Here is a 144,179-nt window from a genome sequence, read left to right as displayed (position 1 = left end):
TTTTTGTCTTTGAGAAATTAAAACATGAAAACGGCTTTTTTCAAAGAGTTTTACCATGGCATGGATCCTTTTTGAATTTCACTCTTCCTCTAAACAGAAATGCTTAGAATTAGGATAACTTCATTAATAGATCTGTATTTAGCAGACTTGTGTTGAAAATATAGTACATAATTTTTCTTTCACCAACGTATGCTTAGCTATGTGACCATGAGTGCAAGTCACATAACTTCTCAATGCCCCAGTTAACTCTCTAAGATTATAAATTGCATTTAAGTTGACATGTTTATAAATGGAGGAAGTTTCTACACTGGAAAATTGCAGGTCAAGACTGAAAACAAGAATGTCAATATTGTCTATATTCTTTGGGACAGGTCATCAAATCATTAGTAATAATACTTTTTATGTCATTCTTTTGCTTTATTTTTGATCTGAAAAAGATAAGTACTTATGGTATTCCTGAAAGATTCAAATAATACATGTCTAATTGTGTCTAATCTAAAATACAGAGCAATTTAAAATAGAGGTAAATTCACATCAAGAAATAGAAAAGTTCTAGTTAGATATGGAGGGAACCATTCTAGATTATCATAGGATTTTGAGTGGGAAAGGATGTTAGTGATCTAGTCCAATTGCCTGCTTTCACCAGTGAAAAAAAGGAGGCCCTGAAGAGGTGAGGTTACCTGTCCAAGGTCACAAGGCAGTGAATAGCAGACCCAATGATTCAAACCTTTGCCCTCTGCATCCAAATGTTGCTGATAATGTCTTCAGACCAAGAAAAATGGGTTTTAAATAGTAATAGAAAGATGTAGGACAGAAAGAACTCTGCCAAAGGTTGTTATAAATTGGAATTGGCTGTTGCAAATCCGTCCTTGGATGTGATGTAACAAATGATAGAAGTGCTCCTTTCTAGAGCAGCCATTGAACTATGTAACCTGGTGAGATCACCTCTAGTTCTTTGAATCTAGAATGCTACAAACTCTAATTCTTCAAAGCCCCTCTACCATTTTTGCTGTATGTATCCTTTTACAAGAACTTTTAATAGAGCTTATCTTAAGTTTGATGTAATGGAAAGATCACTGGATTTGGCAAAAGATGTGGGTTCAAATCCCGGCTCTGCTACTTACCAACTTCACATCTTACCTCAGTTTTCTTATATGCAAAATGAAGGAGCTGATGATTCCTAAAGTGATGCCCAGTTCCAAGTCCTATGTTCCTATGTTTGGGATGAATTTGACCTAATATTATAGGTCTGAGATGTCCCCAAGAAGAATCACAGATCTTAAAGCTGTAAAAGACCTTAAGATTTACTCCAGTTCATTCTCCTACCTTTAGGCAAGTATGCTATTTTATCATTCCAATTTTCCCCATACAAAGGAGGCATTCAACTTCTAAAGCTATTAAATGACCTGCTTAAGGTTACATATGTAGGGAGTAGGGAAAGGAGAATAGATTCAAATATTAGTCTCTCATCTACTAGAGTAGTGTTTTTCTACTACACTACGTCTAGTATTATAAATATGTGACTTTTTAAAAAAATGCTTTTAAAAGAAAAGAAATTGCATTGTCTTCCTCCTCCTCCTCCTCCCTATCATCACTGACATCCTAAGAAGTGGGACATTTATCCTTTGGAGTTGGCCAGAAACAAATTCCCAGTTGGGAAAACCCTGTTCCTTGTGTACTAGTCAGTAAACATGAAAAATCTCCCACTTATTCACATGAGTAGAAATTGACAGTAGCCAAAGGGAGGTGGAAACAGAGAGAGGAATCAATCACTTGTGTCAGACTTCAGGTGAGAGCATTCAGATTTGCTTCATTCAGAGAAAACAATTGCATTTTCACTCTCCCAAAGTGAAATGGGATGCCTCTGAAGATAGTGGGTCTCTCCTCACTGGAGGTCATCAAGTAAAGACCAGATGTCTACTTGCCAGGGCTATAGAGAGGATTCCTGTACAGGTGTTGGTTGAGCTAGATGGCCTCTGAAGTCCCTTCCAACTCTGACATTCTGTGATTCACTTACCATATTCATTTCAGGAAAAGGTCATGAGGTGGGTGCCAACCCCCAGATAAACCACATATCTATGGTTAGCCTGTAGTGCACAAAGAACCCTCCAATTCACCCAGCACACTGAAACTGATACCATGGCACTGGAAGTTCCAAATGACTCATCTTGGCATGGCAAGGAAACCGCTGGAATGGAACAATGCTTTTAGTTTGTCTAATCTTCCCAGAGAAGACTGTACTTACATTGCCATCTAGTGGTGCAGATCGCTGGCTGGCATCAATGCACGGATAAGGGAGACACAAACAGTTGAAATGACCTCCAGTATTCTGAGTTTTCCTTTTGAAAAACATATGACAGCAAAGATTTATTTGAACTGATGTGGAATGAAGTGAGCAGAACTGGGAGAACAATTTATCCTAACACATCAACGTTGTAAAAATGAACAATTTTGAGAGACTTAAGAGCTCTGGTTAAGGAAATAATCAACCACGATTTCAGAGAGCTGATGATAAAGAAAGCTACTCACCTCCTAACAGAGAGGGGATGGACTAATAGGCAGAATGAGACATATTTTTTTTTGTTTTGGAATTTTGTTTTGCTTGATTGTGCTTATTTGTTATAAAGGCTTTGGTTTTTCTTTCTTTTTTAGTGGGGGTAGGGAAGTTGGAGGAAGAAAAACATAAAATTTTAACAATTTAAAAAACTAAAAGTTAATTTTAAAAAGTATGTGAGATTGATATTTGACTTGTCCTTCTGTCTCTAAGATATTTTTTCTTTTCTCTTTTTTTGCCCCACTTAGGATAGTGGCCTTTGAATCTTTTTGTCCTTCAAAAGTATTTTTAAAGTATAAAAGTAAAAAAGTAAAAAGCCCATCTCCATCACCATTTTTCCTCCCTTCCTCTCCCACACCTTCTCCAACCCCACAAAAATTAAACAAGAACCCAAATGCATCTCTCTATTTGCATAGCAGCTTTGATATGCAATGAAAGACCTAAATGGCAGTTGCTATTGCTATCCTTGGTGCTAGGTGGAGAGAATTCCAGACTTCAGATTCAGGATTAAACCTGAGTTCAAATTCTGCCTTTCTAGCTAGTGACCCTGGGTAAGTCACTTAACTTGTATCAGCCTCAGTTTCCTAAGGCTGTGAGTTTCCATTTTGACCTAGAAATGAGGATAATTATAGTATCTACTTTATAGAGGTATGGTGAGGACCAAATGAAATATGTGTAAAATACTCTTCAAGCCTTAAAGCACTGTAAAAATGTTAGCTATTGTTATTATTATCCTAAATCATTGGATTTTAGAGCAGGAAAGCCTTTTTAGAGTTGTTAGGAAAAGCCCCTCATTTTACAGATGAGGAAACTTTTTAGAGGCAAAAAGACTTGCTTATGGTCATATAACTAGTTAAGTGACCAAGTCAGGATTCAAAGGCAAGTATTCTGATGATGAATCCAAGGCTCTTTCCTCCCACTATTCCATACTAGAAAATAAAAAGAAAAGAAGCATTTATTAAGCACCCACTATTGCCAGGCACTTTACAAATATTTCATTTGATCCTTACAACTACTCTAGGAGGTAGCTGCTATTATTTAGGGAAAACCAGGCATATAAAGGTTAAGTGACTTGCCCAGTGTTGCAGCTAGTAAATGTCTGAGGCTAAATTTGAACTAAGGTCTTCTTGAATTTAGGCCCACTGCTCTATATTTCTTAAACCATCTAGCGGTTTCTCTTTATTCCAGTACCTGAAAGAAAAATAACTGGGTTTGTATTTCTTGTATTACAAATCCAGTGCACTCCAAGTAAATCTTTTTTTTTAATTAAAAAAATTTTTTATGCATGTAGAAAACATTTTATTGAAATAAGAAAGGATTTATGTATAACATATGATTTGAATGACAAAGTATATCATATATATTATTAGCATTAAGTATATAATAATTTCTCTTTTTTTCATTTTCAAATAGATTTTATTGAACCCTGTATCCCATCTCCTTCCCCAGACAGAATATAATGTTTCATAAGAATTTTACAAACTATTCTTTCAATATTCCAGAATTCTTCATACTCTAGACCTCTAGAATATTTGTACTCCAAGTAAATCTAAGCTAATTCTGGAAACTCAGGAGCAGAAAAATGAACTTTAATTAAGTAAAAGCCCATTGAAGAGATGTGTATTATCAATGGCTTAATCCTCTCTGAAAACAATGACTCCCGTTCAAACTTTAGATTACTTCCTAAAACCTTGGAAAATCCTTACTTAGCCATTAAGTGTGAGTAGAGAAGCCAGGTGGGATTCTTTGGAGGACCTGGAAATGCTTCCCTATCCAGATATAGTTTCCATAATAGTACAATTGAATGAATACTAGACTTAGAATAAAAATGTTTGGTCTCTAGCTCTCAGTTCTACCACTTACTAGGTCACATGGTGTTGGGGAAGTTACTTAAACTCTCTGAGACTCAGGCCCTTTGTCCATAAAGTGGAGATATTATTGCCAGGCCTGTTTACATCACAGGATGGTTTTGAAGATCAAATGAGATGATGCACATGAAGGGGTTTTATTGTACCTATAAATATTAGATATCTAGCTCTAAAATCCTAAAATTATATTATCTTTAGTAATAACAACTCATTAGGGGAAAATGTGTTTTATCAAGTTAGCAGAAAGTCAAGTAGGGCTCTGGGCAAATGGAATATGGGACAGTTTTGAGGTAGGGGATGGAAAGGAAATTTGGAACATAAGATTGTGAAAGCCAGGCAATAATATTGGATAGGGAGGAGGCTATAGTGAAAGAGCATTGGATTTACAGTTAAAGGACTTGGTTTCAAATCCCAGCTTTGCTACTTTTGTATGAACTTGGTCAAGTTTCTTTACTTCCCTGGGCCTCTACAAAATGAAAGCATTGCACTACTAATCCCTAAGTCTCCTCCTTATTCTAAATTTATCATTTTCTAACACTGGACGCCTGTAGGGGGAAGGGAATTAATGAAAGGAGAGGTGGGTGGTGTCCCAATGACGAGCTTTGTCTAGGGTTGGCCCCAAGCATTCTTTCTGAAAACAACACCTTTATTCACACCTCCTACTCATATATTTGAGGAACATTTATGTGAAAAACAGCCTTCTTTTAGTGACTGAATTTCATGGCAATATATTTTAAGAATAGGAGAAGATCACTGAGTTTCAGGATGTGGGATTTGAGGTCTCCTCCAACAAATGCTGGGAAAATATCAGACAGAGTGGGAGTGACCTTGTCTTCTGTGGATGCTTATTTCCAGTGCCAACTTTCAAAACCCTTTGCTGGCATGCACATGGTACATACAAGTAGGGAATTGTATGTAAAGTCTGGGATCCCTGCTCCCATCCTAATGAGGTTTACTTAGTAGGTAAGTCCTAGGAATCTGACTGAGAATCTGAGATTTCATTAAAGAGCCTATGTAATATAACCTGGTGTGACATAGAGTCATAGACCTAGAGATGGAAGAAACCTTTCTAGTATAATACCCTCATTTTACAGATGAAGAAATTTTCCCACCCAAGGTCACAGAGGTAGCAAGTGGAAGAACTTGGATTTGAACTCAGGACCAATGACTCCAAGTTCATCATTCTTCCCACTTTCAACCTATTTCCTCCCCATCATGCCTGCTGGGATCATGAATGCCTCCATAACAGGTTTCACTCAGAATACTTCAATACCACCAAGTTCATGACTCCACCTATAACTAACAAGTTTAGCATTTCCTAAAACTCAGCCAGGTTAGATGTCTTGTATTTAACACGTAGCAGATCAGTGGCAAGGGTGGACAGGTAAAATTTGAAGTAAGATCTTCCTGCCTCCACACCTAGTACTCTATCTAAAAGCTGTGTTATTTCAAAGATTTATAACTAAGGAACTCTAGTTCCTTTCTGGGGAGATAGGAACTTGTATTTGTGGTTATTTATGCTCTATATTTAGCAGATGTGAATATACTAGTTCACAGGGGAACATTTACAAACAAAAGACTATTTTGGCAATTATATTCCTGCAGCAGTGTTTAACTACCTTAATCAGACAACACAGAGTAGTCCTTTCTTACTTAGAGAGAAGTCATCAGTATCCTAATTTCCCACTTACCCCCCTATCCCCTAGACTCCAAAGGTAGTTGGAGGCAACTATTTTAGAAGCAATGCTGAACTAAGCTAATATTACCTTCCAAGAAATTCTAAAGCTGTCCGAAAGAATGCTACTTCATAACAGTTGAAGGCCATAGAAAGGGCACTGGAAAAAAATAGCCATGGCTCTGATCTCTAATAAGACCAACATGCTTTATATAATTGAGTCCTTTTATACTGGTGGATAAAGTGAATAAAGTGCTGAGCTGGGAGTCAGGAAAAAAACCCCTCCCCTTAAGAATTTCCCTGTTTCTTCCAGTCAATTGGGCTTACAACCTTGGTGTTATTCTTGATTCTTCACCTTCCTTTACTCCACATATCCAATCAGTTGCCAATCTTGCCTTTTTTACCTCCACGATATCTTTCTACTTATATAGCTACCACTTTAGTTTAGGCCCTTATCATTGCTTACCTAGATTATTGCAACAGCCTCCTAATTGGTCTCCTTGCCTCAAGTTTCTTATTTCTCCAGTCTATCCTTGATACAACTGATGAATTTATTTTATTAAAGTGTATGTTTGACCATATCACTCCCCCATTCAACAAACTCCTATAGATCCCCATTGTTTTGAGGATTAATTATAAGCTTCTCTGTATAGTTTTTAGAGCCCTTCACAATCCGTTAACAACTTTATTTTACATTACTCCCCTTCTTGCATTCTACAATCCAGCCAAACTGGCCTCCTTGCTGTTCCTGACACACAGTCTGTCTCCCTTCTCAGCTCTATAGCACTGCTATCTATGCCAGGATGAGTCACATCCCCTAAGGGAAGAATTATCGAAAGAAACTGACCTATTCACAATATCCACAAAATCCCAGGAGGAGAAAATGACTATTTTTTTTTTCTTTTTGCATTTGTTTTCTATTAAACCTCCTAACCTTTCCAGAAAGCACCACCTACTGGTTGCAATATAAAAGAATAATACCAGCAACTTGTCCTAGGACCATTTCTCTGTCAATTTCATCCAAAAAAAGATGAGAAGTCACATGGCTTCCCTGGCTTCCTTCAATACTCTGCTTTAATCCCTCCTTCTGCAAAAGGTTTTCCCAGTCTCTTCCCACCCCCACCCCCCACCCGTGCCTTCCCTCTGAGGTTATCTCCCATTTACATTGTATACATCATGTACTTCATTGCACATTCTTTTCTCCCTTAGAATGTGAGCTCCTATAAGATAGGGATTGTGCTTTTGCCTTTCTTTGTAGTCTCAGAGCTTAGCACAGTACTTGGCCCATAATAGGCACTCAGTGGATGCTTGTTTGCCTGACTGAAGAATGAGACTAATAACAATTATAATAACAACTTATATTTACGTCAGGGTTTAACAAAACATTTTAGCCACAGTATCTCATTTCATCCTCACACCATGAGGTAGGTGCTATTATTATCTTGATTGTATAGAAGAGAAAACCAAGCCTGTGACGTGTTAAATGATTTGCTGAGGGTCACTTATCTAGTAAGTATCTGGGGCAAAATTTGAATATATGTACAACAATAAGAAAATATAACCTCAGTACCCAATAAATACCGTAGGGTTTTTTTGAGGGGACACTAATAACTGAGGAAATCAAAAACCATGAGGCTAAATCTTGGGTGGCAGCTACTACTAGCTCTGGGTTCACCATATGGATGATTTTTCTCTTCCTATTCTGAGACCTAGTGAGTTTAAACAATTGATGGATCTACTTAATATCCTCATTTGAAGATGATGTAGTCACTGCCTCCTTGGCTTTGTGAGCCAGAGAAGAGCAGTTTAATGGTTCAATTAACTCCTTGAGGAGATACATGGTGCTTGAGATATGCCAAATAAGCAGCAGGCAACCTCTGTGGGGGAAGAAAAAGGGGAGTCCTACCTTGTGAAGCCATCGCTTACCGCGGTGCCAGATGTAGCTGGTGTTTTACTATTGCTTTCTTCCAATAGCAGTGCTCAGGGGGGATAAACTTTACTTAACCTAATTAATTTTAATCACAGCTTTCAAATCTCATACTGTGAAAAGAATTACAAATTGGAATACATTAATAGAAGCCATAGTTTATGCTGCAAGCTAATCATGAAATGTGCATTTACATTTTCTGCATGAGTTTGCAATTACTATTGAAATAAAATTCGGTTATGTCCTTTTAAATTACTAAAATGTGAAGAGCAGATTGAGCTGGGCCCATTTGGGTGCTAAATGGGTAGAGGAAAGTCTACATTTCAAAGAATTAGTCTTGGCATACCCTGTCTGGGCTGTCGGGGTGGGAAATGATTTCCAATTGTCTGCTTCTAGGCAATTTCTGTTACTTAAGTAATATTCTTCTCAACTGATTGTGTGCTTAACAATTGAGTCCAAAAGATAAATATGATTGGGAGGAAGAATTACATATAATTTTTTGCTTGTATATAATTATATGTATGTTCGTGTGTGACTTCATTGACCCGCCAATGAAAGAGGTTACAGCACAGTGATGGGCATAACTCTAGGTTGAAAAGCTGTAAGCTTTCTGAACTGCCTTCTCCCAGCCCAGATGCAGTGTCAGTGAGACAGAACACAGATGTTCAAGGCTGTTCCAAACAGTTTTCTCCTGATTTGTCTTGAGTTTATGTTCTATTTGGACATGTAGGTGGATCTCTCTAACTTATTTAGGCCTGGACAGAGTTATGAGGTACAGAATGTATTTAACCTTCTCCCATGTATGCCTAGAATCCCAGATATCTTGGTCAATCCCTTATCAACTAATACACAGTTTACAGGGGTAAGGTAACTCTATATCTTTAAAGCAGTCAGTCAGTCAATAAGCATTTATTAAATGCCTACCATGTGCCAGACACTGTACTAACACTGGGGATACAAAGGAAGTTAAAGATAGGCACTAGTCTCATAGAACTCATAGTCTAATGGAGAAGACGACATGCAAACAACTATGTACAGATAAAATATAAACAGATCAATTGGAAATAATCAATAGAAGGAAAGCACTAAAATTAAAGGGGATATGGAAAGGCTTCCTGTCGAAGGTGGAATTGTAGCTGAGATTTGAAGCCAGAGAAGCCAAGAGGTGGAGATGAGGAGGGAGAGAGTGGTAAACATGAAGGTATGCTTCACCTCAGCTATATATATATGCACATGTATTTATATACACATATATGTATACACACATGTATGAACATATGCATACACATGTGTATACACATTCATGTTTATACAAGTATATGTGTACTCCATATCAAGAATTCCTTTTTAAATTTTAAAATATTTTATTTTTTAATTACATATAAAAATAATTTTTATATTAACATTTTTTTTGAGTTCCAAATTCTCTCCCTCCCTCTCTCCCCTCCCTCCTCGTTGTGAAGGCAAGTAATTTGACATAGGTTATAAATGTGCAGTCTTTCACAACTCTACCAACAACGTGTTATTGTCCCAATTTTCCCACATCCTCTCCAACATTTGTCATTTTCCTTTTCTGTCTTATTGATCAATCTGATATGTGTGAGGTTGTACCTCAGAAGTGTTTTAATTTGTGTTTCTCTAATCAATAGTGATTGAAAGTACTTTTTCATATGATTACAGATAGCTTTCATTTCTTCATCTATAAGCTGCCTGTTCATGTCCTTTGGCCATATATCAATTGGGGAATGACTCGTATTCTTATAAATTTGACTCAGTTCTCTATATTTTTGAGAAATGAGGCCTTTATCAGAAAAAAATGGCTATAAAATTTCCCCCTACCCCACAGTTTTATGCTTTTCTTCTAACCTGGACTGCAATGGGTTTTTTTGTGTGCAAAAACTTTTAAATTTAATATAATTTGGTTGCTATATCATTTGGTGCATATTTGTTTAGTACTGATACTACTTCATTGTCTATGGCATCTTTCAGCAAAATGTAGTTTCCCCGCTTATCTCTTTTAATTAGATCTATTTTTGCTTTTGCTTTGTCTGAGATCATTATTGTTACCCCTACTTTTTTTACTTCAGTCAAAACACGATATATTCTGCTCCAGTCCCTTATCTTTACTCTCTGTGTTTCTTGTAAACAACATATTATTTGGTTCTGGTTTTTAATCCACTCTGCTATTCACTTCTGTTTTATGGGTGAGTTCACCCCATCCACATTAACAATTATGATTACTGTGTATTTCTTTCCATCCTACTTTCCCCTCATTTATCCTTCTCTCTGCTTTCATCCTGTCCCTCCTCGAAAGTGTTTTGCTTCTAACCACCACCTCCCCCACTCTGTCCTTCCTTCTATCAGCTTCCACTTCTCTTATCTCTCATTCCTCCTACTTCCCTACAGGGTAAGATAGATTTCTATACCAAACTGAGTGTGCGTGTTATTCCCTCTTTGAATCAATTCTAGTTGTCTGCCACCACCACTATCGCACCTCTGCCATCTCCCATTCCACTGTAAAAGCTCTTTTGTGTCTTTTTATGTGAGATAATTTACCCCATTCTACCTGTCCTTTCCCCCTTCTCCCAGCGCATTCCTCTTTCTTAATCCTTAATTTTATTTTTTAGATATCTTATCATTGTCAACTCAAATTCAAGCCCTCTGTATACGTATAATGCTTCTAACTGCCCAAATAATAATAAAGTTCTTAAGAGTTACAAATATCCTCTTCCCATATAGTAATATAAACAGTTTAACTTTATTAAATTCCTTATGATTTTTCTTCCTGTTTACCTTTTTATGCTTGAGTCTTGTATCTGAAAGTCAAATTTTCTGGTCTTTTCACCAGGAATGCTTGAAAATCCTCCATTTGACTAAATATCCATTTCCTCCTTGAAGTATTATACTCAGTTTTGCTGGGTAAATGATTCTTGGTTGTAATATTGGCTCTTTTGCCCTCTGTATTATCATATTCCATGTCCTCTGATTCTTTAATGTAGAAGCTGGTAAATCTTGTGTTATCCTGACTGTGGCTCTACCATACTTACATTATTTCTTTCTGTCTGCTTGCAGTATTTTCTCCTTGACCTAGGAGCTCTGGAATTTGGCTATAATATTCCTGGGAGTTTTCATGTTGGGATTTCTTTCAGGAGGTTATTGGTGGATTCTTTCAATTTCTATTTTACTTTCTGGTTCTAGGATAAGTCTAGGCTCTTTTTTTTATTATGGCTTTCAGGTAGCACAAGAGTTCTTAAATTATTTCTCCCTTGATCTATTTTTCAGGTCAGTTATTTTTCAATGAGATATTTCACATTTTCTTCTATTTTTTCACTTTTGTTTTTGTTTTATTGTTTCTTGATGTCTCATGGAGTCATTAGCTTCCAGTTGCCCAATTCTAATTTTTAAGGAATTATCTTCTTTAGTGAATTTTTGTACATCTTTTTTTGTTTACCCAATTTTGCTTTTTAATGAGTTTTCTTCAGTGGATTTTTGTGCTTCTTTTGCCATTTAGCTTATCCTGTTTTTTAAGTGTTATTTTCTTCAGTATTTTTGTGCCTCCTATACCAAGCTGTTGACTCTTTTTTCACGTTTTTTTTTTTGCATCTGTCTCATTTCTTTTCCTGATTTGTCCTTTGCCTCTCTTGTATGAGTTTCAAAATCCTTTTTGATGATCTCTTCCAGGAATTCTTTTTAGAAGATTAATTAAAAATTTTTCTTTGGGCCTTTGGATGTAGCTGCTTTGACACTGTTGTCTTCTGAGTTTGTGCTTTAATATTCCCTGTTGCCATGGTAATTTTCTATGGTCAGTTCTTTGTTGTTGTTGTTTGCTCATTTTTCCATCCTATTTCTTGATTTTTAACTTTACGTTAAAGTTGGGCTTGGCTCCCAGGGCACTGTTCCAAGCTTCAGGTTTTTCACACTGCTGTTTTCAGAGCTAGTTCTGGGAGTCTTTAAGTTTTCAGTTCTTCCAAAGTGGTATGTTCTAAGGAGAAGTGTGGTCACTGCTCTCCTGGCCTGTGAGTGACCATAAGCATGCTTTTCTGCCCTGTAACTGTGACCAGAGTACCTCCTCCTACTTGTCCTGGGACTATAACTTGGAACCGTGTATGAGCGTGTATTGGCAATCAAAATGGGCTCTTAGCACTTAGTTCAACCAAGTGCCCTTGAAGAGTTGGCCTTTATTTCCTTGATTAAATTAGGAGTCCTTGATGACCTCCTTGCCTCAAGGGAAGGCCTAGTTTACATGGGTTTGAGTGACATGTTTGTGACATCAGAGACTTTTAGACCACGTGGGTTTAAGTCGCCTCTTCGTGACGATTTTAGGTCACATGGGTGAGTCAAATGTGTGACTCATCCTTGACCCTGAAAAAGATACAAAACCAGGGGTTGGCTTTCTCTTTTGCAGAGCTCTGACCCACAGCCATGGTGGCGCGTGTGACTCTGGGCCAGCCCTTGTTATGAGCTCCCGGGCTGAACTTAGATGTTGGTAACTATGAATTGTATTTGGCCTGTCTGTCAATGTTTGTAATTTGTTTGTATTTGTTCTGAAGTTCAGGGTGCTGGCTTTTGCCCCGGAACTAAGTGAATGGTATCTGTATGCTGGATTAAAGTGAGATTGTCAACCTCTTAACGTTGCTTTCCTTAGTAAAGCAGATCAAAAGAACCTGGGCTTTTGCAGTGTTCTGTGAGCTACACCCCCCACAGCAGCTGCTAGCTGGATTGTTGAAACACAGCAATACAACAGAGTCCTGCTCCCAGTGCCAGTAAAGGGTCCCCTGTGATCTTCATCTGACTAGCTGTCCAACCCCCTCATTGTCTGTGAGCTGAGAGCTCTATAAACTGCTGCAGCCACTGCTTCAGTCACCCCCAAAGTCTGTTGCTAGCTTGCCAGTGTGCACCTTCTCAAGAGCACTCTGCACTGACCCCAGTGAGACAGATCTTATCTGCCAACCTTCTAAGTTTTCGACGGGCTTCACAAGACTGCCAAAAGAAATCAGTGCCACAAAAAAGGTTAAGAATTCCTCTTCTCTGTAGTATACTAGTCATTTAATCTCTCAGAATATTGATTTTCACATTAGAAAAAACATTTCCTTTTACCTCTTAAATCCTCTAAATCTATGATTCTATGAAACACAAATAAAGTACATATACATGTACATGCAGCTGCAGCTATAGATATATACAATACAACCTGTATGGAACAATTCTGAGAATTATCTAGTCTCATTTTACAGATGAGGAAACTGTGGCCCAGAAAAGTGAAGTGACATGAAGGACTTCACACCTTTTAAGTGGTGGCACAGAAGACAGTGACTTGGGGTCAGGAAGTGTGAGTTCAAATCCTGCCTCAGACACTAGCTGTGTGACCCTGGACAGATAACAGATATTTCTTGGTCTCAGCTTCTTCATCTATAAAATGAGAGAGAAAGGGCCTCTAAGATTCCTTCGAACTCAAATTCAATGATCCTAAGTGTCTGAGGTAGGATTCAAACCCAAATCTTCCTGAGTCTGGTGCTCAATACACACTACACTGCATTGTTTCTGTGCTGGAGAATCCGGGTTTGAATCCTGGCTCTGCTTCTAGCTTTGTGACTTTGGGCAAGTCACTATCCCTCTATAGGCTCTAATGTTCTATAAAATGAGGGGTTTTCCTATTCTACATGATATCTAAGAGTTCTTCTTGTTCTAAATCCTATGACTTCATGACGTTTCTGAAAAGGGGCACATGGAAACATGCTCCTTCCAGTAATAAAGGCATATTATACATACATATAAATTATATGCTCCTTATGCATATGCATGTAAGCACAATTCATATGTAAGGTGTTCACGTGGGCATGCTCCCCTCTAATACACAAATACATATATTTGCATATATATGTATGTATATAATTTGCACATATATACATATATATACATATATATATATATATATATATATATATATATACACACACACACACATGTATGGCTATTTGTTTTATTGGAGATTTTATTTCCTGGTCTTGATATTATCTTAGGGCCCAAGCAAAAGGAAAGGGAAGGGGATATGTAGCACTACCTGCCCCTACCCTATTACATCTTGCATGGTAGTGGCAGCAGTGTAGGCTGACATTTGAGAAGGGGGAGACAACATGCAAACCAATCTATACAAACAAGCTATATAGAGGACAAATAAGAAATGATTAATAGAGGGAAGGAAGACACTAGAATTAAGAGGGGTTAAGAAAGGCTCCCTGTAAATGGGATTTTAGTTGAGACTTAAAGGAAGCCAGGGAAGTCAGTAGGCAGAGTTGAAGGGAGAAGAGCATTCTAGCCATGGGGAAACAGCTAGAGAAAACGTCCAGAAATGAGAGATGGTGTGTTTTGTTTGTGGGAGAGCCAGGAGGCCAGTGTCACTGGATAAAAGAGTATATGGTGTGGAGTAAGGTGTAAGAAGACTGGGAAGTCAGGAAGGAGCGAGGTCCTAAAGACTTTAAATGCCAAACAGAGCATTTTGTAGTTGATCCTGGAAGTGATAGGGAGCCATTGGAGTTTATTGAGTAGGGAGGGTGACATAATCAGATCTGCACTTCAGGGAAAATCACTTTGATAGCTGAATGGAGAATGAATTAGAGAGGGCAGAGATGTGAGGCAGGCAGACCCACTAGCAATAGTTCAGGCATGAGGTGATGAAGGTCTCAACTAGAATGGTGGCAATGTGAGAGGAGAGCAGGGCCATCTTTGAGAGATGTTGCAGAGGCGAAATAAACAAACCTTGGCAATAGATTGGATATGGGGGTGAGGAGGGACAGAGAGTGAGAAGCCGAGGATGACTCCTGGGTTTTGAGCCTGAGGGAGTAGAGGGATGGTGCTGTCCCCTACAATATGGAAGGTAGGAAGGGGAAAGACTTAGGGGGAAAGATAATAAGCAAGTATACCTGAAAGTATTAGAAGACAACAATCATCCCCTCACCCTCTGAAGCCTACTACTTGTGGGATCTTGAAATTAACTTTTCTGAGCCTCAGTTTCCTTAATCTATAAAATGAAGGGGCTGGACCAGATGGCCTTTGGGTTCTTCTCAAGTTCTAGATGTGTCATTCTGATTGTCCACACTAAGTTTTCCAAACTAAGCATTCCCAGATCCCATCACCGTTCTTCAGATGATAGGGTTTTCAGGCTCCTAATCCAAATGACCAACCCTGGTCATGTTCTAGTTTGAGCATTTTGTAACTAGGTGGCACAGTAGATAGATCACTGACCCTTGAGTCAGGAAGACCTGAGTCCAAATCTGGCCCTCAAACATTTATAAGCTAACCTTGTCTGCCTCAGTTTCCTTATCTGTAAAATAAGCTTCTTAAAATTGGACACAATAGGGGCAGCTAGGTAGTGCAGTGAATACAGCACCTCCTGACCTAGAGTCAGGAGGACCTGAGTTCAAATCCAGCCTCAGACACTTGACACTTACTGGCTGTATGACCTGGGGCAAGTCACTTAACCCCCAATTGCCTTGCTGTCCCCAGTCCAAAAAAAATGGACACAATACCATAGATGATTTTTGACCAGAAGAAATGACAGTAGAAGACCCCAAACACAAGGCACAGTGGAAAGATCACTGGATTTGCAGTTAGAATATTTAGATTCAAATCCTAACTCTGCTTCATAATACCAAGGTAACCCTGGGAAGTTACTAGGGAGTCCTCTCTAGACCTCAGTTTCTTCATCTGTAGAATGAGGGGGAAGAACTAGATCACCTCCAGCATTCTTTTAAGCTCTGAATGTATGATCCTTTGCCCTTCCTTGACCTAGAGTATTTTTTTCCATAGACAGCTATGTCATACCATTGGCTTGTATTATTGAGCTCCTGGCCCTCATAACCAGCCTCTCCACTGCCAATCTCTGACCGCTCCACTCTAACCTATATGCTGCTGCCAGATTAATCTTCTTAATGCACAGTTTTAATTATGTCATTTCCTTACTCAAAAGGTTTCAATTATTCTTTCTTACTTAAAATCCAAACTCCTTGGCCTGACCTAGACTATGAAAGCTGAAAGAGGCCTTAAAAGGTCATCTCCCTGCAGATGTAGATGAGGAAACTGAGGTCTATAGAGGCTAAGTAATTAGGCTCAGGCCATATAGCAAGGTAAGGATGGAGTAAGGATCAGATCAAATCCCAGTCAGGGATTCTTGATTCTACATAATTTTTGTTGTGGTGGTTGTTCAGTTTTTTCTGACTCTTTATGACTCCATTTGGGGTTTTCTTGGCTAAGATACTGGAATGGTTTTCCATTTCCTTCTCCAGCTTATTTTACAGATAAGGAAACTGAGGCAGACAGGTTTAGCTAATAAATGTTTGAGGGCCAGATTTGGACTCAGGTCTTCCTGACTCCAGGGTCAGTGCTCTATCTACCATGCCACCTAGTTACAAAATGCTACTTCACAATCAAGACCCTCCACAGCCTAGATACTACTAAACTTTTAGCTAATCCCTTGAACACAAGGGTATGCTGGAGCCAGCTCTGACTTGTAAGAGTCAATTGTTAAATTTTCAAGTGTGAGCAGATGGCAGTAATCATTACAAATCATGGCTTGATTTAATGTTTTCTTGATTGTCTAGACTTAAGAAAATGTTAATAATACAGATTAAACTTAAAGGTATGTGTGCATACATTTTCCCCTCAAGAGCCCAGTTGTCAAACATTTACCAGCACACCCTTACCAGAACACACATCTTACTTTTCTTGTCTTCAGACCCTGTGTTTCTGATGAGTAAGAGCTCATGACATGTAGGTGCCCCCAGATCCAGCTGTACTCTAAGCCATCGTCCTGCCATATCCTTTTCTCACTGCTCCCCTTGCTCTGGGAACAATAACCAAAATGACATGTCAACCAATTGCTTTATGGCTCCAATCACCTAAGCTCCTTGGAGGAGGGATAATTTCATTCTTTGTACCTAGAGTAAGGTCTAGCCACTAAATAAATACTCATTGATTGAATGGTAACAATAGCTAGCATTTATATAGTGCTTTAAGGTTTGCAGAGTGCTTTACAAATATTATCTCATTTTTTTCTTGCAACAACCATAGAAAGTAGGTGCTATTATTATCCTAACACAGATGAGGAAACCAAGGCAGAAAGTGATTAAAATATTTACCCAGGATCACATAACTACTAAGTATCTGAGGCAGAGTTTGAACTCAAGTCTTCCCGACTACATGTGCCTACCTGCTAAATGATTGATTCCTATTACTTTCCAGGTCAATGCTACCACTATCCCATATGTGCAATTTTCTCCAATTACAATGTAAACTCCCTGAGGCCCTGGACTGTTTGTTTCCCTAGGCTTTAGTCCAGTGCCTGGCATATAAAAGAGCCCCAACAAATATTGACTAAATGAACGATAAACCAAAAGATGCAAAGTATTTTTTTCCTTCTTTCTTCACACTGGTTGCTGTCAAGCCATCTCTTCTCAAGGAAGTTGCAAAATTTTATAGAAGTATAACAGGTGGGTGCTTTGGCTCTTGCCAGTGCATTGCCTTTTAGTCATAGCTTCATTTAGGGCAGTTGGATGGTGCAGTGGATAGAATGTCAGACCTAGAGTCAGGAAGACTCGTCTTCCTGCGTTCAAATCTAGCTTTAGACACTTATTAGCTGTGTAAGCCTGAGCAAGTCACTTAACCCTATTTGCCTCAGTTTCCTCATCTGTAAAATGAGCTGGAGAAGGAATGGCAAATCTCTCCAGTACCTCTGCCAAGAAGACCGCAAATGGAGTCACAAAATCGGGAACAATTGAATAACAACAATATACCTTTGTTGTTTTGATCTGATCATAGATCATAAATGTTAGAACTAGAAGTCACCTTAGAAGTATTCTGATAGTCCAACCTCCTTATCTTATAAATGAGTAAATTGAGGTCCATTCTGGGTAAGTGACTTGCCCAGGGGCTCATGCAGCTAGTCAGGGGCAGGATTTGTAGCTAGGTCTTCCTGACTCCAATACCATCACTTGCCAAGTACCAACATTGCATCCTAAAGGGAGGCTGGCTGATTGAAGGAGTGGTGATCTAGGATATAGGATGGCACTGAGTTTGAGAGCAAAGGGAACCTTGCTAGTGGAGCCTATGTGTTCTCTCTTGACCCCTGACTGAGAGGAATGGATACCTAGGCAGCTAATGCTTTGCAGAGGGAATCTCCCTCCTTCTTTCCCCTTCTCCTTACTCTTATTCATTATGAAAAGAACAGGCATAATTAAAGGCACACACCTCAAACCCCAATCAGGAAGCAGAGATTCATTTATCTGAAAATGAAACCATGCCTGGCATCTCAGTACTTAACCTCAGCAGAGACCAGCAGAAAGCTCTAAGTTCCATAGTACATCAATGGAAACCCAGATCAGATTTGTTGTGAGTGAAAAGCCCTGGGTGGACCCCTTATCAATTTCCCACTGGGAGTGACTGAAGTGGAGGAGTAGGGAGGGAACTACATTTCTGGGCTTTTTGCCTGCCAGGCACTGAGAGGTTGATGCAGGGATTAATGAGGTATGTGGAATAGGGAAGTGAGGTCCATTGATGTTAGCTTGCTCATATTAATCTCTAATAATTATATACAAGCATGCCTTAGTAAAACCCTTGATGAAAACACAGAGAAAGGGCTATGAATGAATGATCTGACTAGATAATTCACACCCAACCTTTGACTAATGAGAGAAGAGCAACACCACCCACAAGGGGGGTAGAGCCAAGGGATAAGAGGCAGTCTGAGTGCTATAGAGAGACCCAGGAAGGTTAGTGGTTAATACCACCTATCTTTTTATGTTGGGTGGTAGGAATGCCAGGTAGGGCTGAACATTTAATTGACTTAACATGCTCCAATCTTAGCTGTTGATTGGGGCCAGGTACTGATGTCACACAAGCATGCCCTCAGGTTGGAGGAACACTAGAAACAGGGATAACTAAACTTCCTGAAAAACCTAACAGTCAAATGCATTTGTACAATATTAAAATTGTTTTCATTCCAGGATTTCTTTAATTAAACCCAGTTCCCCTGTGACACAGGACACTAAACATGCCCAAAGCAGAATCTTCAGGTTCTAGTATCAGTCAGTGTACCTGAACCAGGATTATTGTGCTTCCTGCTGCTGACCCCAGATAATCTTCTCTAACTAACAGGAGAATGGTTTGTTGGGATATTTATGTCTGGGGCAGAATTGTGGAGACTACGCATCAAACTTATTTACATCTTCAACAAAGAGGAAGTGTTCTACAGTGGATTGAGTACTGACCCAGAGACCAGAGGCTTGGATCTGAATCCTACCTCAACCCTTCATTAGGTGGCTGATCTTGGCTAACTCACTTAATCTCAGCTTCCTAATTTATAAAGTGAGACTAATAATCATTGTATAATGTTAGAGCTGGGAGGAACCTAGAGATGGTCTAAACCCACAATTTTGCAGATCTAGAGGGTCATAGATCAAAAGAGATCATAGACTTAGAGTTAGAAGTGTTCTTATCCAACTCCTCCATTTTACACTGAGGAAACTGAGACACAGAGAGATGAAGTAATGACCAGGGTCACATAGGTAGTAAGGGAGTCATGCAGGATTTGAACTCATGTCCGATGGATCCAAACCCAGTGTCCTTGCCATTTTGGAAAAGACCTTAGAAGCCATCTAGTTTTGATTTTTACAGATCAGGAAGCTGGGGATCATAGAGGTCAAGTTAACTTGTTCAAGGTCACAGAGGAGCCAAGTGGCAAAACTGGACTCAGTCCCAGTGCTCTTCCCATGACAACAGGCTTGCATTACCTCCTCATGCTTTCTTATAACAAATATGAACCATTCTTCTTCCTGAGGGCCACATAGACCATACATAAGAGTCAACCGTTGGTGTGATTTATGAAATGTAAAAACCCTTGGTTGGTCTAGTGGTGCCTTTTTTTTGTCCTTTGAAGCCTAATCAAAATGGAACCAAATTCCTACATGCTCCAAATGTTTGGGGAAGATTCTTTAAAACCTTGTAATACATGTGGAAAAGACAGATCAAAGGAAAATTAGATGGCAATTTGTTAAAGAAATCTGTGGCGGCATTTTAATTATAAAATATTCCTCTGACTGAAATGAAGAACTCCCCAGGAAATGCTTTATACGTTAGAGACACTCTCTTCATATTTTATCACAAGTTATTAAAGCCCTACGTAGAGCAGCCTTCATGTCAGGAAGCACCCAAGATGCTGCATAATAAATATAGTTGACACATATCCATAGCACTTTCTACTTCCCAGATCTGGAAGGACTAAGGAGTTCATCTTCCTTCTAGGTTACAGGAAGTGGAATGGGGAGAGATGGAGAAAGGGGTTTGGGATGGTGGGAGATGTAGAGGGATGGGGAGGGGTCTCGCTTCTATAGAAGAGGAAAGAGGCCTTAGGGCAAAGGGGTCTTGCTGGGGGCATATAACAGGACAGTATGAAGGCAGTTTTGAAGCATTAGAACCTATCCTCTAGTCCAGGGGGTGGGGAATGTGTGGTCTCAAAGCCATATGTGGCCCTCTAGGTCCTTAAGTGTGGCCCTTTGCCCAGAGGGCAGCACTTGTGGACCTAGAGGGCCACATGTGGCCTTGAGGCTGAAGGTTTCCCACCCCTGCTCTAGTCCAATTTGTTTCACCATTCACCCCTATATCCCTTTAACAAACATTAGACACTCATCTCTGAAATCATTTCATGGGGAAGCAGGCTGAGTTTCCATTAATGAAAAAAATACTGGACTAAGGGCCAGAAACCCTAGGTTTGAAAAATTCCAGGGTTACAATTAACATTATCTGACCTTGGTGAGTTAATCAATCGATTGATAAATGAGCAATTATTAAGTAGCTGCTGGTGCAAGACATTGTGCTAGGTGTTAGAGATACAAGACAAAAAAAGAGTCCCTGCCTTGCATTCTGCCTCATCTAACCTCTAGGCTTCCTTATTTGTTGGATGAGACCGGGAAGGGATGAATTAAATTAACTCTAAAGCTCGAACAATCTGTTAAGCTATGAATCAATCTCCTAAGTGTCAAGCTATTCACATCTGTGTAGTAGTGTCTGACTTGGCTGAATTCTTGCCTGGAAAGAAATGAGGAGTACCGGGCTCATACACTCATTTCAATATGTTTTTCTGTTAGCAAGTTCTCTTCTTTGTAGAGAAGATGTTTGACAAAGAGAAAGAGAGCAGTGTGATGGTGAATTGTAATGGTGAAATTAAAGCTGGGTGGAAGTGGGATAAATTCTGCTTCGGATACTTAGTAGTAGTGTGGTCATAGACAAGTCACTTCACCTTCTGAGACTTATCTACTAAGTTACACATGGGTTATTGACCTAAGGAGTCAGGTAGGGTTAGGATGAAACTAGAGTTTCAAGGTGAGATCTTTTATGCCCCTGGAGTAGAATCATTCAGTGGCAGAGATGGGAGGGACTTAGAAATCATCCAGCCCATTCCCTTCGCTTACAGATGAAGATACCGAGGATCAGAGAATTGAAAGGGTTTGCTCATCTTCGTTTCAAAGTTGGGACTATTACCCAAGTCTCCTTCCTCAGAATTTTTCCCTTTCCATTAGGCAGCACTGCCTACTTTGGAACTCTTAGTTTTGACATACATTCGTATTATTCTTTGGCCCAAGCAGAGAACAGGAGTTTAGGAAATATGTTGGTTTTTGCTGGATTCTTACAAATGATCAAATTCAGAATTCTTAATAGCAGAGCCAAATAAAGCGACTTGGAGCCAGATCTCCAAGAACATTTAATTGGTAAAATTTAAAACATGGAGAGAAAACTTTCCATCATTTTTCTTTTTCCTATTTCCAAATCCACATCAGGGGCTTAGGATGGAAGAGTTGATCTTCCTTTCAGCGGAGCATTGGTTTCCATGGCAACTTGGCTTCTTCCTCTTCAGAGTTACAAGCTGGGAAATTCTCTTAAATGCTTAGGTAGGGTGGCTGCCTTTGAAATGGTGCTGGGGACCAGTAGTGTGGTTTGTGCCGTGTGTCCTAGACAATCACCTCTGGAGATCTGTGACTTGGTTGGTATAAAATGTATACATGTGTATCAAGCCTGGGTCTGCTGGGCCTCAGATCACCTCTGATCAAGTGTATATCCTGAAATGAACAACAGTCCTTGTTAGACAGTTTTATTGTGCCCAAATTCTGATTCTGGAACCATGCTTCTTTATTCCAGTCATCTTCAGCTGCACCCACTCGTTTCTCCTTCATGCTCTGGGGACAAGAATCAAATAAACGCTACCTGGCTTCTGGAAAAGCTAGTCAATCAACTAGCCGTGTTGTTCCATTCGCCATTCTTGTGACATCCCAGAACAAAATACCCATCCTTGGCCACCACTCTCCTAAATGTGATTTCTCCCCCAATTAAATTTAAGCTTCTTGAGTGAAGGGACCATCTCTCTTTTGTATTTGTACCCCCAACACCTTGCACAGTGCCTACCACATAGTAAGCACTTAACAAATGCTTTTTCATTCATTCATTCCTATATAATGTTCTGATAAGATACTTTCAAGAAAGATTCCACATATTTTTATGATCGAACACCCCAGATAATTATCCACTTTGCACATTAGAATTCTGATTATCCAGGCCTTTTTGCTTCTCTTCTTGCAACGAGTGGCTACTTTGGCAATTTAATGTTCGGGTGACCCTTGAACACAGCATCACATGTAAGTTCCTCATCCGTTTGTCTGGAAGATGCAAAGTTTCAATGGACAAAGATTTTAAACTCTCTATATTGACTGCTGGGGTTTTTCTAGATTTCTGCTATACTGACAAATTGAGATTTTTCTAAGATTTGTAGTTGGCTACAACTACCTATTGGCAGAGTTATAATAGCAATGTAAATATGCAAATGCTATATATGTGTCAAACTATTCACGCACGTGCACACACACACACATGCACGCATGCATGCACACACAATCTTAATCATGGCTCACATTTGGACACTGCTTTAAGGTTTCCAGAACACTTTTTTTTCACTAGATTTGGCAACATGGATCTGGCTTGGAATCTTAGGTCTATTATTTGAAATACCTCTCCCAACACATTCTAGTTACGTGGCCATGGGCAAGTCACTTAACCTCTCTACCAAAGTTAGGCTTAGGGTTAGGAAATAATAATACCTTTAGTACCTACCTCACAGAGTTGTTATGAGACTCAAATGAGATAACATGGAAATCACTTTAAAAACCTTAGACTGCTTTGTAAACATCAGCTATATATCCTTTTTTTCTTATTTTAATTGTTATGATCTATGGGATTCAAATAGGAATGGTCCCAAGCAGCAGTGTGATAGTAAATGTTTAACAACTGGCTCTGCAGGGGAAAAAATGTATGCATGACATATTTTAAGTTTAATCTGCATTAATAACATTTCTCCATCACTTATTTTTCAACAACAACAAAAAATTTGATTCTGCTTTGTAGCATTTGCTGAATTCTGAGGTGTAAATATTCACTCTGAAAATTTAACAATTGGCTCTCACAAGCTGGTATGGGCAGGCTGTAGCATAACCCAAATCCAGAGGACGAGCTGCTATCCTACTATTATTCTTTTATGTGAGACATTTATGTGAGATGTTTATGTGAGGTATGGATGAGATGATGGCTTCAAAAATAACTGAATGAGAGTATTGGGATGTAGGGTCACCTTCTGTAGACTCAATGAAAGTATCTTTGGGATAGCTCCAACAACAGAGAGGATGACATAAAGGGGAAGAACTTTTGCCCTTTCATACATGGATATTATTTCTTCTGCTAAGTTTCAATATTTTGAGAGCTTTATTATCATTAGCATGCTGTTCTTATCTTTTTTGATGGAATTCAGACAGTCAGTCAGCGGACAACCCGCTGTCCTGCTGTTAGCTATTTTCTATCAAATGGTCCTCGTTTCACTTTTTTGCCATGGTCGAAGAATTCGCCACTAAGTGGCCAGCCTAGTAGTACTCTCCATACCTAGAATGATCCTCAGAAAACAGAATCAGATTGTACCAGAATCAGACATAAACCCAGATAATGAAAATACATACTATTACGTGATGAGTACTTATCAGTACTTATGAGAGAGTTAAAGAACAAAATGCTTAGCAAACATTATACATAATGAAGAAAATTTAGAGGCCTTTCCAATATGGGGTAAAGCACAGATACCTCTTATCACCACTACTATTTAACACAGTCCCAGAAATGCTAGCTATGTCAATAAGATAAAAAGAGAAACTAAGTAAATAATCATAGGCAAAGAGGAAATAGAATTATAAAAAAAAAAGAACAAAGTGCTTTAAAGTTTCCAAATTCTATCCCTCCCTCCCTTTCTTCCCCCTACCCTCTGATATAGTTTATACATGTGCAATCATGTAAAACATTTCCATGCTAGTCATTTTGTTCAAGAAGACTTGATTAAAAGAGAATAAAAGAAAGTGAAAATAGCATTCTTTAGCCTTGTTTTAACATGCAATTGGGGGGAAAATAAAATATATTAAAATTTTAATAAAAAATGATCAGAACCCCACTTCATACTGTAGATACCTCTGATAAAAAGATAAAAGAACATGATAAGTGAATTACCACAAATTGAAGTGGTAAACATTTTGGTAAGGCCCAAATTCATAGTTTAAAAGTTAGACTGCCACTTATTATCATTCAGAAAAAGAGAAATATAGAAAAGCTATTTGAAACCAAAGTCAGTCTGAGTTGTTAAAAACATAAAATGAACTAAACTTCAATAACAACAAAGTGCTTTGGCGGGGAGGGGCTCAAAGGAGCAGATCCATACATCATCAGGTAAGGCTTTAGGGAGGATGTGGCATTCAGTTTCAATGGATTGTAGAGTTGAAAGGGAACTTCAGGTTCATCTTGCTTAACCCCTCTTCTCCTGTTTCATTTTACAGGTGAGGAAATTGATGGCAAGAGGAGTAGAATGATTTGCCCAAGATTATTCAGGAATAGAAAAAAGTAGAGGTGTGACCCCGGGTTCTGTGACTCCAAATCCAGTAATTTCCCATTGCATTATGCTGGTTCTCCTGAGTTAGTCACTAAAGGGTGGGTGGAAACTCAGCAAGTGGAGAGTGGGATGGAAGGCATCATAGGTATAGGAAACAGTTTTAAGCAAAAGCACTGAAATAGGGAAGCTCAGGGAATGTTGGGGAGATAGAATGGTTCAAGGTGGGGGAAGGGTAGAATCCATGGTAGAGAGTACTGTGAGATAAATAAGAAAAATAAGGTGATGCCAGATTGTGGAGGGCCTTGAATGCCTGATATTCAAGGAAGCAACTGAACGTTTTTTGAAAAGGTGAATGACATGATTTAATTACCATCTCTATGCTGGTGATTCTTAAATCTACCTTTCCTGCTCCAATCTCTCTACTGACCTCCAGTCTTCCATCTCCAAATGCCTTTCAGACATCTAGAATTGGATGTCCAGGAGACATCTTAAACTCAACATGTTCATCCTGTCTTCAGCATCATAGAAGACACAGAAATGTTGGTTCTTCTATTGAAAGCAGAGGAGATAACATTGAATTGTGACATTATGAAGGTATTTCCAAGGGAAGCTAAGAATATGCAATGCAGTAGAGTGCTGGGCCTAGAGTCAGGAAAAACTGAGTTTGAATACAGCCTCCAACATGTACTAACTGTGGGACCTTGGGCAAGTCACTTAAACCTGTTTGCCTCAGTTTCTTCATTGGTAAAATGAGGATAATAATAGCACCTACTTCCAAGGCTTGCTGTAAGGGTCAAATGAGACAATAATTGTAAAGCCCCTAGCACAGTACTTGGCACATGCTAAGTGCTATATTATTGCTAGCTATTGTTGTCATCATCATTATTAAAAACACTTGGCCTTCTGATTGGCTTTCTGGTACATGTGTATATGATCACATAATTCCACAGATCAAAAATCTCCAATGGCCTTTCTCCCTCTCTGGGCCAGTACTAACTTCTGAATAAAGGCCAAACTTCTTAGCCTGGTTTTCAAAGTTCTTCCTACTTTGACTTCATACCTGACTCCAACCTACTTTCATCCAGTATGCCAATTGGGATACCCTGGGACTATGGGTATGGCTCACTTTTGGTCTTTCCGAAAGGCCTTCTGCTTTCTGGAAAGAACTTAGGCTAACAATATATTGAATATGACAGGTTTTAATTGGCCTGTCAAAAACACACACACACACACACACACACACACACACACACACACACACACACAGACACACACACACCACCTGAGCCTATAGACAATCAGAACTCTTCCACGGTATCTACAGGGATTACACAGTCTTTTTTAACATATAGTATTATCTGCGAGGCTCAGGTTTGCTAAAGAGTCAATTGTTCCCTAGATCCACACACAGTCCATGTAACTCACTGTGCCAGAAAAATGCAAGGTCCAAGATTGTTCCTCCACATCGTGTCTCTATGATCCATTGCTCCTCTGTCTACATGGCTCCCTGCCCTGCCCCTCTCTCTTGTATAGTATCTATGTCTAGTGATGTCTCCTAGGAAGAAGTGTTTCCCTGTAGGGTCTGTGGGATGAACAGTCCTCTCCCAAAGTCCCCTGGTAGCTCAGTCTCATATTTATAGTCAGTATGTCTCTTCTTATATCCTTTCTCAATCACATCTTTTTGTGCAGAACATTTGCAGCCTATTCCCTCTACCTGAACCCTCTCATCTTAATTTTTGCCTGTTGACCATCTACCTATCTTTCAAACTCCACCTCAAATACTACTTTCTCCATGAAACATTTCCCGATTTCCTAAGCTAGCAGTGATTTTTTCCCTATCATCTGTCTCATGGTACTCATATATACTAATCATAGCTGAACAAATATATTTATCTATGTATGTATTGTATCTGCTACTACTAGACTGTAAGATTCTTGTGGAAAAAAATCATGTCTTATTTATATTTGTATCTTTTTACCGCTTTTCATAGAACCTTTAACATACTAGACACAATGACTGTGCTGCATGAGTGAATGAATAATAAGCTAACTTAATAAAAGAATAAAGCAGGGTATATATGAACCTTATCTTAGTGTGTTTCCTCTCCTTTTGCTTCTCAATTTGAGTATCAACATTAACACTTCTTGATTGGGGCAAGATACAGCTCTTTTCTCCTCAGAAATAATCTGCTTCTTCTTCTTTTTTTTTGGCATCCTGAGGAGAAACATGCTGTTTTCTGTTATGGCTTTTCCCAGTGTTAGCTGCAGGAAAGCAAGAGTTGATTTTCTCTCTCTGGGTGAAGAACACGGCATTATTGATGCTTTGCACTGTGCCTAGTATATGTGTCTTTTGTTCTTTGATTCCCACTATCTGTGGGCTAGATGTAAGCAGCAACACCAAAGGTTACTTGTTTGTAACAAGTGAGCAAGGATATGTCTGAGCCCTGAAAGGTAGGCAAATTGCCTACATAAGCAATACTTCTTCTGCCTTTCAGTTAAAGACTGCAGAACCTCTAATCACTAGGGGAAGTATGTCAAGCAAACCCTTGAGAATGCTTCTTTCTTTTTGATTTTTAAATAAACAAAAAGAAAATTTAATTTAAAAAAGTGAATTGGCCTTTGGCCCTCAATATACAAAGCAACTTATATCCCTGTATCAATTAAAATATTTATTAAACTCCTACTGTTCATGACCTAAGCATTTATTTTTTAATTTATTTTTTATTTTTAGTTTACAACACTCAGTTCCACAAGGAGGATGCTTCTTTCCCTTCTCTTTCTACCTCCCCTCCCCTTCCACATCCTGGTGGGCAGAAGTGGCTGAAATGGAAACATAGAACATGATCCTAGTGCTCCTTGACTCTTCATGTATAGTGGGAACAGTGGCAATCACTGCATGGATTCTTGGTTTCCAGAAAGGGTAGGGCACTAATGATTATAATCAATCAGGCAACCAATATATCATCGGTCCTGCTTCCATCTCAGCCTCAAAGCCATAATCCTAGGAAGCAACATCAGTGGAGATGCAGCCTGGCAACAACATCTATAAGGGATATATAATATAATGCAATATAATGTAATATAATGTAATGTAATGTAATAGAGTATAATATAATATAATATAATATAATGTAATGTAATATAATGTAATATATATGTGATGTGATGTAATATAATGTAATGTAATATAGTATAATATAATATAATGTAATACAATACAATATAATGTAATGTAATAGAGTATAATATAATATAATGTAATGTAATATAGTATAATATAATATAGTATGATATGTAATATAATGTAATATAGTATAATATAATATAATATAATGTAATATAGTATAATATAATATAGTATGATATGTAATATAATGTAATATAGTATAATATAATATAATGTAATATAGTATAATATAATATAGTATGATATGTAATATAATGTAATATAGTATAATATAATATAATGTAATGTAATATAGTATAATATAACGTAATGTAATATAATGTAATATACATCCTACAAGGGATATATAATATTTTTTTCTTGCCACCAAATTTCTTGGTGGCCAATGGTTCAACATAAGAAACTGACATGGTTTTAGTCAGTGGGACTGGAATCTAACCCTTTAGGACCTCTCATCTAGGGCTAATGACACCTACTCTATTTGGAACAAAGCTCACTGCAAAGCTCAGGTTAACTTTCTGGGCAAGGCAAATTAACCTAGTTAGCTCTTCTTATTCAATAAAGCAGTAGTCTTTCCTCTTTCCGCTTTTCCCTCTCAAACCATAGGAAGGCAACAAAGAGCAACAGACACTTCTGAGACGCTTCCTGTTTTTGGCTCTGGGGTAGCAGGAGAAAAACATCTGAAACTGGAACTCTTGTCCCATGAGTCTGACTCTCTCTTCAACCAATCAGGAATCACACAGCTGAAGCCTTCTGTTAGCCGACTGCTCTTGCTACTGGTCTCTCCAAAGAGCTATGACAAAGCTTATTTTCACCCTGTGTTGACTTGTGTAATGGGATCTTCAATATCTTCAGTCTCAACCTCAGCCACAGCCTCCCATCTTCTCTTATCTCTCCGATCTCTTTTCCAATACCCTAACCTGCAGTATTCTATCTCATATATCCTTTTCCATAGCTTAAATCAGAACTTCTTGGCACTCAGTGATCCTTCCTTCCTTCCTTCCTTCCTGAGGCAAACAGGGTTAAGTGACCTGCCCAGAGTCACACAGCCAGTAAGTGTCTGAGGCCAGATTTGAACTCAGGTCCTCCTGACTCCAGGGCCAGCACTCTGTCCGCTGCATCACTTAGCTGCCTTGCACACATTTGTAGTGGACCCAATAAATAGTTGTTGTTCTTTTAACTTCCTCTAGATATATTCAGCACCATTTGAGTGGAACTGAATAAGGTGCTTGGGGAAGATACATTTCACATGCACATAATGGGAGAGGCATGGTGAAAAAGGAATTTGTCTGACATGATCTACAGGTTTTAGCTAAATGCAAGATCAATGTGAATCAGCAGCATGATATGACAGTCCAAAAAATGTCATCTTGGGCAACCTTAAAACACAGCTTCTAGGACTATTAGAGGTGATGGTCCCTTTATTCTTTCCTCTGGTTAGACTGGACCAGTAGTGGGGAACCCATGGCCTTGAGGCCATATGTGGCCTTCTAGGTCCTTGGGTGTAGCCTTCTAGGTCCTTGGGTGTGGTCTTCTAGGTCCTTGGGTACGGCCTTTTGACTAAATCCAAGTTTTACAGAACAAATCTTTTTATTAAGGGGATTTGTTCTGTGAAGTTTGGATTCAGTCAAGGGGCCGCACTTGAGGACCTAGAGGGCCATCTGTGGCCTTGAGGCCACAGGTTCCCCACCTTTCCTCTAGACCAAATCTGGAATGCTGTATTAAGTTGTAGCTGCCATGGTCTAGAATGGAACATGGTAAGCTGGAAAGCATTTAGAGAAGAGAAACCAGGATATTGCAGTTCTATGATTCTCTGTCAGATAAAATCAGTTGAAGGAAAGAAATTTCTTAACAGTCCCTCTGTTGCTGTTGTTAGTGTTGTTTTTAACCTTCTCTAGTTTTTATTTTTCTTTTTATAGAGATCCTACATTCTGGTCCATTGTCCCAATCCCTCCCATTCTTTAGTTCTCTGGCTGGGCTGAATGACAACCTGTTATTTTTGCAGATCGGGAGAAGGGTGGAGTGGGTATTCCATGAAAAATTTCAACTGCCAACTGTCTTTGAGATTCCCAACCTAGAGGTACAGCTTCCCCACTCCCCAACTCTCTCTTTCTGGGTAGAGTTGATGTTTGCTTCTTATTGTAACAGGATGATAGGGAAAAGGCAGGGAGTGTGGAGTGCTGGAAGAGACAGAAGCAGAGAGAAATCCCTAGATGGGTCCCAAAGCACAACTCAGTGGGTCAGTTTGGGCTTCCTGGTGAGGGAAGGGGTGCTGGGTGAGCACTGTGAAGAGTTAGCATTCTCTAGTGTCAATTCATAAGACTGTCAGTTTGTTGGTTTTCTTGCTTACGTGTCCTGTGGAAACATCTATAGTTTCTTTACTCTGGGGCATAAGTCCTCTTCGGTAGTGGTAGTGGAGGTATTTTGAGAGTTTGTTGTGGCTGAAGAAAATGCCTAGTCCTCTATCATGTTAATCATATGACCAAGAAGTGACAGATTAGTGGAAGAAATTTGGGATGCTTAACCTGGAGAAAAGAAGACATTGGTGCTTAATTATTTAAAGGATTGTCACATGGAAGGGGGATTAGAGTTGTTCTGTTTGACCCCAGGAGGCAGAACCAGAATCAGGGTGCGGCAGTTACAAAAAGCCACATTTAGACTTGATATCAGCAGAAACTGTCCAACAATTAAAGCTGTCTAAATGTGGAAAATGGGCTGCTTTGGGAAATTGTGTTCCTCCTCAATGGAGATCGTTGTTGGAATTGCTTTCCTATGTTTTGTACCAGATGGCGATCGACATCCCTTCGAACTCTAAAATTTTGTGATTCTTTGTAATTCAGAATTTTAGAAGAGGAGTAGAAGAGGAGAGTTGGGGGGGGCGGGGTTTACACTGCATGCATGGCCTTGATGTAGTCAGTAAATTGGGAGTTAAGATTGTTTTCTGAGAAATAAGGGATGGGGTTGAAATTAGGACTTGAGGAGTGAAGAGAATGTTTGAAAATGCCATTGCAGAGATGTGATAGCCAGTAAGAGACGAACAAAAAGACTGCCATATACTAGGGAGGGGATATTTAAGATTAGATAGCATTAATTTTCATCAAACTTAACCCATAAGGTTTTATGATTTCTCCTAGGAGTGGTTGAATGTCTAGGAGTAGGAGTGGAAGAAACAGATAAATTCAAGGCTGAGGGTTTGTACAGTGTAGGAATGACAGAAGCCAGGTTGGTGTGGTATACCTGTCATCCCAGCTCCCAGGGAGACTGAGGTAGGCAGATCTTTTGAAGATGGGAGTTCTGAGGGTTCTTTAGACTACACAAATCCAGAGTCTGAACGAAGTGTAGAATCCACATGGTAAGCCGCTAAGGAGTGAGAGACCACTAGACTGTCTAAGAAAGGGCAAACTGGGCTAGGTTGGAATGAAATTCCTGTATTGATTAGTAGTGGGATTAGACCCAGGAGTAGTCCTTGCACTTCCAGCCTGGGGAAGATGGGGAGTCTCAGTCTTAAAAAAAATAGTCAAGGGAAGATTCAAGGGTAGAGGGGAGGCCATTATTGAAATAACTGACTCAACACTGGGTGGAGAGAAATTTGAGGCACCTGCAATACTGAAAACTAAATGGGTCAGATTGTTGCTGGACTTAACGAGGCTTAGTCCCTCAGATGAAAGGTTGTTTCTCTTCCCCAATAACCTGTAGTTTGGCCACCAAGGGCTCAGCTGTAGAATTACAACACTTAATGAGCTGACCTAGCAGGTGAAATCTGAGGATCCGTGTCAGCATTTCAGGGCTCCTGTGTCCGGTTAAACAGAGCCAAGTACTGAGGAGTTTTAATTAAGCCCCAATTGGGAGTGAAGAGGGAGGAGGGCTTGGGGAAAGAGATGAAAAACTCATTTCTTATTACAGCATGTGTTACTGCTTACATAGCACGGATCAGGCCTCCTCAGCTGCCACCGGGGAAATTACCATATGTAAATACCAGCCACTGGATCACAAAAGGTCCTCCAATGCTCCAAGTGATTAGTGTTCAACTTAATCTTCAGGGATTAGTATTTATGCCAAGTTAATAACTGAAAGGATATTCAGTAAATGACTCATTTAGCCATAGTGTACGTTTATGGTTTTACACAAATAATCACTACGATTTATGGTGATTACAATATTATGTTCCATTTCCACTTGTGTTTGCAGGCAGCTGTTTCTCCCTGCTTTCCCTCACGTTGAATATAATAAGACCCATATTGGGTCATGTGCTGGGTTTGGGAATAGGGATTGCTTTTTGAGAAAGACCTTGTCTATTGTGCTGATTGTACAAACATGGCCCCTATGGAGAGATGCTGTTCCACTGGCCCAATTCCAAGATTATAACTATTCTCCTAGAGGTCATTCACTGGAATTGAAGTGAAGGATAACTTTCTGTAAGCTTGATCACTAGGAATTTACCCATTCCTAAATCAATGTGAAGTTTTCAAAAGGACCATAAAATAACATTCTCTCTCTGCTTCTTTCTGCCTCTGTTTCTTCTTGTGATTTCATCAGTAGAGGGAAATCTACCAGTGAAGACAAAAACCTTCTCTGCAACTTAGCTTCTTACATACTCAGTGCCTGGGACTCCGAGAGGTTTAAATGACTTGGCCAGTGTCATACAGTCAGTATGTGTCAGAGGTGCAACTTGAACCCTGGTCTTCCTAACTCTATCCACCGTGCAACACTGCCTTTCTTATTGTTTTGTTTTGAAAAATTTAAGTTATGAAATTAAGACCCCCTCTACTGAATTCACCAACACTATAAATTAATATTCAATTCCATTTTATCCCCTGTCTTTTAAAATACATCCTTTCCTGGTCTAGAATTCCAGAAGCACTGGGGGCAAATGCAGGCTCAACTCTTCCCCTTCTAATCCTACAACCTCTGCCAAATCTGGCAAGAAGAGAACCTGAATGTGGATGATTGTTTTTGTCACTGTTTTATTCTGGATACCTGTGTAATACATCTGCTCCTCTGCAACATCCTATCCCTCATAAAAATACAATAACAACAGCCAGATCTCTGGGCGAGAGGTTATTTAACCTATAGTTAGACCTACACACTCTTTTTCTTTCAGAGATTTCATTTGGCGACGCAGTCTATAATCCGCAGGGGCTTACATTTGGTCTGATATTTTCCTATAGTTGTCAGAGAGAGGATGAGGGAGATAATGTTTGCATGTTTAGGAATCATAGCATGTTAGAACTGACTAAAAGGGATCTTAGGAATCATTTAGCTTGTTTCTAAGACCTTTACTTTTCGAATAAGAAAATGGACTATGTGACTTTTCCATTCCACCTTGGCTACACACAGGTTTGGTTATACCCTTAATCTTGCACATCACGTACAAGCATTCTACTTTCATGTTAAAGAAATCTGAAATTCTTTTATCTGGCAAAATATTTTATCTTTCTACTCTTTCCTATGCCTTAGGACCCCTGATCCTGTTTTTGTCCTCACTGTGACCTCCAATTCCTTTGCCCTTCAGTACTTTACAAGGTCATTATTCCTGCATTGCCTACTATTCTCATCTTTCTTTCCAATCCTGACCACTTGGTGAACCAGGTCAACTCTAAGCTATCTTTTACTTTTCAATCCCTTGTTTGTTTGTCCTTTAGCCTTATCATACTCCAGTCTTGGGTCACTTCTAACTCCTTCACTCCTACTTATTTATATCTTCTTGAATGGAAATGGAGGAAGTCACAAAATCACACTGACTGGGTCTACTACAAATTTATTTTTCAATCTCAGTTGGATCCTCACTGTAGTAAGGCAATTCTACCCCTCTTTAACCAGTTTTTCTGATTCACCACAGGGGCTATTCTAAACCTCTTATCTCCTCAAGCCTGCCATGATACTTTCTCCCTCTGCCTTATAAGTCACTGAAAAAGTTGAGTTCATTTCCCAAGAAGCCCCTCTTCTTTCCTCCTCATCTCATGTCCTGATATCATCTCCCAATACCTCCTCCTTCACTCTTGTCTCTAATTATGAAGTTACTTTTCTCCTTGCAAAGGCCAACTGCTTTATATGTGCACTCTTGCTCCCTTTTCCTCTGGTCTTTTCTAGCAGTTTGCTCCCATTATCAACCAGCTCTTTAACCTTCAATTTCTCCCTATCTATTGGTTCCTTCCATGCTGCCTACAGACATACCCCTATCTCCCTATCCTTAAAAAACAAAACAAACCTTCACTTGATCCTACCAGCCCTACTAGCTCTTGTCCGATATCTCTATTCCCCTTTTGAACTCCTTGAAGAAGCCACCTATGCTAGATCTACCTACCAGGTGCTTCTTCTCTTCTCTGTCTTCTAAAACCTTTACAACCTGGCTTAAAATCTCAACATGCAACTGAAACTGCTTTCTCCAAAGTTACCAAATGACATCTTTATTGACAAATCTAATGCCCTTTTCTGACTCTTCATCCTTCTTGACTTTTTGCAGCTTTTGACAGTGTTGACCACATCCTCCTGGATGCTATCTTCTTGGGTTTAATGACTCCTTCTTGGTTCTCTTTCTACCTGACTAATCTTTTGCTGGATTTTCATAGATATTATGCCCACTAATTTTGGATAATCCTAGTTAGATCTCTGTCCTGGGCTGCCTTCTTTTTTCTCTCTCTACCCTATAAGATAGCGGTGATTTCATGAGCTCCTATAGGTTTAATTATCATCTTTATGTTGATGATCTAGCCCTAGCCTCTCTCCTGATCTCCAGTCCCATTTTATCTTACTATCTTTAAAATATCATAACCTAGCTATCCCATAAATATCTCAAACTCAAGTTGTCCAAAACAGTACTCACTATGTTTTCCCCAACACTTTCCCCTCTTCTGAATCTCCCTATTACTGACCTGGTGACCCCTATGCTCCTAGTCACCCAGGTTCACAATCTCCATATCATCATTGGCTCTTCACTCTTGCTCATCCCACATATCCAATCCAATCCAAATGAGATCGTATTTGTAGTAAGCACAATGCCTGGCACTTGGTAGGTGCTTAATAAATGCTTCTTTCCTCCCCCTTTCTCTTCGTTGCCATAGCTTGTTGTTTCTACCTCCACAGATCTCTTCAATAGATCTTCTTTTCACTCACCAAGATATAAATGCAAGCTCTCATTTTCCTTTCTCCCAGACTGTGTTTTTAGTAGTCTTCTAATTTGTCTCTCTGCCTCAAGTCTTGCCCCATTCCAACAGATACTCCACAAACTACCAGAGTGATCTTCCAAATGGTGTACATCTGTTAATATCAGCCTTCTTACTTAATAAACTCCAGTGGCTCTCTAGTCTAGAATCCAACAGAAATTTTTTTTAACATATAAAGTTCTTCAAACCCTGGCTCTACCCCTTCTCTTCAATGTTCTTACACTTTACTCCCCTCCATGCATTCTATTATCTCTCATCTCCATGTCTTTGAACTGGCTGTCCCCCGTGCCTATAATGCACTCTCTCCTGATCTTTTCCTTCAAGACTCAGCTCAAATGTTGTGGTTTGTTCTTTAATCGTGAAGAGGACCATGATATCAGGGAGATGTTGATATGACTTGCAATTGAATTTTATTTGAGTAAAGGAGGGCTGTGCAAAGTCACCACCCTCACTTTCTCCTCCAAAACCATCTTGGTCCAGTGGCCAGATATCGATCAGGATGACTGTAGATGGCCCAGGACATAATAGGGGACCTTGGCCTTTCTAAGCTAAGTTCTTTTCAAGTTCTCACTCTGAGTGAGGCAACACCCATTCATTGAATAGTCCTCTTTAAGAAGTGAGTCAAGGGATGACCCCTTTAAATAAAAAAAAAAAATTAAACTGGGAGGGGAAGACCCTCAGGATTGCTGGTTAAAAGAGAGTTACTATTTATATTCACTCTGAGCCATGAGGCCCAAAGAATAACCATTAAGTGGTGCCTGGGCAGAGCAGGGCCCTATTGTTGTCCAATCAATGAAATCCAGAATGAATTGGGTTTAATGCTTGGTCTTTGAGAAAGAAATCTAGCCTGTAAGCCCCAAGTTAACTAGGTAGGTTTTAGCTATCAAAATTTACCTTCGTTTGGGCAGAACATCCTCAGGTAAGGGGAGGAGGGGGGAGGGGCGGGATAAGGAGGAGAGAGGAGTTGCCCAATTGGAATTGGCCAGCTGGGTCCCCAATAGGGAAGCTTGGACCACTTACTGGTTGTGGTTTGTCCTTTGTTCTTGAGGACCATGACATCAGGGAGATGATGACATGACTTGCAATTGAATTTGATATGAGCGAAGGAGGGCTGTGCAAAGTTGCCAGTCTCACTTTCTCCTCCAGAGCCATAAGCTCAAATGACACCTTCTACAGCAGACCTTTCCCCTTGAGGCTAGTGCCTTCCCTTCTGAGGCTACCTCCTATTTCTTCTGTATGTACCTTGTATGTAACTGCTTATATACATGCTTCCACCATTAATGGTAATGTAAGATGTTAGCCCCTTGAGGGCAGGAGCCATTTTATGGGTGCTTTTCTTTGTATCCCCACATGCTCATATATGTTCATTGATCGACTGATAGTTAAAAAGTTGGTAACAACTTGGTGATCTTTCCTTGACAACACTGATCTATAAAAGCAAACTGCATTTAATGATGAGACAGTGTAGTACAATGGAATTAGTATTGGCTGTTTGGTATTCATAATCTGTCCCCCTCTTATCTTTCCTGTCTTCTTAGACCTTATTCATCACCTCCTCTCTCCTATTCCTCCCTACACAGTGATCCAGTGACACTGGCCTCTCGGCTGTTACTTGAACAAGACAATCCATCTCCTATTCTGGGCCTTTCCCTTGGCTGTTCCCCATGCTTGAAATGCTCATCTTCAAATCCTGTCTTCCCTGGTTTCCTTCAGGTATCAGCTAAAGTCCACCTTCTCTAACAAGTTTTTCCTGATTCCTCTCAATGCCAGCTCCTTCCTTCTATAATTACCTCCACTTTATCCTCTATATCTTTCTTTTTGCATGTAGTTGTTTGCATATTGTCTCCCCCCATTAGACTGTGAATTCTTTGAGATCAAGGACTGCGTTTTACTGTTTGTTGCGGCTCCAGCGCTTAGTACAGTGCCTGGCACATAGTAGGCACTTAATAAAACTTGTTGCCTGACTCTGGAGTCACGACTATGTTCAAATACTATCTCTGCTGATTATTACATCTGTACACCTTAGAGTAACTTCTCTGGACCTCAATAGCATGAGGATCAGGAACTTTGCCTGTTTAACTCACCCTCTAAACTTAGCTCGGCTGGCCCTTACACAACCAATGCGCAGTCTATTGCTGGTTCGATACTTGAAATGTTTCTGGTTTGGTAGGGCCTGGCAAAGGTTGGACTCCATCAAATTACCTCTGGAGAGCCTTGGGTGGCTGCCATATGTCAGCAGGAGTCATTGGAGGAATACTTTTTTTTTAAGTCAATTTATTTCACAAACAAAAATAAGGTGGAAAATTTTTCCAAGATGCTGATTATTTTTGCCAAATCACAGCCTACATTTCAGTGTGGGGGCCAGAGCTCATGGAGCTAATTGAGATTTAAATGGACCTTGGTTATTCATGGGACAGTCTATTAAAATAGCACTTGTCCTGATTCTCACCATCGGGGACTAGATCAGCGTTTGTCATTTTGAGGACAGGTCATTATTTATACTATCAGGTTATTTGGATGCTAAATGAAGCTCAAAGGCACAATTATAGCTGTAATACTAGAGCTTTGAAGACTGCAAAACCAGCACAAATACCAGCCTGTTTTTGAGAGCAAAGGAAAAAAAAGTTGATTACCTATACCCTTGATTTATGGCTGTGCCTTAAGTAAATATGAATCTTGGTGTGAGAATCAGAGGCCTTTAATAAGAAGTGACTGGAATTAGTAACAACCAATTTCAGTTCTGGTTATTGGGTGCCCTGATGTCAATTAATGGCACGATGTGGAGAAGACGCTTCTTTTGGATTCATCCCTGGCAAAAACTAATTCACTTTACTTCACAATGAATGTTCCCAAGCTATAGTATTTTCACTAGCCTTCTCATACATCTCAAAATAGGAGTAAGGCAGCATCTGGTGGTGACACATAGTAGTAGCCTGAAGTATATTGCTGTAAAACCATTATCAATGAATTCAGCTCCATCTCCACATAAATGATCTCAAATGATTCAAGGGAATTGGCTGTTATTTTAAAAATATCTCCCCCCGCAAAGGGATTCCAGTTTTTTGTATTGTTTGTCTTAGTGGTTATCACTCTAGTATTCTAATGTGCCTTTGATTTCATCCATGTAGGTATTCCCTCCCTCCAGTTAACAATCCATGCATGCTTGCCCATCCTGTATGACTCTTGTTCATATCCTCCTGTTTATCCATCATGGAAGAGGGGAGGTTTATCCAATATGTTGAGGTGCTTCTCCTGATTCTCTTGACATTTTATGGATACAAATGGCACATGTAGTTTGTCTATAGGTCATTCCTTGCTCTTACCATCTGACCAGTCTCGTTTTTTTCTGGACATACATTTCTCTGATGATATCCTTTATACTGCTCTTGAAAAAATTCCTCATTGTGATATACTGAAACATGGCCATACCCACTGCATGCTTCATCATTCATATAACCCCTAACTTCTTATATTTGACCAAACTGTTCTGCTATATTAAAATATTTTATCATCTGTGAATGTGGAGCTAACATCCTTTGTGAGGTTGGAAAAGACTTTCATATTCCCAGAAACAATTCGTTTTCCCTTTATCCTTATTTTCCTCAGAAAAAAATAATCTCAAGTCCTAGACTATTGCTATCCTTGCTTGCCTAATACATACATGACCTGTTATGATTATAAAAGGCAATGAAATTGGCCTGGGATATTTGCTTTTCACAACAGTCTATTAGTTGTAACCTGGCAATTTTTCCTTTTCTAAATGACTATACATGGACTAGTTGACTTTTCCCCTTTTTTCTTCTATTGTCTTTGTAGGAATTCACTAATTTATTCACTAGCTATTTCCCCTGTTCTCTCTCCCTGTCACCACCCCATTTAAGAAAAGAAAGATATTCCTGATGTTCTTAGTGATGTCTCTAAAAAAAAAGTCAAATGCTCAGGTATCCTAACATTTATAACAATCCCTGCTTATTTGAATACACTAATTTAAAAAAAATATTCTTCATACTTCTTTCCCTGAATGTGATTTTCTATCTTATCATTATTGGTTTTGGTTAAACTATCATAAGTTTTTTTGTTTTTTGTTTAGTGGTATTGCTTTGATAAAGATAAATTATATGAAAATTAAAAACAGAGGTGATTGCTGTCATCAGTTCTTCCTTCAGGCAGGCAGTATTTTCCTTGGTGTTACATTTGGCATTATACAAAGGAAAATGTTAAAATGCTTTTTCTTTTTCTTTCTTTCTTTGGAGGTAATCAGAGTTAAATGACTTGCCCAGGGTCACACAGCTAGTAAGTATCTACAGCTGGATTTGAACTTCAAGGTTGGTGCTCCATTCACTGTGCCACCTCACTGCCTCTCTTTTTTTCTTGAAAGTATACCTGTCATATTTTTTTTCCGTTTTAGTTTTAGATCTGATCCCTTTAGGACTCTATTGTGTCTGTCAATAAGCACTTATTAAATGCCTACTATGTGCCAGACACTGGTTACTACTCTTTAATAATTGATCCTGATCTTAATTGTGTGGCTTTTCTACTTGGCATTCAGGATTTAGCCAATTCGTGGGGACTGTAGATTTAGAGTTGAGAGAGACTGCAGAGGTCTAGTACAACCCTCTCACTCAACAGATGAGGAAAGTAAGGCCTAGAACAGGCTGAGTGATTTGACCAAGATCACAAAGGTAGCAAGTGACAGAAGCTGGAGTTCAAATCCAGATCCTCTGACTCCAAATAAATGGATGAATGAATAAATAAAACATTTATTAAGTACTTACTGTGTGCAAAGCTCTGTGTTAAGCACTGCGAATACAAATCAAAAAGTAATGCAGTTCCTGCCCTCAAGGAGCTCACATTCTAGTAGGGAAGACAATCCATACAAGTTTCAGCCGCAAGTCAGACGAAAAGGTCCCATGGCTGTTAGAGTGGACCAGCAGAGCAGATGATAATGAATTTTCTTTAATATCTTTCCACTAATAAAACCACATCAGTTTCTGATGCTGAACCATTTGACTTCAGTGTAAGAACTTTCCATCACTCTTTGCACGACATCATGGATTCTTCACCTTTTTGTGTGGCATGGGCCCAGTCTCAAAATAATATTTTGTTGACTACATTTCTAATGGAAGGAAATGCTAAATTTAAGTTAGAAGTTACTACAAATAAATACATAAGTTTTCCCCCATCTAAATTCACAGATACCCTGAAATCTACAGATTCTTAAGGATTTTAAATCCCAGTTACAGAATTATATCATATTGCTTCTATCATCAGATCAATAGATGCTTGTTGACTGGTTGATAAACAGAACATTGAAGAGCTGACAATAAAGCCTGCTCTTTCTCTTATACTACATTGCTTATGTGGGTTCTAACACCCACATTTTTTTTATCTCCAAAGCAAATTCCATTCAATGAGACAGGAGGACAGTGGAAAAAATACTGCTTTTGAAATCAGAAGACTATTATAGAATCCCACCTCTGATGCTCATTTTAACTGTGTCTTTGGAGTATCTATAAGCCATCATGTGCAATTTATTTCTTAGTGCTCCCTTTCAATAACATCTCTCACACAAACATCGTGTTTATTAAAATGTCTTCCTGAAGTTCTCATGGAATCCTAATAAAGCTGCCCCCAGCCCCAATATTCTAACTTCTTTATGGGTCCCACTGAACAGCAGGCTCACTGCCCCTACCTAGCCACTCACGCCACCCCCCACTCAATATCCTCACTTCTTCATATATGCCTCACTGCTCACTACAGCAAGAGGTGTTTCCATGAACTCGTATTTTTCACAGAAACAGCAAGTGTGTCCATGTGATGGGATCCCAGCCACTGCTTCTAGCTAGCCACTGCCCCCAGACCCATTTCTAATATTTCCCATAGAAACAGCAGGTGTGTCCATGCACTCAATCACAACCACATCCATCTAGCCTTAGACAGGACCACAATACTCAGCCTATCAGAAAGCAGCACCACCAGGATGCCCGAGCGTGATGTAGACCCCCAAATAATAGAAGGGATTTTCCTTAAGTAGGCACCTGCGCAGTAGTAGCAAAGAACCAGAGTGAACTTATGACATAGAGAAGCTTATTATTATATTATTATCATGCACCTCTCCCCCAATGGGTTTTTCTTTATGCATTGTGGGTAATCACATGCACAGTTCTATTGTAGCTGAGACCCCTCCCCTATTACCTAATCCCTTAACAAACCCCTCCGGCCTTTTTAATATTCATAATTTCTGTTATGTAATTGCATCTTTACCCTATAAAAATCCATCTTGCTTTCTCTGAAGTTGCTGGCCCCTCTTGGAACTCAGCCCACTTCATGAAAAGACGTCAATCTCAATAAATGCCTATACCTAGATTAGAGGTGGTCTGACTGAATTCTTTGAGAAGGTTCCACTACAACACATCATGAAATAGCAATAGTTTCTGGCATCCCTGGGTGGGCAGAGCCTAAACCCCAACTGTTTTTGGCATCCCTAGGTGGGCAGAGTTCAAACTACAACAGTTTCTTTTGCCTTGCTAACCTGTCTTTTAAGAACTATGACACCATCATTTTGTGCTCCTTTTCATAAACTTATTTTCAAAAGGAAAGCTTTGTTATAATCATCACAATTTTACAGAATGAACAAGGACTGTGAACTCGCCAATACATTTTGGCAGTTAAAATGTCACTTTTGGGAAGCAGCAAGAGATACAGCTGAGAGCTGGCTTTTAAATCAAAGACCTGGGTTCAAGCGCTGCCTCTGAAAGTCCTAGCTGTGTGACCATTGTGTTCTTCAACCTCTCAGTACCCCAGGCAACTCTAAGACAAAGAGCAGATATATGAGCTACTGATCTGTATGGGTACAGATCTTGTGAAATCCCAAGTCTGAACCCAATAAAGAATGATTTCGATGTTTCAGATTTTACTTCACTTACTTTCCTTTAGGGTTGGCCTAACTTCCAACTTGTAGCTTCCTGGCTCTTTATAATAAACTCTTAACCTTTCCCAGAGTGCATCAATTGCAGTGACAAACCCAGGAAGGTCTTTTTTCCCCTTCTTTCTGTAATGCACCTATGATTTCACCACTGTAGGGAATTGTGAGTGAGGAAACTTTCTCTGCCACTATAAATGTCTGGTCATTTGCTCTGCAAATTACAGACTAGGCAGGGGTTCTTAATCTGGAGTCCATGAACTTTAAATTTCAGTATACCGTATCTGGTTTCCTCTTTCACTTTATGCATTTAAAACACTATTTTCAAGAGTCCATAGGCCTCACCAACCCCTGTCTTTGAGGTGGAATTTTCTGAGTCCTAAGCCATTGTACCATGGCTGCTGCTTCATGAAGACCTTAATATGACTTATTTATATGATATCTTTGGGCAACTTTAGACATTAAAGAAAAATCCTACCATCTCAACACTTAAAAAAACCACATTGAACTAATTCAGCTGACCAATACGTTCTCATTTTTAGGATGGAGAGTGGGGCAGGATTGGGGCGGTGATGAAGAATCCCCTCCTTCTTAAGGGAGGGGACTCATAGCCAGGCTTGTTGAGGGGGAAAGGGATTTTTTAAATATTGAGGGCAAACTGCAGGAAGTAATGCTTAGATTCTTGTGGTAGGAAGCCTGTCAATTACTGATGAGTCAGGCCAAGTGGAGATGAACTGCAGCCTAATCACAGGTCTCTGGAGACTAGTCAACAAAACACAAATGGACTTCTTAACAACCTACAACTTTGTCACCATGACTATGTCACTCGTAACTTTGTTTGTACTGATGTTAGAAGGCTGTTTTTTAAGAGACTGGTGATAAAGGCTCTGTCTCAGAAAATGAACCTATTGTGTAGGCAGATCAATTCGTCTACTTCATGTGCAGCCAAGGAATGAAAAAAAAGATTGGTTTCCAAGTCAAGTGAATAGCATCTATCTGTGTTAAATGTTTAGTATGATCTATGTAATAAATAAATCAAGCTTGATTTTCCATCTTTCTTAAAACTTAGGATATTTGTTGGAACCTAGAGTTTATAAAACATATTGATATAGAAACAATCAATCAATAAGCATTTAAACACTTTCTCTATGCTTGGTGCTGTACTAGGTGCTCAGAATCCAGAGACAAAAGCTAAACAGCTGCTGTCTTCAAAGAGTTTACATCCTAACAGGAGAGAGACAGACAGAGAGAGAGACAGAGAGAGAATAAGCACATTATAAAAAATAGCAGATGTAAAGGAATGCCTGAGTGGAAAGCACTAGCAGCTAGGGGAACCAGGAAAGGCCTCATGTAGATGACAGCTGCTGTCTTCAAAGAGTTTACATCCTAACAAGAGAGAGACAGAGAGAGAGAGAGAGAGAGAGACAGAGAGACAATAAGCACATTATAAAAAATAGCAGATGTAAAGGAATGCCTGAGTGGAAAGCACTAGCAGCTAGGGGAACCAGGAAAGGCCTCATGTAGATGGTAGCATTTAAATTGGATCTTGAAGGAAATCTGGAAATCCAAAAGGCCAAGGTGAGGAGGGAGAATGGAAGGTATGGGAGACAATTTGTGCAAAGTCATGGAGATAAAAGATGGAGTGATGTGTATATGGAACTTCATGAAGGCAACTGGATTGACAAATGTGTGAAGGAGAATAATGTGTAAGGCTGGGTATGGGTCAAGTTGTGGAGAGCTTTAAATGCCAAAGGATTTTGAAGTCATGGGGAATTTGATTGGTTGTGGAGTGACATGGTCAGCTTTGCACATTAGGAAAATCACCTTTACAGCTGTGTGGACTGGAATGGGGAGAAATTTGAGGAATGGCAAACAAATAGGAGATGATTCAAATAGCCCAGGTGAAAGAAGCTGAAGGCCTGAAGTAGGCTTTTGGTTATATCATTGGAGATAAGGGGATATATGTGACAGATGTGGTGGAGACAGAAATGACATTATTTGGCAACTGACTAGCATACATAGGGTGAATGAGGAATTGAGGATGGCATGGAAGTTTTTAAACCTGGGTGCCTGAGATGACAATGGCATCCTAGATAATAATGTTGACTGACAAGGGGTCAGTTTTGATGAGAAACAATGAGTTGTTTTGGACATAATTGAGTTTGAGATGCTATGGGGTATCCAGTTTAAATGTCTAGTAGGCACTGTGATGTGGGATTGGAGTTTGAAGGAAGCCTAGAGCTAAACAGAGAGATCTGGGAGCGTCGATTACATTGAACAGATTGGTAAAGAACCTCCCCTTCAGATTCACATATTTATAAGATAATATAACCTAAGAACATTTGAGAAGTACAAAATAGTGGGTTTTGCTATTGTCATGAGGATCGAATGAAGAATTTGGGGTGTTTAGTCTGCAAAAGAGAAGACTAGCAGGAGGGTGGGGAGAGAGAGCTATTTTCAAGCATTTAAGGGTTTGTCATGTGAAGGAGGGACTACATTTATTGTTTGGCCCCAGAAGACAGAACCAGGAGCTATAGGTGGAAGTTGCAGAGGCAAATTTAGGCTTGGTGTTAGGAAGAAACCTCCTGACAATTAGAGCTGTCCCAGAGTGGGACAGCTCAAGGGGTGGTAGGTACTTGGAAGTCTCAAAGCAGAGACTGGCTGACCACTTGTATATGTTGTGATCAGGTTTCCTTTCATGTATGGGTTGGACTAGATGGCAGTTGAGGTCTCTTCCAACTCTCAAATTCTATGATTCTTTATTATCAAGAACTGGATTATAAGTTACTGGTTGGAAGGAATCATATCCCATTTAAACTTGACATATTTTCTCTAGTGCTCTAGACATAGCAGATGTTAATTGAATCAACAAGCATATATTGAGAACCTATGACAGGCACTTGTGCTTAGTTATGGAATAAAAAAAGAAAAAAAATGAAAGTCCCTGCCCTCAAGGAACTTAAATTCTACTGGGGGGAAACAACATGTAAACAGAAAATTAAATAGAAAAAATAGTATGCGTGTGGGGACAGGGACACTAACAATTGGAGGAATTAGGAAAGGCTTCTTGTAGGAACTTGAGCTAATAAGCCTTGAAGGGAACTAGGGGTTCCATGAGGGCAGAAGTATGGAGGTAGAACATTCCAGCCATGGAAGTGGGAAATAGAATGTCCTGTTCTAGGAACAAGAAGGCCAGTTTGAATGGAAAATGGGGCAATTGAGCAGGTACTCATTTATTAATCAACAAATATTTAAGTGTGTGGTACTTCTGAGGCCCTGTCCTACACAGTAATAGGATAACAAAGAAAAAACAAAAAAGAAACAATTGTTGCCCTTAAGAAGCTTGAGTTCTTTTCATACAAATGATATGTACACAGATAAGAAAATATAAAACATATACAAAATAAATGCAGGGTAATTTTTGGGGGAGGGTTATGATTGGAAGAAGGCAATAATAATCGAGGGGTCAGGAAAAGCTTCACAGAGAAAATGGGGCTTGAGGTGGGCTTTGGAGAAGGCTAGGGATTTAAAGAGGTTGAGGTGATGAGTGCTTTCGAGGCACAGCCTACGTATGCATAAGGCATGGAGGTGGGAGATGAGATGTAGGGCAGGTGGGGGAATTAGGAGAAACAGGAACAGCAAGTAGGCTGGTTTGGCTGGACAATAGTGTGAAGTAATGAAACACAAATTTGGGAAGGTAGGCAGGCGCCAGATTGTGAAGGGCTCTAAATGTCAAGTGGGGAAATCTGAATTTGGTGCAAAGGACTATAGTGAGCCAAGGACGCGTTATAACGATAACAGCTAAATTACTTATATAGAACTCACTATGTGCCAGGAACTGTGCTGAGCCCTTTTTAATTATCTCATTTGATCCTCACAACCCTGAGAGGAAGGTGTTGTTGCCTTCCCGGATGAAGATGTAGAAGCAAACAGAGGTTAAGTGACTCACTCGGGGTCATGCAGCTAATGAGTGTCTGAAGCCAGATCTGAGCTCAGGTCTTGCTGACTCCAGACCCAGCACTTTATCCACTGTACGTACCACCTTGCCGGGCAGGTTAGTGACATGGGCAGAACTATACTTTAGGAATATTATTTTGGCAGCTGTGTGGAGGCTCAACCGGACGTTGCTTATTGAGGTAGGTGAATCGATTAAAGGCTTTTACATAATTTGGGTGAGAGGTACTGAAGGTCTGGAATGGGTGGTAAGCTGAGTTAGTAAAGTGGTTAATTGCTAGAGATGTTATAGAGATTCAATTGACAAGATACGGGGGATGAGGGAAAAAAGAAGTTCAAGGGATGACTGAGGGCACAAACTAAGTGGGGAGGTTAGGAAGGTCAGGTGAGTTATTTGGGGCATGTTTAATAGGGGGCACCTATGGGAACATCAGTTGGAAATCTTCAAAACACAGTTGCTGATGTGAAAGTGGAGCTCAGGAGAGAACAGGGTTGGATATAGATCTCTATCTATGTTTGGGAGTCACCTACACAGACACAATTGAACCCATGGGCATTGTTGAGATCACCAAGAGAGAGCAGAGTAGAGAGAGATGGGCCCCAGTCAGAACCATGAGATCTACCCTTTTTATTAGGAGAACATCAATTAAAACAGCCACACAGTCCTACTAAAATAGATTATGGCTGTTTCCTTCCTATTTCACTTTCTCCTAATTTTACTTTAGTTTCAGTAAGTCAAGTATTAATTTAGTCACAATTTTAACACTATGCCTCAGGAATCCAAAACTCAGAACATGCAGGGAGGTCTAAAAGGCAGTTAGGGTCTTGTAAACTTCTCTTGCTCTTTAGAAGACGAGTGTACAGTATTTACTTCGTAATTTCACGGTGCTTTCAAGAAACTATTCTGCCATCATATGCATCAATATCGTCACCATAAATTACAGGTAAAGACTATTTCATTACTCGCAAATTTTAAGATACCCTCAGTCAGCTGATGTTTAATGAGTTCTCATTCTGCAATATGCTTAACGGAAGAGTGGCTTACAAAATGTTTGAACGTCATATGTGACTGGCTAAAACTCACTGTCAAATAGGCTTGACCTACTTTTGCAAGTCTACAAGGTTAGGCTGTGTTTCAGTTCACCAAGTCTGTAGAGGTTATTGAGAAGAGGCTGGCCAGGCTAAAGGATAGGATAAAAGGAACCAGAGGCCATCCTCCTGTGGATGAAGAAAATCAAGCTCAATTAGTGCTAGAAAGGCAACAAATTTCAGATGCTGGCTTGCAGCATGGGTTGAGGGAGTTGGGGTGGGGTTAAGAGCCATCTGAACAGATTCAGTCCTGGTGCTAGACAAAAGGGTTGTCCTATGGCTAATGGTAAGCCTTTGAAGCAGTACCTCTCATTAAATATAAAAATTCTGAATGATGTACCTTTCTCATGCCTAGAATTAAGTGACGGGACAGAATTAAAAGACTGAAATGGTCTCCACTAAATATTGCACATAAGGATCCCTGCAGGCACATGACTTAGAAAGCCACACATTAACATTATGTTTTATTGTATTTTTAAAAATATTTCCCAGTTTTCCCCAAATTTTAATCGGTTCAGGCTGTGCTTGGAGTGTGTGAGCTGCATATTTGACACATCCAGTTGTACTGAAGTTCAGTAATCCTTTCTATTACACTAAAAGGAGGCAGCATGGTAGAGTGCTGGATTTGGAGTCAGAAAACATGGATTCAAATAAGCTGATACTACCAATTTTAATCTGGATAAGGTGACCTCTCTGGATCTGTCTCCTCAAAGTATCCCTTCTAGCTCCAAGTTCCTATAAACAATTATTTAATACCCCCTACTCATTCTGATACTGCTTTGCAACTCTCTAATAAACGTTATACATCCTTACACATATATGAATATTATGCATTATGTTTTTATCTACAAAACTGCAGGCTCCATGAGGTCAAGGATTATCTTATTTGAACTTTGTAAACTCCTCCTCAATGGCTAGACCATGCCTAGCACAGAGCTCTAGACAAGAGTAAAAAGGCACTAAGATGCTTGTTGAAGTAACTTATTGCTCTCTACTAGCAAACTTGCACTGTACTACCAACTTTACATTTCTTTGATGTGTGTACTTACCATAGACGATGGGGTTTAACTAGCTTTTATGTAGCACATCAAAAGCAAAGAATTCTGTTCGAAGTATTAACAATTTATTCTGCATTGGGAGTCAGGACACCTGGGTTCTAGTCTCAAGTGTGCCATTAAGTGACCTGCACAAAATCATGTAGCTAATCTCTTTGGAACTCAGTTTCCTCACCTGTAAATGAAGAGATAAACAAATGATTTCCAATAAGGAAATGCTCAAAAAAATCCTGTGATTCTATGCCTTACAGAATCAAGGACTAAATTATTTTAAATATCCTCAATATTGATAAAATGCCTAGTTACCTAGTTTCCATATGAACTACCAGGTCTTGTGAATATGTCGTATCTTTTGGCAAAATGTCTTCTTTAGAGACACTATTTTTTAAATTGCTTTAAAATGATAAGTCTAAAAAACATTTACTTTTAAAATTTCTTTTTTTTTTTTCAACACAGGACAGTATTTGGGTAAAAACTTCAAAGGTGATGTCCCAGTGTCTTCCAATTACAGCATTCACCATCATTTAGTGCACAAGCTTGCCATTCTTAGTCAATATATAAATTTAATGGTGTGTGTGTGTGTGTGTGTCTGTGTGTTGTGTGTGTGTGTGTGTGTGGTGTATGTGCTGCGTGCCATGCTCATTTAAGATACAAGGAGAATTTCACCTAAAAGAGCAAAGTAGAAGGTTAAAGTGATTCTGAAGGGTGCAGTTGTTCACAGACTAAATGCTGATTGAAGCGGACTGAAAACCAACTTGGCATCATCCCAAATAGCCAAGAGGCCACTCCGAATGGATGTGCTAAAGATGGGAGGCCTCATAAGAAGAAACAGATATGAATTTAGTAAGTGTTATGTATATCATGGGGGCAGGGCAGATGGGGAAATGAGGAGAAAATAGGATGGATATTATGATTAAGTTTGTTGAAAAGTCTGATGGAAGCATCTGATGGTAGAGAAAAGCATTAAGAAAATGGTCATCCAGAGACAAAGAAAACAGCAAATCATTCATTCACGATTCACAGGCATAATTAAAAAGATAAAATCCTTTGACTTAAAACAATCTTGAACTAAAATAGGTAATATAAATAATAGCTTCCAATCCCCACCCCTAAACACAGTACTTCCTTAAACAATAAGTTAGTGTACGGGTATTACGAGGATACTGAAAATTTTCAGTTTTTATTAGATTTTGTGTAAGGTAAATACACTATTGCAGCAGAAAGCCACACAGCTCATTCCTATATCATATGAAATAATTTGCCATTTTATATACAAGTTTGAATGACAATCTTCAATTTTTCATCAAAAACAAAAATAAATCAAAAAAAGCATGTTGGGGGGTTAGAATCACATGGAATACAGAAGAATATTGGCATTACACAATATCTTACATAAAAATTGTGAATAAGTATAGAGTTCATCAACTTTTTAAGGCAGAAAACAAGGGGGTGAAAGTCAGAATTTTAAAAAAGGGGTGAGAGGAAGAGAAAAAAAATAGATGCTTCACCTCTATGAATATATGGAGGGATAACTTTAATTAGGAACATAAGAGTAACATGAAAAATAGTCAACAAGCCAAAATATTTTAACAAAAGACAAGTACAACATTTGTAAACAACTGTATAACAAAAGCCTTCAGAACATGCTAATGGTGCTATATGGAAAATACTGGTGATTGATTTTTGTTTGACTTAAAAAAATCATTGCTACTGCATAGATCTCAGAGGAAACAAATATTTTTCTTCACAGGTCTTTTTAAGGTAGGCATATGTTACATAGGTAGAACCAACTTTTAGTAATCAAGGTTGATCATTTAGTTGGTAGATCAGCTAAAATTCTTGTTCTCCTTCCTTCTCAACCTCACTCGTCTTTGATGGTCAAGGCAAGAAGGTTAAAAAGTAGAATGAATCAAATTTGGCTTCTTGATAAAACTGCGTTTAGGAGGGTGAAGAAATTGGTTAACATGAAGTTTGGGGATTATTTAGGGATTCACATGATCTATCCCTGTTCCCCATTACCACGCATAATTAGTCATTGTCTTTACTCCCTTGTTAAAAAAATAAAAACAAAACAAAAAATAAACACACATAACTTTAGACTGGCAATACAAACTACTAAACAAGTTGAGTTTCACTCAATGTATAGGAGAACTACAGTACTTAAAAAATACGAGTTGACTGTAAACAAAGAAGCAACTGCTCTAAAAATGGCCATGTGAACTATGTACCATGTCCTCAAACTAGCATGACCTTCACATAAGCTAAAGAACTTCTATTTCCCCTTTTATATATAGGTAGTGACAGCAATAACCAGTTGATATCCTGAGATATGATCTGGCATCTGCAATTATTAACCATGCAGGTGAAATCATGCCTTCACATCCATGCTGCTATGCATCATGCTTTGAAACATGTTATGAAAATCACTGCTCATGGACTGAGTCCATTTCAGTAGATTGACAGATGTATGAAAGCAGCAATGCTTTGGATAACTGTGCTATTCATAATTCTACAGTTATTTTCTCTGCCAATTATGTTTTGCTATAAATATGTGTGCCCTTAAGTTGATCCCAATATCAGTTTCAGCTAGCTAATCAAATTATTTGGGAATGATAACCCTCCCTTTATTTAAAAAAAATGAAAATTTTTGCTTCCAGAGACTTCCCAAGAATAGATTTAAGCTAAAAATGGCAGTCTTTAGTAACAAATCATCCTTCATCTTTCTAATAACTATTATCTCTCTCAAACACATACAAATAAATGCCTGTGCATATAAACACACATGTACAAAAACACATACCATGAAGCTTAGTGGAAAGAGAAAATGGAAGAAAAAAAGTCCTTTTTATGACTCATATTTTAATCAACAGTTCTAACATTAAGACTAAATGCTCATCTGAAATACAGCACTAAACACCACCCATAAAAGTTTCAATTATCTTTTTGGCATTTTGATGACACAGCAACCTGTTATTTTAAAAATTTTCTCCTCAGAAAATATAAATGCTTTCAAAATTTGAGAATAACATCTTATCCACTGGGACTGACTTTATGCCAGCTGAAAAGATATTACTAGGCTATAGAAATTCTAAGTACTCCATGATCTTTTATTACTACTTTAAAGTTATTTCTATCCACATGATTGTGGGCAATGAAGGATACACACACACACAGAGTCTCTCTCTCTCTCTCTCTCTCTCTTATTCCATTTCTAGATGATGAAGTGTGGCTCCTTTTCTTTTCAGGCAAAGAGGAGGTAGCAGGCATTCACTCTAGGACAGGCTTGCTTGGAGAAGGCATTACTCACATCACTGGAATACAGAGAGGGCTTGATGATTTGATGTTGTTTGCTTTTACTTCTTAACTTGACCCTCTCGATTTTCTAGCTTTTATTTCTTGTTTAGTGGATTCTTTTTCTTTACCAAATCCAAATCTTTCAAGCCAGAACAACTCATCGCGTCTATGAGGAATCCTGCTTCTTTTTCCATAGCTTTTCAAATACGTAGTATAAAACCAGGCATATATTACTGTGGAAGGAATGATCATTTAAGATAGATCATTTTCATTGGCTTTTTAGTTTCATTTAAGAGATATGGGAGGCACAAAAGTTCTAAGTTCAACCCATGCATACATACAATCATACTTAATTAAAAACATTTAAAAAAGAGACATTTTACTTACTGTATTGCCATCAAATTGCAGTTCAGTAAGATAAGGCCAAACTGCTCCTTTTCTAAAATGAAGCAATAGCTGCTTACTTATCTTCAAAAATCTTATGGAAGGAAATCAGTAAGGCAGGGGCGTTGGCATCAGATTGCCTTCCATTTTACATCATCCCTATGGGTCAAATGTCTCTGCAATGTATCACCAATTATTCTAGGACAGCACTTTGTCTTTAAACTTGGGACATGCTTCTTTTCATCTAAAAGTGATATTTTGAATTTGCTTGAGATGAGATACAAGAACAAAACTATTCTCCAAGTTTTTGTTTTGTTCTTACTGAGGTAACATCCTAATGTGAAAACCAAGAAGATCTTGCATATAGCAGCCATTTTAACCCACTTCCTCTTTCTGTCAGGCTAGCCTTGACACAATAAGCATGCATGCACAGTCATGGTTCACTGTATCTGCCTTTATGCTAAATTCTGCTGCTTATTCAAGTCACGGATGTCCCATGTTATTCAACAGGACTGTTGAACTGCATGTCCACCAGAAGAATAGGAAAATAAATGATGTAACAAATGCAGCAAATATAGGGAGTAGGCATTCAGGACACATCAAGAAGCTAACACTCATGAATTATAAGTATTAATGTTTCCCCTCCCCCCTCAAAAAAAAAAGTCTTTCTGTGCATGATTTTCAAATCCAAGGTCTCAGAGAATCATGAAGTGCCTTGTCGTTTTTGTTGTTGACTTCTGATGACCTCTAATGTTTTTTGCATTGCTGGTAGTACGTGGAAAGACTTTTGTTTTCATCTAAAAGCTTTTTATGTTCTTGTACCAGACGAGATGTATTTTGCTGGTCTTTTTCATCCTGGTCCAGTTCTGCTACTAGTTCTTGCCTAAAAATTATACCACATAATAAAATGTTAATTATGATAACAGAATTTATATAGTATTTGTTGCTAACTGGTAGTTCAAGCAATTACAGTTTTAGTTCTGATCCATCATTATGTATGCCAAGCAGACTGTTCCAATAATATAATCATACTGTAGTGGGATGGAAAGTATCTTCTAAAACTATTTTATCATTTCATAATCCTAATATAACTACAGAAATAACATAATCCTTTCTTAAATAACTGCACTCCTAGAACTACAGGATTTAGAGATGATAAAAGTGAGGCACAACAACTTAAAACAGCAACAAAAATCAGAATATCATGTCTGATCCACCTTACTACCTCCTATATCCTTTTTATCCAGTCTGGAAAAGACTGGCAGGGGAGAGGTTATTTCTTGTGGTACTGGGGGTGAGGAGAATAGGGTACTTGGCTTTATCAAACAAATTCTACTTCAATATTCATGCTATGAAGTCACAATCATATTAACTAGTGCAGCTCAGCCAAAGATGTAGATAAGACAGTTCCAGCCATTTAATTGAAATAGATGCTATCTAACAGAAATCCCTTTCCTGTTTTAGAATACACTACTTTGCTGGAAACACTGGGCATTCTTTGGATTGTGACATGTAAGCCCCCCATAATAACACATTTGGATTATATTACTTGATTCTGCATATATTTTCAGAAAAGACCTAATCAAAGACCTTGACAGAGCTTAAGCCAAGAGAGCTTGCTTTTATTGAAATCTTCTAAAATCGACAGACTTTAGTGTTAACTTATAAAATGAGTATGTCAGAAATGGATTTGGGCAGGGAGAACAATTACTATAAAATTCTCAAGTAGAATAAGTTTTTAAAAAGAGAATGTAAAATGAAAACATCAAGTATTTAAAATGGTAAAATTTCTTGCCTTTCTTGTTTAGAATTTTTCTCAGTGTTTCCCCTTGCATGAAAATTTACTTAATTTGGTAACTTAAAAGTATCAACAAAATTATAAACATCAAGTGTCACTGGTTTCATTAACTTGAATTAAAATTTCTAGAATGGTTCATTTTGTATCTAACCCCACCTTCAACTGGCAATAATTTGTTCAAATATTTTTCCTATAACAACTACACTGATTTGGTATGCCAGTGGGTAATAAATAATATTTATATATAATAATTTATCAAAATTCAGAAAGGCCCAACCCTCAAAATAACAAGTAACTTATAACAAGTTACTTCATTGTGATAGCATCCTTCAATTTTCAATTCATTCCTATACCAAAACTGGGACAATTAACACTAATTTTCAGCATATTTCTTCAGATAATATTGCTTCCTCTGGGGATTTTATTTTAGTGACCACCACCAGCACCAATTTGGTCATGATTAAACATGCATTTCCTGAGTGTCAAGTCAAAGACTAAGAGGAATACAACTGCAGATTGTAATGGAATTAAGTACAAAATGGAAAAGAAGTACAAAGAAAGACATATGGGAACTCAACTTGATTTGGGTTGAACAAGTATACTTATGGGCATGTTGCAATTTCAGAATAATATGACTTTCCCAAATATACACTGGAGGGTTGTTTTATTAAACATTTCTGTGAATATCACACTTCTAAAATAATAGAATAAAGGAGAGGCACTGTAGCACAGTATATAGAGATGATGGCTTTAGAGGCAGGAACATCTATGTCAAAAAATCTTGCCTCTGACCCATACCAGCTGTACCTGAGGAAGTTATTTAACTTTTCAGCACTATAGGCCAGAGGGGTCCACCATGTAGCCCACATCACTCCTGAGAGAGGCCCAAACCAGATTAAAATATAACTGGGAAATATGTAACAAAAAAAAAATATGTAACACAGATAATGCTAATACATAGTTTTCTAAGTCAATGTGCACCCTAAAAACACCGATAATGCTAATACATAGTTTTCTAAGTCAATGTGCACCCTCAGAGATCTTTATGTATAGTTCACTGTTTTGACAACACTGCCCTATGCATCTTTCTAAGACTATAAAATCACAGTGCAGGTGCTGATCTGCACTGGAAGAAGCAATTTCCTCCCTAGGAGTTCCCTAATGCAATGAAATCACAAATCTGGTCCTAAAAGTCATTACCATCCTAGTAATAATAATAAAATACTAAGTATGAGTCACTTGAGATAGTTTACTTACATGAGAAAACCTTTTTGTGTGATTAAGCCTTTCAGTAGTATTTTAACTTTAAAAGTTTTAAGTGCAGGAAATAAGAGTTGTAATACTACTGATGCATCCCCCTTAGTACTAAAAATGGCACATATATAAGCAATCCAAAGGGCCCATTTAGAGATACAGTGACCCCTGCAAGTAGTCAGCAGTATATTTAAACTTTGGATTATGGATTATCAATGAGGGATTGAGGTTAGGAACATAGTTATTAATTCTGAAGACATGTTAATCTTCATTTTTGCAAAAAATATTACCCTAAACTTTCCACATACTTCAAAACACATTAAAAATCTCTATGCATGAAAATTGACCAGGATGATGAAGAGTTTACTTACTTTCTCTGCAAAAGTAATGCTATTTCTGTTTGAACTTTCATATATTCTTGGGCCATTTTACAATGCTGTTCAAACACAGCCATGGATTCTTTGGAGTTTGGGCACGGTGCTAGGGGCTGAAAATAAATCAGACATGTTAAAACATAATCAAATGAAATCTCATTATCTAATCTAGCTAGTTGGACTGTGACTGTAATATATTTATCCAGTACCAGGTTGCACAAACCAGTAAGCTTTTAAAAATAAGTGCTAAACCATGTCCTGGAAAATCTCAGTGCACTCCTGCCAGGGTTAACTCAGAACTTAAATTTACACTTGCTGTTTTAACACTTTCTTTGTTACACAGAACCATGACTAAAGCTCTCTTAGCTAAGGGTATTAAATTTCAGGTTGCCAAATTATTTGTATTATACCAAAAGATGTTTATAGCTCACATAATCACATGCAGAGGCACTGAACCTTGTTATTATTTATATATTCAGCCCCCATTAACACCAAAATGGATTGCAGAGTGTGTCGAATAATGAAGTAACTCACATAACTGCTATGTTTTAATGTTCTGATCTTAAAGAACAAAAATGGTACACGAAATAGTTGTGAATAAAGGTATAACAGTCTTTTAAAATGAATAATGAAACATAAGAGCAGATCAATCTGAACGTTTCTCATTTGATTACCCAAATTAAAAAGCAACTTACTGGAACTTCATTCAAAAGCAAAAACAGGCCAGTTGTCATCTCTAAAGAGAAATTCTTTTTAGTAAGAGTATTGAGTTAAAGAGTGTTCAGCAAGGAAACAAACATGTTACCTGAAGTTGGTGATCCAGTGTAAGGTAGGCCATTGGGATGGAGTTATCTGATCCATTAGTATCTAGAATTCAAGCATTCATGTGTTTTTTTTTTTTTTTTACTTCATGACAAAGATAATTACATAAAGAAACTGAGAAGTATGCTTTGGATTTTATAATTTTCCACATGAAATAATGTGTATTAATAATTATCCCAAATGATTATAAATAAAAAAAAACCTCGCCACTATAGAATGGCCAATAAAGTGTTTGTATAAATGCGAAGTAAAATGAGATGTGGATTTATCAGATGTTTTTCTTAAAACCATGCTCTGATACCTTAGCATTAAGCTGGCTGACAACCATCACAACAAAATGAAACAGAACTCAACACAATTCATTTTAATCAAAGATTCTCCCTTTTGGCAGAGACTTGACAACTGGATGCTTCAAACTCTGGTCCAAACAAGTACTAGCCAAATCCTGTCTCCCATCATTTCCCCTTTACATCAGGCTTACTTAAGGCTGTGCCTTACAGAGTGAACTAACTGGTCAATTTGGTTGCATTAATCTTCTAATTGGTTCTGCTAAAACAGTTTAAATGTACTGGGGAAAAGCATGGTGGAATGACATTAGAAATTTTAACAGCACATCTCATTATTTTTCCTTAGTTGCTACCAGAGGACAAAATGGTGAACTGGTAGCATTCTACTGATTAGTACTCCCCAAGGAATGCTAGAAATGAAGACAAGGCCAGCTGAGACACAGTATTCAATCTACACAAACAGGTTCATGGCTCAGTGACCTGATTTGCTGCTCCCTACCGTACTCCATCTTGCCTCTCTGGTATCTTAAGAGTTCTTTAGCTGTGATGAATCATTCTACAGGTTTCATATGTAATCCACTTTTCTGTTTTTCTTTGTATACTGAAGTATTTATGTTTGTTGATGTTTAAGTTATAACAAACAAGAAAATTTCTATCTTTAAAAAAAGTTTTTAGCAAATACGGTAAAAACTACCAAATACAGACTAAGCTGGGGGTAAAGGGGAAAAAGAAGGGTAGAAGAAAGGAAACTGAAGGCAAAGAAAGCCAGTCTGAATTAGCCTAAATTTATCGAGCCCTTTTAAAAAAAGGCATTTTATTCCTTTTATGTACACCCCAGTCTGTAGAAATGGGCTAATAAAGTATTATTGCCTTGTAGGTCTCCAAGGAAGTTGCCTTAATAAAAAGATATGAATAATTAGTATGTGTTTCTAAAATGCTTTAGTACTTGAATCAAACAGTTGTTTTGAATATCTACTTAACATATTTAGCCCAGGCATGGGGAACTTGAGACCTGGAGCTCAGTTTCAACTGGCTGATTTGCCTTCCAGTTGGGCAAGAAGTATTTCAATTACGCCTACGGTTATACAAGCAAAACACGTTTAGTTTTCAGTAATACAACAAACAGTCAGAAAGACACAGTGGTATAGATTGCTAGAGAGCTGGCCTTGACACCAGGAGGCTCTGGGTTCAAGTCTTGCCTCTGATCCAGTCTAGCTGTGTGACCCTGGGCCAGTCACTTGATATCTAGTGCTCTGGGCCAGTGGTATCAAACTCAAAGAGAAAATGGATCTCTGCTGGCCACATACTGATTTAGAAAACCACAAATTAACATTGTTGTATTTTTAAATACTCCCCAATTACATTTTAATTTGGTTCTGGCAGCATTGGAAGTTTATGGACTTCGTAGGCGAATGGGTCTGATACCTGTGCTATACACAACTAAGACTCTGAGATGTTGGCATTGGTAGAGGGATGTTTTCTCGCTTGGGATTCCCAATACTACTAAAATGACTGGTTCAGTTTTTATCCCAATCCCTAACAAATTGTCCCAACGAGAGTTATGTTATGCTATGAACATGATTGTCTTGCTACTGCTTACTACAGCAAGTCTAAATTCCTCTGTCTGCCTTTTGAGGCTGTTTGTGATTTGGTTCTGCCCTACATACATATCTAATTTAATTTACTACTGCCCTCCAACTGGTACCTTCTACTCTAGCCAGGCTTGCTTCCTTAATCTTTCTCCCCAACTTTGATTTTGTTATCTGCCTACCTCCAAGTCACCCTCCCAATTTTCTTACTGACTTTGATAGCTGGAAGACAGTCTTCTCCAACGCATTCACTGCCACCCTCAGGGATTTCAGTATTCATACTTATAATCCCTTTAATGAAAACATTTTTCAATCTTTCCAATATTAACTATCTTGTGCTACCCCATTTTGGTGAAACTGGCTTGGTCAAACATCAGACCTCACTCACTAGGTGAATTATTCCACTTTGCAGGGTCTGAACTTTAAAATTCTACTCTCACCCTATCTTGACGCATTTCCCATTCCCTTAGTCACACTAATTCTACTGCTTACCATGCCTTCTGGGATCCTTTCGTTGCCTCTTTCAGTTGATCATTCCTACTTGTCTTTAATCACCTCTATACCTAGCCTTGATCTCATGATCAGACATTTTAATGCTTTAGTGGCTGCGACCACAAAATCACCTGTCATGTTGATTTGAAAAACTTCCTCTCTGGGGTACCCTCCTCATGCAATTTTTTTTTTCTGCTTTTGCTCAGGGCCTTCTGAACTTCATTGGAGAAATCAAGTCTAAAAATCAGGCTGATTTAAAAATTTATTGGTACATAAACTTCAGTAGGAACCTTTGCTGTGACTCTACAATCCTTCTATCTTTATCTGACTCCCTATCCTTTCTCCTGAACTTTCCTGCCCCCTGTCTCACCGCCATTCCCCACCCCTGCCCTGAGTTCATCTTCCATATCTACAGCAGAAATCAAAGCTGTTCACTGAAAATGCTGGAACAATCTAATATAAACTTCCTCAGCTTTCCTCCATTTATTCCCCAAACCTCAGGCTCCTCACATCCATTCTTTCCTGTGGTAAGATGAGGGGCATCCTTTCTCCCCACTAACACTAATCCCTAAACCCACAACCTGGATCCCATTCCCTCCTGACTTCCAAGTATGAAGGCCTTCCCTGAATCCTGGTCTCTCATTTCACTCAGACCTCAGGGAACACCTTATTTTGCTACTAATGTATTTTTCACATCATATTGTTTACTACAGCTCTCTAAACCTAACATTTCTTTCAGTACATGTACAACACAGGGCTCTGCATATAGTAGGCACTTGAAACCTATTATTTTAATCTCTGTGCTTTTGCTTAAGTTCTTCCCCTTTGGCTTTTACTGATACCTCCTTTCTCTGGATCCTTCTAGCACTTATGGTCTATGTTATAGCATTACCACCTGATTGTATATCAGGTCTTGGTCCCCCCAGATACATTTTAACTTAGAGACTATGTTTTGTACTTCTGCATTAACTGAAATACCTAAGAGAGTAATGAACATATTTTTTTCTTTATGTCTTTTCATCTCAGTATCAGAAGTGTCTTTATTCTTCTCCATGTATTTCTTTCTCACTTTCTTTCTTCTATTCTCTCCAACTTAATTAGGCCCTAATATAGGGTTCTTTAGCTGCTGCATTTATCAAAGAGTTGTATGTTCCTCTTTCCTAAATGAACAAGAAAATGTTTCTAACTTGCAAAAATAACCTAGTAAACTTTCTTTTTATTTCTGTGATCTGCCAATTTCCCTGAAGTCAATGTTGCTCAATTGGAAGGAAAAAAAAAGGGTTCCCTACCCTTATGACTTGCCATCTTGTTTATGCAATTAATTTGCTGTGCAAGTCCTGTCTTTATAGAGGCACTTTAACATTGTGAACAATTTCAAATTCCAAATTAGCATTCTGAATTCATGAGATTTTATAATATTTACTTATTGCCTGACAATATTGACCAAAAAAAGGTTGTAATAGCACAACTATAAAATATCAACAAGATGAGGGTAATCTAGCTGATAGTAATGAAATTTAATTTCTCCTGGTCTAAGTCAGATTTTTGATTACCACTGGTTATCTCTGATGCTATAGGCAAGAGCAGAGGGGCAAAAAAGCCATAAAGTAGAAAAAAAAATTGGGGTGAGGTCACTTTTGTCTAATAGAATTCTTACACTTTAATATAAGTTCACAATATGCCACATGCTTGTCAAGCTGAGTGTTGGTTCAGGCTGGAAAGGGAGACAAGGTTAAGCTGGATGTCAAAACTGGGAGCAAAGGTCAGTGTTGCAGAACAAAGAGTTTGTAAGCTCTGGACAAGGTGGGCAAATTGCATCCCCTAGGTGTTACCTTCCACTGGAGGAACTTCTGAAACTCAACTGTATTAAATATAACTTACATCACAGAACTTTCTGTGTTAATAAGTGATATATTCTGGCATGTAAAACAAGCATTTAAAAAAGTTCTATTAAAACTTATGAGGTATTATGTGCTGAATTCTATGTATGTAGAGATTTAATTTACCAGCTCCTGGGTCTTAGCTCTCATAAGAGAGACATAAACTGATAGGAAGGGAAGAGTCCTTCTTTATCTGAGCAACCAAGGAGGGAGAGCTAGAATTTTCAAATGTACACATCTGTGTTGCCACATGAAAACCATGCTTCCTAGTTTCTCTACCATTGCTGGAGGTTGAGGGAGCATCACTTTGCCACAGGTTGGTGACATATTTGGCACATGTAGTTAGTGGTAAATGTATTGGGCCATCTTGGGCTATGCTCTGCTAGGAGTGAAGAAGCACCACTAAATTTAAACTAACTAAAACCAGTGAGCACACCCATTGCTAAATATAGTGCTATCCTACACGACACACATGGGAAGAGAAGTGGCCCAGTTCAGTTTTAATTAAATTATAAACATGACTAAAGCATGCCAAAAATCTATTACCATATATGGATAGTAGTTTACTTCTGTAAAGATGAATGGGTATGTGCTCGTGACTTGCAAACTCCCATTTATCACTTAGAAAAAATATGCTTGGTCTCGAATAAATTTTCAAATGGTCTAAATTCTCTACGGACACTTCAGCCCACAGGTTTAGGGCTGGAAGTGACCTCAGAGGTCATGTGGTTTAATCCTTTTATTTTAAAAGTGAGGAAACTGAGGCTCAACGAGGGAGAGGGGCCTGACTGAGGTCGCCCAGAGAGAAGAAAGTGGCAGATGGAATTCTACCTCAGGTATTCCGACTCCCACACCAGCACCCTCCCTAGTGCCATATACATGTGCCGCTCAAGCTGCTTGCGTTTCCTTACTAGACATGACACAGCTACAAAGGTGCATCAAAGTGTTTTGAAAACTGTACAACACTCTGTAGTGAGGGATATTAATATTCTTATTATTGTTCTTCACCTAAGACGATGCTGATAATGACACACCAGAATACTCTAAAACACATCTTCTTTGCCTTAGGCCATAGTTGTGACTGTGACATGATTCTACAGTTGTTTTTTAATGAAGCTACTTCATCATTTAAGTCCAATGTGATATGATGATTTTAAAGCCTATATTTGTGAATGTGTGCACTGTGGGCCAGGAATTCTTGCAGCCTATGAGGAGTACATTTTGTAAAATATATCTCACAATGTATTAAATTAGTTACCTCCTTTGGATTGGAAAGGCTTCAGGATTCATGACCATGAAAGGAAGTAAATGATTTTGGGGTTTTGTTTTTTTTGGTTACATGGTAGGATTGAAATCATCATATTCTGAGCTAGAAGGTACTTTAAAAACCAATACCCTCTCTTTACAGATAAGAGAAACAGGCTCAGAGAGGTTAAGGGGCTTGCTCACAGTCACACAGCCCAATAAGTATCAGAGGCAGGATTTGAATGTCGGTCTTCCTGATTCCAACTTCAGCACTCTATCCATGACACCATTTTAGTTTATGGCCTGGCAGGTAAGGGTCAAGATGACATATCCCCCCTGCCCCGCCCCACCCCCCCAGCCCACAATTAGTTTAACATATAAAGTTGTTAGTTAAACTATCCTGGTTCTCTACTGCCATCAAGCAGAAGTGCGATGAGAAAGCAAATACCACACATATATTATCTGAATGATATTTCTTTTACTGGAAACAAAACAAAATAAAACCCAATTACCAAAAAAACACCCAACCACTACCCAAAACCTCTTTCTCAAATTATATGCCTCCTATCAGGAAAAATACCAAAACCTAGGAAAACAAAAATACAGAAGGCAAGCCTGTGTTCATAAATCCAGTTTTCCCTTTGACTACTGCTGAGGTATGTGAACCTACTGGCTACCTGGACAATTTAAATATTATCTTGCCTTTGTAAAAATTATTATCAATTGACATTCATCTTTCCCTCTAAAACTCTCCCTATCTCATACCTTCACTATTATTTTAGAGGGCAACACCATCCTCCTTCAGGTTTACAACCTAGGAATCATCCTCGACCCCTCACTATCTCTCACCCCACCACATCCAATTTGTTGCCAAGGCCTGTTGATTTCACCTTTGAAACATCTCTCAAATATACTTCCTCTTCTCTGTCTGTGCCACCTCAGGATATTGTAACTAGCTACTTTAAATGCAGGCCCTCATCACCTCAAGCTTGGACTACTGCCATAGCCTGCTAGTGAATCTGCCTGTCTCATCTCTTCCCACTCTAATTCACCCTCTGTGCAGCTACCACAGTAATTTTCCTAAAGTACAGGTCAAATCACATCATATCCCCTACTAAATAAAACCCACTGGCTCCCTTTTGCCTCTAGATCAAATACAAAATGCTATGTTTGGTATTAAAAGCCCTTCATAACCTAGACCCCTCCTACCTTTCTAGTCTTCCACGTACTCTTTGATCCAATGATACTAGCCTCCTTGCCATCTGACAAACAAGGCACTCCATCTCTTGGCTCTGGGCACTTTTTCTGGCTGTCCCCCAGTCCTGGAATGCTTTCCTTGCTCATCTGTGCCTACTGACTTCCTTTAAATCCCAATTAAAATCCCAGCTTCTACAGGAAGCCTTTCCCAACCCCTCTTAATTTTAATGCCTTCTCTTTCTCATTTACCTTCTACTGATTTTGTTGTAAATATCTGTTTGCTTGTTAAACTGTAAGCTCTGTGAGGACAGGCACTGTCATTTGAGTCTTTTTGTATCTCCATTTCTTAGCAAAGTACCTGGCATATAATACGTGCTAAGTAAATGACTGAAATGATTAACTGAACATAAATATAAAAGAGCCCCTTACATATAGGCTATTAAAATGAGAAATAATCAATAAGTCACCTGTGGAATCATCAGGGGTCCAGGGATGGCTCCTTGTTGGCTTTTCAGAAGTTGGTCCTGAGGTAGTGATCATTCTGACGCTAGGACTGGATGACCTACTACTCACCTGTATAGGAAAATAAAAACAACCATGACTCTGAAAAAAGGATATTATAACAATTCCAGGTAAAATCACTTACAAAGAAGTATGACTGAATACTGAATTTTACAAATATTAATAAAAAATAAGATGTTTTTCTTTTTTTTTGCTTGACGTGTGCAAGTAAAATAGTTTAAACAGGTAGAAACAAAAAAGAATGCAGATAGGTGAAATGAGAATGTAATAAAATGAGGTTTATAAGGTTTTTGGTCTACCACAAATGTCAAGAAACTGGCAAATCTAAACCAGAAAGGCACACTTCTTCACAGAATTATTAGCATGTCACTGATGTTTTACCTCAGGCTCACAGCACTACAGATTTAGGGCTGGATGGGACCTTAAAGGTCAACTAGTCCAACTCCTTTATTTTACAAATGAGACAACTGAGGCCTCACAGCTTAACTGACTTGACCAAAGTCACAAAGGTAATGCATGCCAGAGCAAGGACCAAAATCCAGGAGCCCCTACTCCAAATCTAGAGCTCTTTCCAGTGTACTATATTACCTTAAATTAATAAAATAGAAACCAACATTTTCAGTTATTTCTGGCAGCATCTCCTACTTTGGTCCCCCCCTCTGAAATAATGTTCCAAATAAATCAAGGCTAGGTATTCTGAAATAGATTCCAAGTCCTACTTAGCTTTAAAAAAAAATTACTGAAGGTCTTAGTGACTAATGGGGAATGTTGTATTGATTTGATTGTAGTTTATCTTTTCCAACAGATGCTTACATCCATCCATTCATCCATGTATCCATCCATCCATCCATCCATCTATCTATTTTTCTTTCTTTCTATCTGGCACTATTTTTAAAAAGGAGAAAAATAAAGGAATAAATATTTGTGGCCCATGACAATGAGTCAAATGTATGAAATAGAAAACTTAATCAAAACAAAGGGGAAAAAATAAACCACAAAGAGGTTCAGAATATATTTCAATGGAAATAAGTGAATGGATAAAGATGTAGAGAACTCTTAAAATATGATTAAACCTAGTAAGGCTAATAATCCTGTGATTCAATACTTAACATAAACCATCGTACTTCTGAAGTTTAAGGCCATTTTGAAAATATATATTCCTACTTAAGAATTTTTTTCAACCTCTCATCTGCCTCAGGACCTGTCTCTTTCAAATTACCCACACAGTTGTTCTCCTTTAGAGTTCCTACATCTATGAAACTAGGGAATGAAGCTGATATTTTTGTCACCAGTTTCCAATTCTGTCTTTACTAATTTAAGACCATGGGAAAGGTTATAACAAGTTAAACCCCAATCCATAAATTGCCAAAGGATTCTTTATCTTGAAAAGATACATTACTCAATGAATAACATGATGCTGTTTCAATGGATTGGATATGAAAGCCCACAGTAAACTTCAATTAAAACAAATCAAAACCCAGAACACTAACTTCTACATTTTAAAAATAAGTGAAAGGTAAGTGCTATAAATGATAAATTTGACATGTTTAATTTTTAATTTGAAAATCCAATTGGTTTGTGCTTAAATTTGGGTCATTTTTAAATGAAGAAAGCAAATAATTAAAAAAACATCAGTAGTTTTTATAACATCAAAGACTTCAAAGCATTAAAAATAGCTCAAAAAGGTTACAAAGTATCTAAAACATTTAAAAAATCAGTACTTGACTCATAAGGTAGATAATTTGATTTACCATAGAGAATGAATATGACAAGTGTTTAATAGGGCACAAATACTACACAGCAGTTTAGGGTGGCAAAAAATATTAAACCAAATTTAAATTGCAGAAGTAATTAGCACAGGCAGCCATTTACCAGGGTTACTTTGCCCAGAATCAAATCTCTAGGTGTATAAAAGAATCAGGAGTTATTTAAAGGATGTGAATGATGACTTTTGATTTCTATGTCTCACTTTTAAAAGTGGGAACATATTTTTCAAAAGTTACTAAATTTTGCCTAGTGCTACAATTTAGGCTGACTTTCTAAGTAGCTCGGCCATTTGACAAATACACAACCTTGGGAAATAATTTAACGTCTCTAAGGCTCAGTTTCTTCATCTGTAAAAGACTGGTTTTACTAGATAAAAACAACTAGCATTCATACCGTGCCTACCACGTGACAGGCACTATGCTAAGTGTTTTATACACACTATCTCATTCCATCCTTGCAATCTAGAGAGGTAGGTGCTAGTACTATCCCTAGGCAAACGATGACTTGCTCAAGTTCACACAGCTAGTAAATTTATGTAAAGCTGGATTTGAATTCAGTTCCTCCTGACTAGGCCCGGTTGTAACAACAATGCTACCTGCCCATACTGTGGCTGTGTAAGGCCAATAACACCAGCAACAGGAGGTTCTTTGATCTGCTTTTCTAAGGAAAGCAATTTAAAGGGGTTTACGATCTCACTTGAGATCACTCAAACATACATATATCATTCCCTGAGTTCAGGGGGAAAAGCCAGCACCCTGAACTTCAGAGCAAATACAAACATAAATAATATAAACAGAGCAAATAACACAAATCAACAGACAGGCTCCTAGCTGTCTGACCAAAGCTATGTGTACATAGTTACCAGAGAGAGAAGCACCAACATTTGGGTTTTCAAAGCTGCAGGGCTCCTTAACAGCTACCCAGAGTCTCATCTAATAAAATCACGACACTCTTCCAGTGAGTGAGCCCCCAAACAAAATGTTAACTTCAGAGTATATACACACTTCTTTAGAGTCAGAGTACTTCACACCTCTTGAGGGCTTCACACCTCTCGACCTAATTAGCAAAAGGATGTGGACCTTTCTACAAACAAAGGCAAGACTCAATCAAAGGCATCTGCCTTAGTGCTGAGAAGCACTCCAAAACAAAAGGCAACAAAAAGTCCCACTCTGCTTGCCCTTATACCACTTGCTCTATCTACTCTGCCACCTAGTAGCCTCTAAGTTAGGTTGAGATGACCTCTAAATTTCCTTTCAGTTGTAATTCTTTGAATCTATGAAAACCCTTGGGTATCTCCTGTGATATAATAGTATATAAGCAAAAAAATAATATTAAATATTGATTTACTGGACTGCCCAATAAGTAACTGCTCAATGAACATTCCAACCACACAAAATGTGGTGGGGGAGGTGAGGAGGACAATATCAGTTTTATTACAAGTCAAGAAAACAGTAAAATTTAGGAATCTGGATGACATGACCATACTTTTTCCATCTTGGGGTAAAAAACAAAACAAATAATTTATCCATATACACTTACACATTACAACTAAAGCACTGTGTCTTCAACAAGAAACTTTATCCATCAATGCAAGTCTGTCCTTTCTGTACAATTCAGAGTGCTGAGAGAGTTGTTTGCAGACCCTGGGACCTTAAGGGACTTGCCCAGGATCAAAGAGCCAGTGTATGTCAGAGACGAGATTACTAACCCAAAGGTTTAACCTCAAAAGTAATCCTGATTTTATTGCACACACTCTTTAAACTGCAAATACCCTGGAAAATATGAAAACTTGCTATTTTTACGTAATTTTCTTATTTTATCATAGAACAGGAACAGAATAGAAAAGATTTGACTTCTTTAAAAAAATCAAATCACCTGAACCAATTATCATTGTATTTAGTTTAAGAACACTGGAAAGCTTAAAATCGCTCTCACCCCTTTCTGCATGTAGTTTTAGCTATAAAACAATAAACCACAGTATAGATTATTCAGGCACAACTAGGTGGTGCAGTGGATGCAGAGCTAAGCCTGGAATCAGGAAGATTCATTTTCCTTAGTTCAACTCTGGCCTCAGACACTTACTAAGCTGTGTGACCCTGGGCAAGTCACTTAATTCTGTTTGCCTCAGTTTCCTTATCTGTAAAATGAGTTAGAGAAGGGAATGGCAAACTACTATCTTTGCCAATAAAACTTCAAATGGGGTTAGAAAGAGTTGAACAGGACTGAAAATGTCTGAATAGAATTACTCATCAATAACAAAAGATGATCCATGTCCCTTATTTATACAGCAAGTATAGCTTACGTGTCTCTTTGTATAACAAGGAAAACCTATAATGTAGGTGTTGTTATCCTTGGTAACAGATATCAGTAAAGCCTAGTGTACTTTAAATGTTATGCATGACATTGATCTAAATGAATCAACTGATAAACAAGTATTTATTAATCACCTACTATGTCAGGTACTCTGCTATTTGCTGGGAATACAAAAATAATAAAACAAAACAGAACAATCCCTGTTCTCAAGGAGCCTTCATTCTATGAGAGGCAATGATGTACGTGTATAAGTATATAAAGATTAAATACAGGCAACACTCTGTGCTCCCTCCCCCACAGTAAATTTGCCTTGTATAAACCTGAAAACAGCCCATAATTAGTGTTGGTTTTCAGTGTCTACACCCTACCCCCGCCTGCTAAAAAAAAAAGGATTTGGACCAATTTGGTGCAGGAGTATATTTGGACCAATTTTAAATGTATGGTTTATGTCACAGAGCAATATAGTAGTAAAATTAGGGAGAATTGTGAGTGGTGGGGGGTTGGAGGAAGATCTTGGAGAGAAATTTCTAGAACAGCTGCTTATCAAGAAAAGGAAAAAAATATGGGCTATAGGTTCAGGGATCAAGATACAAATGATGAACATGGTGGTATGGTAGGAGACACATAACTAGCAGGTGATGCTATTTATAACATATCTTCCATGATTTCAACCTATTCTTCTTCTATCTCTTATTTTTCCTTCACTGTACAAAAGGCAGGTGGCTCATTTGATATTCCACAGCCAGAACCACTAGTTTTTCAAGCTTCTCTAAAGACTAAGAAGTGCTACACAGGTGATAGGACCTAGAGTTGCTCTCCTAATGTCAAAAGAGTTGGATGACTGTTCTCTGGCAATAAGAATAAAACCACTGAGCGAACAACTTTATTTTCACTGAAAAATGGACCCCTGGAAAATCATATCACCATTCCAGAAGGGTTGTGGAAGTTGTAAGTTTGTGTTTCCCAAAGTTATATTTACTACCGTAAAAAAAAAATAAACATAGCAGTTATCTCTTGCCTCTGTCTAGAGTAAGCTGGCTTTCTGTAAATTTACAGCTACTGGAAATCATGTCCATGCTCCAAATACCATGTTATAGTATTCTTATTAAGAGGGTGATAATAGAACTTATTTCCTTTGTGAATGCAATTTCAAAGCTCAAAAAGATTATTCCTAGATTGACAGAAAACAATTCCCCCTGTCATCGGTGAGGGGGATGATTATAAAAGATGGACTATGCTTATTTGGTCCATGATGTGACTAAAATGCATCGCTGTGGAAAAAAATCTAAATTATTAATGGGACCAGTACAAAAGAGACTAGACATTTTATGTAAGAAGCCAAGGTTCTGAGGCACACTAAAAGAGAACTAGAGATATTTTAGGTATCTGATTTATTATGTTGTCCTTGTTTTCTAATTACATTGTTTACATGATTTTCATCTCCCCAACCTATGCACACGCGCGCGCGCACACACACACACACACATGCACATGCACACGCACACGCACACATTTTTGGTGGGAAGATAGATTCATGTATTTCTCTATAGTGCCAGGCTTATAACAATGTTCAACAAATACTTATTGAATTAATGTAAAATAACACAAAAATATCTTTAATGTATATTTTAAAGACTCAATCAACTCCTTATATACACTTATTGAGGATATTTTTACATAAGGGTTTTCTATATCTCTTATTCCACATGAAAAGAGTTACTGAGATAACATTTTGGTTTTCAGGAAGAGAAGTAAAGGTTATATAAAAATGGTTTTATTAAAGTCATACCTCATGTCACTGGTTAAACTAGAAACAGACCCTGACTGTTTTCTTTCTCAAGACAAATTCCATTTCCAATGTCACAGAAAGACAGTATTAGTTATCCCAGCAAAATGCCTTGTATGTAGTTACTTAATGTTTGCTGAATTTAATTGTATTATTAGGTCAGACTAACTGGTGTATCAGATTTCCAGGTATTTTCTTCCTTTGATAATTATAATGAGCCATCTTCTCTCTGTTCTGTGGAAAATACCAATTCCATCACTAAGCCCTATATTGCTAAGTATTAGGAGCCTAATCTAAAGAACTATACTGTGAAGACATAATATTTTTCTTAAGCAATAATACTACCTATGTCCATAAGCCAAGAATCTGTGATGCTGTGGGTATGAGAATATCTTTCAGCTTTTTTATGTTCCAAACCACATATAATTTGGAAGATATAAGTTCCAGAGAATTGTCTGAGGCTTAACATAGCTTAAGTGACTTGTGCATCCTTGCACAGCTAGCAAGTATGAGAGATGGGCTTTGAATCTGGGTTTTTCTAACTACATGTCTAGCAATTATGTCCATTATGCCAGAATGCCTTTATATTATCTACATAAGGATCCAGAATATTTTTCTTGAATCTCATTCGATATAAAATTATGCAGAAGAAAGGATATTTAATACTTATATTACAAAATGGACAGCTTAAGGTCTACTAACAAAAAGCAGCCCAGGTAAACTAGAATGTATGGGCTTTTTACAACCTACTTTAAAATAGCTCGTCTTGTCTGAATAAAATACGAAAATTTTTAGATGGTCCATGTTTCTGATAATTCAACAAAACAGACTTTCTACTCTATATATTCTGGCTTGGATATATTATGCTTTCACACTCGAAGGTATTACAAATCAAGGAATAAGAAAGTAATCATAATGTTCACTAAGACAGAACACACTAGTGGGAAAATTAATAAGGCTGAAAGAAGAGCACTAATTCAAAGCAATGCCATTACTCTGTAGCGTAAACCAAAGAATTATAGTCCCTTGTGAAATGAATGAAAGGAAGCATCACATTCTTAGTATAAGGAGTAACTCTTGGCTAGAAGGAGGATCATAATTGGGATATCAATGACAGTAGTAAAGAAAGATTCAAAGCATGAGATCATCAAGCCTCTAGGAAGTCAAGCAGATGCCAGATGTCTAACTATTTGTCACTAATTGTGAGTAATTAATAAATACGGTATATGAGGTGGGAAAATAGGAGAAAGTTGAAAAATGAGATTCATCATAAAAAAAAATTAACAATGAACAAAATGGCTAATTAGGCAGAAACAAAATTTAAAATTCACCAAAACATGAAAAAAACCCACATTATAATATTTTGGGCAATCTTCTTGTAGACCACAGTCATTTTAAAAACAAGTAAGATTTTTTCAGTGAGAAGAGCAAAAAATCTGCAATTTTAACATTTTAGATTCTGTTTTAAAAATCTTTCTAGTTATAAAATGGAGGTTGAGTATATCTGTTACTTAAGTATCCTAAGTGGGTTGTGAGGCTTTGAGATCTTCATTAATGATTATAAGGTACCTCCAACATTTAAAATGCATTATAAAATTGAAAATGGTAGTGAATTACCATCTTAGAATAAAAGGCATCAAAATATTTTACAATAAGTAAATGCTTACAATGTATATGGTAGCCAATATTTAAGAATAATCTACATGAGTTAGAATTTTAAATTAGGATTGTAAAGTGGAATTTCTAATAGTTCTGATGTATTTTATGTGAATACAATCAGCCTAAACAAAATAAAAAATTAATTAAAAAGCTATAATGACCAAAACATATTATTTGTATGGAACATGGCATGAAATTACATGCAGAGTAAGAAGTTAATGTAAATAAGGAAAAAAGTCAGAAACTTTGAGCCATTCATATATACGCTAAGTAATTCCTATTATATAGGCAGCTGGGTCAAATAAGTGGAGCCTTTATTTCATCTGAGATTACAACACTGACATTTGATAAACAATACAACTTCCTGGGTCAGCTAGGAAAGTGGAGCAATTAAGTAATAACACAGAAGAAAAGGTGAATTAATGAAATTATAACATTAAAATTAACGAAGAATATAAACCATAACCTGGATAAAGGAATTTAAAGAGTGCTCAATTTTTAAAGTAATTTTTTTAGGATTACAACTATATATACACGTATGTATGTACATATAATTTTGATAAGTGATACCATGTTAAACATGGTAAAATCTTCCAGGCATGCCAATGATTTCCTGGGAATGTCACAGCCTGTTTGAACTACAAGATAGGAATAGTATCATTGGTTCATCTTACAGAGTGACAGTGAATTTATTAAATAACGATCATATATTTACATCAAGATTATAAGTGAAACTGTTTTAGTAGATGATGTAAAACACTAAAAACATACTTCAAATATAAAGCTTAATTTATTTTACTTTCTGTGTTTACTTGGACTTTAATTTACCTGTCTTCATAAGATATTCTTCAAGTCAAATTATGCTGCAACTATAGTTTTTTTTTCTAGGCATTAAAGTTCAGGATCAAGAGAACTTGGTCACAGTTTCATGTCAAAGAAGTTATTTGAATTTACACACAAATTGTGCAAAATGTATTAGAAAATAACTTGCAGTCTTCTCTCATTTACTATTCTTCAAAGACAGAGAACTTAAGAATTGTCTTACCTGACTGGGTTCTGTTCCAGTAACACTCAAGTCTTGAATGGATCTACGCCTTGGCTGTCCGTTGCCTGCTAGAGAGAAAAAAAAATAAAACTCACATCTATTTAGAAATAAAGCAAGGGTACAGCAGGAAATTGGACTTTAGATAAATCCAAGACAGAAACAAAGTGAAAAAAAAAAAAGTATGAGAGTTTGGGTTGCAGAGGAAGAAAAAGGGAGAGAGGAAAAGAAGAGGAAAAGAGAAGAGACAGCTGCAGTGTTTTAACTCAAAAATGCTGGCCTGCAACAGAAAGCATACCCTAATACAATAACCACTCCTACCACATGAATAGCTGCTACTCTCCTCTTCCACATCTTCTGTCATGTGTTTAAATAGATTAATGCTTGGGGGGCTGGGGCTGATGACGGCATCTATTCAAGGGCCTTACGTTATGCAAGACAGCTAAGCATGCTGTAAGACATTACTAGCTTTAACCTGTAGTCTTTTTTGTTGTTGTTTTTTCCAAAGCCCCACTATCTTCAGGCTCATCTTGCTTGCTTACATTAAGAAATATTCAAAACCAAATATTCAGTTCAATATTAGCCTTCTTCAGAATTCAGGGCCTAGCAACAGTAGGTGCTTATAAATTTGAACTGAATATAACATTTAAAACTGTCTAGTTGTAAACAAAACTTCCCCTCATTTTCCTATATGGCCAAACAACTACCCTCCCTTCCCTATCAAATATAAATCTTATTCTTGTGAATAGACTGTGATTTTGAAGTTATACAATCAAAATAAATCCATCAATTGATGAAAGAAAAACAAATCTTTAAAAACTGAATGAATTAAGCAATAATTTCACTGCGTACTTTTTTTTAAAGGAATAGGAATTGTTTATATAGTATCTCCTAAGATGAGAGATCAGCTGTCCAAAAGGAAACAACCAAATGCTCTGAGTAACAGCTGACACAATGCTCCTACATTCTTTTGACTTTGAAAGCTACATTACGTAACTTTCCTACTAGCAGGGCAGCACTCAGAAACATTCATTCTAGCACTCGTAACCTCTGAGCACATACCATTCATACTCCACTGTTTTGTAACCTACATATCACATTGATCTCCCCAACTTTGGCTCTAATTAGTTGCATAATTCAGTATCATTAGTGCTCGCAGCATCACAAAGTACTTATCTGACACAAATTTAAATGACCTTTAAAAATAATAATGCTTTTGGGCATGAATATATTTTTTAGTTAAATGACAACTCAAATTATAGTGGTATGAAACTGAATTCTTACCTATACTCTTAAGAAAAGTATCTTTACATTTATCTGCATTTTCATTTGAAGATCCCAAAGCATTCAGTCTTTTTAATATAAAATAACTAGTTCTAAGAAAGTATTTAATAATGTAACTTAGTATACAAGGTATTAATGATAATACCTTCCAATTCAATGTTTCTCTAGGACATAAATGATATCGTCCATGACTAAAAACAATTTCGGACACATTTCATTCAACAACCCAATTCTAAAATTAGCTTGGATAAAACAGGCTCATAAAACTGTCTAGGATTCTCATTTCACATTAGCAACATTTGTGAATCTAAGGAACCTAGTAGTGTTCCCTAAAACCATTAGATCATCATTGCAATAAAAACAAAACAAACTAAAATAGTCAGATGGGTGGTGGGTGGGGGGGGAAGGAATAGGGAATCAAAACTTTTAAGGGAATAGAGGAAAGCAGAACTGAGTCAAAGAATGAATGCCTTTAAATGAGGAATTTTCAAGCTAGTAGGAAGAGCCAAAGCAAGCAGTACTGGGTGATGCATTTCAATTAGCATAACCATGGCAGAAACCATCTGGCAAATAGTTCACACAAAGCAAAAAAGGATTGCAATCAACAAATACTTGTTGCTCCAATATTAAGCTTTAAGCCATAATTTGGAAATATGAATGTAAAATAATCCATCTCCTGTTATCTCAAATGAAAATTACTAGGTCTATTCCTAGGAAATTTTGATTGATTCTAATTTTTTTACCCTATAGAATACTAATTTGGCAACTCACTAATTTTACATTTTTGTATGGTTCCCTGAAATGCACATACCTACATTACACAAAGTACTGTAAAAGAATGAGCAGAAACCTAGTAGAATGAGGTAGGTGGATTCCTGATCAACTAACTCTAATGATGATAAGAATAACTCTAGTGATGATATGAATATCATGGCTAGTTTTGAAGTCACAACTCAACAGAACTTTCTTAGTTAACCACAAGGAACAACATTTTGCTGTAGAACCAAGTAGACAGGACAAGTATATGGTTTGAAATGATAGGTGGGTAAAATGTTTTCATGACCTATCTGTCTCACATCACTGAATCCAATTCTCTTGGCAGTAATGTCATATAGAAAGAGAAGGCTTTTGAAATCAACTGATTTATCTTTGGCCTGTAGAAAATGAACAAGTAGGCTTACAAGGACCACTGCTTCCTTGGTCTAGGAATTGGAACCAAAAGTCCCTGAAAAACTGCTGGTTCAGATTCTTTACACTCTTGGCTCAGTAAGGCTTCTTTCCCCTACCTTTTTAGGTAATAATTTTAAACTTTTCAAAAAAACTTTCTCTCTTCTCTCCCTCTCCTGCTACTCATACTCCATACCTTTCTTCCAAATGGCCTCCCTACACCTGTTTTAATATATAGAATGTTCTCTGCTCTTGATTTTGCATTCTCAGCTTCAACTATTCAAATTTCTGCTTTGTGATGAGATTCTGTCAGGATACCTTTCTAAACAAGCTAACAGCACTTCATATTGCATTATTACATCATATATTATTCAAAATTATGTTTTTCAATTTGTGTGCACCTTCAGATCCCCATTTGGTGCTTAGGCAGTTTCTGTGTTAACAATTACAGATAAAAGTACCCTTTTATTAGAGGAAGGAATCACTTTGGACCTTTGCCTTCTAATGGACTCTAGAAAGATCAATGAGATGATATCTGTAAAGTATTTAGCATAATGCTTGGCACAAAGTAGAGCTCAATAAATTCTTGTTCCCCTCTTCAAAACTCCCTCTATGGAGGGGGGTCTAGGGGGTCCAGTAAAAGTCAATACCATCAGGTTGTCCTTTACCTTGTGCTCAAACTCTAGGAAGCAGAAAGAAATAAAGATAAAGGTTTACTTTTGATGTTATAGCAACCATTCCAGGTGACTTTCTAGTTCCTTGTTAGTGTTAAAGACATTTTACACAGAATTTCCTATCAACTAGTTTATAAACTCCCCCCAAATTTAATTTTAAAGGTCTTACTATTTCCCCCCTTTTATATATCTGCAGCATTTACAGAATTTTCCATATTTTTCCATTAGCAGCACTGTCCACAAAATATTCCCTAAATGACATGGCATTTGGCCCCATCTTCAACTATCATTGCAAAAACAGAGATTAGTGACCGAAAGATTCTATTTTGCCCAAAACAAACAACAAAAAAAAAAGAACCCTGAATACCATTCAAAAAAAATCAGAACCAATCTTTTTGTTGCACTAGGTCTGTCAATTTAAAGAAGATGAAGGCATATACATTTAGTTACTATGGAATTTAATTTTTAAAATATAAAAATGTACAATGTCCTGTTGTCTACTTATTAAATTCTAAAAGTATTTTACATGCATAAAGACAGCTACAATTTAAAGAATCTTTTCAGAATCCTGGAAAGCTATATTTTAAAAAAGAGACAACAGGAAGTGGTTAGGCAAAATACCTTACAAAAAGGTTCTTGTATCAATTGGACTTAAATCTATAATTTATTTTATCATATCTCTGAGAACAAGATGTTGAGCATATTACTCATTAGAACATTAAATCGCTTTGGCATTTTTACTCAATTATTTTAGGCTCAGAAATTACAAAAGAGGTAGCAAAGTACTGTTATACCTCTTTTTTTATTTTTAAACTGAAGCACTTAAAAGCCCTTCATCTATATGTCTGATGGAGAATTTTCAAGAGCTTATAAAAAGTGGTTGGGAGTGAAAGAGGAGGGGAAAAACTGTGTTAGATTAAGTTAATAATTCAACCCTGAGTTATGAATGTTAGGACCTTATAACAACATTGACAGAATTGTTTAAGTATAAAATCCCCTGTAAAAATAGCTACATTTCACAATTACAGAAATCAATCTGAGTACAAATTCTGGGCAATTAATGTTATTACTAGAACAGTATGGACAGTTTAAGACTCCTGCATCTTAAACAAATCTTTTAGAGGTAATGATTAGTTCTATTAAAAAACACCTTTCCCAAAATGCACTGTGAATTCCTGGTTGGTTTTTTTTTTTTCTTAAAGATAACCAGTACTTTATAATTCAAGACAGGGTTAAATAGCTTGGTCAAGCCTATGCTTGTCTAGTACATAAGAAACCATGAAAAACATTCTGGGTTTCTCAGTGGTTAAGCTAAACTCCTGTTTTGTTACTGTCCACCTGGACACAGTTTCCACGCTTAACATAGACATTTTTAACTGGTTACCTTCCTGTTGCTTGTTTGTGGAATGAAGGCCAAGCCATCCCAAATCCTTAAATTCTGAACTTCTCAAAATCATAAACCACTGAGTCCTTTTCTCCTGCATCACCCCCATTCTCTCAGCAAAGCCCTGCAACATTATACAATACAGGTATGATACAATGGGTCAGTTCTTACTGTTCCACTGTTCTACTTCATTATTAACATGTTTTCAACTAAGGTAAGAAAAAATACTATCACTCAGAAAAGAATATTTGGCATGGGCAACAAAATAGTTATAAAAAAGAAATAGAAAATGGCATACAAATCAGAAGATAACTGAGTAAACAAGGATTTCTACGTTTTTGTAATTCTAACTCAAGAAGACTAAAAAAGCCATAAAACCTACAAGCAATTCAATAAAGGGATTAAAAAAAATATACTTTAACTTAGACATGGAGATTATGACCCTTAAGTCCCTAAGCTTTGATGGCTAGAAAACACTCAAGAAAATATAACTCTAAGAAAAAACCCAAATTTACTAGATCACAAAAATGTTCAACAAATAAACATAAAACAAGGCCAACTAATCTGAATACTTAACTCAGAACTTTTAGATATTGACATAAATGTCTGCCACTCCTCTTAAGGTAATCAGGTTCTATCTACCCTTAACTTGAGATATATGGGATGTTCAGGACTAGCATCTGTGAGGGCTTGCCAAGCCCTTTTCAGAGGTACTCATCCACCTTTGGTGTCCACCTGATACACCCAATTGGCACCTGTGGCTCCAAGAAGCTGTAGCATGTACAGCAGCCACACCCTGGTAAACCATCTTCGCCAATGGGCCAAAGCAGGTTAATGATAACTGACAGGCTTTAAACCTGTCATTTAGGGGGATGTTTCTTAAGCCATGTGAACATTTTACCTAGAAGGACGGGGGAGAATGAGAACAATTTGTTCCAAGGCAGCTAAAGCAGGCACAGCAGAGCACTTACAGCTTGGTCAGGCATCAAAGATGCCAGGGTCATCCATTGTATCCCAGGCCACTGCCAGTCAGCTTGACTTTTGTCCTGCCACTGGATTATGACTTAGGAAGAGAGAGTGAGGCTGATGACTTTGTGCAACTCTGCCTCACTTAAATCTAATTCATGCTCAAGTCAAGAAATCATCCTGTGATGTCACTGGTCCTTTTGCAAATGAAGGACAAATAGCAACAGCCCCTAACTTATTGAGGCAGCAATAAGCCACGTGGGGTGATATTTTATAAAAAATGAAAACAAGCAAGACTACATATTCCAGTGGTGCTTTTAGCTAAGTTGAGGATGACATGTTTGATATTTCTTTTGCTATGGACTTCTCACTTCACTGTCTCATCCCTATTCTAGGGCAAAGGTGTATAATATGATTCACAAATAGTTCCCCATCTACTGAATTAAAGGCCAATGATGCATCAATAAATGTGCTAGCTCTAAGTTGTTTTCATTTTCTGAATGGAATAAAGTATTAAAATGAATAGTAATGGAATAAGTTTGTCTTGATACTAAGTTTTCTAAAATATATCCTTATTATAAAGGATTATTTTAGAAAACTTAGTACTTTGTTGGAGACAATGGATGAAGAATTTTAAAGGAATGGACTAATTTGGGGGCAATAAAGAATTTCCCTTTATAATAGGGATAGGGTTGAATCATATTTTGTGCATGTATTTGTATAAAGAAGACAAATGCAACTAAAATTAGAATGGAAAGAGACAATTGAGAACAAAACATCTGCAGCAAGTTTTGCTCATAATGATCTCATTTCCAAGACATATAAGCCATTCTCCAAATGGTAAATAGTTAAATGATATTAACAGGTAGCTTCCAAAGGAAGAAATCCAAACAATCAATAGCCATATAAAAAAATGCACCAAATCACTAGTAATACAACCCTGAGGTTACACGTCCCACCCATCAGACTGATAAAATTTACAAAAAAGGGAAAACACTAAATGTTAGAAGGAAAACAAGTACATTAATATGTTTGTGAAATTATAAATTGGTATAGCCATTCTGGAAAGCAATTCAGAATGAAGTCCACAGATTTACTAAATTGTGCATAACCTCTGATTCAGTGACACCACTAGTAGGCCTATACCCTAAAGAGCTCAAAAAAAAAAGTACAATATATTTATATCAGTTCCTTTTGTAGCAGCAAAGAACTGGAAACCAAGAGGGTGAACAACAACTGTTATGTAATACTATCAGCCAAAAGAAATGAGGAAGGGAATGACTTTAGAGGCATGTGAGAAGATTTGTATGAAATGATGCAGAATAAGGTCAGAACCAGGAGAACAATTTATGTAACAGCAACACTAAATATAAACAACTTTGAAAGCATAAGAACTCTAATTCAAAGAGCAACCATGATTCCAGAGGACTGATGATGAAGCATATTATCTACTTCCTGCAAAGAGTATTATAATAGACTCAAGATGCAGAACGAGACATACTTTGATTGAATATGCATGTATTATAAAGGTTTTGTTTTTCAATGGTAAGGGCAGATGGGAGGGAAGGAAAACTGACTTTAGTTCACTGAAAAACTTAATAAAAACAAGACTTGGGAGCTTTTTCTTTTTCTTTGTGGAATAAATATAAAACCCTCTGTTTGGTTTTTGAAACTCTTCATAGCCTGGACTCTTCCTACCTTTCTAGTCTTCTTACATTATTCTCCTCCACTGTGCTCTGCAGTCAAGTGACACTGGCCTCCGTGCTGTTCTTCATAAAAGACACCCCATCTCCCAAACTCCATGCATTTTCACTAGCTATCCTCCATGCTTGGAATGTCCTTCTTCTTTTCTCCCTCCTAAAATAGGTATATCATGGACATGCATATCCTATAAACCTTAGAACCAAACTTGTCTAATGGGGAACTTTCTAATAAGTTTTTGAACAATTTCAACTAATTTTCAGGTATGCTGCCTTTATAACTATACCAGCACCTCTTTGATAGTTTACTATCTTCCTAGGCAAGGAGTAAATAAAGTTGTTTCTGCCTACTTATTATTTGATGGTATATAGCTACAAGGGAAACTTTCTGCAAAGAATCCCGAACAAAATGCTCCATGATTTTGTTCTACCCAAATTTCCTTAACCACTAAACCTTAATATATGCACCATCAAACAAAGTCAGTTGTGCTGACAGTCAAAATAGGTCCAAGTAGAGTACAATGCCCATGTCAAGAAGGGCTGAAAAATTCATTTTAATACTGAAAGGCTAATTATACAGTAATGCTAGACAATAGATCATTCAATATCACAGTCTTTGAATCAAATAGTTCTCCCCAGAGAACTAAGGGGAAAAGAAGCTTCCTAATCAACTGTCCTCCAGATGAAGCAGAGGCAGAAACACTGATACTCATGTTATTCCAGTTTCCCAATAATATTGTACCGGATACTGTGAGGATGTACAACTCAGAACCCATCTAAGGGGCTGCTGAGTACATTATTAGTATGCAGCATTGACACATGTGTCTCCATTAATTTTCTAATCTGATACCTCACTGTGCTGTAGAAATGCCTGGATTCTTGAGGCTGTCAATGAAACATAAGCTTGAGGAGGTTCAACTAAGGTGTAAAGTCTCCTGGGGTATGAGTCTAGTGATAAGACTGTCTGTCTGTCTGTCATCCAAAGACCAACATAAGCAAATTCAGAAAGGTCACCTTAGGGGGCTGTCTATAGCAATTCATGAAAATGACTACTAAGGAATAAAGGTGCTGCAATTTGTACCAGTGGAGGGAATATCCTCTACATTGACTAAATATAGATGCTAAAAATTTACTCTCTGGTTTAACTAGGTTAGAGCATGGCTATGCAAAATGCTTTTGTTGTACGGATCTGAGATTAATTCTCTAATGTTGATTTAAATCTAAGTGGCTAGCTTACCCATGCCCCTATAAAAAGGTTACTTCTGCTGAGTGACTGGATTTGAAAAAAATAGTGGGGGGACTTAAAACTCTGAGCAAGACAATTTATTTGCTAATAGGTATCTTATAGACAGATGACATTAAAGGAAGACAAAAATAAGAATATTAGGCTCTTATACATTTGTTTTATCATGCTGCTACATTCCAGGATTGATTATTTAGTTACTACAAAATGTGGTTAAGATCTTCAGAGCCAAAGTCTTTGACTTTTGGGGACTCTGCGGAAATTTGAAGAATTTAAGAAACATAAAACTTTAAAAAGGACCACAGATTTCATAAATAAAAAAAGCAGCCTAACCTAATACAAATAAGCTAATTATGCTCACCCATGAGTTCCAAAGACTGTATTTCACTCTACATACTACTTCATGCCAAAGGAAAAATATTAATTTTGGAAACATTATTTCAGATAATACTGAGACTACTTCAACCTTAACGGAAAAATATGTGTGTATATGAATTCTCATTCGGGTTTCTATGCTTCTAAATTCCATTTTTAATACATCAAAAAGTGTTTTCTTTGGCTATACCATATAACTGTCCGGGAAATACATTAACTCAAACAAAAAATCTAAACTACAACTTAGGAAATCCTATGGAATTAAGGATCATAGACTTTAAACACACTCTACTTCATCATTATTAAGAGAATTTGGCCCGTTCCCAAAGGGTAGGTTATATTTGATATTTATCTATAAATATTAGAGGACTTAATATATGATATGTCTTTTCCCCCCAAAACTACTTTCAATCTTGGAGGTTGTATCCTTTTGTCAAAAAGAAAAGTTCACTTATTTGCACTAAAGATTTAATTAGCAACTATGGCAAAAATGTTTACAAAAATAAATTGTTGAACGAAACAGCCATTTTATGAAATTATAGCTCCATCAATGATGACAAAAAGTATTCCCAATTCAAAAATAACAATGTAAATTAAAATTCTAAGAGATGAGATCTTTCATTTTTTAAATGCACAGTTCCATCTGAATTCATAATGGAGACAAAGTATTGCCAACACAACACTGACCACACAAAGCATAGCCATGCAGAAAGCCACATGCTCAATATCATTAACACTACTGGGTAGGTTATAGGCAATTTTTTTACAGAATCCCACAGAATTTAAGCCAGAAGAGTCCTCAGTCATCAGAATGCCCCCTATAACATACTAAACAAGTGGCTATCCACTTGTTACTTTTGGATAGCTTTGACTGTTAAGGTTAGAGTGTTTTTTATCAAGCCTAAATTTTCCTTTTAGCAGCTTGCACTAAACTAACTCCTTCTAGTTCTGCCCTCTGGAGCAAAGCAGAACATGTCTAGTTTCTTTTCTATGACAGCCCTTTAGATATGTGGAAAACAGCTATTCTATGACTCCTAATCTTCTCTTTTTCATGTTAAATTTCCTTAGATTCTTCAATCAATCTTTATATAATAACATGAATCATCAATAAGTTTTTTCTTTCAGTCTAAATTTGCTTTTTGTGTAGAATTTTTACTGTTCAACTATAGGACTGGCTATCTTGCTATTTTCCTGATTCCTTTAAGCATTCAAGGGAATCGGAACTTTCTGGATAATAATGACTATTTTTTCAGTCAGGATTCAGCGCCATGAAAGAAAGGTAATATTTGCAGTAAATGGAGTGTAGGTATCTTACAAGTTAATTTTTTAAACTTGGGAGCTATCATGGTTGGATAAAAATCTCTATGCCAAAGTCAGTTTATTGCTTTAAAACTTCAAAAACCAGGAAGTTTGAAATAAATCAAAATCTTAATGTTTCATCTGTCTATCAACCTTTTTTTAATGTAAATGAAACTCAAATAAATAGCTTTAAAACAAATGCAAACTGTAGATAGGAATGCAAAACTGTATATTGTCATGGAAGTAGCAATGAAGTAAAACAAATTTTAGAATAAGCAGATTTCAGTCCATCAGTATAAACAAACTTTGTTTAATAAATTTCCCCTGTTCAAACATTTAAGTAATTTCTTCTCCTTTTGACCAACAGGGTCACTCCTTTCAATTAACTGACTGGAATAAGTCCAGAGTGAAGCTCCTTTGATTCTAACAAATAAAACAGTCCCCAAGGAAGGAAATGAAGCAAAGAGGAAAAAATTCCTGCAAATAATCTCCTTAAGATAAAGGGCTGGGAGAGAGAGGCAACTCATATATAGTGAAAAGGAAATGTGTTGCTTTCATTGTATACCCTGTTTTAGAGTCATCTAACGAATGATAAATATAATAATAAAAAAAAAACCAATCTAAGGCTGTACAGTATTATGTGTGGATTAGATGCAAAAGTCATGAACTATTGTTCTAACTTAAATAATGATCCTGAAAACAGTGAAGAATCAAAAATATCTTCTTGGTATGTAAGATTCTTCTTTTAGTACTATAACCAGCAAATATCATATTTTGGAATTCTACATTGTTTTTGCTTTCTAAATGAAGCAAAATGGCAATTATGAAGTCCCTTTCCCCCTGTGAACTCCAAGTTTCACCTGCTACCTACAGAAAGAGGCAGGATGTTAAGTTGGTAGTGAGGGCAAAAGAAATACAATGAAGAAGAGGACCTAGGAACTGGGAGTGGGAGAATTAAAAGTCATTGCCTCTTTCTGTCAGGTACTAGGAAGGCAGGTTCTTCTAATTTAGCAAACATTTATGCAATTTCAAGATGAGAAATTCTATCAATTCCAGCAGTCATCTTATCCTAGAAAATGTTGGCTTTTTCAATTATATTCTGACATGTGAGCCATTTTTCAGCTCCAACTCTCTAATAATGCTTCTGCTGGCCAGCTTGATCACTTCATGCAAGGCATCTTTTCCTTTCAATAGTTATTTGTATGGTCTCTAAAAATTGGAGCAAGAAGTATTTATTTTGTTTTTTATTTTAATATGGGTGGGTCATTATTCCAGCTTCTTAGTTATTAGACCAACTCAGGTGGTCTGTGATACCTGATGACGATCTCAGGGACATCCAGAATGTTGCCAAATGAAGCAGTTTTACGATGGCCCCGTTTAGGCTTGGAACAGGCTGCAAAAACACACATATACAATACACATGCAAACCACTACAAATAGTAACATACAAAATGATTAACTACAAAAACAGAACACTATTACGGTAGTTATGTTAACACCATGCAAAACTACATGCAGAAATATCTAACTTTTCATCCATGCTTACAAAAAAAAAGCAGAGATTAAAAGCGACCACAACTACCAATACAACACTTCAGACACATTAGTTTGAATTAAGCCAAGATAAAAACAAAACAAAGACAGACAAAGATGGACAAGCTGCATGGCAACGAGGAGGGACATTCCTAAAAGTGTCTATGGAGGAAAAAACCTGCCTATTTAGCATTATATGAGATACTAGAATGCTAAGGAACCAGTAAGAGAGGGGGAGGATCAAAGTACATAAGTTATCAATAGTATTCTAATTACACAATATGAAAATATATGTACATATGTATAAAAATGGATGCTATTCTTTTCTTGAACATGCCCATCGGTCCTGTAGAGTAAAACTAAATATAACTGAAAACCATAAAGACAATTATTACTAACCTTTCATAAAAGCCTTATAACCACACAAATTTGTTCTTAGGTAAAAGTGGATCTTGTATTAAAACATATATAACTAGATTTGCAATAGTTTCAAAAGCACATACTAAATTGTGATTCACCTCAAAGACAAAACATTCTCGCCACGTCCTAAGTGTGTAAGCCTGTCAGCCCTTGATCAATGGAAGTCAGCTTTGAATAATGACTGAATATTCACTCACTCTCATAGCAAGTGGTTCCAGAACAACCCCCATACCCCATACCCCTTGCATTACAGAGTCTGGGATACTTTTTCTGGTCAGTATTTTGCGGGAAACATTTACTTTTCTTGAGAATGCTAATATCTAAAGGGAGGGGGGAGGGAGGGAGGGGTGTGTGTGTGTGTGTGTGTGTGTGTGTGTGTGTTGTGTGTGTGTGTGTGTGTGTGTGTGTGTGATCTTTTTAGGGAGAACAAATGAAAGTAATTGAAAACTTGGCTAGGAAAAAGGTACAGATTTCATTAACTCCATTATGTTAAATAAGAATGTACCTTTAACTGCCAATCCACTATCTTTCATGATGACATATTTTAAGAATGTGAAAAGACAAAACTGTATCAGTATAAATAAAACTATTTTCTTTAAGAATTCAATAAAAACTGAGTACTCCAAATGAAAAATAACCAGTTAACTCAATTATCCATGCTCATATGGAGAACAGCAGGCAGGAGGACTATCTAATTTTGGGCTGCAGAACATAGTTTTCTGCCAAACATAAAACAAAATATTTTGTCATTCAGTAGGAAATAACCTGCATAAATCACATCACTTACAATCTATTGGCAGAGATATGACAATCTTTGGCAAGAATTTGGTTTCCCAATAGTTTTTTCAGTTTAAGTATGAGCTGAGTTATGCTTGACAAAGGCTTTGTTGATATGAACAATGCTTTAAAGTAAATTATAGTATTTCCATTTCTCCTCTGACCTTGAAGGAACATGTTTATCTTCAAATTAATCTTTAATTTTTTTTAACAGCTTGTAACAAATTTATCCTTAAATGAACTGACAAAAACTTAGAAAGTGTATTGTCAACTCACTTCTCTTTGTTTTGTTAAGACAAAAAGGAAAAAAAACCACGACATCAAAAACCACCACCAGACACCCATTATTAAGAAAACAAACCATTACCACAACAAAAATAACAGGTAATTAAGTATATTTGAAAACTTATTCACATGATAAAACTTGCTATTGCTCTCCACCTCTATACCTGTATTTCCTTTTTTACCTGTGGTAGCAGCTATTCTTGCTTCTATTTCAGACATGTCGCACTCATCCTCTTGCCCTCTGATGACGGTGGCAAGCTTTCCACGCTGCTCCCTCGAGATGCTCCCAAGCTTAAACGCCCAGAATCGCTCTGTTAAAATTTTAGAACTGTTTGAATAACTGATGCTTTGAAAATTTATGACAAAGTCTCCTTCAGGGGGCAATCTGGAGGGTGGAGAGTGCTGACTGGGGTCTTTTCAAGACTCTCCTCCAGAAAACCATGGAAGATTGGAAAATTTTAAGATACTGGCAATATTCACATGGGCAGACTCTGTACTTCTGGGAGATAACTGTCCTCCTTTTTTTAACTGACCATTGCTAAAAATGCCTTACAGCAAAAGAATAAAATTAATTGTTGAAATAATTCATATGATAACTGTAGTAATAAGACAAAAATAAATATTAATACCACTAAAAGCAGGTTTTCCTGTGTTTCCTATATATGAGCAGGCCAGTGTATTAAAACATGGCTTAAGATATCCTTACTGTGTTAATAATAGGAGATTTTATTGGCTCGTGAGACAAGAAAGATGCCATACAAGATGGAAACGACAATATTCATTAAAGGAGAATAGGATGGTTAAGAGTAGATTTGAGGAGAAATTAATTTTCAACTAGGCCTATCCAGGCTGATCTACCTGTTTAAGTAACAAGAGAACAGAAAATGTATACTGGAAAATAATGGATACTGCACAAAAAACAGGGGCAGAAAATATGCACAGGAAGATAAAGCATTCTCAAAAATTAATCAGTTCTGTTTCTGTAGAAATGATTATACAGACAACATGGAAGTAATTTTTCACTCAACAAACCTGTTGCTTGGCTTGATTTTTCAACAATTTGGATTCTAAGCGCTTAATGGTATCATTTGTTGCTGGAATCTGTTCCATAGTGTCACTTGTTACTGGTATTTGTAGAAGTGATGTCCATGAATGAACCTATGAAGGCAAAAATGTTTATAATAGCTTAATTTAAAATAATATACAATGTTGTAAGGAAAGCTTTGCAAATCTTAAAGCAATATATTGATGTGGTGGTGTATTTTTTTTTTAATATAACAGCCCATCTACATAGTGCTATCACTTCCAGCATCAAATATAAAATATTTTGGCATTCAATGGCCTTCATGATCTGTCTCTCTATCCAAACTTTTCCAGTCTTCTCACACCTTAACTCCCACCTAACGTTTCCTCATGTACTTTGCAATCCCATGTCACTGGCCTCCTTGTTATTCCTTGAACAAGACACTCTATCTCCCAACTCTGGGCAATTTCACTGGCTGTCCCACCCCCACCCAGTAGCACTGACTCTCTGGTTGGACATTTCTACTTGGATGAGCCATAGACATTTTAAACTTAGCAAGTCCAAAACAGAACTCGGTTTCTTTATCCCTAAGCCTAGTCAACTCTTCACAATCTGGTTCCAGCCTATGCTTTCAAACCAATTTCAGATTACTTCCCTTCACATACCCTATATTCCTTCCAAATTGGCCTACCTGCTGCTCTCTACGCATGAAATTTCATCTCTTCCTTCCATGCTTTTATATGGGCTGTACCCACTAGTCTTAGAATGCTTTCATTCTCAGGTTTACTGGCATCTGTAGGTCCCTTTAAGTCTCAATACACGGGCCAGCTCCTGTACAGCACAGTTCAGAATGAAGAGATGGATTTCAAGAGGCAGGTATATGGAGGCAGCATGTTCCATGCTTGACAGACGATATATACAAAGGCAGGTGGATGGAAGGAGTGGGACAAGATCAAGTCAGATTGTGAAGGACCTAAAATACAAGGCTATGAAGACTGGTTTATCCTATAGGCAACAATTGAATGAAGATGTTTGATTAGGGGAAGCTTTTATATTCTAAAGTGGTTTGAGTAGGAAAACACTTGTATATTAAAATTATGTTGGTAGCTGGACTAGACAAAAATGACAGTAGAAGTTGGGGAAACTTTTTAGGACTCTACTTTATAGTTCAGGCAAGTGGGTGTGAAAGAGAGTAGTGAAAGGAGAGGAAAAGAAACATAAATTCATGTGACTGTAAGAAATTATAAGCCCCTACCTGGGCTTGGGGACCCTGAACATACAGTATCTGTAGGTCTGAGCTGGAAGAAATAGATTCCCAGGGACTCCACTAGATAAAGTTTTAGCCCTGAGGAAATGTTTTCCTTGTTACTACTTCAGAAAGATCTTTTAACACACATGGGCTCTGTATTTTCTTATTTTCCTCATAAAGTCTAACTTTGGGTGTAACTATGTAACACTATGGGTGTAAAGTCTAACACCCATAATTGAAAAAAAATGAAGTAAAAAGTCAACATTCCCAGCAAATAAAGATTTCTTAAGTTTAGTTTGAATTTATATTCATAATTTCAAATTTCAGAAAGCAAAGCTCCAATATAAATTAAATTGAAAAAAAATTAAACCTAAATTTTAAATTAAAATGCTTTAAAACTAAATTTTGTGAAGCACAGTCTTTGTTAGGTTTATGATACTTTTTTTGATGACCAGAAAATATAGCTACCATCATTATTATAACACAAGATTTGGGAACCTTAACAAGAAAAACTTGACTAAACTTCAGCTTTTCAACTATGCATTCATAGAAGTGAGTCAGTTTAGCCTTTTCCCCTTACATGCAAAAAAAAAAAGGTGAAAAGAAATAAGCCAACACCAATATGATATTCAACCCATTTACAAATAATCATGTGAGAATTCAGACTTTTTAGCAGTTTTTTATGGTCTACAATACCTTTTTAGTCTGGATACTGTGACATAGACTGATGCACCTGGAAACTAAAATTGCATTCGATCATATGAAATGAAGAAAAATAAATGCAAATCTAGATGTCATTCTTTTGCTTGTTGATGATAATTTTGTAGATTTAGAGAAAAATCAAGTTATTACTATTTTAACTTCTCTACATACCTGTGCTTGTGGCAGAATTACTTTGCCCTTCATCTGAATACTGACAAGGATATTGTAATGGCTCATCTGCTCCTGGAAAGTACTGTACAAAAACGTAAATTACAATTTAACATGACTGGAAATACAAGTCAAATGCTGCTACAATTTATTTACTTAACAACTAATTATTAAGTGTCCACTGGGCAGAAAGCACCTCGATTATTCTATAGCAAACTCAATGCTAGACTCTCTTAAAACATAAAACTGGATCAGAGCTGGGATTTAGACATTTATCATTTTTTATATATCTAGTCCAAATCTTAACATGGATGATACCACAGTAAATACAGCTACCAATGTAAATATCATAGTAAATACAGCAATTTGAAGGAACTGAAACATACTCTAACACAGAAAGATAAATATTTCTTTTGACCCACAGATAGATTATAACAACTTTTATAACCATGGCATAAAGAATATAGTCATTATAAAATTTTCTTAAGTTAGATTAAAATGTTCTTTTTCCTTGAAATAAGTTGTCCATCTTGACACTAATAAGGATTTACGCAAGGCACCAAAATGGTTAAGAAAGAATTGGTGATAACAAAAAAAGACCAATAAAAATGTACATTTAGATGGTGGTTTCAGAGTTGCAAAATACTTTCCTCAACAACCTGTGACATAGATAATACATGCTTTATTTTCCTCATTTTACAAATGAGGAAATGGAAGCTTTAAAGGATTAGGTGACTCTGTCATGGTTATAGAAGTATTAAGCATATACAAGGCAGAATTCAAACCAAGATCTCCTGATTCCAAGTGTATCATTTTAGGCACTGCATTATGATACTGATATCTTTTAAAATGATTAATTTTAATGATAGTGTAGTGAACTTGATGAAAGGAATTAAGGCTCCTTTCAACTCTAAAGTCTATAATGATGCTGCTATAGGTCTGACTGAAGAATTTGTAAGTGAATAATCTCACCATCATTTCGAAAATGTCCCACAGCTTCAAGTAAATGGTACTCAAAAATCCCACCCAAAACCAGGGAGGAACTGTCTAGTAAATGTATTTCTAAAATCAAAGTACTTAAATAGAAAGAAATCTTTATCAAGAATATAAATCTTCATTTCTTGTAAGAAAAAGACTAATTGCTCAAAATAAAATACTAAAAATAATTTAAGTTTAACTGTCAAGGACCTATTAGAATCATAGAAAATTAGAATTAGTAGGGCCTCAGGGCCTTTTTAATACAACTCTTTCATATCAAAATGAGGAAACTGAAGCCCAGAAAATGACTTGCTCGATATCATATAGCTCATTAGTGACAAAGCCAGAAACCCTTGCGCCTCCCAATTCTTAATCAAGTAAGCAATAATCTACGACTCCCTTAAATTTAAAAAATCAACTGTAATCTCTTGTAAGTGAACCTTTCCCAAACCTCAAAACCCAAATCCCCTCAAAAGAAGAGTTATACCCGCATCAAGTGAGTCATTATTTTCACAATTTCCTCCATGGAAGGTCGTTGTGAAGGATCCTTTGACCAACACCTAGTCATTAAGCTTTCAATAGGCTTGGGCAAATTTTTGATCAGTGGGGGTCGCGTACCTATAATGAAAATTAGAAACAAAATATAAACATTTAGTATTTACACTAAAGATAGTGTCAATTCTTTGTAGGCACAAGCAATTCCCAACTTACTATGAATGTCTTCCAAAAGTTTGTCAATTGGCTCCAACTCTGAATGTTTAAAAGTGGTGATTTGGTTCCTGATGTATGTATAATTTTATATTTCAAATACCTTGGGCTCTAACCATTATGTGTGACCATTTAATGGGAAAATACATTTGAAATTCCACTTCAGAATGCTGGGTACCATTATCCCCTCCAATGTTATGGCTTGAGCAGAGTGGCTAGTAGGAAGCAGTAGGCTTTAAGGGAGTAGGAGGTGAGAGTGGAGGCACAGTGGCCCAAGGGGTGGAGGTAAGACATAGATAGGGACAAGGAGTTCTATTATTCAGTTTCGGTTGGCTCCTTTTTCTCTAACAGTGATGGGGCCCAAGCCTGATCAAGCTGTTTCTCATTCTCCTGTCACTCTCTGCTGTTTCCAATAAGGGTTTCTTTCCTTCCTTTGCCATTGGAGAATGAAATGCAGCCACATGAGTACACAACATTTGGGCAGTTATGTAGGGTTTTTACTGCTAGAAACAAAGGGAGCAATAGATAGGAAAGAAGATGTTGCCCTCCTATGCCACATTTACTTTTTCTTTTCTCCCCCACTTGGACTGTCTTAGAAAAAACAAAGTCACAAATAGGTGTTAATGATGAGTCATTGTCTCTAAAAAGACTGAAGATTCACCTGTATTTATTTCCCAGGCAAACCAGGATTAGGCTATCCTGGAATTTCAGGTGAGAAATACAATATGAGTCTTCTTGATGAATCAAAGCGCCTTCCTCTGATGCTTGCTACTCTTCATGTAACCTTGGGCAAGTCTCCTACTCTCTCTGAGCCTCAGTTTTCTCATCTGCGAAACGAGATGAGGTACCCTCCAGGTCTATAGCAGTGATCCTAATGGGTGAGATGGGGGGAGGGGGGAACATTGGCAGTGATGGGGAAGGAAGGTAATAGGATTTGACTGCTATAGCCAATTCTACTGCTGAGTACTCTGCCCTGGGAAGAGAGAGAAACAGGGACAGAACTGTGGATTGGGGAGGTCAAAACACAATTCACATTGCTTGCTGGACAGGACAAATACCAATTAAGTGACTGTGAGGAAATAAAAAGAATTTCTGAGACTATCAGCTAGTATCTGTGGTACAGGTAATTTAGTGGGTAGGTAGGTTAGGGTCCTTCATTTATTTCTAAAATAATGTCTTCTTTTTAATGGACCTTATTTTACCAAACTTATTGAAACTTATAAACAGACAAGCACAGTCTTCAACTTCTTGATGCTCAAAATGACTTCATATTAGGAAATTTTGTTCCCAAAGGATTTATTTTTTAAAAACTAATTTTGTGATAGCTCTTGCTTTCACATTACCTAAATTTCTCCCTGTATTCCCTCTCGTAACCCACTCTTACAGCGATTACACATAAAAATTTAAATAATACGTTTTTAAAAGAAAGCAAAAACAAAAAAAAAGAGAAAAAACAATCGGCAATTCTGATCAATACATTGAAAAAAATTCAGAAAATCTTTGTATGCAATAGACTTCCTACCTCTAGAAAGGAGCAGAGGGGAAGCTATCTCTTCTTGGGGTCATGTTTGTTCTTTGTAATTCTGAAAAATTTTCAAGTGTTTTCTGATTGTTTTTTCCAATTACATTGTACTCTTTGTTTATAGTGTTTTTTTAGCTCAGTTTATTTCATGCTGTATCAGTTTAAGTCTTTCCATGCTCCTCTGAATTTGTCACATTTGTTGTTTCTTAAAATATGGCAATCTTCTACTAAATTCGTATGCCACAATTTATTTATCCATTCCTCAATCGATGGGTGTCTACTTTTGTTTCCAGTTTTTGGACATAACAAAAAGTGCTGTTATAAATATTTTCCTATACGTGGTGACTAAAAAAGGATTAATGCCTCCTTGGAGTACATGCTGAGTAGTGTTATCTAAAGAGAATGGACATTTTAGTCACTTTATTTGCATAATTCCAAACTGCTTTCTAAAATGGTAGCAATAATTTACAGTTCCACGAATTGCTATGTTTATCTTCCCACAACTATTCCAACACTCACTACTCCTATCTTTTGTCTGCTTTGTCACATTCCTAGATGTGTGAGGTGAAACCCAGAGTTGTTCTGATTCACATTTCTTTTACTGTTAGTTATTTGAAGGAATCTTTCATATGACTGTTAATAGTTTGCAATTTTTTTCAAATTTCTCAATTCGTTTGAGAAATATTTGTTCAGATCTCTCAAGGAATCTGTTAAAATGAGATAACTATTTTGTAGGAAATATTGAAAACTCTTATGGGGGAAAAAGGATAATTATTTTTCACACAAAATTACAAATACACACACACACACACACACACACACACTTACTTTTTCCCTTCCACTCACCATTATGAACAGCCCACATTATGCGGAACGCCGGACCACCAATCTCATCAAAAGGTTTCCGACGGGTTATCACTTCCCAAAGGATAATACCCCAACTGAAGACATCACATTTTTCACTGTAATTGCTACCTAGAAAAAAAAGTAATTAGCATAATCTGATGTCTTTTTTCTACTACATTTAAATAAAGTGATTTCTTTTTAAAAAATTTACAGATTCCACAACTTAATATGTAGAGATTGAGAAACCATTCTTTGTTGGGGTTCCTTAATTTTTTCAGGCTGCTAAGGTATTCTTCTTTTAAAGTGTACTAAATATCATTAAAGTATTTGGTAGCCAAATTAAATGGAGAAATGCTGTTTTAGGTTCAGCACTGAACGGAAATTAATCTAGTTACAGGTCTTATTTCCTAATGGATTAATGTTTATAGTAAAAAAAAAATCTTCACTGCAATTTATTTCATTTAAAATAGTACTCTGTCTGCACAACAGAAACATAGTGTAAAATTTATGAAATTCTTGAACTGCACAAAAGTGGTAGCAAATGGAAATGCAATAGAAAATTAAAGACAATATAAGCATGTCCTTTAACTCCATCCAATATTGCCATTTGTAGTCTTCTCAAATATACGGCTGTCCAACTATTCAGAATTCTTTGTAAAGCATACTCAAACTTTTAGTAGTAATATCAATTTCTTTAAAAAAAAAATCATTTTTTTGATCTAATAGAAGAATTAGGTCATCACAAACTAGCATCATTTTACCTTCAAAAACTTCAGGTGCCATCCAAGCAGCACTTCCTTTGTTGTTGGTCATGTGTGTCTGAATGTCACAGGCAGTACCAAAATCACAGATTTTCAGAACTGTCCCCCCGGCAACCAGCAGCAAGCTGTTAAAATAACAACTGTTGTTAAGACCAATAATGTAATTCTAAATGGAAAATAAATGTCCTTGGTAGAAGTAACAAAACCTTACTTTTTAATTTCTGTAGAGTTATAATTAATCACTTTATTTCTGTTATGTTATATTCTGTTTTCTATTATGATACTGGGACTTGATTAAAAGATAGGAACAAAAATTAACTTATTTGTGCCTTATCTCTATTCAGTATAATTCCCAGACCCACACTTCCTTTAAGTCATTCTCTGATTACTCTTATCACAATATGATTACTGACTGTATCTGGCAAAAAAAAAAAATTTAATTAAAAATAAAAAATTAGGTATTTTTAAGACTTCCAGCAAATAAAAGAGGTAATAGGTGTGGGAAACCTACAGCCTCAAGGCCACATGTGGCCCTCTAGGTACTCAAGGGTGGCCCTTTGACTGAATCCAAACTTCACAGGACAAATCCCCTTAATAAAAGGATTTGTTTGGTAAAACTTGCACTCAGTCAAAAGGTCACACTGAAAGAACCAGAAGGCCACAGGTTCCCCACCCTGTAATAAGCTAAAAGGAAAACTGAGGGAAGAGGGTCAATAGCATTATATATGCTTTTCTATGCCAGCAATTCTCTATATCTCATTTTTGGAGGTCTCATTAACAGAGAAGGCTGATTTTAGTTGAAAATTAGAAAAACCATGGAATTTATCTCAGTTACTCTTGTGGATTATGACACTAATGAAAACTCAAAGTATATTAAAACAATAAAAACATTCAAATATAAAATGCTTCTTTTTGCTTGGAATTACGGACTAGAAGTAAACTGTACATTACAAAACCAAAAACCATCTTTAATAATTATTACCAAGGGGTTTGACAGACATTCCCATCTGTGATATAATACTTCTTTATTCAAATAAAGTTTTGTACTGTTTTTCTTTTCACCACTTAAGTTTTCCAAGTTTTAAGTGCAGATCAATGTGAATTAACAACCATAACTGAGGAGGAAAAATTTGGTGTCCATAAAATCAAAGTGCCATAAGTTTCTGTGGCACTAGTTGAGTCCGCAGATTAAATCTGAACAACTTTCTGCCATGCTGAAAGCCAGTGATTTTTTTCTATCTAGTTCTGGTATATCAGAGGAAAGAAGCATTTATTAATTTACTTACAGTTAGTAAAAGAACTCTCTTTTTGAATAAATTATGAAGTAAATGTCAAAGTTAAGATGGCTACCACTATACATTCCCATTTTACAAAAGAGAATAAAAAGAAAAGAAAAAAGCCTCTAAACCAACTATGGTTAAAATTATCAAATGAACTGCCAACAGAGTAAATCTCTGACCTTTAGACTCTGGGCTTTCACAACTGTTATACTGCCAGAACTATCACTATCAACAACATTTCCTCATCTAGAAACAATTCTCTGATTCTGCCAATTAAGAGAATAATGAGTTGGTAGTAAAATCTGTCTTTGCATAGTAGTTTAGACTTTATTAAGAATATATCAGAACACTTCTTTTATTTACCAATTTTAATTAACCTCTCAAGCAAAATAGTATACCTTAATTTTGATTAGGCAGATCAATTAGAATTTACAGTTAAATTTAACCAAGACAGCTTGATAAACAAGTAGCCACTCATATCAAATGTTGGATCAGCATGGCTATACCTATGTTGCCAACTCTGGGTATCAGTTCACTAGATGTAGATGTGGAACTGCCAAAAGATCTGTGTCTGGGCTATTAATTCAGTTAATGGATTGTCAGAAATGTTAAAATTAGCTTCCTTCCATAGAATTTGTTTTTCCATCAATATATTCTATACACAGGACATATATTCAAAGTAGTCTTTATTAGAAATTTATTAGAAATACTATCATACATGAAGATCATCTGGGCACTATTCAAATAACTAATTCTTGACTTCTAGTTGTTAGAAATATTCATATTGTTTGGTTCATTTATGGTATACTTGGCTTATGTGTACCTATACTTACATATGCTATATACATATACATATTTATATGTAAAATGAGTTGGCACACACATATATGGCCCTAGATTCTAACAAAAATGGCATATCTAAAGTTATATACATATAAAGTTGAGCACAGCTGAATTTAAAAAAAAATTAATGATCTGATTTCATAAGGGTTGTTATACTTTGCACAAATGAGTTATAAACAGTTAACAGTTAAACAAAGACACGGAAAGCTCAAAAATAAAGACGATATCATAAGAAAACAATTACGGATTACAGATGTATGATAATAACAAAACATGCCCCCCCCAATTCAGAAGTGAAGCTGAGACACATCAAAATATGGTTTTATAAGATCAACAAAACAAGACCTTTGTTATGAGCATATAGACAAGAATTCCTGAATAGAAAGACCATTACAATGGATACATTTAGATAGGTTTATGAAAAGTTGCATAAAAGCCAAGACACTCCAGAAGATATGATAAAGGTATGAGTTGACATAGATTAACAACTTTGGAGAGCTGTTCACAAGACAGAATATGGAACTGAAGAGCTGGAACATGGAATGCTTTGAAGAGATAATCTAGTCCAGAGGCCTAAAACTTAGGGCTGGGCCACATGCAGGCCCCCGACACTCCTGAATGTGGCATAATCAGATGAAAATGCAATTGGGAAATGTTTAGTAAAAAAAAAAATACAATAAAACACTGATAATATTAATTTGTGGTTTGCTTAAATCAATATGTGGCCCTCAGGGATCCATTTCTATGTTAACTTGACACCAATAATTTAGTCTATCACATTTTATAAATGAGAAAAGTATACAGCTCATTTGCATATGTGTAAGTATATAGTCGGTTTACATATCTATGTGCATGAATGTATATTTGACTTTCTATACCTCTATGCAGTAAAGTAAAACGACTTGCCTAAGGTCACTCAAGTAAGTAGCAAACTGGCTCAAGTGCCAGTGATAAATCTGTCTCCCATCAGCTCCTTCCCAGGGAACCCCTAGATTTCTGCAAGGTTTAGGTCAATTGCCACTTTCCTATATGAATTATATCCCAATTCTGGGTTTTTAGTATCCACCCCCCCATCTCAAATTACTTTAAATTATATAATTTTTCCTTGTTCATGTGTTTCTCCCCAATAAGAGTATCAGTTTTTTGAGGGCATGGGCTGTTTTGTTTTGTATTCCCAGTGACTAGCATGGTGTAGGTCCTTAAATGAAAAAGACTGCCAAAAATCCTTAAAATGGACAAAATGAAGACACAGAAACAAGCAAACAAAAAACCCCCAACAACCAAGAACTGGAAGAAGAAACCCAAGAAGGTATAATACATTCTTTGGACCTAAGGAATTTAAAAATAAAAGCTCCCAGATGCTCACTCCTCCAAAAGTCCATCTATGTGTGATATTCTAATTTGAAGAGTGGTTAGAGAATTTACGTCAGAGGTCAAGGTGGTGAGACAGGTGGCTGAAATGAAGTCACCCTAGGTGACAAAAGACCCTATTCTTCCAAAGACTTTTGTGAACATGAAGAAAGAGAGTTCAGCCTAGGCCTGAAGCTAAAGGGTCAACTTTTTATAGGCCAATGGGCTAAAAATAACAATTATGATCATAATAGCTGACATTAATATAACACTAAGGCTCAAAACTCTTAAGTTGCTGAGTAGGTTCTAATCTATATTGGTATCAATCAAACAATAAAAATTTATTAAGTACCCACTTTGTGCCAAACACTATATTAAGCAATAGAGATTTCTTGTTATTATTCAGTTGTTTCAATTACATTTGACTCTTTGTGACCCCATTTGGGGTTTTCTTGGCAAGGATTCTGGAGTGGTTTGCCATTTCCTCCTCCAATTCATTTTACAGATGAGGAAACTGAAGCAAACAGGGTTAAATGACTTGCCCAAGGTCACACAGCTAGTATCTGGGGCTGGATCTGAATGCAGGTCTTCCTAATTCCAGGCCCAGTGCTCTATCCATCCACTGCACTACCCAGCTGCCCAACACTGGGGATACAAATACAAGAATCAAAGTTTTTGCCTTCAAGAAGCTTACATTCCACTGAGGGAGACAATATGAGTAAGACAGAAGTACATAGATAACATATACCAAATCCAACGTGATTTGGGGAGGGAGTGTACTAGCATTTTGGCTAGGGAGGAGAGGGGGAGCTGGGAACAATGAATTATCAGGAAAGACTTCAAGAAGGTGGAGCGTGGGATGGTCTTGAAGGAAACCATGCATTCTAAGAGGTAGAGGTGAAGAGAGACAACATTCCAGGCATGAAGACAGACAGTGTAAAGGTACAGAAATAAGAATTGGGGTGTAGTAGGAGAGCAATATACATATGGGTAATGGTACATAGTAAGCAATGTGCAAGAAGACTAGAAACACTGGAAGGGACCAGGTGATAAAGAACTTTACGTGTCAAAATGTGAGTGTATATGTGATCCTAGAGGTAATAAGGAACCATGGGAGTTTATGAGTAGAGTGGTAACATGATCAGACGCTTTAGGGACAGAAAATTTCCTCTATCAAGGAAACCACAGGCCCAGAACAAACGAGGAGGGGAGGTGGAGGAGAAGAAAGTTTACAAAATACTTTTTCTCCCAAAAACTTGTTAGATAAATGATACAAACATTAATATCCATTTTATAGATTAGGAAATTGAGGTCCAGGGACTTGCTCACAGTCACACAATAGTTTTAGAGTAGGCCCTTAACACAACTCTTCTGGATACAAGTGCTTTTTCCACTATATTATACTGTTTTATCAGATTAAAAAGGTCATTATAAATGACATTTTAAAATATGAGTTTATATAATAATCAACCTTTCTTATAAAAAAATCATAAAATGGGAACCTACTTGGGTGGTTTCAAGTCCCTGTGGATTAGAGCTTTTGGTTGCATACTGTGAAGATACGCCACTCCCTGGGAACACTGTAAACACCAGCTCATTGCATGGGCAGCAGTGTAGTATGGCAAGGGTTCGGCACCATGCAGCACTGAAAAAAAATAAAGGTACAAACTAAAAAGAACTTTATTGTATATTACTATACATACAAAGTTAATCACTGCCATTGCTGCCACCACTACCACCACTACCACCAGCACATCTCAATGTCAGCTTACTCTTCTGAAAATCCCCTCATGAATTCTCTTGTAATTTTTCTTCTCATTAAAAAGGACTGATTTAAAATGCCTAATTTTAAGCAGATAATTTACATGTAAATTACCAATAATATAATAATGCTCATATTAAATGTGATTCATTTAAATGTAATTAAGACATTACCATATTCCCTTTCTATATATATCATATATAGGTATACATACAAATACACACCAATACTCACAAAGATAAAAAAAAAACCGAGACCAATTGACTGTACCTCAATTCTAGCACAAAGAGAAGCAAGAGCTAACAAAGCAACAGATTTTATGGCTGGGGTATTCTGTGAAATGGCTGTTAATGTTACAGTTATTGGTAAGACAGGTAGAGATGTGAAATGAAAAGGCTCGAATCTGAGAGGGCACAAAAGGGATTAAAAAAAAAAGACAAGCAGAAAGTTGAACAAAATGAAACGGTTAAAAGCTAGGAGGTTTACTCTATTTAGTGCTTTCCACAATATAAAATTTGCTTTCCAAATTGTGAAAGGAATTCTAACCAAAGAGGAAAAAAGAATTGATATATTGCAGATTAGAATTATTTCACTGTCACTTTTTCTTTCTTTTGTAACACTTAGATTTTACTTGTATTTTTTTTTAAAAATGACAAATTCCAATTGTTTTTATGAGTTTTTAGAACTTACCTCCTTTAATATCCTGATGATAGCATTACTGAATTGCATTCAAAGTATTTACATATAAAAAACTTAGAGTTATGAATGAAAGTTTTTTGATTTTGTATAAGAACTTATTTCTTAAAGAAAGATTGTATTTCCTGTTGTAATGATACTTACCATTGTATAAAGAGCCTCCTTCAGCATATTCCATTACAAGGCATACCTAAAGGGGAAAAAACATGTACATGAGGACAGAAACACAAAAACGAAGACTCCCAAAGTTAGATACTTAAGAGACATATTTATTCTAACCCACCTTATAGAGGAAGAAACTAGTAGGAGATAGAATGGATTAATTAACTAGCCTAAGGTCATTGTTAGTTTATGGCAGAATTAAAAGTATAAACACAGGTTTCCTGAGGTTACCAAAAAACATCAGGACACAAAAGGTAAAGCCACAATCAGAATCATCTGAATTGTACTGGGTCTACAGAGTGAACTTTAGGAATGGCTAACTTCTGAAAAGAACAGAAACTCCATTAGAAAAAGTATCATTTCATTCTTTGTCTTTGTATCTCCAGTACTCTGATACCCAGCAGGGGCTTAATAAATGCTTACTGATTGAAATTACTCTAAAGTTAATTTAAAATAGTGAAGAAAAATACAAATTAATCAGTTATTTTTTCGATGGGAAATTCAACTCAATGAAAAAAATCATTTTTTAACTGCTAGATTCCAGGAACTATTCTAGATGCTGAGGATTCAAAGCCAAAAACAAAGCATCCCTTGCCCTGAAGAAGCTAATATCCTACTGGGCAGGATGGGGGCTAATAGAATTAATAAGCCTAAAGAAACAGTAAGCTAAAAAAGTATGCCCTAGTTTAAGGGAAAAAATCAAATAAAATCCAGCGATGAGAAAGTCTCAAGGCAGTAGAAAAACATGTCCTAATTTTATAGGAGAGAAATGACATGTGTTTCTGTCTAAGATTAGAACAAGAAACATGTGCATTTACCACATTCATGGATGATGAAAGGACAAATGTGAAATCTGCACGACGGAATGAAATTGTTTTAAGTAAACTATTGTTTTATTTTAAAGTTTGAAAATAATAACATATTTCAACTTGAGTTTGTATATACATTCACATAAAGATTCAGTTTCTAACTTATCTTAGGATCTGCATTCTTTCCAAATATTAGTTGGAAATGATTTGATTTTTAAGCATAAACTATCAAATATTACAATATTTAAAAAAAAACTCTTTCAAAAGAAATGCAGTAACTATAAGGACCAAAGTTGGTCTAAGGGAACAGATAATAAAATATCTCCCTCCTATTGACAGAGAGGCAGAAAAGGCATAATGTTGCATATATAGAAATGATCAAAGCATCAGTTGGTTGGTTTTCATTGTTATAAGGGAGTTTCTGATGCTGAGGGATGGGGGAGAAATGGAAGAGAATCATCAGAAATGACAGTGATACAAAAATAAAAGACATCGAAAAACCTATTTTAAAAAAAGTGCAGAGTGAGAAATTTTTCCACAAGCATATGTATTAGGAAGATAGAGGTTAAAATAGCTTTGTAAACTTCAAACCCCCAAGTCAACTTGTTTATCACTGTTTATTGATAATATATCCACTGAGAAAGTTATAAACTTACTGGATTCAAACAGGCTCCATATAACTTCACAATATTTGGGTGGTTTACACGGGATAATTGCCGAAGCTGGAACAAATTAAGTAACCCTTTAAAAAAGTATTAATCTTTAATGCAGTTATTTAAAAATTATGGCTTAAATGCAAGTACAAACTAAATAAGCTATCAAAATATAGACACTTTCAAAGACACAAGTCAATTATTCACTGGTTGTTAAGGTAAAAAAAGTGATAACAAATAGATTTTACAGCTACTATATCTCTTTGAGCATGGTAACAGGATATGAAACTTTGCCTATGTACCAGTTTTAAAAGCAAAAACAAATTTCATATATTTAATATCTTTTCACAGTTACTGAATTCTAGGGATTCCTTCATGATTGAATAAGATTGAATATTATTTTCTCTCTGAACTAGGAAATTTAAAATTTTAACTCTCTAAAGAATCTGCTTTGAACTAAAGGGGAAAAATTACAAATGATTTATGGTAATATATTAACATTCCCCAGCTCAATTCAGGTAATGGGAGACAAAATAATTTCTATCTGCTTAAGTAACAAGGTAATGCTATTATCTTGAGAGAGCAAAGTAGTTTAGTCAATGTGGTTAATCTGTTATAATCAAGAAGACAAGCAAGGAAAAGCATTTATAATGTCATTTCTAATATTTTAGCCAGGCAGGGCTCTGATGTCCTAATGTCTAAAGGAATTCCTTACAAAAATAAAAAATATAAAATAAAATAGCCATTTTACTGACACAACTACTTTAAGTACCATCCGTATGATAAACTATACGCAGAAGATATTTTCTCAAGACACAACAAAATGAGTACTTACCTCTACAATAAAAGCTTTTCTCTCAGATTCACTTTCTATTTGTTTAATGGCCACATCTTTTGCTCTCCACTTAGCCTTGCATACTACTCCAAAGGCTCCTCTTCCAACAACCTAGGATTCAAAAATGTTATAATCAGGTACAAAGCAAGATTCAAAAAATTTATCTATGTCAATCTGAACGTCAGTGGTTGAAACATGTTTTAGAGATAATTTACATTTGAATGTTTGGCATTGGAACCAACTTTGAAAAAAGGTGAATAAGCACAGAATAAAATGGAGATGTAGTCCCTGTCTCAAGAAGCTTGCAGGTGGGACAAACATGCTGTTGAGGGCACTTGAATGAAAGAGAAAAGTTGCTTTGGTAAATACACTCTATACTAAGAAAAATATTAGATGTTCAAAAAATCTTAACATTAGAGTTCTTTGAATAAAATATTCAAATTATTTGAATTGGAAAGGATCTGAGTGGTTAGTTATGTAGTTCAATCTTCCACCTGATGAAAAAAAATCTCTTCTACAATATCTCTCACAGTTGATCAGTCTATGTTTGAACATTTCTAGTAAAAGGGACTTTCCCTACTTTTGGAGCAGGGCATTTCATTGGAGACAGTACTCTTAAGTGCTACAAAGTTTTTATATATAATGAATTGAAATCTACTTCTCTGTAATTACTACACATAGGCAGTAGGCCTTGTCCTCTGGAACAAACAAACAAGTTTACTGCCCCTTCCATATGACAGCCCTTCAAATATTTGAAAAGTTATCATTTCTTCTATAGTAGGCTCCAACAGGGAATTCCTGTTGACAGTAACCCAATCTTAAAAGCAAAGAGGTATCATTTTACAAGGTATCTCAAAAAGGGAAAGATACTAAAGAACATTTATTGTTTGCTGATGACAAAGTAAAACAAAGCACATTATAAAAGCTCTGTTCCAACAAGTCTTTTGTGAATAAGTTAGGATCATACACAATTCCCTGATAAATACAACTCCAGAGATAATTCTTGCTCAAAGACTCTCTGATTATCAACCTCAATGGATAAGTTCACTAAAGATATCAGCCACTGTCATAGAAGATACTTGCAAAAGATCTAACGGAAGAGAAACTCATATAGATGGTCAGGTCTTCTTATTTGTAGACGTAATGCTGACTAAATCATGCCCTAAAACATTATTGAGCCTCCTCAATGAGTTCCATGATTACTCAAAGCTTTGGCTTAATAATCCACATAGGAAAAACTAATTGGATGAAATACGCATCTTGTTCAGAATATAACATTCAACATATAACATAAGTCAATTGAGTTAGTATATCAGTACATGTATCTGGGGGAGACATACAATGGGTTGGTCCAAGAACTGAAAAGGAGAAAGAAAGTATACTGGATTTCATTTGGGAAACAAGATGGTGCTTCTAACAACCCTAACCTGCTTCCTGGTACAAAGACCCAAAAATGTTCTTCCAATAATGTGGAAGAGTTTCAAATCTTGGAACACTACAGCCTCTGAAGAGTTAAAGTTGAGGCTGACCTAAAAGCCATTGGAAAATTCATAATAGGTACAAATAGACTACATTATATTTCTAATGATGAAGTAGCATAAAGGAAAACATCAAGAAAGTTTATGGTCAGTAAAGGAGGTGGGAAAGCCATATGGTAAGAGAGGGATAATAGCTAGAATATTCCACTGGTAACCACAAAGCATAAAAAGACCTAGGAAAAGGCCTTTTAACATGCTAAGTGGACTGATCTTCTGTGGATGATCTTTCTGGAAGAAAATGAAGAACCAAAAACACAAAAATCTCTCCTTTATAATAAAGTTGGCTTACTAAAACAAAAATAAAATAACCTTATAAACAATACAAAATTGTATTGGCATGATTTGATGGCAGTTTCCCTGATGAGCTGTCAATGTGTACAATTATTTCTATATCTGCACAATATTTTGCGTTGAACAGAAACTCCCTGAGTGTTTGCTAAACTGATAAATAGGCAGAACTGAGCCTGTAAAAATATGATCATTATGTCTAACGACCATCAATATGGTCATTAGTCTTTGGTACTCTTGGGTTCCTATCTCTGTTTTCTCTCCTTTTCTGTTCTCCAAGTTACACAGGCAGCCTTCTGCTTTCTAATACTGGTTTCCTCACAAAACCGGTAAAGGAGCTAGTATTGGATTTTTATATTTGCTGAAAGATTTCACTATGGTTAATTCAATGTTAAGACAGAGAATGAAAGATTTTGTCTCAGTTAAGGAAGACATAAGTTTTGAGGAGAAGGTGTATTAAGAAAAACCTCTGCAACCACTATGGGTGGCCCTGAAGTTAACCCAATTCAGTTTCTTAAATGGTCATGGGCATCCAAAAAAGGGAAAAGGATCTATTTGTACAAAAATATTTATAACAACTCTTTTTGTGGTGGCTAAGAATTAAAAATTTAAGGGATGCCCATCAATTGGGGAATGGCCAAACAAGTTGTAGTATCTGGTTGTAATGGAACTGTCCTTTAAGAAATGACAAGCAAGATGATTTCAGAAAAACCTGGACTTACATGAACTGATGCATAGTTAAGTGCACAGAACCAGGAGAACGTCTAATATAGTAACAGCAATATTGTTCAATGAAGAATTGTGACTTAGCTATTCTAAGGAATACAATAATCCAAGACAATCCCAAAGGACTAATGATGAAGCATACCATCTGCCTCGAAAGAAAGAACTGATATTGATTGAATACAGACTGAAGCATGCTATTTAAAAAAAGAAAAAAGTCATGGGTATATGTGGAAGAAAGTCAGAAGGGAAGGTCTCCTTTGGACTTTGTATCTCTCCTGGGAGGGTGGGGCAAGCTGAGCTGGGCTAGGTTGCCATGGCTACCAGACTTATCTCTGAAAATTGCTCAGGGGAGAGGATAGGAGACTTCATGCCCCACCATCACTGGCTTCCTTTAGATCTCTGAACCTTCCTGGCAGGCCTTCTCTCTTCAAATTGTCCCCCAAATCTCTCTTTTCCCTTTACTTCTAGAATACAGATTAGGGTACCTCCCTTCCTTTTGCCAAAAGACTCCTACATGCATATTATGTTTTTTGGAACTTCTGGTACCTCCAATTAGAATTTATTAATATGTCTTTCAATAATGCATCTTTTCTTATATTATACTTCTGAATTGTTTTGTGTCCAAACCTGTGATATGGAAACTCCCTCCAAGGAGGCAGACTGGTAACTCATCTGTGATTTATAATCTTAGAAGTTAGGTAATATGCCTTAATAGCTTGAAGATTTGATCCCAAGGCTTCCTGACTCCAAGGAGAGCCTTTATTTGCCCGACATTTATTATCAGATCATGTTAAACACCAATCGATTACATTTATTGCTGCCACCAAGGGCAAGTTGGCCTATATAGAGACAAATAAAGTGCATTTTTTACTTATCAATGTATATTTTATCAATATGTTCATTTAACATGGGCTAGAAACACCTAGACTTTATTTCTGATTGCCTTAATCTGCTCACTCAGAGACATTTATCAGTCTCTTGTAAATACTAAACAGCAGAAAGTATTCTTAGTCATCATTTCTCCTTATTGATGCTCATCTGCCATCTAGTGGACAAATAAGTGTTGGTTTTGATGCAAAACTACCAAGAAACCATTAATACAATTTTTGTCCCTATTTCATTAAAAATCAGGGACCACCTGTATTTGGCAATGTTTTTCCTTTAAGAAGCTTAAATTATAGTCTAATTTGGGAGAAAAGATATAAATGCATGAAAAGTTAACAGTACAAAATAATAAGTGACAAAAGGAAGTGGCCATAGTACAGTAGAAAGGGCCCCCATTAAGCTTTGAAACTTAGCTATGTGAACTTGGATTAGTCATTAAAATTCTCTGAATTTTCTCTTTATCTGGAAAATTTGGATAATGATACCTCATAGGACATTTGTGAGAAAGCAAAAGCACTAACTTAATGTTAGTATTATTAATTCAAATATATCGGTAGGAACAATAAATGCTATTTGTTAAAGGAAAATGAGATCAAAGTGGCTGGATTAGGCTTCCTGGAAAGGACAGAATTTTGAGAACAATCCAAAGGGCAGACTGGGAAGAGGAAGGACTGCACAAAAAGAGAAGAGAACAAGTAGATAGACGAGTTTGGCTAGAGTAGAGGATTTCAGGACGGGAGTACAGGGAAAAATGGTTAGAGAAGTAGGCTGGAGCTATTTAATAGGATACTGAATGCCAGACTAAGGAGTTTGTACTTTATCCTCTAGGCAACGATACCTTGCATTTATATAAAACTTATTGTGTACCAGGCACTGGGCTAAGTGCTTTACAAATATTATCTCATTTGATCCTCACAACAGCCCTGGGAGGTAGATCCTATCATTACTATCATTTTACACATGAGGGAAATGAGGCAAACAGAAGTTAAATGACTAGACTACTAACTATATGAGGCCACATTTGAACTCAGGTCTTCTTGAATTCAAACTCAGCACTATATCCATTGTGCTACCTCACTGCCCCATGAGGTGCCACTGAATGTTCTGAACAAAGGAATGACATACTAATAATGGAGCTTTAGAAATTTTAATATAGTAGGTTGCGAGGATGGATTGGAAAAGGCAGAATAGGAAGCAATTACTATATTATAAGTATGAGGCGATAAGACTTTGAATGAATGCATCACAAATCCGAATTGGAAGGGGTCCAGAACATATTTGAAGAGAATTTCTCTGTAACAGGGGTTCTTAACTTTTCTGTCATGTACTTCCCCACCAGTGTGGTGAAACCTAGGGAACTCTTCTCAGAATGTTTTTTTTTTTTTTAAATATATGAATGAAGGAAATGGCAAATTTCAGTAAAAGGTTAGTGAAAATAAAAATAATTTTAATCATCTAATTTCAGGGACACCAACCCTGAAAACTTTCTGGGGACTCCAGTTAAAAACCCTTGCTCTATATCAAAATAGACAAGTAGTCATCCAGGCTTTGCCTAAGTCCTCCAGTGAGAGAGAATGCAGTGAGAAGGAAGGCATAAAGTTTTTTAGAAAGTTTTTCTTTAAATCATTCGTAAGTCAGCCTTTGCCAGTTCCATTTCCCTTGCTCCTAATTCTTCCATATGGGGCTAAGAACAAATTTAATTCCCTTTTCCTATAGCCCTTCAAAGGCTGGAAGATCGCCATCATGTTTTTCTGTTAATCGGCTAAATAAACATCCCTAGTTCATGTACCATGGAAGCCTTCCTGTGGATTCTCTTCAACTTGTCAAGCAAGGTTCACCTTAAAATGAGTTAGCTAGAGCTAAATTCAAAGTACCAAGTGCGGTATAACCAACACAGAGTAAAAAGGAATATCACCTCCTTAGTCATAGACACCATGACTACAGTAATGGCGGTATATATGAAAAGGAAGGAGACAAATATGAGATATTTTATTTTTTAAATACATTTTATTTTTTCCCAATTACATGCTAAAACAATTTTAACATTTTTTTTAAAGTTTTGAGTTCTAAATTCTCTCCCTCCCTCCCTGAGATAGTAAGCAATCAGATATAGGTTATACATGTGCAATCATGTAAAATATTTCCATATTAGTCATTTTGTACAAGATGACTCAAATAAAAGAAAGAGAAAATTAGCATACTTCCGTCTATATTCAAACAATATCAGTTCTTTCTCTGGAGAGAAATGCTTCATCATTAGTCCTATGAGATTGTCTTAAGACCATTTTATTTCTGAGAATAGCTAAATCATTCACAATTCTTCTTCTTGCTGTTACTGTACAATGTGCTCCTGGTTCTGTTCACTTTGCATCAGTTCATGTAAATCTTTCCAGGTTTTTCTGAAATCATCCTGCTTGTGATTTCTTATAGCACAATAATATTCCATCATAATCACATACCACAACTTATTTAGCCATTCTCCAATTGATGGGCATCCCTTCAATTTCCAATTCTTAGTTACCACAAAAAGAGTTGCAATAAATATTTTTCTACAAACAGATCTATGTATACAAATAGGCTATTTGTTTAAAAAAAAAAAAAGAAAATAAAAGGTCTTTTCCCCTGTTTCCTTTTTTTGATATCTTTGGGATACAGACCTAGCAGTGGTATCGCTGGATCAAAGGAAATGCACAGTTTTATAGCTCTTTGGGCATAATTCCAAATTGCCCTCCAGAATGGTTGGATCAGTTCATAGCTCCACCAACAGTACCTCGGTGTCCCAGTTTTCCCACATCCTCTCCAACGTCCATCATTTTCCGTTATTGTCATATTTACCAATCTGATAGGTGTGAGATGGTAGCACAGAGTTGTTTCAATTTGCATTTCAACATGAGATATTTTAAAGGCAAAATTTTTAGGACATGATTACTGAAAAAAGAGTGAGGGAAAGAAAGTGTTAAAGATGATTCTGGGCTTTTCTATCTGGGAGACTAGAAAGATAGGGGTACCCTTAACAGAAATAGGGGAGTAATGAAATTGTTTAACTTAAAAATTAGGAACTGGTTTTTAAAACAAATTAAAAAAGATGAAAGGCACTCCACAGTCAAGCAAACAATTCCTAATCCTCCTGGATAATACTTTCCTATATTAGCACAACTGAAAGTTGAGTCTAGTTTGCTATTGAAGGCTAGGAATTTGCTTTATAAAGAACCAAAAGTTTTGCTGGAAGTAAACAAAATAGTCTTTAATTACAGTAGTAAATGTACCCGCCCAGGGGATTGGCAGACAAATAAAAATCCTTATAGATGTACACATTTTAGAGTTTTATTTTGAAGGCTAATATAAAATCTTCAAGTGTTTCTATTTGATTTCTTTCTTTTAGAAGTCAGATGTTAAGCTGGGGTCTGTGAACTTAAAAAATATTTTGATAACTGTGTTTCAACAGAATTAGTCTTCTTTGTAATCCTATGTATTTTATTTTATGCATTTAAAATATTATTCTAGGAAAGGGCCCATAGGCTTCACCAGATAGCTGAAGGTGTCTATGATACAATAAAGGTTAAAAACCTCTTCTGAATGAATCTCTTTGTAGGAAGAAGCTATAGAGTTCAAATAGGGTATATCAGAGATATTAGAAAAAATGGTTTTTCTATTAAAAATAAAAATAAAATGGATGAGATAAGCTATTAGCTTATATTCGGTATTCCCCACACTTATTAAGTATTCCACCCCAGCTACAAAATAATTAAGACATCATCTTTGGCCTCAAGAAGATTATAATTAACAAGGAATGACAAGACTCATACAAAGGCAAATATCTAAGTGGTTAAGACATCAGGGAAGACTCTGTGGAGGAGGTAACATTTGAGTTGGGCTTCAATGGAGAGAAATAAATGGTTACGGGGTTTGAATTTATTTCTCTCCATGTTACCTCCTTCACAGAGCCATCCCTGGTATAAATTTTTTGTTTAATAACTCACTAATGTATGTATATATGAAATATATCATATCATGTCAAGCATTATGGTTATCATATTGTTTAATCTCCACTACTAGACAGTAAGGTTCACTTTGAAGGTGATTAATGTCTGATGCAAGGCAGTTAAGTGACTCAGTGGATAGAGCACTGGGCTTCAAGTCAGATAGACTTGGGTTCTAATGCAGTCTGTGTGACTCTGGGCAAGTCACTTAACCTGTTTGCCTTAATCCACTGGAGAAAGAAAGGGCAAACCACTCCAGTATCCTTACCAAGAAAACCCCATGGACAAATACCAGAATGCCATGGTCCATGGGGTCACGAAGAATTAGACATAATTAAATGACTCAACAACAATGTCTGAAGCACATAATGAATGAATCAACAATCTTGAATAGAATAAATGAGAATCTACACATCAACATGCGATGGTAAAGAATTCCGTATTTGGAATCCGAAGACTTGTCTGTATCTGTCCCTTACTTCTTATGAGACTTTGGATGAGCCACTTACCCTTTCTAGGCCTCAATTTCCTAAATATATAAAGTGAGGAGGCTGGCCTAGAAAGTCTCTAGAGTTTCATGCCATATCTAGGGCTATGATTTTATGAAAAAGGGTAGTGGCAGTAGGAATTATAAAAAGGGAAATTTAGAAGAATGAAAAACGTTTTTTAATGCTACTATACACTGTGTTGAGGGATGGGAATAAATATATAAGCAAACACACAAAGGGAAGCTAGAGAAGCTTTGTACCACTGGGGTGGTACAGACTATCTGTATAATATAAACATTTTTAGTTTCTCTTAGGAAGAAAGCAAATGCCCACGGAGCTAAGTACTCATATACTATAGAATTCCTAGACATATGCAGTTATGACAGGTATAACAATAAAATCATATGAAGAATCTTTCTCAAAGAAAACCAACGATTTGTGAGGAATGAGTTCGTGCTTTGGAAAGAATGCCTGAGTCCCAGAACTCAAATTTAAATCCCAGCTGTGCTGCTTACTTGTGGGTCCTCAAGTAAGTCACATAACCTTTCTAGTCTTCAATTTCCTCCTTTGCAAAATGAGGGGGTTGGCCAGGATGACCTCTAAACTCCCTTCCTCCCTTAGATGTATGAGTCTATATTTATTTTCTGTTTGGAAACAAAGATACAAACAATGGCTAAGCTTCTGATCTCACTGACAAGGACAATGCTATTTGCACTGGAAAGACAGAACAAAGATGACTAACTAGGAATGGATCCTCAAGATAAGTGAAGAAGCAGAAATAGAACACTTAGCAGCCTTTGATGAAGTAAAATAACTGGGTACTGAAAGAACTGTTGGATATGACTGCTAAACTGCTGCAAGTGATAGTTAAAGGTTGTGGAGAATGAGAGAGGTATTGCAAGAACTGGAGATTTTCTTGATTTTAAAGTAAAAAAGAAAATAGAATCTGTAAACTCTAAGCCAGCGATCTTGAGTTCTATTATTGGGAAAATAATATCATAATAATATCATTAAGTATCATTAAAAAATGATTATTTAATGTGAACATTAAAAGAAGGAAACAGATTACAAAGAACCATCACAGCTTCATCAAGAATGGGTCATGCTCTACTAGGGAAATGCTATATACATATATATATATATGTGTATGTATGTATGTATGTATGTATATGTACAGTTTACCATTTACAAAGTCATTCTTGGGGAAAAGAGAAAAGGTTAGATGCTAGCACAATTAGGAGGATTCAGATATGGGTGAATGGCCAGACTCAAAGACACTAATGATATCAACATGGCAGGAAATCTCTCCAGTGGAGTGCCACAGAGATCTGTACTTGGTTCTACACTGTTTAACAGTTTTATCAATTACTGGGAATGAAGTACGGGAGAAAAGAAGCACTTTATAAGTGCCTACTATATGCTAGGCACTGTGCCAAGCACTTTACAAATACCATCTTGTTCAATCTTTACAACTCTGTGAAATTGATATTATTTCCCTCATTTTTACAGTTGAGGAAACTGAAGCAAACAGAAGTTAAGTGACTTTTTTTTCAGGGCCACACAGCTAGTAAATATCTGAGACCAGATCTGGACTCAATTCTGGGGGATAGAGCCTAGTATTCTACACTGTGCAACCTCACTGCTGAGGAGGGTTATTATTTATTCTGCCTGGCTCCAAAGGGCAAAAGTAGGAGCAGTGGGTTAAGTAAAAAAGAGGCAAATTTGGGCTTGCTATAAGGAAAAACTTCTTAACAATTAAAGCTATTTAAAAACAGAAGGGACTGCCTTGGGAAATAGTGGGTTCTGTGTCATTGGTGGTCATCAAGCAAATGATGAACAATTTTCTTGTGTGTCACAGTAGAGACTGTTCTTTGAGTACAGGTGGGACTAGTTGGCACTGGGGTCCCTCCCAAATGTGAAATTCTGTGGTTCTATGAAAAAGTCTCGAATAGCTATGTGATATGACTAGAAACAAGTACACAGGGAAAAGATCTTCATGACTTAGGAGAATTGCATTTATTCTTGAATTGAGAAGTCTTTGGCTTATTTAGGTAGTGTCAGGTACAATGTTTCTAAAACAGACTAATTTTCCAGATGTTTCTGTAGCTATTTTAATTTTTAAAAGCTAACCCTCCAATTGCTATTTTGGAAAAATGTGGGAGGAATGGCACAATCAAGCTATCTTTATTCGGCTAAAAGTATCTAAGTATATTGCACAAAGGATTTCTAGATCACCAGCTTTTTAGTTTTAAAATTAAATACTATCATAACACACATACATTTACAATATACATTCCTTTACAGGCATATGTGCTTTAGAAGATGTGATGCTTAACCCTAATGACTGTCAAGCATATAATAGTGGAGAGAGGAAACACAAGAGAAAACAGCAATTAAATTTACACAGTGATTTAAAAAAAATAAATACAGATAATACTTAAAGTTATACAGTGTACAAATGTGTTCATATGTACATGGATAAGAGCTATTCATAAATACAAACAAATCATTTGTATGGCAAAAAGCCAGGCAGTAGAAACTATAAGAGAAACCTGGAAATCAGGTAGCTGCATTCAATGAAAACTGTTTGAGAAAGCAGGCGAGACAAGAGTGGTATAGAAGGCAAGTAAGTTCTTCCTGACTGAAAGAGATAACAACAGTGAATCAATCAATCTGAATATAGTTTCCTCCCTTCACCCCTTCTGTCTAATCATAAGTTGGTATATTAGAAGTTTTGGTGTTGCCAAGTCATTTTATCCAGGCAATACGGTAGGACAATCTCTGATAAAAAAGAGGCAGAAGGCAATTAGATTTTCCCCCCAAAACCTGCAAACTGATAGCTAAAAGTAGGTAATAGCTCTGAATAGGAAGCACCAAGGGGTATCAAAAGTTTTCCTAAATACAAAAGAAAGTCAGTCAAGCATTACCTGAAAATAGTTTAAGGTCAACAAGTAACTGAATTTTTGCCCAGGTATTTATAGTTCTTCTAATTTTACTCTATCTTGTATATAACTTATGTTTGTGATAGAAAGTATTGAATTTTAATGATGTATTATTTTAATAAAGAGCTATTAAAATAAGAGATTCTCTCCAATAGCAAAGGATATGAAATTAGTTTTGAAAAAGAGAAATGAAAACTCTTAATAATATGAAAGAATGCTTCAAGTCACTAAGAATAAGAAGGCAAATGAAGACAACTGAAATTTTACTTCACAACTATCAGATATGAAAAGGACAAATGTTAAAGGGTCTGTGGGAAGACAGGTACACTAAAGCATAGATGGTGGATTTATAAACTGGTCCAACTCTTCTGGAAAACAATCAGGAATTATACTAGAGGAGTTACTCAACTTTTTTATATATGCTTTGACCTGGCAAGGAGACTAAATATTAAAGGATATGTTTCATACATACAAAAATATTTACAGTAGCACCTTCGCACTGGAAGCAAAGTGGGTGCGAATCAACTGGGAGACAGCTAAACAAATGGTGGCCTATAATGAAAAAAAATGCAAAATAAGCAGAACTACAATTTACAGAGCAACCATAATACCGTGAAGGAAAATTACATTGACAGATATCAGTACACTGATCAATGTAGCAACCAATTATGTGACTTCAGAGAAGCATGACTCCTTCCTCTCAGCTGAGTAACAGTGGACTACAGGTGAAGAACAAAACATACACTGTCAGATATGGCCTACATATTGATTTATTTTGCTTAACTGTACCTCTTTGTCATAGGGGCATGGTCTATGAGGTGGAGGAAAGGAAAGTCATTGATAAGTCATGACAACATAGTGGCCAATATAGATGAAATCATGGAGTTATTAAAGTATGTAAGCAAAAAGGTCCATTTTATTTTATCCTAAGGATGAAGGGGTTTTCCGAGATGCTAATGCTTACAGTAAAGTCATGGAAAGTTTAAAAGTACTAAGACTTCTGTCTTGTGTACCAGACTACATAGAGGAGGCAAGGAGTTTGTCACTAGAGTAAATTCCAGTTTTGGAATCTTAAAGTCAAATAATTTGCTATAAGAACAGTTTTCAATTTGATAAGGAAAAAAATAACCTGAATTTTGATAGACAGGATTTTGCCTTTAAACATTTAAAAAAATCTGCATAATGAGGATATTTTATAATCTGAGTTTAACCTGTTATGCCACTTTATCTATGAAATGTCACATTTTGATCAATAACACAAAATTTTAAACTCATATAGTTAAAATCCAAAATAATTCTATTTCTAACTGAACCTAAAATAAAATGTTATGTAAGAAATAAAAGCCTTTTGCTGGTCTTCCTTTCTCCATTTTCCTCCCTTCAGTTCGTTTAGCATATAACTCTAGGATCATCTTTCATAAACTGCTGAATGACATCATTCCCTCTTTCAAGAACATACAGTGGCTCCTGTCTACTGGATCGAATCTAAATTCTTCAACCAAGCATTCAGTCCTTCATCAACTAACCAACCCTCTACTCCTCCCCCAACAACATTCCTCTACCTAATCTCTAGCTGTTTCCCAGCTAGACTATTTCCTCTGTCTAACAAGAGCCTTTTACTCTAATCTTCTTGCTGTTTCTTAGCAAAATTTCCCCTATGAAGTGCCCTTCTCTGTTGGAGCATGCTGCTTAGGATCTATGGGCAAGAGAGAGCCTCCCTTTTTTGTAAGAGGCTTTAGTGTTATTTCAGTCCCACTCTTATTTCTACAAATTCATATCTTATGGACCATATTATCACACACTTACTTTTTTTCCCTATTTAGTTTAGGTAGCACATGTGGTTCTCCTAAGATTCCCCTGAATATTTCTCAAGGGAAGAGATAAACCTTCTTTGCTATGCTTCTTCCTCAAATGGTGGCTACATAGTAGCTATAACTAATAACTGTAATAACAGTAACTAATTCTTTTCTACTGATTCTTCTTTTGTATCTACCTCATAAAATGTTTGCTGAAGAACAAATTAGATTGACATTAAATAGAGAAATTTTAATCTTTTCAGTAATTAGAAAAAGGGAAGGATGTTGAAAGAAATAAGGCATTTTAAATATACATGTAACATATTTAATAAAATAAGTACATTAAATATACAATAAACTATTTCAACCCTAGTCTACACTAAATCATTGGGATAATCTTTCTTAACAACAACTGGAAAAATATATATTCTACTCTGACACTTTATCATAGTGTAGTAGTGAACTTGGGTTCTTAAAGGCTATGCCAGAGATAATACAAGTTCTGGTAGATTCTACTAAGTTGGAAGGGTTTTGAGTACACCTTCTTCCGAGGACGTCTAGATAAATTCATAGAGGCTTATCATTAAAAGATTGAATCTTTTTTTGCAAAAATTTATCAAAGTGGGTGTGAATCAACTGGGCATGCAGAGGTTACTATTTGGGATGCTAGAGGCACTCATCACATCAGTCAAATCATATATACTATACCACTGAATTTGATTTTAAATACTTGCAGGGTTTGTGTGTGTGGTTTTGAAGTGGACACTCTAATAAAATCAGGAGTGATTATTTCCCCCTCCCTCTATAATTAAGAGCTGGTAGTACTAGCAAGAGTCCATCAAAAAGGCACTGATTAACGTGACTTAAAATATTTTGCCAAACAAAAGAAATATATTTGACTATGATTAACATAATTAGCTTTTGGTCATTTTGATTTTTCACAACTTTGAGACAGTAAATTATTAGTGTAAGCAATTACAATAGGTCCCTTAAAGAATAGTCTATTTGCCTTATTCATTTCAGTTCATACGTGTGTGTGTGTGTGTGTGCACGTGCGCACACCCGTGTGCCAAAAGGCAGATTTTATGAATTTCTGAAAATTTAAGTTACATGCACAAAAGAAAATAAATTAAGGCAACTGGGTCAGTGGCTACATTTTATATACAACTGCTATTTTTTGAGGGTGGTAAAATCATAAAGACTTCTTGAAAAAGCAATTAAGTGCCACAATGCCACCAAAGTGCAGATCAGAACAGGAACATTTGGGAGCCAAGAAAAAGCTCTAGCTTGTTATTTTATTCCCCAATAAGTATTTATATCCACAATGAAAAGTCTGAAATAAAGACATAAATTTTGACAAAAATTAATATAAAGGGAATTTTCTAAGATCTTTCATTGGTTAATGCAAATGAATTAAAATTTCAAGTTTGGTTACTAAGATCTGCCACTAAGGGGGGGTAATGTAGTGTTGTGGAAAGGGCATTAAATTTGAAATCAGAAGACCTGGGTTCAAAGCCTGAATCTCTCTTTTATCTCTTATCTCTGTAAGGGGTAAGACAATCTTACCTCTCCCTTTCCCTCAAATTATCTTGTTTATACTTATATACGTATACACTGTCTTCCCCAACAGAATACACTTGCTTTAAGGCAACAACTACTTCATCTTTGTCTTTGTATCTCCACTGCCTTGTGCAGGGTCTGCTACTCTTCTGCTTCCTGATGGATTGAAGGGACTAGATCAGAGGGGGCTAGATAAATGGCCTGGCACAGTTTCCTTAGCTAGTTTTGAGTACATGGCTAGATCAATCAATCAATCAACACATAGATCAGATGGCCTTTAAAGTCCTTTCCATATTTAAATCTATAACCCTTTGATGATCGGTGAGGGAAGGGGCTTTGTCCTATTTACCTTTGTATCTATCTTCTTCAGTACCCAGCGCAGTGCTATGCATTTGCCTCCCTCCCTGTATATATGTATGTATTTCTTTGCTGAATTTATCAGAAACTTAGTGAAATGAGCAATCTTCTCCTTCCCCTTACTCCCAAAGTAATTACAAATCACCAATGGATAAAGAATTTGGATGTTAAAAATATATTAACTAAGCAAGAATTCACTAAACAAGGTGTTTCATTCATCATATAAGCATGCATGTACACACCTGCAGACATTTGTGCATATGCAAATACTCATTTTTAGATTGTTATTAGACAGGCTACTATGGGAGTGCCAAAAATGAGTAATCTCACAGAGAAAATGGTAGCTTTTGTTATGTGTATGGTAGGATTCTCAGAGAACTCCATTTCCTTTTACAGATGATTTAATTTATCAGTGTTCTGACAGATTCAGGCAAATTATTAGCTCCTTCTGTTCCTCCTCTTTGATATTACAGATGTTCACTTGCACACAAGGTTCTGGTTTGTTGTACCCAGTAGGATATAAGCTACTTAAGGGGAAGGGCTGTTTTTCATTTTGTTTTTGTACACTCCTTGCCTAGCACAGTACCAGATAAAAGTACGTGCTAAATAAATGTTGTTGAAATTCTTGTGTTTGTAATTGTATCTCTAATGAAGTGTTCTTTGGTATATACTTAACTTTTTATTTCCTAGTAACTTGATTTTCACAAAAAACTTTCACATAGAAGCGCTCCACACTCACACCATTCTTCTATTTCTGCTTATTTCAACAGACGGTCAGATTTTAACTTGCTCTTGAAGATGTTCTATTAATACGCTGCTTAAGTTATATAGTCACAATTGACTGTCAATTCATTACTAAAATATTGATTTCAATATTATCCTAGAGTACTTCAGGAAGTAGCTGATTCCTTATCACTGAAATTCAACAAGTTATTAAGTAGCAAGGTAGCTAGGTCATGCAGTGGATACAGCACCAGTACTGTAATCAGGAGGAGCTGAGTTCAAATTAGGCTCAGACACTTACTAGCTATATGACCCTGGACAAGTCACTTAATAATCCTGATTGCCTCAAAAAAAAAATTTAAGTACCTTCTTTGTACATACTGTGCTAGGTGCAGAAAGAGATGTAAAGTCCAGGTCCACATGGAGCTTACAGTCACTTACAAATATTTAATCCAATCTCCTAATTCCAAATGTTATTCTTTTCACTATTCTAATCTGCCTCTCCAAAAGCATAAGTAAATGGCCTGGCACAGTTTCCTTAGCTAGTTTTGAGTACATGGCTAGATTAATCAATCAATCAACACATATATATTAACATAGCTGATATATATGCTTGTATATATACATACAAACTTATATTCATACATACATTTATGTATATAACTTCAGGGTTTGCAACGCACTTCAACCCTATGAGGCTGGTACTACCCATTTTACAGACAAGAAAACTGAGACAGTCAGGTTAAGTGACTTGCCAAGGGTCATACAACTAGTAAATGTTGGAGGCAGGATTTGAATTCAGATTTTCCTGATTCCAGGTCAAATACTCTATGTACCCTGCCATTTAGCTGCTCTATTAACCACTTAGTATGTGCCAGACACAATGATAAGTGCTGAATTACAAAGAAATAAGAAAAATTGTCCCTGCCCAGATCTGGACAACTGGAGATTATGAGAGCAGAATGTTGTATGTGTTAACACATATATCAATTGTTTTTGCTGAACCATTTTTCTTTGTTAACAGAGGAGTATTCAATTTTGGGGGAAGAGAGCCTATATCTAGATATAACAGTGATATGAAAACAAAAAGTATCAATAAAAGTTGCTTTTCATAAAGATAACCTTATAAGTCTGCAAGCTCAGTTGAGTATGACATAATTGGCCCCACAACTAGTAAATAATGTGCTATTTATTTAGCTTTACTAAAAAAGGCAAAGTTCCACAACAGGGAAGATGATGGTATAGCCATACTCTCTCTTGGTCAGACCACACTGCATTAAATTCTGGGTATCAAATTTGAAAGAGGACACTGACAAAATAGTACATAGAGAAGGCATCCACCAGGACCATAAAGGTTCAGGGTATTACACAGTATGAGAATGAATTGAAATAAATGGGGATGTTCATCCTGGAGGAGACAGGGACGTGGCAATAGTTTTCAAGTATCTGAAGTTCTGTCATGCAGAAGAGGGACCTGGGTCTCCTTGGCCCCAGAAGAGATAACTAGCAGCAATGGGCAGATGTTAACAGAGTGAATGACTACAGATGACCATTTGTCAAGGATGCTACATAGAAGATATCTGTGGGCACAGGTTGTTCTAAATCTAGATAGTCTCTAAGGTTCTTTCCAACTTAGATTTTGTGATATGAAAACATTCCTAGGAAAACAATGTTAAATGCTTCTTTCTTAAAAATTATTTGGCAAATTGGTTGAGGCTCTCTCCAGTTTAGCAGAAGGTGAGAAGAGGCATGCATAAAGCCCTACTCTTCTTCCCAAGTTATTTGCTTTTTCCTAATGATAAAACTCTCTGAAGCAACTTCATCTCAACTAGAAAAATAAAGCTAGTAATGTCTACTTGTTTTTTGTTCCAAGTTTGTCTCTAAATATGGTACTTCCAAAGCCCTAGTTTGGTTACTTCAAGGTGATTGAGGAACTTCTGAAAAAATATAAAGAATCACATTTTGGTGGTTAGAGGATAAAATACAATTTATATCTTATAAGTCTTACATTTTGTTCTACTACTAATCAGCTGGATAAACAAATAATTCCCTTCACTTTGCTGCCAAATTCAGGTAAAGTTTATCTACCATACTAAAATCTTATGACAAAAGGTAAAATGTGAGCTCTCAGTGGGATTAACTTTATCTCCAGAAATATGAAACAAAAAATTCTAATTTAAAAGATCAGAAATATCTTATTCTAGTTACTTTTATCTTTTTCTAATTAAAATCATGAACAGATAGACTACAATAAAGAAAAACATTTTTTTACCTTTGTTTAAAGTCTATATATAATTGAGAGAGAGAGAGAGAGAGAGAGAGAGAGAGAGAGAGACACAGAGAGAGAGAGAGAGAGAGATAGTTTGTGTATGTGTGTGTATAGTCTATAAGGAAAGGAACATTTCTGGTTATCATTTCAAAGGAGCTAGGTGGCACAATGGATAAAGTGCTGGCCCTGAAGTCAGTAAGACCTGAGTTCAAATCCAACCTCAGACACTTACTAGCTGTGTTACAAAAAGTCAGAAATGATTGAAAAATAATGTATAATTATAACAAAAAGTTTAAAGATCACTAATTAAAAATATATATTAGAATGTGCAAGAAATAGCAAATAGCTAACCAGTACCGAATTTCAGTATTATATTATCTATTTATACGAACAAAATTTATCATTTAAATTTGATTTTATGATTTAAACAAAATTTTTAAACTATCCATTAATCTCAAAATACAATTCTGAAGTCTTTAACAAGTTAAACAATGAACTGTGGCTGGATTGAATCTGCATTCCTTATCAAAATGGATTTCTTTACTTTGCCAATTTCTACCATGAAGAGTAAAAACAATCATAGTGAGGAAAACTGGGGGTGGGGGGACAGCATCTATGGATATATCTATTATAGCTAGGGTAGGAGGATACAAGGGTAGCTGGATACAAGGCAGCCTTGTGAATGGCTCTTAAGTGGGATTTTGTTGGGGGAGTGGAAATGCAGTAGAAAAAAAATTTGTCATCACTAGTTTGAATTGTTTTGTCATCAACTGAAAACCACTGGCATAGATACTTTCTTCACTTGCAAGTATTGTTATTCACCCTTCTATAAATAATGAAACTGAGGCTCACAGAGGTTAAGTGATGTGAATCCATGGTCACAAAATCATTAAATGTTAAGAATCAAGACTAGAACTAATTCAAATACCAACATAGATGTATGATATATATCTATCTAAAATCTAGTAAAGGATGTTGAATTAGTGCTAGGAGAATTTTTAAATGACTTAGTGCTTCTGGACAGTAAAGGGGGCAGGGGGAGATTACAGCAGGAATTAGCATTTTTTAGACTCTGGGTGCCATTTTCCCAAGGAAAAAGACATTGTGGACAATTTGCATTAATCCTGTAAATGACCCAGCCAAATATTAAAACCAAATGACCACAATGGTTCTTATTTCTAATGTGGTAGTCTGATAGAATAGAATGCCTTAAAATATCAAACTGAGACTTTACTGACAATTGAAGAAAACATCGAAAATCTTGCCAAGAGATAAATGATTATTTTCCAGCACAAGTGTAAGTTTGTGTCAAAAAATGAATTTTGAATTTCATACTTACTTAAATAAAAGAACTGAGTACATTTGACACACATTGCTTTTAACAAGTATCTGGAAAGTCTGCTTTTCTTTAATACGAACTTTAAAAAAATAACTAACAAAAGATTACAGAACTATAGTTAATATGTATCCTTCCTCCAACTCTCAAATACTTAGAGTATTCAGTAACCATCTCTTCTATAAAAATCTGAAAATATGTAGTTACTTTCCCCCAAAGTCTCCCCTCTTCTTTGAGATAAACAAATTAATTTCTTATTTTAATTATACATACCCAAATAAATGAATAACCCCAAAACCCCACAATAGTCAGTATTACAGCTAGCCAGAAGGTACACAGTCCTGTGTAGATAACTGCATGAAGTGAAAGGCACACAATGCAAAATCTGAAATAAATTTACTCTCTGTAGTGTAAAAAAAATCCGAGTTAATAAATAATTTTTAAAAATACACCATCTTATTTTTAAGTAGAAATTTCAAAGACTATGGTCCGAAATTTGTCATTGCTTTCTAAGTACTTCTTAATTACAGAAAAACAATACATACTTTGCAGTTAGTGACTGGAGCTTTTAATTTTGTTTGGTCCAGTTTTGAAGAGTACATGAATGGGCCTGCTGGCTATTTGATTATTTATCTTTATGGCTAGAAATCTGGGACAAGAACCAGCAGCAAAGACCTTATACTTATTAGTTCAAGACTAGGGGCCTTCAACTATTTCAGAACTTCAAAATCTATTAATAAACATATGGCAGAGTAGAACTGCCATCTGCTGACAAGACAGCCTAGATATTACAAATATGAAGCTATGATTTTACTAATCTTTGAATTTTTCAGTAGAAATCTCTTATTATATATTTCATTATTATACATAAGACCTCCAATCCATATATTATTATATGTTGTATTTAACTTAATACAGAGACAAATCTATGTAATCTCTTTAGGCTAATGTAAACACCTTTTTTTTGGGGGGGAGAGTTATCTTTTTACAACCATTTCATAATTGCTCAAGAGAACCAAATTAATATTACTATTGAAGTCCAAGACTATCTATAATCCCACACGAAATTAACACTTACCAATTTAAAGCCTCTCTGAGCTGTAAACTTAATTTTGTTATTATAATTGACCATATTCATAATAAACTACACCATATATAACAAACAAAAAAATTACAAGTTATTTTAGTCTGTAATTTCTCTTCCTACTCACCCCTCTAAAAGGAAATGTACTATTCATTCTAACTTCTTTTTATTGAAGCACTAAAATAATACAGATATAATAGCGCCAGAATTTGTATACTGTAACTTTGACGTGCTATCTTTGGGATCCATGTTCTAGAGCTGCTTTATAAATTGAAACCATTTTAAATATGGTCATTGTAGTTCAGAAACTAAACTCCTTTAAGAATATATAAGGTAGACATGCATTTATTTATAAATTCACTCAATATTAAAGTATTGCAACTTGGTTTCAAAGTCTCAAAAACCTCAAAACCCACCTCAGAAATTCTAAATTATTAAATGTTCCCTAATACTTGGCTTTGTCTTAGAAATGATCTTACTTCTCTCTGCTCCACAATGATGCCTGCTTCTGTTCTAGCTAAATTCATTTATCTGCTGTCTTCCAGCAGGCCTGCTCAATTTCTACCTTTATCTGCACTAGAAATGTCCTTCATATTCTTCTTCATCACTTTCCTTACTTTCTTCAAAATCCAATTCAAAACTCCATGCATGTAATCTTTGATGCACTGTGATGAGGAACCCATTCAACACAGAAATAATTTGGTTGGTATCATATTCACTTGCAGCCGATCACTAAGATAAGGAAGTCATAGGAATGGCATGATAGTTTTCTAAGGACTTGAAAACTTTTAGGGCTGACATGTCATTGACTGCTTCATGTAACAGGCATTCACTTAAGGTTTACATGGAGTCTTCAAGCAGAGACTGGATGGTCATTCATTGGTTAGGAAGGTGGTAGAGAGGGTTCTTATTCAATTATGAGTTACAGTAGATGATCTCTGATCTCTTTCAACTTCAAGATTTTGTGAGGCTTTGTTCTGCACAGCTCCAAAAATTATTTCCCACATATGTGTTTTATTTCCTCAACTAGACTACAACTTTTTCATCAATAGAAGCCAAGTGTCATAATTCTCATATAGTCTTCTGCACACAAAGTAGGAACTGAATAACTCTTACAAATTAGTCTATGAATTTTTCCCTTTTCTAAGGAAGTCTTATCACAAATTCTGTGGTGGGGAATAGAATATAAGATTTAGAGTCATAAGATCTGAGTTCAAATCCCAGCTCTGCTATTTACATACTATGATTTTTACACAGACCCTGATCCATAGATACAGCAGTCCACTGCTGTAAATTTTTTAAGGAAAAAAAAATACAATTTTTATATATGACACATAACTGTTGTTCTCAAAAGTATAAGAATATGGGCCTCAATGATGTAAAAAAAGATAAGACTGATTTTTGTTTTAAAAAAGAAATTCCTCTGAAATAACAATGGAGTTGTGCTATTTGTTCTTAAGGGTTCTCTGGCTTTTAATAATCAATATGAATTATAAAATACTTTTATCATGCTTTGTTCACCTCCGGTAAATAAGAACCTGATCAGTTTTGCTACTGTAACATGAGAGAATTGGATTAGGGTATTTCCACTGTTATTCTCACACACACACACACACACACACACACACACGAGAAAAATACATTCTTCCATATATGATAAAATAAACTTTGTTATACTCTTAGTAATTGCCATGATAGAATAAGTACTGTAAAGTTTACAAGCTGAATATGTACTTTCAGGACTGGAAATACGTCAGCTTAATATGTGGTTCTTTAAAATACTTCTAATACAGGAGAATCATAAGATCACATATTTAGAACTGTAAGTGGACCTTAAAGACCATGTAGCTCAACACATTTATTCTACAGATGAAGAAACTGGGGTTCAGGGAGGTTAATAGACTTGGCCTAAGGCTACACAGGTAGAAAAAGGACTTGGAGCTTGGGTAGGGCCTCTAACTTTAGAGCTAGTACTCTTTTCAAGAAGAGTACTCAATAAGAGTCTAAAATTTTTTAAGCTGTTTAGTTGACTGCTAATGTCAATTTCCTTAAAACCTTCCACAAATTTGTCTTTTACTCTTTTTATGCATAATTTGTTGTTTTGGTCTGAATCAAAGATTTCAGTACTTTGAGGAACTCCTGGCAAAGAAAAAAAACCTTTAGCCAACGCAGATAGGTAGGCAAAATATGTACCTGTTCTTACTTCTCTTCTAAGTTGCATGTATTTAACATATATTATAATCCCAATCACACCTCTGTCACCTAGCTAGACAAAAACCAATGAATTAACTTTATTACATTCTAGCAGGAAAAAGTGAAGTAGGATTGTGATTAAGGGATGGATTCAGGTTTCTTAATAATAACTTTACAGTCAACTTTTTTTTTTAAAAAGTTCTAGATCACATCTGGATTATGCAGCATCTTTGCACAACTTCGTTATGTTTATGGCACTACAGACTGCATAAGTGAAAAGGATCATTATTGTGAACAATGTAAGAAAACCATCTTAATCTTTAATTTTAGCAACCCCCATTTTACATGTTTCCTTTACATATTCACATTCAAGGATCACAGTTTGATTTAAGAGAACAAAGCTTTACTCTACACAACAGATTCGTTTGTAAAGTGTTGTCAACACGATTTTTGTAAATCATAGAGAGACTTCAGAATTTCGGTAGTTTAACCCTCTTAGTCTGCAGGGCAGGAAGGAGGCTCAGAAAGATTAAATTATTTTTCATTCAAATAATGGGTAAACATTATAAATGTAGAGAGCTAATTTTAAAGTTTACTTTCTAACAAATGTAGTTAAAAACCCCAACTCCCAATCTCTTTCCCCCCAACCTGAAGTTTTCTATCAAAGGCTCCATCATTCTGCTAGTAACCTCAGTCATTTTTCATTCTTCCTTCTCGATGGAAACCAACAAATCAAATCGTGTTGACTCTACCTCTGCATTATCCCTTACTATTTATCTCCTCACTTTATAGTGCAACCATCGTTGCTCAGGCTCTCTCTTTTTACTAATTCATAAAATAAGGGACTTAAATGAGATGAGCTTTAAACTCATCCTCAGTCTCGAAAACCCAGCATCCTAACTAATAGTGGACTTCCAGCCTAATCTCTCAAATTTGTCAAAGGAGAGTCTGGTGCAAACCTCAGCCAGCACCGCTACTTCAATACCAGTATGACTCTGGAAAAGTCACTGAATATTTCTCTGGGTCTCAGTTTCCACATCTGTAAAGTGAAAAGGTCGGACTAGATAACCTCAAGGTCCTTTCAGCTCAAAATCATATGACCTAACTGGTTACTACTGCTTTGTGACTACAGCACTAAGTTTTAACTGGATCTTTATGAGAATTGGGGCTGTGGGAGCAGCAGAATTGGGAACCAGCCAGCAGCTGTAGGAACCGTGTGACCACATTCCTCGGTAGTATTCTTTACTTTACAATGAGGGAAACTAAGTCTCGTTCAGGTAAGCCGGTTACGGACCCTGCTATTCCCTAGCATCACGACATAAATCAAAGAGGTACGGAGGCCAAACTTATGCAGTGAACCGCAAAGGGCAGGCTGTCCCCGAAGCAGAGGAGAGCGGAGAAGACCCAGTGGCCCCAGACTCCTTCTCACACCCCACTTTCCCAGCCCCTCTGCTGCAGCTCCAGCCTCGGAGCCGCGGAGTCCTGCCAGACCCATGGAGTCTCGTCTGGGGTGGGCAGGAAGGGACAAAGGGCTCGGCACTCACTTCTTCCACCTCAATCTCCTTATAGTCGATTTCTTCGAAGTGGAGGACCTGCGAGGGGGTCTCGATCATCTCACCCGCCGAAGAGGAGGAGGAGGAGGAGGCAGCTGAGGCAGTAGACATGATGCCTCTCGGCAGCCGGGGGGCCCCGTCAGGAGACCGCCCCGAAAGTCCGGAGGTCTGCGTCCTCCGTCGTCCGGACCGACCTTCAGCCCGGACACCGACAGTCCGGGGACCCAGGGGCCCGGGGAGCCGTGGCTGGGGTAGCGGCCGAGGCCGTGTCCCGGCTCGGGCTCGACTGCGTTTTCCGGTCCGGGAGGGGAGGACCCGCCTCCTGAACTTCCGGTTCCGCTCTGAAACCGGAAGAACGGGCAGCTGCGGTTGTGCAGGACTTAGCCCTGTGGTGCCGGCGCGTTGTATCCTGGGAACAATAAAAGAAGAGAAAGGTTGAGAGGGAGCGGGTCAGCTCTAGCCTGGGCTTTCCGAATGCGCGTCGGTAGTGTTGGGCTGCAGACCAACGTCTCTAGATGGGAGATCCCGCGAGAGCTGGGCTGCCGACCAGAATAAAAAGCGCGAACGTATGCGTTGCTCTTGGCAGGCAGTTCCGCTGGGGAACGACTGTGGTTTGTTTTCTTGGGCACAGCGGGAAAGTCTTGGGTAGCGGAACCTTGACCCTCCTGGGTTGAGCTGACCACCTCTCTGTTTCGCTCCCTAATTTGGGAAGAAACTTCCTAACCCCGCCCCTTGAGCAGCACCCCGTGTGGGTAGGGGGCGGCAGCGGAGGGAAGGAAGCCCAGGTCTGGCAGAAAGGGATGTTTCCCCCGACTGCGTGCGGATTGCTGGATTCATCTCCATAAACACGCATGTCCCGCCCTGACCTTCCACCGTAATTCGAGCTGCGGCTCCTGTGAGCACAGAATGTGTTTCCTCCACTTAATGACCTGTGACTGAAGTAGTAAACCCACTGGCTATATTTATTGACCATCTGCCCTGTGGCTAACACCATCTGATGCAAAGTAAGGCTGTCCAGTGCTTTTGTGCCATTGGGAATAGTGGAGTGGGGGCTTCAGGCTCCTTCACTGCCAGCAAGAATACTTCCTCAGGTTTTTAATAGTTTGGAGTGATTCTGTCCCAAGAGAAACCAGGCGGTCCCTCAGCTGTCGGCTGCATGGCGAAGTACCTGGAGCCAAGAAGTTGTTCAGTTGTTTCCTACTCTTCGTGACCCCATTTGGGGTTTTTTTGGCAGAGGTACCGGAGTAGCTTGCGGTTTCCTTCTGCTCCTTTTGCCGATGGTGAAACCGAGGCAAACAGTTAAATGACTTGCTCGGCGTCACACAGCTAGAAGATACAGATTTGAACTAAGGTCCGGACTGCAGACCTGGTGCTCTATCCACTGCACTACCTAGCTGCCCTGTAGCGAAGAAAACCAGACTTCAGATTTAACCTCAGACACTAACTCTGTGACCATAGACAAATTATTTAACCTGCTTGCCTTGGTTCACTCATCGTAAAATGGAGATAATCGCCCCTACCTCACAGGGTTGTGTTGATGATCAAGTGAGAATAATTGTAAACCACTTGACACGTAGTAAGCTCTATATAAATCTCATTGTTAGGCTTATTAAGGTGTCAGGCACTGTGCTAAAAGCCGGGGATAAAAAGTAAGAAAAAATCCCTGCCCTCGAGCTTACTTTCTAATAAGGACACATGTAAATAAATAGGTACACACAATACACATAAGCATTAGATTGCAGGGTAAAGGAAGAGAAAGATCTAGCAGCCGAGGCAACCAGGAATGATCAGAAAGGGGCGATTAAATTGATACTTGAAGGAAGTTGGACATTCTAGGAGGCAAAGGCGAGGAGAGGGGGGCCTTCAGATGTAAAGCACACATGTGAAGGATAGCAAGTAGGCCGGTATAGTAGTATTTAAAGTGTGGAGGAGATTAGGAAGATTGGAAAGGTAGGAAAGGAGCCAGGTTGTGAAAAGCTTTAGTTGCTCCCCCCACCCCCAAAGGACTTTGTATTTGACCTTGGAGCCAATAGGAAGCCACTGGAATTTATAAAGTAGGGGGGAGGGGGTGATATGACAGTCTTGTACTGTAGGAAAATCGTTTTGGCAGATGAGTGGAGTATGGATTTGAGTGGGAAGAAATAAGACAGGGAGAGGGAGACCAATTAAGAAGTTATTATAGTAATAGGGGCAGGTGATGAAGACTTAAACTAGGGTAGTGGCTATATGTGAATGAAGAGCAGGAGACACACAGGAGAGATGTATGGTAAAAACCGATTTGATAACATTAAATATGTGAAGTGAATGAGAGTGTGGAGTAGAGGATGACACTAAGGTTGTGAATCTGGCAGGCTGGGTGGGGTGTAGAGGTAAAGATAATTAATTCTGGTTTGGATATGTGGAGTTCAAGATGCCTTTGGGACATCAGTGAAGAAGTCTCAGATTGTTCTCTGTGCCCTACAAATTAGAAGACCTCGATTCTTCTGCATATTTTCTGGAGAGGTAATTTCAGATCCGACCTACTTCCACAGGCATAATCAAACCCTTGCCTTACTGCCCTATATATGAAGCAGGTACTACAAGTAGTATTTCCCTAACTTTCACAATTAAGAAAACTGGGGCACAGAGAGGCTTAAATAACTTGTCCAGGGTCACACAGCAAATGTCTGAGTTAGCACTGGAAATAATGTTGGGAACTGGAAAGAGTTTTGGATTTTGTGTCAAATGATTTGGATTTAAATGTAGACTGCTACATATTTCACTGTGACCTTGGGGCGTGTCACTTAACTTCTGTGTTTCGCGTTCATCACGTGTAAAAGGAAGTTGAAGGAGTTGGACTAGATATTCTCTTGGGTTCCTGCCAAGTTCTAAAATCACAAAACTTTGAATACTTGGCATATAGCAACATTTTAATTTTTAAAATTATGATGCTTAATCTGATACATTTGATTATACCATATAACATTGGTATACCAGGTGCTTTCACAACACATTTAGCTAAGGTGGTCCTTAGATGAACACAGATCTTACTCAATTCTTATTCAAAGCCTTTCCATTTTGATAGGATCAGCTAGGAGCTCGTATTCCCCTTGTGTAGCCCTTCAAAAACACAGGGTCACTATACTTCAGTGAGGACCCAGGGTGGGCCTTTAGTTTGGTGCTTTTGCACAGTTTTTACTTCTCTTAAAACTCAAGTAACTATAATAGTTATAAAGCTACATGAAATATAGGCCTCATAAAACAAAAGCTCCACAACTGCCTATCTTATAGTTCAGTTTCCATTTGCTTTTGTGTCTTCTTTTATTCTGTGCTCCAGAACTGAGACCATGTGTTCCATTCCATGTTGTCCATATCAAGCTTCCCCATGGTCCCTGCTCTTCATAATTCAAAGACCTTTACAATCTGGTTTGACCTTGCCATTCCACCTTTTCTTCCACTGCTTCCCTTATGTCCTCAATGCTGCTGCCAAATTGCTACATGTTATCCCCCATTAAAGTCCTGTGCTCTTCTACTTCTGCGTGGTCTATATCTGGAATGCATTAAAATCTTCCCAGTCATTTCAGTCTTATTTAATTAGCCATTTCTTCCAAGGAACCTTTCATAATCTCCAACCCTTACCCCCAAAACTTTAAATGATGTTTTGCCTATCTCTCACGGACTTATATTAATATTCAGTCACTTCCTGTCTACTGGCTGCTTCCTTACTGACTCCAAACATGCCCATGTCTCTCTCATCCTCAAAATACCCTCATTTAATCTGTTCATCTTCATTAGCTATCATCCTATATATCTTTTCTTTTTGTGGCCATCTCTACTTCCTTTCTTCTTATCCTCTTCTTAACTGCAGTCTGGCTTCCATCCTTGTCATGCAACCAAAACTGTTGTCTCTAAAGTAACCAATGATCTCTCAATGGCTAAATCTAATGGCCTTTCTCAATTTTCATCCGTCTCGACCTCTCCAAAGCATGACATTGATCTCCCTCTGTGGATCTCCCTCCTTTTCTGGATGCTCTTTCTCTAAATTGTCATGACAATGTTGGTTCTCCTCCTTGGTCTCATTTGCTAGATCTTTAGTCAAGTTATGTCCACTAACAGTGGGTGTCCTCAGGCTCTCCAGCAAACTTGTATTAAAGTCTTACTCATTGTGCTAGGCCTTGGAATAGATACAAAGATTAAACTAAGAGAGAGCCCTTGCTCTAATTGGGCTCATAGTCTAATCAAGGGATATGATACACACAAAGCTAGCTATAATAGTGACCCTACTAGCATTTATTGTCTACTATGTGCCAGGCACTGGGTTAACTACTGGGATTACAAAGAAAGGCAAAAAACAAAACCAAAACAAATAAAAAAAACAGGCTCTTCTCTCAAGAACTCACAGTCCAAGGGAGGCACTCATGCCCTTTAAGAGAACTTCCAGTGCAAGGGCTACACCAAAAGCACGATTATTGCCTTGTATTTAATAGGACTTTATCTTCCTGGAGAACCACCTTAGGTGTAAAGCTGGAAATAGTTTGTCTTTAAATTCCATCTCTTAGTTTTCCATTTTATTTCACTTTAAAGGAACACCAAGAAACCACATGAACAGTGATGAATTTAACTTCAGTTTCCTTGGTGAAGATTTTATTGCTAAGGACATTCTAGACCAAAAAATTAATGAAGTTTCTTCTTCTGATGATAAAGATGCCTTCTGTGTTGCTGACCTTGGTGACATCCTAAAGAAACATCTGAGATGATTCAAAGCTCTTCCTCAAGTAACTCCTTTTTATGCTGCTAAATGTAATTACAGCAGAGCTATAGTGAAGACATTTGCTGCTATTGGAGCAGGATTTGATTGAGCTAGCAAGACCTAAATGCAATTAGTATAGTCTTGGGGTGCCTCCAGAGAGGATAATCTATGCAAATCCATGCAAACAAGTGTCACAAATTAAGTATGCTGCCAGCAATGGAGTACAAATGATGGCTTTTGATAGTGAAGTAGAGCTAATGAAAAGTTGCCAGAGCTTCCAAACCAGCAAAGCTGGTTTTGAGGATTGTCATTGAAGACTCCCAGTCTGTCATCTAAAGTGTTAAATTTGGTGCCATTCTCAAAACTAATAGGCTATTTCTTGAGTGGGCAAAGGAACTGAATATTGATGTTATTGGAGTCAGTTTCCATGTGGGAAGTGGTTGTACTGATGCAGAAACATTTGTCCAAGCAGTTTTTGATCCCTGATGTATCTTGGACATGGGGGTAGAATTTGAAAACATGGGCTTTTATACTGCTGTTGCTGCTTCTTCTTTGATTCCAGAGACACACTATCTATTATGTGATGGCCAATATGGCCATTTGTGATGGCCAACATGTGATGGCCTCGATCGAATTGTTGAACACTGTGATTTACCAGAAATACATGAAGATTGGATGCTGTTTGTAAACACAGGATTTTATGCTGCTGCTGCTGCTTCTTTGATTCCAGAGACACACTATCTATTATGTGATGTCTGGGACAGCATGGCAATGTATACAACAAATCAAGAACCAAGGTTTTCCAACAGAAGTAGACGATCAGGATATCAACACTTTGACATTGTCTTGTGCTTTGGGAAGCTGGAATGGGACATCACTCAACAACTTACACTTCAGCTAGTATTAATGTATTGATGCTCTTTGTAGCCATTAATTTCAAGTTTAGCTTGAATCAGAGCATTTTGGGGGACCATTAACTTAATTCCTACTGGAGTTTTTAAATATGTTGTAAGGATAAAGTTGCCCCAAGTGCAACAATATGGAAGACTAAGAGATGGGATCACATTTATCTGTGTTCCTATGGGAACTATTTGAATATTTGTTTTATATAGATTTTTATTCACTTTTCAAATGTGCTTTTTTTTTTTTTTTTTTTTTTTGCTTTTTGGCAGGGCAGTTGGGGTTAAGTGACTTGCCCAAGGTCACACAGCTAGTACATGTGTCAAGTGTCTGAGGCCGGATTTGAACTCAGGTCCTCCTGACTCCAGGGCCGGTGCTCTACTGACTGCGCCACCTAGCTGCCCCCAAATGTGCTTTTAAAGATTGCCCCCCAGCTGCTAAGCAAGCATTTGTAGCTTGTACAATGGCAGAATGAGATTGAGCTTAGTGTTGTCACTTGTTTTAAAATAAAAGTACATTGAAACAATTTCATTACTTCATTTATTATTTACTATGAGATCATTGGTATCTTGGAGTGAGCAATTTCAGCTGAATGATGAGGTAGAAAATCAGGCTATAGAGAGTTTAGGAGAGAGTGAGAGAAGAAGAGGTGGAGTTATAATGGTAGAAGGCTTTCTAAAGGAGTTTAGAGATGATAAAAAACAATGGCTAGTGGAGATGAATGGATCAAGAGAATGTTTTTTTAAGAAGGAGGAATGTTTATTGGGCAGCAGGTAAGCATCCATTAGTAAGAGGTTGAAGATAAGTGAGATGTAGGGTTGGTAGAGGGGCAAGCTGTTGGAGAAGAGGGGTTAGAAATGATACATGCAGAGGAGCCTTGTCAAAGGAAAGGGCTACCTCTTTTGGGGAGGAGATAGTAAAGGAAGGCATTTGAATGTGAAATGAGGAGAGAAAAGGGATATCTTCGAGCATGATATAATTTTGTTTTCAGTGAAGTACGAACTAAGGTTCTCAGCTGAAAGGGTGGGAGGAGAGAGTACCATGGGAAGTTTAAGGACGTATGTTAAAAGACCTGAAAAAGCTATTGTGATGAGTGGGATAGAGGATTGATAAGGGACATACAAAATGATTGCTTTGCTTCAGTGAAGACACAGTTGAGATTACTTAACATAAATTTCTAGTGAATCCAGTCAGCTTGGTTTTGTATTTTTCTCCACCTCTCTTCAGGACTGTGTGAAAAGGAGCAAAGGCAGCAGGTGGTGAGAGTAATCCAAGGTTGGGCCTTTATAAGGCATCATTGATGTAGGACAAGGGAGCAAAGGACTTGAGTATAGACAGTAGTGTAGAGTTGAACTGGTTCATAGAGGGAGTGAGTAAATGCAGGGAGGAGCATGTAACCAGTGCAAAAATGATAGGCCTGTAAAAGAACTTGAGGGGTAGAGGGACAGGAGGGATAGGAGGGACAGAAGGTCATTGTGAGGACAAAGAACAGGGGTAGGAGTCATAAGACAGAGGGAAAGGTGGAATGATGATCAGGATAAGATACAAGAATTTCAGTTAATTAATTTGTGAATTGTTAGTTAATTTATGGAATAAGGTAATAGGGCCCCTAGAGTTGGGGGGACAAGTACTCTTTCAGAAACTCAATAATGGCAGCAAATGGAGAGTAATCCTTCAATCAAACTTTAATAAGGCACAGAAGATACTGGGGCAAATGGCACCGAGAGTACAAAGGTGAATGACTTTGCAGGTTCAGAGGCATGTGGTGATAAGTTAATAGAGGAAGGCAGGCAATGTAAAGAAAAAAATGGGGAGGGGAAGAGTCAGGTAATTGTGGATTGGAGTTGGGAACACTTGAGCAGCTTAAACCCTTAAGAGATGGAAGAGTGCTTAGGGAAGGGAGTTCAGGGTCTCATTTTTATAGGGTTTTGGTGGGGGACAGGGTAACTCTTATCTGTGCCACCTTCGGGTTACTTCATTAACATATCCACATCAACTCAAAGTTATCAGTAACATTTGGTGTTCTGCTGGTCTTACTTTGGATGTCTGAAGTTTATCTGAGGCTAACAGAACATGGGCAGTTAGCAGGACCAACAGGCCCTTACAGTAAGACCCAGCTGACTTTTCTTGATTTAGCACATAGTCTTAGGGTATGCTTTCTACTTAATTTGTGAGACAATTTGCAATTATGTTCTCTTTACCTATGGGACAGTCTGTAAATGACTTCCAAGTTCTCCCTTGCAATCTTACTTCCTGCTGTTGTTATTTTATACTGGCTAGTCAATGACTTGCTAAAGGAGACCCCAAAAAATACTGAAAAAAATATTGAAGATCTAAGTTGCCTCAAAGATATAACTTTAGCATATTATTTATTAATATTACATTTCATAATTTTCATAAGTGACAGCCAAGTAATTCAGATAAAACTGACTCCTTATTATAAGCAAACTAGTAATTTCCCTCATGCACACAGTCATATGTGAATATAATCAGGAGTAATTTCCTGGTTTTTTTCTTCTGAGAGTTACTTCTAGTGTCTCAAACTACAATATTTTCAGAATTTTACAATATGTACTCAGCAGAGCTGGCAAGATATTGTGACCTCACCCAAGCAATGAGTCCCATGGGGCTTAACAGATTCTTTCAGCAAAGCATATTCAAATAAAAAATTCACGTTTGAAACACATCTTTGTTAAGCACATTCATAACTCAATTGGATTTCTGATTCAATGATGTTAAAAATACAAGAAAAATTTAAAAGTGTAACAACAACATAAACAATATTCTGGATCATAACACAGACTTTTTCCCCCATCAAATAACATCAATGCTTTTGAATACATTTCCAAATCTAACAATTTGGCATCACACAGTAATCCCACTGAAAAACCCAGTGTAGAGTAATTACATTTGATTGAAGAAATAATAGTTGACGTTTATATAGTCCTTATCACGTGCCACACACTATGTTAAGCAATTTAGAAGTATATGATCTCCTCCCCCAAACCTGAGAGATAGGCACTTTTATTATTCCCTTATTAAGTTTTAATTTACTCAGTAAGAAAGCATATCTCACTGTAAACGAGTTCACATAATTTAATTTGTTCTCAAATTTTGAAATTAGTCACTAATGTTAATGATTCAATAAAGCAAAACCTTAATTTTCCTAAAAACTTTAATTTTCTCAAGGGCCATACTTCAAATTTGAGGGCCAATAGTTATCAATTAGCTTATTTTCAAAGATTTGTGGTAGTATTATCACCTTTTATAAATGCTGATTTTTCTTGTATTTATAAGAAACTTGAGAAACTAATTTTTTTTTTATTTTCTAACCAATCTGACTTAGTTTCACCCTAAACAAATAGAGTAGGGCATATGGACAGGAAAATATTTATTAAACTTAGAGCTACTTATTAAACTACAAATTTTATAAAGGGCTTTAACAAAATTATTTGTACCAAAGTAGAGAAAACTTCTAATATATCCTTCCATTGAACTAAGCCCTTTGAACTGTACCTGACTTGTTTCTTTCATAATCTGATTTAACAACTCTCTTACTTTCCTCTATTTAGTTTCTTATTAATTATATCTCAGAAGTTTTTATAGGACTAATTTTCCTCCACTAGATTTTATTACACAACACCTAATAATTATAATATATGATTCTTTTGACTTTTCTCTAGTTTGTCTAACTAAGAAGTAACAAAAACATTTTTCTAAATTAAATTTTATCTACCTTTAAGATGCTCTGTGGCCAGCTTCTTGAGGAAGTTTTTAAGTAACAGATAAGAGTAATAAATTTCTCCCACTTTCCTTGTATTAAATGTCACTCTCTGGGAAAGAGTGATATGAAATCTATGTACTTTTGACAGAGTTTTTATTCTTACTTTGTTCTTAAACAGTGGTACCTCAGAACTTACTAAGCGATTTTAACATTTATAAAAACATTCACACCACAGAGTAGCATTTCACTGAATTTACAGATTTCTGGACACCTTTGTTGAATCATTTAAATTAACTTTAGTTTGCTCCTAATTTTTAGTTGCAAACCTGTAAGACCAACTAATATTTCTAGCAGTTACAAAAACCTCTAAACCATAACATGGAAATTTGTAGGAAAGCTTCTGAATTAAATCTTACTTACTTTCAAATTCTCCTCTGATTAAATGAGCTTCTCTTCTTTCATGGTCAAAAAGAGTGAATAATAGGCAGGTTTCTAAGCACAAAAGTGAAGCAGCAGCTTGAGATTTAAAACACCAGATAAATTTTAAACTGCCAGCTGATTCACTCTGGAACTCTACTTCCCCTTTTTATGGCAATAAAAACATGTAGGCCCTGGGATTTCCTAGCAAGCTTTGAAAAGGAGCCAGAGTTATTTGGGTAGTAACCAATATTATTTGAGTTACCTGCCTAGGATTTTCCTTTGGATTAAGTAGACTTAATCCAGTATAGCTAAATCTTACCTGAAGAGGAAGGATTCAATAGGCTGTCCCTTATTTTTTAAAAGAATTTGGTCTTCTACCCTAGTAGAGGAAGAGAAAGAGGGAAGAGCAGAAGTCAATAAAGCAGGATAGAGAGATGGGTACTTTAAGGGGCAGTGGTGGGTACAAAGGGCTGCCCAGTACTCCCAATAGTTTATTTGGGATAGATGAGGTTGTTCGATAGCCAATCTTATTTTTGATCTCTGGCAACCCTAGATCAAATTGCACACAGTTTAATAGTGTGCTGTTTTGTTATTTGTCATTTCTGATTGAACTGGGTGTTTTCCCTAGTTCCAATATATAAATAATTCTAACAAGGGATTTCCCTTGGAACACTGCCAGACCCCATTGTTCCACGGGGAAAGTTACCCCCACTGGAATTTTTCAGGAATTTCCCTTCTCTAGGGATTTCCCTTCTGTGATGTGTAAAATTGATTCTAAGCTACAATATTTTTGAAATTTTTCAAAATTTACTCTGGAATTACAATGTTTCTAGAATCCAACCACTATTACAAATTTTGCTTCAAACCTCACTTCCTCTTTTGAAGATTTATTTTCTTACTTAAAAATTTAGTCAAAAGTTGGTGTGCACACTTTTTTTCTTTTAAGGAATCAATTTCAAAGCCTTGCTGCCAATTTTCTTCTCTATTTAAGGTGCCACAGGGATTTTCTCACTTGCAGGAGAGATTGGCTGTATTTCTCTTATATGTGAGAGAAGTAGTTCTTCTTCCTCTGCTCTAATCCTTTCCTGGGGGTCCCTATCCAAGGGGTCACATGGTTTGACTGAGTCCCTTGGCTCTTACTTTCTGCTATGGCTCAGTTAAACTGGACAAGTGCCTATGGCTGCCTTTGGCAGCGTAGTCACAGACATGGTCTTTTGCTTATGCATCTAAATGAAGCCCAGGGGACCCTAACAGGGAGTCCCTCCTGGCAGTCCATGGCATTCTAATTGGTAGCCCTTGCTATCAGGACTGCTATCACAGTACCACGTTCAAGATAGCCTTGGGGCAATTTGCTGCCAATCCTAGTGCCAGGACAGATGGCCAGTTTATTCCTAAGGATGAGATTCACACTGTTGGGGCAGTGTATCAGTAAGGCAATAAGCGCAGCATCAACGATAATCATGAATATGCCTATGTAGTTCTGCATTGCAAAGTATGAGAGACTCTCCATAAGAAGGTAGAAGAAGTATAACATTTATTCAGATACCAGAGAACCATATCCCATAACCAAACGTTCAGCTCCCACAGCCAGTTAGCCCACTTTATCATAACAGCAAGGAACCCAAAACATGCTATCACAACATGGAGCCTGGCCATCCCAAAACCTCTCTGACACCCTACTGGGGTCTTCCCAAAAACAAACTCACAGTACAGGTAAGTCACAGTCTGTTCAGCTCTAACTATCATGATGGCCCTTAGCAGCCATTAGCAGCCATAACCTCTCTCTCTCTTTCTCTCTCTCTCTCTCTCTCTCTCTCTCTCTCTCTGAATTTTCTGTGACATAACTTCCCTTTCCTGTCAGGAAGCTCCTCCCACCACACGTGACTTAGGCTTCCTGTGACGTGAGTAGGTCACATGGCCTATTAATGGGTGGGAAAGATCTTCAAATCTAAATTGCTACTACAAGCAGAGAATGTTATTTTAGCTGTGAAAAAAAAACCTTGAGTCCTGCTGGTGGAATTATTCCTTTGGGGTTTACTTTAGCTAGGATGAATTACGAGTTGGAGAAGTAGAGGAAAAATTGGGAAGAGAAATGAGAAGGATTCGAGAAAACCATGAAAAACAAGTCAATGAATTGCTAAAGGAGACCCAAAAAATACTGAAAAAAAATTGAAGAAAACAACACCCTAAAAAATACACTAATTCAAATGGCGAAAGAGTTCCAAAAATCCAATGAGGAGAACAATATCTTGAAAGGCAGAATTAGCCAAATAGAAAAGGAGGTCCAAAAGACTACTGAAGAAAATACTACCTTAAAAATTAGATTGGAGCAAGTGGAAGCTAGTGACTTTATGAGAAATCAAGATATCATAAAACAGAACCAAAGGAATGAAAAAGTGGAAAACAATGTGAAATATCTCATTGGAAAAACCACTGACCTGGAAAATAGATCCAGGAGGTATAATCTAAAAATTATTGGACTACCTGAAAGCCATGATCAAAAAAAGAGCCTAGATATCAATTTCAAGAAATTATCAACAAGAACTGCCCTGATATTCTAGAGCCAGAGGGTAAAATAGAAATTGAAAGAATCTACAGATCACCTCCTCAAAAAGATCCCAAAAAGAAAACTCCTAGGAATATTGTTGCCAAATTCCAGAGCTCCCAGATCAAGGAGAAAATATTGCAAGCAGCCAGAGAGAAACAATTTGAGTATTGTGGAAAAACAATCAGGATAATACAGGATCTAACAGCTTCCACATTAAGGGACTGAAGGGCTTGGAATACAATATTCCGGAGGTCAATGGAGCTAGGATTAAAACCAAGAATCACCTACCCAGCAAAACTGAGTATCATGCTCCAAGGCAAAATATGGACTTTCAATAAAATAGAGGACTTTCAAGCTTTCTCAGTGAAAAGACCAGAGCTGAATAGAAAATTTGACTTTCGAACACAAGAATCAAGAGAAACATGAAAAGGTAAACAAGAAAGAGAAATCATAAGGCACTTACTAAAGTTGAATTGTTTTGTTTACATTCCTACATGGAAAGATGATGTGTATGATTCATGAGACCTCAGTATCATAGTAGCTGAAAGGAATATGCATATATGTGTGTGTGTGTGTATGCATATATATACGTATGTGTGTGTCTATGTATGTACATATGTAGGTGTATATATATGTATGTGTGTGTGTGTACATATATATATATATATATATAGACAGAGGGTACAGGGTGAGTTGAATATGAAGGGATGATATCTAAAAAAAATCAAATTAAGGGATAAGAGAGGAATATATTGAGAGAGGGAGAAAGGGAGACATAGAATGGGGTAAATTATCTCGTGTAAAAGTGGCAAGAAAAAGTGGTTCTGTAGGAAGGGAGGAGGGGGCAGGTAAGGAAGAATGAGTAAATCTTGCTCTCATCGGATTTGACCTGAGAAGGGAATACCATACACACTCAATTGGGTATCTTACCCCACAGGAAAGGAGGAAGAAGATAAAAAGGGGGGACGATAGAAGGGAGGGCAGACACGGGGAGGAGGAAATCAAAAACAAACACTTTCAAAAACGGACAGGGTCAAGGGAGAAAATTCAATAAAGGGGGATAGGTTAGGAAGGAGCAAAACATAATTAATCTTTCATGACATGAGTATTGTGGAAGGGTTTTACATAATTATACACATGTGGCCTATGTTGAATTGCTTGCCTTCTTAAGGAGGGTGGGTGGGGAGGGAAGAGAGGAGTGAATCTGGAACTCAAAGTTTTAAAAACACATTCAGAAACAACAAAAAAGTTTTTGCATGCAACTAGGAAATAAGATACACGGGCAATGGGGCCCAGAAATTTATCTTGCCCTACAAGAGAAGAATGGAAAGGGGCATGGGAGGGGAGTGGGGTGACTGAAGGGAGGGCTGACTGGGGAACGGGACAACCAGAATATATGCCATCTTGGAGTGGGCAGGAGGGTAGAAATGGGGAGAAAATTCATAATTCAAACTCTTGTGAAAATCAATGCTGAAAACTAAATATATTAAATAAATTAAATAAATTTTTTAAAAAAGATTCTACCAAATATGGCAAATCTAAAATAAACTTTGCTTTTCTTTGGCTAAGAAGGTTTGAGTCAAATTCATTTGAGCAAGACCCAGGGTGATGGTATTTTGGGGTCTCAAGCAACCCTAGAAACCTCAACATATGGTTCCCTAACCTCATCATTTTGGTTCCCTGAAACCAGGAAAAACTGCTAATCTCAAGTTCTTCTTCAGCCAAGACTGGAAGGTATTTAAGCTTTCCCACCTCCCGATCCTCTTCTTGCTCTCCAAGTACCTTGGAGGTGCTTTGTTTGGGCCTGACCTCTCAGGTCCCAGCAGGTCAGACAGGTAGGAGGCTGTCTCACACTCAGCCTGATGCATTCAGGTTCTCAGCCCAGTGGTAATGTTGGAGGCCATGGACCTGGACACATGTTTTGATGCATGGAGGACAAGGACAGATGCCCCATATGGAAGTATATGCTTAATTCTTTCAATTTTCTCGGCACTAGGGAATTGGGAAAGCTTCAGGTAGCTTCAATTTATCAAGTTTTATCATGGCTAAGAATGGAAAAGAGAAGTTCCTCCAATTCTCTTCCAGAAGGCTGACAATAGACAGAGATGAAGGCCTGGATGGAAATGAAAGAGCAATACCTTCTCCTTACAGCTTTCTTTATAGTACTTGATTTGAATGGACAAATATTCCATCACATTGAATATTTTCTCTTCAATGAGATCCCCAAATTTCAAACAATATTGGCCTAGTCATACAAATAACAAAAAAGATGAGAATGAAGAATGTCACAAGAATGTTTCTTATCCCAGCTATGCTATGTGGTTGGATAGCTGAATTTGTATATTGGGACATATATCTTGGATATCCTGTAGATGGGCAAGAAACTGAGGGCCATCTCCAGTCATCCTGATCTATAGCTAACCACTGGACCCAGATGGTGCCAGAGGAAAAAGTGAGGCTGGTGGCTTTGCACAGCCCTTCTCCACTTAAATCCAATTCACTTACATGTCATGGCATCACCTCCTTGATGTCATGGTCCTCTTTGGGAATAAAGGACAAACAATAAGAAACTAGACTGATTTGAATAGTAGTAGGAAGCAGTGGGACACAATCAAAAGAATCCTGGATTGATACAGAGAGGGGAGGGAGGGGTGTCAGAGGACCTGGGTTCAAATTCTACTTTTGACTTTTCCTACCTGTGTGACTACCTTGTACATGTCATTTAACTTCTTTGGACTTCAGCTGCTTATCTGTGTAATGATGGAGGTTGGACAAATGGTCATAAGCAATGTATCAAGATAACAAGATGAGGTTCTTAAAAAAGAAAGAAGTTGAAGCAACATGGCACAGTCAAAAGCACGCTGAATTGGGACTCAGAGGAATTAGTTCTAATCCTGATTCTACCACTTAGTAGTGTTAGGCAAATTACTTAGTTTCTCTGGGTCTCAGTTTCTCAAATGTAAAATGTCCAGGGGATTGGTGGAGTGGGTAGGCTGAGGAGAGGCTCTATGGCCTCTGAGATTTCTTCCAGCTCTAAATCTATGATCCTGCGAAGCTCAAATATGTTAAGTGACCTTCCAAGGGTCACAAGCTACTGTGGTTAATGATCAAATCAATATTAAGACATATATCTACTAATTGCTGTTACAATTCTCTTTTCACCATACTATACCATTTATCAGCTGTTTCTTATATATTTGTCTTGATTCATCAAGTAAATTATAAATACTGCAAAAGAGTTTAACTTCTTTTGTGCTCAGGGCCTCTAATATAATACTATCCATACATTATGTACAATCAGCACTTAATACTTGAGTCATTTATAGTGACCTATAGTGGCAGGAGAAATGACACAATCATAAAGAAACCAAGCATTTGAGTGATGGTAGAGGCTGAAATTCCAACCTCTAATCTCAATCTCTTATCCTTTCATCTCTCTTTCTGCTATATTCATGAATCTATTCTGTGTTACCACTTCAATGTATTAAGGGAGTTCCACTGGACCTCAATCAGGATCTCTTGGGTTCAAATCCTGAATCAGACGCTTACTAGCTATGTGACTATGATGTGCATTGGAGTAATATCTTAACTCCTCCCCCCTCCATGCAAGTTGGGCTTGTTTTTCCCTAAAAGATACTGAGACTTTATTTGAGATTTAGTTGGCTCAGGGGACTGATGTGATACTGAAATGTGATATTTACTACCCTATTTCATTAAGGCTTAATCAAGTTACTACTCTCTCTCACTAAAGGAGTTTAAATTCCTTAAGCCTACAACTTTAGTTCCCTACTTCACTCTTGTAAGTCACTCACAACTCACTTTTAGGAGAAGCTTATTGAAGATAAAGGTCCAATGTATCCCATGAAGTGGTGAAGTCAGATATTCCAGGAAATCTAAGTTGTTGTTATTGCCTTAGGCTATGCAAAATCCCCCTTCTTTGATTCTAGTTAATTGTAATTCAATAACATCCACATTGATACAGATTGTGTCACTTTCTTTGCCCTTTCAAGATTTCAAGACTATAAAAGAATTGCCTTGACTGTGGGGGTAAGGGAGAGATCTTTGGTTATTGAAGAACCTTGGGCCCCATTTATTGCCAATTTTTAGCTTTGCTAACAAGTTGATTGTGCTTGGAACTTTGTTGCCGCAGCTTCTCTTATTTGCAGAGTTCAATTGCAACACTGGGCAAGCCACCCAGGCGGCCAAGTTATGAGACCCCAGACCCAGGATGCCTTCTCCGAAGAAACCCCTAGAGCACTCTGGTAGACACTTTTTACCAAGGGACTTCTTCACTGAGGTTGGACTTTTTCTTGGCCTCAATCCTAGTTCATCCTGGCTAAAGTAAACCCCAAAGGAATAATTCCACCAGCAGGACTCAAGGTTTTTTTTTCACAGCTAAAATAACATTCTCTGCTTGTAGTAGCAATTTAGATTTGAAGATCTTTCCCACCCATTAATAGGCCATGTGACCTACTCACGTCACAGGAAGCCTAAGTCACGTGTGGTGGGAGGAGCTTCCTGACAGGAAAGGGAAGTTATGTCACAGAAAATTCAGAGAGGGAGAGAGAGAGAGAAAGAGAGAGAGAGAAAGAGAGAGAGAGGTTATGGCTGCTAATGGCTGCTAAGGGCCATCATGATAGTTAGAGCTGAACAGACTGTGACTTACCTGTACTGTGAGTTTGTTTTTGGGAAGACCCCAGTAGGGTGTCAGAGAGGTTTTGGGATGGCCAGGCTCCATGTTGTGATAGCATGTTTTGGGTTCCTTGCTGTTATGATAAAGTGGGCTAACTGGCTGTGGGAGCTGAACGTTTGGTTATGGGATATGGTTCTCTGGTATCTGAATAAATGTTATACTTCTTCTACCTTCTTTATGGAGAGTCTCTCATACTTTGCAATGCAGAACTACATAGGCATATTCATGATTATCGTTGATGCTGCGCTTATTGCCTTACTGATACACTGCCCCAACAGTGTGAATCTCATCCTTAGGAATAAACTGGCCATCTGTCCTGGCACTAGGATTGGCAGCAAATTGCCCCAAGGCTATCTTGAACGTGGTACTGTGATAGCAGTCCTGATAGCAAGGGCTACCAATTAGAATGCCATGGACTGCCAGGAGGGACTCCCTGTTAGGGTCCCCTGGGCTTCATTTAGATGCATAAGCAAAAGACCATGTCTGTGACTACGCTGCCAAAGGCAGCCATAGGCACTTGTCCAGTTTAACTGAGCCATAGCAGAAAGTAAGAGCCAAGGGACTCAGTCAAACCATGTGACCCCTTGGATAGGGACCCCCAGGAAAGGATTAGAGCAGAGGAAGAAGAACTACTTCTCTCACATATAAGAGAAATACAGCCAATCTCTCCTGCAAGTGAGAAAATCCCTGTGGCACCTTAAATAGAGAAGAAAATTGGCAGCAAGGCTTTGAAATTGATTCCTTAAAAGAAAAAAAGTGTGCACACCAACTTTTGACTAAATTTTTAAGTAAGAAAATAAATCTTCAAAAGAGGAAGTGAGGTTTGAAGCAAAATTTGTAATAGTGGTTGGATTCTAGAAACATTGTAATTCCAGAGTAAATTTTGAAAAATTTCAAAAATATTGTAGCTTAGAATCAATTTTACACATCACAGAAGGGAAATCCCTAGAGAAGGGAAATTCCTGAAAAATTCCAGTGGGGGTAACTTTCCCCGTGGAACAATGGGGTCTGGCAGTGTTCCAAGGGAAATCCCTTGTTAGAATTATTTATATATTGGAACTAGGGAAAACACCCAGTTCAATCAGAAATGACAAATAACAAAACAGCATACTATTAAACTGTGTGCAATTTGATCTAGGGTTGCCAGAGATCAAAAATAAGATTGGCTATCGAACAACCTCATCTATCCCAAATAAACTATTGGGAGTACTGGGCAGCCCTTTGTACCCACCACTGCCCCTTAAAGTACCCATCTCTCTATCCTGCTTTATTGACTTCTGCTCTTCCCTCTTTCTCTTCCTCTACTAGGGTAGAAGACCAAATTCTTTTAAAAAATAAGGGACAGCCTATTGAATCCTTCCTCTTCAGGTAAGATTTAGCTATACTGGATTAAGTCTACTTAATCCAAAGGAAAATCCTAGGCAGGTAACTCAAATAATATTGGTTACTACCCAAATAACTCTGGCTCCTTTTCAAAGCTTGCTAGGAAATCCCAGGGCCTACATGTTTTTATTGCCATAAAAAGGGGAAGTAGAGTTCCAGAGTGAATCAGCTGGCAGTTTAAAATTTATCTGGTGTTTTAAATCTCAAGCTGCTGCTTCACTTTTGTGCTTAGAAACCTGCCTATTATTCACTCTTTTTGACCATGAAAGAAGAGAAGCTCATTTAATCAGAGGAGAATTTGAAAGTAAGTAAGATTTAATTCAGAAGCTTTCCTACAAATTTCCATGTTATGGTTTAGAGGTTTTTGTAACTGCTAGAAATATTAGTTGGTCTTACAGGTTTGCAACTAAAAATTAGGAGCAAACTAAAAGTTAATTTAAATGATTCAACAAAGGTGTCCAGAAATCTGTAAATTCAGTGAAATGCTACTCTGTGGTGTGAATGTTTTTATAAATGTTAAAATCGCTTAGTAAGTTCTGAGGTACCACTGTTT

At 37.2% G+C, this 144,179-nt stretch overlaps 1 protein-coding gene and 1 pseudogene across 1 annotated transcript; one reads left to right on the top strand and one right to left on the bottom strand.

Moving 5' to 3' along the window:
* Positions 1-49,503: 49,503 nt before the first annotated feature.
* On the bottom strand, positions 49,504-125,503 carry MAP3K7 (mitogen-activated protein kinase kinase kinase 7). Its single transcript, XM_036767056.1, is given in 19 exon segments — positions 49,504-52,782; positions 52,785-52,912; positions 55,453-55,568; positions 56,261-56,322; positions 63,435-63,540; positions 72,060-72,124; positions 85,346-85,387; positions 85,390-85,474; positions 86,196-86,280; positions 86,282-86,321; positions 88,310-88,391; positions 89,772-89,902; positions 92,361-92,489; positions 93,122-93,246; positions 98,101-98,239; positions 99,197-99,242; positions 100,680-100,745; positions 101,512-101,622; positions 125,221-125,503. Coding segments are annotated over 19 exon segments (1,728 nt in total). The 5' UTR covers positions 125,341-125,503; the 3' UTR covers positions 49,504-52,732.
* Positions 125,504-127,251: 1,748 nt separating this feature from the next.
* Positions 127,252-131,078, top strand: LOC118857051 (annotated as a pseudogene).
* The last annotated feature ends 13,101 nt before the right edge of the window (positions 131,079-144,179 follow it).

The sequence above is a fragment of the Trichosurus vulpecula genome, chromosome 7 (assembly GCF_011100635.1).
Source record: "Trichosurus vulpecula isolate mTriVul1 chromosome 7, mTriVul1.pri, whole genome shotgun sequence".
Classification (NCBI taxonomy): Eukaryota; Metazoa; Chordata; class Mammalia; order Diprotodontia; family Phalangeridae; genus Trichosurus; species Trichosurus vulpecula.
The sequence above is the reverse complement of the archived record's forward strand: the minus strand, read 5'-3'. Positions and strand labels throughout refer to the sequence as shown.